At 47.7% G+C, this 143,292-nt stretch overlaps 3 protein-coding genes across 5 annotated transcripts in view; 1 reads left to right on the top strand and 2 right to left on the bottom strand.

The window, feature by feature from the left end:
* OTOF (otoferlin) overlaps window positions 1-51,920 on the bottom strand; it is an 84,846-nt gene extending 32,926 nt beyond the window's left edge. The window contains exons 1-9 of one of the 3 annotated variants that reach the window (XM_033125365.1): window positions 51,634-51,919; window positions 38,794-38,852; window positions 25,627-25,715; window positions 18,901-19,000; window positions 16,030-16,211; window positions 11,768-11,812; window positions 5,032-5,105; window positions 3,473-3,599; window positions 2,947-3,001 (exon numbers count right to left, since the gene is read on the bottom strand). In XM_033125365.1, the coding sequence (XP_032981256.1) occupies window positions 2,947-3,001; window positions 3,473-3,599; window positions 5,032-5,105; window positions 11,768-11,812; window positions 16,030-16,211; window positions 18,901-19,000; window positions 25,627-25,715; window positions 38,794-38,852; window positions 51,634-51,712 (810 nt within the window). In that variant the 5' untranslated portion in view covers window positions 51,713-51,919. Of the gene's footprint in view, window positions 1-2,946; window positions 3,002-3,472; window positions 3,600-5,031; window positions 5,106-5,859; window positions 5,996-11,767; window positions 11,813-16,029; window positions 16,212-18,900; window positions 19,001-25,626; window positions 25,716-38,793; window positions 38,853-51,633 lie in introns of those variants that run through there. The other 2 variants (XM_033125366.1, XM_033125364.1) reach the window with 2 other exon arrangements.
* Window positions 51,921-55,476: 3,556 nt separating this feature from the next.
* FAM166C (family with sequence similarity 166 member C) lies at window positions 55,477-69,224 on the top strand. The gene is made up of 4 exons (XM_033125207.1): window positions 55,477-55,598; window positions 64,391-64,664; window positions 65,805-65,917; window positions 67,615-69,224. The coding sequence occupies exons 1-4, from the start codon at window positions 55,525-55,527 to the stop codon at window positions 67,757-67,759; spliced, it is 606 nt and encodes a 201-aa protein (XP_032981098.1). The 5' UTR covers window positions 55,477-55,524; the 3' UTR covers window positions 67,760-69,224.
* Window positions 69,225-69,601: 377 nt separating this feature from the next.
* On the bottom strand, window positions 69,602-119,534 carry CIB4 (calcium and integrin binding family member 4). The gene is given in 7 exon segments (XM_033125400.1): window positions 69,602-69,711; window positions 71,250-71,338; window positions 72,184-72,293; window positions 81,599-81,740; window positions 113,983-114,079; window positions 118,989-119,023; window positions 119,481-119,534. Coding segments are annotated over 7 exon segments (558 nt in total). The 3' UTR covers window positions 69,602-69,680.
* Window positions 119,535-143,292: the final 23,758 nt, after the last annotated feature.

The following is a 143,292-nucleotide window of genomic DNA, read 5'->3' as shown; positions in this document are numbered from 1 at the left end:
TCCCTGCTATTCTCCAATCATCAACAGACAACTTGATTTTTCCAGGATGAAAGATGAAGAAGTAAAATAGAGCTATAAAGGGACCAACTGAGCAGCTGACCAGGGTGACTCTTTTGGTAATTGACTATTCCATCCTTTCCTTCCAAGATAAGGGATGTAGTCCCCAGGCGGCTTCATGAAAGCCATCACAAGGAAGATGCTGAATGTAATCTATACCTCTGTCCTGGGAGAAGCCAAGAGTCATGGTGCTTTGTGACGCGTTTGCGAGTGATCTGATCGTGCTGCAAGGACGTCAGCTGGGAGCTGGAGATGAGAGGTGGTAGGCCCTTTAGCACTGCTCTTCTGTAACATCCTTTACCTTTCCTCATCTCCTGATGGCAGAGATGTAACATGACCAGATCTGCATTTTGAGAAGATCGCAGAGGATGAAGGGGAGGAGGCAATCTGAGGGTGATGGGGGGAGGGACCAGATAGGAAGTGAGTGCAATATTGCAGTTGAGGCTGGGGGTTTCGGGTCAATACCAGGAAGATGACACGAAGGCGAAAACTGGAGAGATGTTTGGAGGTGAAAACGTATTAGGTCTTGGTGCCATCAAGAGAGAGAGTAGGAAACAGATGTAAGACTCCATGACCCACCAAGAACATCTCTGCCAAGTGTCAGCTTTGCTCACTCTGATGGGTAATCTGCATATTCAGGGGAGGAGACTGTGACTTCTTGCTTTTGAGATGCCAATAATCAGGAAAGGGTTTGCACAGTACACACATTCTAAACAGAAGAAACAAGGGGAATGGGTACGCCACGCTCTTTTCACCATTCTGAGCCCTCGAGATCCTTCCTGGACCTGAGTTCAGCTAAGTCTGTCTCTTCTTACCAAGTGGGTGCCCTTTTTGAGGTCTTTCTAACTCAATAAAGCCAAGTTCTCCAAGAAAGTAAAGTTCTTTCTGCTAGGCTTTCTTGCTTTATATGTTGTATTTATTGGAAGCAAGAATAATTCCACATTTGCATTTTCATAGCTCTCTCAAAGTGTGTTAACACTTTCAAGTTGAGATGTGAATGAACCTGTCAGGAAATACCATGTTACCAAATTAAATATAACTGTTTTGTTTACAAAGTCTTTGGAGGGAGAATGTCTCCTATACTTAAGAAAAGTCTCTGGCAGGAAGCAGTTTGAAAGAGCTTTGGAAAACAAGCAGTAGGTAGTAAGCTAAAGATGAACAGGGACCAGTGGGAACAACTGTCTACAAGGATTAATTAGAGAGAAATTAGTCGCTCTGACTGCTCCGGTCAGACAACCTTGGGTTTGAGCCCTGCTTCCAGCTTTGAATAACTGTGACCTGGGCAAGCTCCTTATCTGCCTTGGGTCTCAGTTTCTCACCTATGAAATGTAGTAATACCTATATTTGGAGGATTGTAGGAATGACATTAACTAAATGGAAAACACAGCTCCTAGCCTAGCATAGAGTCTGGCACATAGTAAATCTTCAAAAAAGAGCAGTTTCATTAACAGCAACAACGACGACTTCATTTTCTACGTGTCCTTACCCAGTAGGCTGGTGACTTTGTAGAGGGAATGATATCTGACTCTTGAGGTCTTTGTTCTTTGGAATTTTCCTGTTCTCAGCACTAGAGGAGCAAAGCCCTGAGCCCAGTCCCCTGGAAATGCCCTCAGAAGTCTAAGGACAGTCTGTGCTTGGGTTTTGGCAGAGAAGTGAGGGGGTAACATTCTCAAATCTTCAAGGAGCCCAGTGGCTTGCGGTTGTCTAAAACTACAGGGGCAGGGACACTTGAAACTGCCTGGGGTTATTTTCCAAGCACCTGAGAAGACAAGGTATGTCCTGAGAAAACATGACCAGATGTACCTGATACAAAAAAAAGGTGGTGTCTAGTCCATTATATTATCACCTGAGTGAGGTGAGGTGGGGCTGTCTTTAAAGAAGACGGTGGTATGCATGGGGCCTGGGAAATGGGCATAAAAGAAAAGCTCTAACCTAGAAGGGGGGCTCACCCTGAAGGAATGACCAGTAGTCTTCTGACCTATAGCTGGGTCTCATTAGCCCCCAAGGAAGGGCCTAGAGCATCGGATGGTCTCTGGGTCCTTCCTGTTTCCAGTTTATAAATAGGTACTAGGTGCTTCTGGGGTGTACATTAGTCTATTATGAGTTGTGTTAGTGTCACTCAGTCTCTCAGGCTCTGATCAATTTGGGGAGAAGAAACAAAATTGAGGGTGTGGCCTGCAAAGCTGAGGATCAGGTCCTAGGCTGGAAGGGCTGCACTGGGGCTCAGTTACCCTGTATGGGACCGTCCCAGCACTGACCAGTCCATACTCATGACCCATCCAGCTGGCACTGGGGTCACATTGACAATCCTATAGCTGCAAATCTCTCCCTATCGCAGCCATTTTGTCTTCAATTTTAGAAACACACAAACAAAAAAAATTTCAGAAAATATAGAGAAGAAGAAAAAACCACCCACACTCTCACTATTTATAGACAATCAGGATTGACATTACTTCTAGCATTAAAATAATACAAAACAATCATTTAAAAACATACACCAAAAAAATCTTTCTTCAGAGGCTCTTATTTTAACTGTTGGATTTTTTTTTTTTTTTTGCAGGGGGTGGGAAGAGTGGGTGCTCTTTGGTATCTTCTTGGTTTTCTTAGGTTCTTGGTTTTTCTAGGTCCCTCTTACTTTATGATGTCCAATGTTGGACAAAAAATCCTGGGAAGGCTTTGACCAGCAGAAGTAGAGTTCTCAAGCTCCACTTTGGGTTTGTACCTCTCTGCTGATGACACTTCTTTGGGAACTTATATTCAGCTTGCGGTACTCTACGAACCCAGATACGTTCCTCCACAGAGTCTATAATGCACATCTGGCCAGAGCGCTTCCCTCCTCCCCCACTAGAGCAGAGTCTGAAAGGCGTGAGCGTCTAGTTGCCCACCTACCTGGTAATCCATGGGCCGCCCGGCACTTGGCTCCATCTTAATGTCTGGCTTGGACCTGAGGAGAAGAATGTATTGTCAGGCCTGGTGTCAGGAGATTGCTTGCAGGGGAGGAGGAGGGCATGACAATGGTTAGACTTTGGAGAAGGGAGGAAGGACAGAATTGTGATCTTCAAACCCTCCAGGACTGCCAAATAGAATGCGGATTCATTGTTCTCAGAGGCCCCAGCAGAGAGGACTAACCAATGGCAGAAGTAAAGAAAAACAGACATTGGATCAACAGGTTCAAATATGGGGTGAGTCGCTCTGGGATTTCCCTGGGCCTGGAGGTGTTCAGCGACTTAGAAAGGGGCCTGCAACTGCTGCGCTCTCCGTTTGCAGAGAGAGGTGAGAAAGACATCCAGGAAAAGCCGAAGGGAACAGGGTTAAGAAGAAGCTGTCCATGGGCCCTGATTCTTCCCCACCCACATTCCAGATATGGCAAGCTGAGTCCTGCCTGATGGGGTGGGAGAGATCGGTGCCCACTCACCGCTTGTTGGAGACATTGGTGGTGAGAGCTGTGACAGAGGCTAAAGACACAGAGTCGGGATCCAGCCCCTCTGCAAGCCGGATGCCCAGGCGATCAAGGTCCTCCATCTCCAGCACGGCTGGTTCATCTGGGGAGGAAGAAACGCTGACTAGGTGGGCTGGACAGCGGGATAGCGACTGTGTTTACCCTTTTCTTTGACATCCAGGAAGCTAACAGTTAAATTCAATGTTTACCTGGTAGCATCTGCTAAGAATATTATGCCCTGTGTATCCATAGTGTTTCCTACCTAATCTTGATTTTTTATTTGAATTGATTTTAATTATATCTGGTCTTGCTTTTAAAATTTTAATTAAATGTAACTGTTTTATTGTACAAATACTTACTTAAGCACTGAATATCCTTCATGGAAGAAGGTAAGAAATAAAGAATGCATACTTATGTACCTCTTGAAACAATAGCTACCATTTATTGAGTAGCTACTATGTGCCAGGCACGATGCTGGACAGTTTATACACGTATCTCTAGTCCTCAGGGCCACAATCTGCCAAGACAGGCACTATTCTTCTGTCACAGATGGGGAAACTGAAACTTAAGAAGAAACATATCCATGTAAAATAGCTGGTGGAATTCAGAACCTAACACTGTACTGATGCATATTAATCCAGGAGATGAAGAAATAATGATTCTGAGAAGCCACTCAAAGATAGTGGGTTTGGGCCTCAGCCAACAGCTGTACCCTCTCCAATCTCAGAAAGAGAGGGGCACAGCTGGAATTGGCATGGGGGCAAGAGGGAGAGACAGAGTTTCTAGGGCCACTGGCCATACAGTGGATACTGGGGAGGGCAGCTAAGAGCCCTGAGAGTGGGCATGTGATCAGCTAGACCCGGGCCAGAAAGTTACATACATCTCCTTTGTCCACTCCGTTTCTCTCCTTTCTTCTTTCTGTCCTCTCTGACTCCTCCTAAACAACTGTCTTACCCCCTCCACAGCCCAGAGGGACCGTGCCACAGGCCACTCCAGCCCCCCATGGCACATACTGCACTCCACCACCACCCTGGGCCTTCCCTGCAGCCCGGTGAGAAGGCCTGGGGAAAAGGCGGGACAGTCAGTCCTGCTACTGGGCAAGTATTCTCACGACTCAGGTTTTCCCCCAGAAGTGAAGAATCGAGCAGTTTTCGGTTTTGTTATTCCCTTTTCTAATTAAAAATCGCTAAGCTTCTCTATGGAGGAAACAGAATGGGAACAAAGAGGGCAGAAGGAGCCTTTCGTAAACAGGCCCGCTGGGCTGGGGGATCTGCTCTGCTCTAGACCAGCTGAGATGCGGGTTCCACCGCAGCTCTCCGAACGTCCCCTTCTTAAGGACCATTGCCATGACCCGGCTTCTCTGCCAGCCAATGGGAGGCCAGGCTCCTTTCAGGTGGCTCCGCCATCCAATCGTAGGAGAGCCTGTTGGGGCGCTGCCGCCGGAGGGGTGGGGTTTCGTCATTGTCAGGTGCAGAGGTAGCCCGGGAACACCTCAAGGGTGGGACTGGACGACGGGCAGGGGCAAGCGTTCGTACCTTGTCTTTGGTGATCCTCCTTGTGGAACCGGTTCCTGCCGAGTTTCATGGCGGAAAACACACTCCTCCCGGCTCTGTGAGGGGGGCCGCCAGAATGAGCAGGTGGAGGGAGATGGACGCAAGGAGGAAGACACACAAATACAAAAGAGCAAAACCGGACAGAACACATAAGGGAAAGGGAGATCCAAACCCTAACCCTTCAGCTACTGGTCCCGAGATAGCATGGGGGCCAAATTTCCCAAACGGGGACCCATGAGAGGGAATTAGGGCAGAGGAACCCCACCACTTTCTCCCTCCCCATGTCTTCCCATCACAGCGGAGCAGGTCGGGACCCCAGCGACCAGAGAAAGTGGCTTTCTGCTGGAAAGAACTGTTTGAACTGGAGCCCCTCAGGGACCTGGGCTGATCTCAGTACCCCACAGTCCAGCCTTAGAGCTCTAAGCTTTGCCAGGGCCCCCAAGCTCCTTCTCTCTGTCCCTGGCACCCCACCTCAGCTGGGTGAAAGGAAAGCCAGCCACCGGAGACAAAGCATCAGAACAGAGGGTCAGGAACAGGACTCAGAGGGGCAGAGGCCGAGGAGCAGCTAGGAGATGTGGTTGAAACCAGGTGCTCAGTTTTCAGCCCTGGTGCTCAAAGCATGCCCTGGCTTTGCTAACCTCTCTGTGCCCTGGGATTCTCCTTGGTCCTCACTGAAAAGGACGGGACAGGCTCTTTCCCATCTATCTTTGGTCCTGGCTTTAAAAAGGCCCTTCTGCCTGTCCCCTCTTCCTGTAGAATCCCCCCTTCCACCAGCCCCCAGGAACATATGGCAGACTCCATAGTTCCTACCTCTTCTTCTGGCTTGGTGTGGCCTTGTGCCCTCAGGTGAAAGACCCTGCAGTCAGAGGGGCTGAGGGAAGGGGGTAGGGGTCCTCCCTGTCCCTTCAGTGATGTCCCCGCCGCTGAGCCTGTAATCCCTGGTGTCAGGAGGGACCAGGAGTAGGACCAGCAGGGGGTAAAGTGCAGTATTCCATTACCGCATTAAAATTGTATTAGCTGGATACCTGACTCCCTCCACTTCCCATTGTCCCTCCTCCTGGGTGTGGCCCTGTCATCTTGTAGGCCCAGAGGTGCAGGCTCTAACCCTGAGCTCGGCTACAGCAGAGACTACCCGTCTTTGGATCATGAATTTCCCTGTGGAGGCTTGACTATGGTTCCCAAGACCTCCTGTTCTTGGGAAGTTGGGAGAAACCTTTCTGTCCTTGTACAGATGGCCTCTCCTCTTGGGATTGGGGAGCCAATATCATCCCTCCAAGCCTGGCCCTATCCTATCCGTGGCCCTTTTCTTTACTCTTCATATGCCAGGCAAGACATGGAGGGGTGTGTCTGCATCCTAACAAGAGAGCAACCAGGAACCACCCTTTTCATGTGGCACCAGTTCACAGTTTAGGAAGCACTGGCATGTTCATGATTTCCTAAAAAGGCATGAGGTGGGTGAAAGGAGGCTGGGTGACACTGATCTGTCTGCACTCTGCAGCATTGTGTTGTCTGGGACGTAATTATGGGAGGAGGCGAAAGAAAGGTGCTCTAAAAAAAGAAAAGGAATGCCTTTGGAATTATTTTTTAGGCGTTTTTCCCTTCTAATAAGGGGCTATATCCGATATAAATATAAAATACCTAACAAGAAATTATATAACCTTTCTTGAGCAACTACTCTGGGCCAAAAGCTTTCCAGATATTTGCTCATTTCATTTTCATAGTCATTCTGGGAGGGACATATGCTTCTCCTCATTCAACTCATGAGAAGCCTAAGGCGCAGAGAGCTGGGATTGAAGCCCAAAGCTCCCGTCTCTGAGGCTAGCAGTATTTCCACTGCCTCCTCGATGGCGTTGTACTTCTCTGTGAGTGTGAATCCCATCACCCACTTGGAACTTTGGCAAAAAGTCTCCAGGACCTGCACTGCTCGGTGTAGGCACAGGCCTGGGCCTGCACAATTGGCAGAGGGTGATGTCATCTGTGAAGAGTCCCACGGACCTTGCCTGTGTTTAGGGAAGAGTCTCATTCAAAAATCATTTAAGCATCAACACATTTTTGGAAGAGACTGCTATAAATATTAATTGACCAGTGACATAACATTGCACAGATCAATGAACCCATTAGAAACAATTGTGTGAGGGTGAGAAAGGGACCATCCTGCCTGGTTTACACAGAACCATCCAGTGGTTTCCTTCCGGCCTTGTGGACTTAAAGATAGGGGTGCCAGCTGCACGCTGACCCCTGCAACAGGAAGCGTGTCTAGTGTGGGCCCTCAGACCACTTCCTGTCTCAGTGTTAGGATTCCTTTCCTCCCAGCCTCACCGCTCTCCTGGATTACCTAGGACTTCGCTGGAGAGTCCCATGCTTGACTTTGTACAATCACTTTTTGGCCATTCCTGAGCTGTGCCAACCCTACTCCATGTGTGACGGTCATGATGGCATCACATACAGCCTGATCCTGCCACACAGCTCTCCATCCCATCCCTGCCCCTGCCCTAATGCCACCCTGGAAAGTGCGCTGAGATGGTAGGTCAAAGCAATATGTCCAGTTGGAAGCAGGCCCTGCAGGAGAAGCAGACTGCTCATCATACTGAAGGGGATCTGGCCCTGAAGCCTGAGGCCCAGAGGTACAGGTAGCAGAGAATCATGGCTTTCTGACGATGGTCCCGAGGACTCACCTAAGTACCGTGTTTCCCCGAAAATAAGACCTAGCCAGACAATCAGCTCTCATGCGTCTTTTGGAGCAAAAATTAATATAAGATCCGGTCTTATTTTACTATAACATAAGACTGGGCCTTTAATATATAATATGATATGATACGATACTATACAATACGATACGATATAATATAATATAATACAATATAATACAGTACAATACAATACAGTACAATACAATACAATACAATACAATATAATATAATATAATACTGGGTCTTATATTAATTTTTACTTCAAAAGACGCATTATAGCCAATTGTCCAGCTAGGTTTTATTTTCAGTGAAATAAGGTAGAAAAGCTCCTGGGCTTTCCTTGGGCAGTTATAGCCTTTGAATTCAAAAGTCACTTTATTCCTTAAAACAAGCCTATTTGGAAGCAAAGATTGATAAATAAACTATATTTATCCAACCAGTCTCTATCATACCCTGAAACAATACAAAGGAGAAACCCCTCTCCCCAGACCCTGTGTCATTTTAACCATCTCAAGTGGACAGGTTCACTGGGGTAGTCCTGTGTGCCTGGGAATACCTTGCAGTGCTGACTTATCCCTTTATGACACATGCAGAATGCGCAGGGTGAATGTAACTTCCAGAATTCTTACTAGAGGCTCTGTGCCTCTGTTTGCTTCCCCTAGACTTGGTCTTCAATTCATCTGAACTGTGGTCAGAAGATCATGATATCATCGGCTCTCACTGCCCTTTGTCATTTTCTGATCGATGCATATCAGAAATTCACTATAGAAAAAGCCTTTTCTGCACCCGTTCCCGGAAAGCAGCATGCCTGCTTCTCTTGGCAAAGGGTAAAGGTTATTTTTGAAATAAATGTTAACTTACTCAGGGAAATTTGAAGATTATCCACATGCATTCAAGACTTAGATTTTTTAAAAAAATGTAATTCATTGATTAGGTTACTGGTGTGCTGGTTTGTCTTTTTCTTATTCTTGTTTTGCTTTTTTTTTTTTTTTTTAATAAACTGCTGCATTTGGTCTAGTTGGATTCTCCAATTACTAAAGATATAATGTGGTGAGAAACAGACAAAGAAAACAAGCTAATAATCAGCTCATTGAAAAACTATTTTGCAACCAAGTGGCTCCTTATTCATGACTGCAAGAAAACAGGAGAAGCAAGGGCCAGGGGAAGTGGGCTTCTAGGAGCCTCTGAGGATTTATGGTCACGTTTGGGCTTCCCCACGCCTGCACTCATCAAAGTCAAAACGCTATGCACCTACAGTTTAGACTGCGATTTCTCTCTAGAGAAAAGATTTTAAGCTAGTTCATTCACTGTGAACTCTTTTTGCATTTATGAATCTGATGGTTTCTGGGAACACTGGCCAAACTAAATGTAGTGAGCTGGATCTCACTAGTTTGGTCTCTGTATTATTCTGGAGTTTATGAGTTAGAGGGGTGTGACTGAAAATGAATAGCTGGCCATGGCTGCCCAGGGCTTCTGCCCTATGACTGCCTTCAATGGAACTGTCTGGGCTCATTATTAGCTCAGACCTCAGATTATGAGGAGAATCAAACTTCTGCCTAATAGAAACAGAGTCTGGGGATCTTCTCTGCATTGTTTAATTTTCAAAACTTGGGGAAATGTTCTCCAAGTGCTCCTTGATGGGTTTTTCTCTTATTTTCCATGCCCCAATTATAGGTAATGTAATAATTATAGCCTTTACAGTCATCTTTCAACGTGTGTTGAATTTCAGTTAGCTTCTAATATCTTCCTATATCTGGGCAGGACAGGTTAACATTTCATACAAGAGACTGTCTCCAAATTAGCTTGTTTGCACATGTGCCCTTGCCATCCCAGCAGGCTGGCGGTGGTGGGGAGGCCTTGTGTACTTATCCCCTCGTTTGCCAGGGTAGTTGGCTCCTCAGCTCTCCTCAGTGGCCCAACCTCTTCCAAGACTCAAGCAAACAACATCATGGAAACAGATCTCCCATCTCCCCAAAGCAGCCGATCCCAGAATCTAATGTATACACAGGAGCAAGAGTTCCTTCATGGCTCTATTCTTAAATTTTTCTATTGCAACTTAACACGTATTTCCACTTATTCGTCATCCGTGGAGAAAGAAACTAACCAGCTTTGCTACACAATAACCTTTCAGAGATTTAAAACCAATTCACACACTTTTTCTTCTCCAGGCTAAAGAGTTTTGGCTGGTTTAATCTCGTCTCAAAAATCTCATTTTCAATTGTCCTAATGCTCTACACATTAAAATTAGAATAATAAATGCCAGTTTACTGTATTTCATATGTTAATTGGAGATTGCAAGAGATTAGGATGGAGTAGTGCTAGGGAACCAACACTTACTGTGGACCCACTGTGTGCTCACACTGTGAGACACCTCTTAGTCCAGTTGGGGCCTGGCAAGAGATCAGGACTGTCTCAATCCCAGGGGGTCTGGCCCGAGACACACTGGGTTGCTGGAAGTTAAGAAGGGTCTTAGAGAGCATCACAGCTTTCAGACAGGGAGCCTGGGTGATGCACAGGTCGTTTGTGTCTCATACAGGCCTTTTACAATTAAGTGTCCATGTATAAGCCCAACCCTTTGAACCCTCTCCCTAAGAGGAACCCCCAGCTCAGTACGTGCCATCATCTCACATACCCCCTTGGATTTGGCTCACTGGCTCCCTGTCCAAACCTGGCACATGCTATACCTGAGGCTTCCTCCCTTGCTCGGACCAGGGTAAATTCCTGACCCTTTGGGTCTCTGGGCCTGAGCTCTCCCCACACAGTGCTGTTGCCTCCTTGTCAGGCTTTTACTTGTGTGTAACATGTGAGAGTTGGAACTTGATATGCTTTTGTGAAAGCAAGTCCCTGGGGTTTTTAATGCAAGAAGACACCCCAAGCCCACACCAGTGCTGACCACTCAGACCCCTTTAAACATAACCCTGCTGTCCCCATCCTCACGTCAACTAATTTTTAAGTTATTGGGATCACAGTTTTGGGCAAATCTCTTAACATCTTGGGGCTTCAGTTTCCCTACCTGGAAAACAAAGACCATATTCCTGGCTTTTCAGCTCTCACTGGTGTGTTTGGAGAATTAAGTTAAATTTAGAGTACAATCAAGTGCTCTAAACTACCCGGGTCAAGTGTAGACTCTGGTCATAAGTTAAATCCCTGTGTTTTCGTCCCAGCTGTGCCCCTGTTCTGGAGCAAGTTGCTTTCCTTCTCTGGGACTCAGATTTGTCATCCGTAAGAAAGGATGTTGGACGAGAGGCCCTCTGCAGCATGGTCAGCCCTGACTACCAGTGCCCTGTGAATTCCCTGTGATGCTAGAGCATCCTTGAGATGACAAGGGTTTCTGATGTGAGACCTACATCAACCCCTGGGAACTTCAGCCTTTCCTACCCCCTTGTGGCCACTCATGTCATCTGAAGTCTCTTCCTCTTCTCCCCTCCCAGCGAAGCCTTTGGGGGACAGCGCCTGTTCTCTCCCTCCCCCAGGAAGCCTTTGGGGGAATGGAAATGGTGAGGACTACCAGAAAGTGGTCCCCTTTCCTGAGCTTTCTGGGGCTTCCTGCTCCAGCTACACCCCTTCGGCCACTTGTGCCCAGAGTTTGTCCTCCTTGGGCCTCCATGGCTGCATGTCCATCTTCCCAGCCCTGCCTTGACTCTGTGGGGAGAGGCAGTCATTGGCTTCTTGGGCCTCCCCTACTCCTTTAACTTTAGTCACACCTTCCCTCACAGGGACCCCAAAGGGCCTGATGCAAAAGGGTGGGGAGCTGAACAGGGAAGTGGAGGAGGAATCAAGACACTGAAAGAGGGAAGAAGGAGTGGAAACGAGAAGGCCTGGCCACCTGCCCGCTCCCACCCTAACACCTCCCTGTCCCTCACCCCATGGCCAGATGGAGAGACCTCCCATCCTCTGCCATCCCCTGGTGCTGGCTTCAGCAGGACAGCCCACACCTAAGCCCTCTGAGATGGGCCATCCCAACATCCGCACCCTGTGGTGTGGACTCCTTGAGCCCCACGGGCTCTGCCCTGGCCTGGGACACCTACTTGTGCTCGTCATCTCTGCCTCCCTTGGTCTTCTCTCTGCCTTTGCTGAGTAGGGAGAAGAAATGAGGAGACAAGGGGACGTGTGTGAGAGGTTGTGGAACAGAGACACTTGCAGACTTAACCCCTGGCCCTGCTGACCCCCCGCTCCCAGGAATCCCTCATCCCACTGCCTCTCACTTCAGCGTGTCTAAGCCTGCAGGACGGGGACCCAATAGGCCTGGGAGAGTGAAGTGGGGCTATGGTCCGATTCTTGGGGAGAGGCTCACAGGAGTGGGGCTGGATGGCCACTGGCTCAACCCCAAGCCCAGGAGAACCGAGAGCCCTGCTGAGAGAGTAGGCCTCAGGGCACCAGTTAATCTCCTCCATACCCAGGCCAGGGTCTGCTGATTTCCAAATGTGGGTTACAGGTGCCTCAAGGAATACAAGGTTAGATGAGCTGGCCATTGTCCAGGCGTGGGCTACCATACTCCTCCCCACGTTCTTCCTTGATCCCCTCCAACGGAGTGGGGACCTCCCACTCTCAGGGCCTCTGAGAAGAAAGGTGGGTCAGGGAGGTTCTGGGTGTGCCAAAGTAACCGAGCTACTACTCCAGGGCTTAGAGTAGGGTAAGATCCTCTCCCTCTTCAGGGAGGCTTTCAGAAAACCCTTCTAGGACATTCTCTCAGTGTTTCCCCGCTACTGTGGCAATGAGGATGAAGAAAAGAGAGCGAATAACAATCAGCAATTTTTTTCTCTCCTCACACTCTGTCCTGGCACAGACCTTGCCCAGGTAGACATGACTCCATGTTCCAACAGCTCAGGACATAAAGGCCTAGAAAGAAGACAGCCGAAGTCCAGCTTTGGTCAATTATCCTTTCTATTAGGCAAGCTGGCCGATTTGTAATTCTTTTCTAACAAGTTAACTTTAGTCAGGTCTCTGGTTGACGAAATTGGCTGAGACCACTGAGCCGAGACGGAGAAGGGGAGATTGTTTCAGCAGCCCTGCTCTGGCCCAGGGTCTGGCTGGTCCTGGGCCTGGTGAGGCATGGACCCCCATTGGGACCCACGGAGAGCTGTGTGGGGCTTGCTCCAATGCAGCAGGAACTCCAATGAGCTTTTGAGAATGGGGACCAATTGAGAGATTTACTGGCCCCAGCCTCACAGTAGGCCAAGCAAGGCTGTCTGTTTCTGAATCACTGATCCAGGTTTTGAGGGAAGTTTGTTGGTTTGTTTATAATTTTTAAAGGACTCTGTGACTCTGAAAAGTTTGAAAATCCTTGCAGTAGAGGAACCAGAAGGGGAAGTATGTCACCTGGCAGTGGGCAGGGGTGAGGCAGGAAGGTGGGATTTGGGCAGATGAAGGATAAAATGTGATTTCTTTCCCCTTTCCTTTTGGGTTTTGCTCGGAAATCGCAGGCTGGCCCAGTGGGGGCTTCTCAAGCACACAGCAAGCCAGGGCACAGCATATATCCGCACCCTGGGTACACAGCGCACACTGCCTCTGTCCCCTTCTTACATACTCCAAGCTTCCAGACCAACAAAAGGGCCACACACGGGCCTAAACTCGGAGTGTAGAAATGGAGACAGGAAAAGGACTATCTGTGAAAAAATAATACTCTCATGATCTTACTACAACCACTATTATGACTACAACTAGTAATAATAACTGCAAGACTCTTGTGCTGAGAACCCTAACACGCCTTGGCATCTTGCACCCATCCATCTCATGAGGTGTGTATTATCCTATTTTCCAAATGACAGAGCCAAGGCTCACCTGCCCTCAGTCACTCAGCTGAAAGCAATGGGGTTGGGATTTGACCTCGCAGGGGTCCCTGTTGCTAGGGGTCCTTCCATGAAGGCCTGGATGGGCCTGACCTCCCTCCTGGAGTCCACATTGCGTTTTTAGCGTCCCAGTCTGGCAAGTTCTATACCTCAGGCAGTGTTCCCCTGTCTCTCGGCCTTGGTTTCACTCCACCTCTTCCTCAAGCTCCCATCCCCATGACTCCATGTGCACCGCTAAAAGCAGCCACAGGGCAGAGGATCAATACGGCAGCCCTTGGGGAACTCTAGGGTTTGCTGGGACCCAAATTCTTCATGGTGCCAGGCCTCACTTGGGCACTCAGCCCAGGGGAAGGGGTAGAGGGCACCCCAACCTCAGGTGAAGTGGCTGGGTTTGGGAGGAGTCTACGGAGTACCGCTTTACCCCAAATCCCAGCATGGCCCTGACCCTGGCTCCTCTGGGCTGCGTGGGAGCTCACCCTGGTGAAGGGTGCAGGGGGGCATGAAGGGGGCATGGGAAGTGGGGGTGAGGCTGCGTGTGCTGACCCTGTACACACATGCCTGTGCACATCCCAGGGCACACACCCCATGCACATGTCTGTCAGAGCCCCCGGCCATGCACACAGGGTCCACTGCCCTCGGGCCCCAGGCAAAGGAGGGAGGGAGGTACCTGGCTTCCATGGGTTTTCACTGGAGTGGAAGAATGAGAAAAGTGTCCCCCTACCAGTCCCCCAAGATGAGAGGAGCCCAGCAGGAACCCCTATATTCCCAGGGACACCAAGAAGGGGAGGTAGGCAGAGGGAGGAGGGACCATGGAAGTCAGGAGGGCCGGGCAGGTGGAGAAAATGAGAAGGAGAGTCTGAGAATATAGTCCCGAGTCCCTAGAGTACAGCTGCAAGATGAACTCTTTGTCCTTTCTATGATGTGTCTCCTAGAGCCACGTGGCCAGCAGAGCCCAGAAACCAACCGTGTGTGCAGCTCCTCAGCCTCACGCTCACGCAGAGGGAGAAGGTACTTGTATATGCATGTGCGTGCGTCCAAACACACGAGCACTTGTGTATGTATATGCATGTGTGTGCTGAGTCTCCATTTGGAGACTGAGGCAGATGTATACTGCCTGACCCTTTGTATCGTCCAGCTACCAAGAACCTGTTTGTCTCCAGCCCTTACAAGGGGCAGCACTCGGCATCCCAGTTTCAACCTGTGCCATCATCATCCCTTTGGCTCTCCCAATCACCGGGTAGGGGTTCTCATTGTTCTGGGCCCCATTTTATAGGTTAGGAGAGAGGGTAAAGAGAGTATGTCCAGGCTGGTAAGAGGCAGAGCTGGGACTCAGACCTGGGTCTCCTGAGGCCAAATGCCATGCTCTTTCCACCTCACCTAGCCTGAAGTGTAAGGAGGGCAGGCTCTAAGCTGGCCTGGGCGACGCCGCCCCACCTCATAGCTGCCTGAAGTCAAAGGTCCAGCTGCATTTGCCACGGGCGTGGTTCCTTTGACCTTATCACTAATACTCCCAGCAGGCTTCCAGGGTCTCTTAAGCTTGTGTGTGTGTGTGTGTGTGTGTGTGTGTGTGTGTGTGTGTGTGTGTAGTGGTTCAAGTGCCAAGAAGGAAAACATATTTGTCCAATAAAAGTATCAACTTTAATTCCACTAATTTAGAATCTGTGCTCTTTTTGGGAATAGAGACTGAATAAATTTTACTGGGAAAAGAAAGGGTGGAAGGTAATCAGAGAGAGATGATTGCAGTGGGAGGGGAGCATCTCGTTCTCTCAAAACCCACCCCATTCCTTGATGTAACTTCGACTTAACCTGCTTTTTACACATTATCCCCAGTGACTTAGGAACCTATAGACAATGTTTTGCTCGCCCAGATTCTGTCTCTCTCGGCTCTAAGAGTAACACAATTGTGTTTCCTTTTTGTAAAACTAGCGTATTTGGAAAGCATTGGCCTGGACACAGCTTCCTGTCATCTGTGTGGCAGGATACTTGCAGGTGTGAATCCTGGACACGGAGGGTGCCAGGATGTGTTCTCAACAGAAGGGAGGCTGGGTCCTGACTAGGATCTCTGACTTCACCCTGGCAGGAAGAGGCTGCCCTCACTGGGGCCAGGGCGCAGGCCAGGCTGCCTGGGGCTGGTCTGGCATTGCTGGGTCTTGGACCAGACGGATCAGGGACTCCCCCTGTCTACTCCTCCCTCTGAGGAAGAAAGAGATCTAGCCTCTTCCCCTCATGTTAGAGGTCAACCTCCTGGAACTTGCCTCCCTCGGGGTCGGGGGAGGCCTGGACCCTCAGCCTGATTCCAACCACCCCACTACCCGCCCCTGCCCCCAGTGTGTCTGGAGTGGGGGGCCGGGTGGAGACTGCTGCAGAAACACCTTCCCGCCTCTTGTATGTCTCTCCAGCAACTCAGTCCTACTCTGAATCCAATCAGGCCTCTCTAGGGACCTAGAGAGGGACCAGGCATCCACCCTGTGCCTTTGGGGGCAGAGGGCCCAGCCTGTTACCTCCGGAAGCTCTTCTCTCCTGGTGGCCGGGAGTTGGGGCGGGAGCTGGGGAGCAGCCCATCTGTCTCCTGGCTGTCCTTCTCTTCCTCTTGAATGGACTCATCCCCCAGGAAGTCGCCATCATCCCAGGAGCCCACTGTGCCATCTGTAGTCTGATACCGGACCTCCACACAGAGGCTGGTCTGCAGGGAAAGAGGCAGGTGGTGAGCAGCTGGGCCAGCAGTAGCAATCCCAATCCCACATACTCTGTCTGCTGCTTTGTGATGATTGCAAAGTGCTTTCCCACCCTTAACTCACTGGAGGAAGGCAAGCTGGGTATTACCCTTCCCCACTCTCCCATTTTGCAGGTGAGAAAACAGAGGCTCAGAAAAAAGATGCACAGACTCATTCAACTTAATGGGCTCCTGCTCTTGGCTCTATTCCTCCCTGGTGCCCAAGGAGGGGGGCCCACCCTGGACAGCTGAGCTTGGACTAGTGTGGACTCTCTGAGTCTACTGCATACATAATCAAGACCATCATTCAGTGCCCCAATGAGCAGGTCACCCCTCGTCCTCAGAACCAGGGCTGCCTGCAGGCATGAGGGGTAGCCTGCCTGAAATCTGCTGACCTCCCCTCACTCCTGATGCTCGCTGGAGACGTGATGACATGAGCCGAGTGTGCCGTCCAGGAGAGGAGCCCAGGCCCTGGACACCCTCCACAGGCATAGGGTCGGCACTTCCTCCTGCTCATCTGACACCTACCCTCCTAGCCTGGAAAGGATGGGACTTGAGGGTGCCATGGGATTTTCTCTGGGGAAAAGTGGAGCCCCAAACCTGGGCCCAGGCTATGCACTTAAGAATCCTGAGTGAGTGTCTTGCTCTGGGTCCTTGGGCCACTTACCTCCTTTCAGTTCTCATTTCTCCCCAGTGCATAGGAAAAACTCATTCTAGTCACCCTCTCAACCCGCATGGGTGCTGGGAGGGCACCCAGTCACACTTACCCTTCCTCATAGGTCTGGGGGTGACTTACTCCTGAGACCACACAGGCACCCTTCACTCAGTGGGTGAACCTCTGAATGCCTAGCCTTAGATTTCCCAAAGGAAGGAAAAGGTACACACATTTTCTGAATCTTTACTGTGCTAAACATCATTCTAACATGCTTTCATATACTCAACACTTCAACCTACCCTACTTAAAATATCAGAGAGGTTAAGTTACTTGCTCAAAGTTACACAGCTAGGGAGTGCTGAAGCTGGGAATTGAGCCCAGCCCAGCTGACTCCAAGCTCCATGTCATTCCCACTGAACTAATGTGGCCCTTCTGCTGTGATCAAGTATGTCGTGGTGGGAAATGGTGGCCTGGAATTGGAAGCCCTGGGTCCCAGTGCTGCTTCTGCTATTGACCAGCTGTCTGACCTTGACCAAATCCATTCTCCATCCAGGACTTTAGGGTTCCCATCCACAAAATGGGCAGCAGGTGGGCTAGATGATCTGTAAGGCCTTTCCTCAACTGAATTCCTAAGGCTGATTTTAAAAGTACAGGGCGTGGGCTAGCTGGCTGGGTCTTCACCCCTGCCCACTCCCCAGGTCTCTCTCGTCGCACTTCCCACACTCTGTTCCCTTCCTCCAGGCATCTACGTTCTCTTCCAAGTCCTCTGTTCCCACAGGTGCACAGCTTTTTCTGCATCCCCTTTCCCCACACTGGAGTGACTGAGACCCCAGCCCCCAGACTTCGAGAAGCACCCCCCGGCCTGCACCCACCCATGGAGAGAATGATCTGGCTGGGGCCAAACTGAGAAGCCCCAAATGTCTCCTTGTTCTCAGCAAGGAAGTATCTTGAGACACCAAGGCACCATGGGCACTTCTGCCCTGCCCTTGACACTCCTCACAGAGGGCTCCTTCCATTCTGACTCCCTGTGGCTGCCGTCCTGCCTTCTAAGATGGTTCTGCTGGCCACTATATAGGGCCCGGGGAGGGGAACTATGTGTGGTGGAGTCATATTTTATACCCGGGTAAACTGAGGTCAGCAAACAACAGCTAACAATACTATTTTACATATTTATTTAGCACTTACTATGTACTTAACGGTTCTAAGCACTTCCTGTGTATTCTTTTAATCCTGTGAAGTAGATACTATAATTTTGCTCACTTTGCTGATGACATGTAACCTGCTGAAGTCACATAGCTAGTGAGTGGCCTAACTAAGGTTCGTACCCAGGAGCCATGTTCATCACCACTGTGCCAAACTGCCCGTGAGTGGGCACGAATGAGCTCAAGGAGACAAATGCATCAGAGCAGAGCCTGGGGTCTGGGCAACCAGATTGGTTTATGGCTTTCCTTTGTTAGAACATGTTTTAAGTGCCTGCAGACTGTGCATCATTGGTGCATGTGTGCTCATGTTGGAAGTGCTGGGATGGGATGGGACAAATGGAATAGCAAGTGAGATCTCTGCCCTTACAGAAGGCTGGTTTTAGAGAGGAGCCAGGACAGGTGTGCAGAGTGAAGACCATGGCCTGGAGTGGCCAGCAGGCTCAGCCTGGCCTTCGGATGAACAGAGAGACCTCTTTAGTGACCCCGAGCTGGGTCTGTATGGAAGGATGCCTCGGTGGAGAAGAGAGAGCATACCCCGTTGCCCTTTTTGTGCACTCTCACTGCAGGAAGGACTGTGATGTCGCTTTGGGACAGCAGACCTGCCATGCCTTGAGGGCTCCGGCCACAGCCGCCAGCAGAGGAGCTCTGGCAGGGTCTGACCTGAGTCTCCTCCTCCTGCCTTACCTCTCCAACCATGAGGACCTCCGCCCTGACCACAGTATGTGTAGGGGGAGGGAGGTGAAGCAGTCCCCCAGGCGACCCCACAACGGGCAAGTTCAGGGACTCTCTGGGGCGCACCCACCTTGAGGATCGCATTGTTGTCATCGATCAGTGTATCGGTCACCTCCACGTGGTTCTCCTCTACCACCTTCTGCAGCACCATGCGGAAGGTCCCAATGAGCCTGTGAACAGCAGGGGACATGGTGGTTTCAGGTGAAGAGGCCAGAGTGAGCAGCTGACCTCCCAAGAGGCTGTGAGAGGCTGGGAAGGAGAGAGGGAGGACTTCCTCGTGTTCTAGGCTGGGGTTGGAGAAGGTGGCCCCAGAGCCGGGGTAACATGTCCAAGAGGGTACATGACCCCAACAACCGTGTGTGGTTGTATGTGTGAGACTCATTTCCCTGGGAGAGTGTGAGGGCAGTGAGCACTGGGGTGGGGGGTCGGAAGTTCACAGACTGCGAGACAGGGTATGATGGTGGAGCCTTTTGTTCCTCAGATATGTGTAATTGAGTTTCAGCTGAGCCCCTGCAGAGAAGCTTCCTGATGTTCAGCATAGAGGCTGTTGGGAAGGATCGGAAGCTCCTGGACACACAGGCAGCTCCTCCCCCTTCCGCCTCCCTAACCATGACCGAGGTGTCTACCTCCACTGACAGCACTGGCTCATTCATCCACTCTGCTCAAAGGTGAGGACCTATCTGACCATACGATTCTCGTATTCCCAGCTGCATGACAGAGGAGAGGCAGTGCAGTGCCGTGAAGAAGTCTTGGAGCCAGAGAGACTGTGATCGGCCCCAGCTCTGACACTTACCAGCAAGTTACCTGCTTCCTGGGCAATTTACTTAGGCTCTCTCAGTCCCAGCTCTCTCCTAAGATGTGCTGAAAATCCCAACTTGACAGAGTTGTTGTTTACAGGGCTAACTGAGATCCTCTGTGCCAAGTTCTTATTAGAATGCCTAGCACATAGTCAGCACCCTAAAAGCAGTCCAGTTGTTATTGAGGGGGTACCCTATACTGTAAGCCTCTCCAGGGCAGAGATTTTCCTATTTCCAACCTCTATTTGATATTTCCAGTACACAGAAGATCTCAGTATCTGCTGGCTGAGTTAATGAACAACAGTGGGTGCCCAATAAATGCTGAGTGAGTTGACTTGAATCCCATTCCACCCTATGGTTTGAAGGTTGTTGCTCTGGGAGAGAACAGGAACTCAGAGAGATATTCTCACATGGTGATGCATGTGGGTTAGATTAAAACATATACACCATTTCTGGCTGAAGGGACAAGAGCTGAAGGGGGGTACTATAGTGCGTGAGAGCTGGAGAGGACTCGGGGTCCTCTGGTGCTGTCCTTGATTTATAGAGGAGGAAGGTGAGGCTGAGAAAACAGGAAGGGACCCACAGCTCATTAATGGCAAGTCTTCGTGAGGTATCAGGTGAATTCTGACTTGAACAGACATGTTTGACCTGAGACCATCCTGAGGCCCATGAAGGATGAACATTGTTTTGTTTTGTTTTTTTAAAAAGCCTCGCATGTACGTAAGGGGAGGAGGTGGTGGGAGCAGCCATGTTAGATGAATGTGCAATGTTGACCTCTGGAGCTCAGAGCCCCACCTGCCAGCTCGCCTCCCTCCCTGTGGGTAGAAGTGTTCATACCATTCCTCCATCCTGCTGCCTGACTAGGCTTCTAGACACTTCTTAGACTTACCCCCTCCGAAGCCTCCTTCCCCAGCTGCGTGCTGGCCTCTTTCCAGCTCGGGCAGTGTACAAAGAGACGTGCTGGCCTGGGGGTTGGGGGAACCTGCAGCCACTGGCCCCAAGTCTCAATTTTGTCTTCATAAAGCAAAGAGGGTGGGCGTGTAGCTTCCGTACGGTGTGGACATTCTAACAGTAGACTATATACGCACGAAAGAACGCCAGAATCTTTTTGTAGCCTCCCCTCTTTTGGTTCTAAATCAGTGGTCCTCAAACATCAGCATGAACAGAATCATCTGGAGGGTCTGTTAAAACACAAATGACTGGGACCCCACCTACCCCGCGCTGCACTGGCCAGTGTTTAGTGCCTGCCTGGGAGAGGGGAAGGGCAGGCCTGACCTGTGCCTTCTGTGACTTTCATGGAAAACATTTTGCCCCCATGGCCAATTTCAGTGCTGGGCACTCAGGCGCATCTGTCCCTAGATTCCTTAGGTGGCAGAGGAAGGCTCAAGGATCCTCAGAGATGCTGCAATGTGACAAGACACTCCCAGGGGGCAGGATGGAGCTATTCCCCCCCATACTCTCATCCCCTGCCACCCTGCAAGTGCTCAGAGAAGCCTCTGGCACCTTCCAGGCTTAAAGAAGGCCAGAGTCAAAGACCTTTAGACTTGAGAGGGGCCTGAGAGGAGAGCTTGTCCAGCGTTCCATTAAGAAGGAGTCCCTTAAACATCCTCTTGACACATGCTCTCAAGCCCCTGCCTTATGCCCTGGGATGGGGCTCTCACTTCCCCACTGCTGCTCTTACTGTTCGTCGATTTTGCCACTGCTTTAGTCACAAAATAAACTGAGGTCTGCCTCTGGAAAATCCCCCCACTGCATGCCCTGGCCCCTGTCCTGTCCCACACACAGATTAAATTCCATCTCTAATGGGAGGCAGTGTAGACAGTGGAAAGAAGCTGGTCTCTGGAGTCAGATAGAGGTGGGTTCACCCAGCAGGGTCTAATGGGGATTCTACCATCTGGCAGCTGTGTGACTTTGGCTAGTTCTCTAACCTCTCTGAGCCTTGCTTTTATCCCATCTTCCCAGAGGAGGTGCTACCACCCGACTCACTGCGTGGTGGTGAGAACAATCTCCAGCACCCTGGCACTCAGACGTCGGCCCCTTCTCCCCTCCTTAATGAGCTGTCTGGAGGGCCCACGCAGGTCTGGCCTCCTTTGCAGAATGGGCTCTGGGGGCAAACGCTCAGCCGTACAGAGCTGGGGCCCAAGTGAGGCCCAGAGGGTGGGGCTGGAACCCCAGGAGATTGCTCCGCCAAAGGAATCGGCTTGTGTACCCCCACAGGGTGGCTTGGGGGCTTTAATATCTAACGGTTCCCCCCAGCTTCCCAAACAAAAACAAAAATCATATTCTTTGAAACAGACAATTGATATTACCTCAGTCTTACATTGAATTGAAGAATTTTTTTTAATTATACAATCTTTATAAAATGTTGTTCTTCCTACATGTCTGTAACATACCATCTAAGCAACAACGGTGCTTGTTAGGAAAACACAGCATCACAAGTGCCCTGATGCTGCTTCCAACAAAATGCTGCCTCGCAGCCCCCCTCTATAGGCAGGAAGGAAGCCCTGGCTCTGGGATGCATGGTGACCCCCAGGCAACCCCTCCCACCCCAGTTGCCCTTTGTCCAGCCTGGTTGCAAACTCACTGGCATCTGCCTATTGCCTTTGTTCCTCTGGGTGGGTCAGCATGGAGCAACTGCCTGGGACGGTGGGGTCCAGAGCAACTGAGGAAGGATGGGTTCACATGCCCTTTGGACAGCTGGGTCCATCCCTGGGAAGTGGAGGTGTGAGGCCCTTCATTCTGGGGAAAGGAGCACTGGCCCTGGGGTGAGGAGGTCTGAGTTGCAGACCTGGCTCTGCCCTGAGTCTGCTGTGTGAGCCTGGGCAAGGGCCAAGTCTGGGCCTAAATTCCCCCCCAGGTTGTTAGCTGAAGGAGCTGGGACCTAATCTTCTGTCCTCTGACAACCTCCCTTATGTGGCCCATTCAGGTTACCCATTAAAAAAAAGCGCACCCCCACAGAGCCTATAGCCACCCAGGAGCCGGGACTGGCCCCCAAGGAGGATTCCCAGTTGACGAGCCAGAAGGGAGGGGGCCTCAGGCACAGACCAGCCACAGACGGACCACAGTAGAGCTGCAATCAGGCACCAGGAACTGTCAATAATTCATTGCTTTCCCCTGGGAGCTGGTGTCAAGTGCCAGAGACACTAAGCCTCCACTGTTCTCCTGGCTCCTGAATTATTCAGGAGTTTCAGGAGACTGGCACCTGGGTCAGGTCATCCCCCCTCAAGGGTCCTGGACAGGCAGAAGGGGACACCCAAGAGCCTCTGGACCCAACACCTTGAAAGGAAGGAAGTCCTTGAAATCAGGAAGTCCTGAAAGAGGACTTCGCTCAAGGTGGGCTGAGCAGACCTAGGAGTCTCCTGGTCTCTGACTAGGAAACTTTCTTCCTTCACGTCACATTTTCTCCTCCTCCTGGAACCACTGGGTAAGGGACCACCTTCCAAGCAGCCCCCCACCTCTATGACTAGTCCCTTTCTCTGAGATGGGCAACGATGGCATTAGGCCTTATAGGTCCCATTTCTCACACCAGTTTCCAAAATGCATCAGTCATGTGACTGGGCTGTCCCCTTGGAGTGCCCTGAACTCTTCAGAGAAGAAAGGCCACTCTGAGTCCTGCTCCCAGATCCACCCTGCACAACCTCTACCTCCTGACCCCACAGGGCATTTGTTCATTCACTCATCATACAAAGTCATGGGGGCTTACGGGGTACCAGGCACCCTCCCAAGCAGTGGGTGTGGTTTTGCTGGATGGCAAGCCCAGTGCAAACCCCAAAGGCACCCCTTCAGCTCAGCTACCCCATGAGAAGGAACCTGGAGACTGAGCTGGGCCATGGTGGGGACAGAGGGCTGTGGCCACAACAGCTCCTCTGGCCTGATCCAGGCAAACATCAGGTGGGCCTTTTCTTTGGCTCTGGGAAATGGACCCCTGATTCTCAGATGGGGAGTCCTGCACCCCACCTGACTTCAAGCACTCAGCCCTTGCACTCTGATCCCCCAAGTAGCAGCTTTTACGTAAATGATTTACCGATCTCTTTCCACCCTTCACTTTCACCATCATTGCTCACATACCCTGGTTTCTGGGACTTTGAGGATTAGGAAGGGGAGGAAAAAGATATGCACCCTGGCCCCGCTCTACCAGTGTCTACACATGTGGCCTCGGTATCCTCTCTGAGACTCATTTTCCCCATCTGTATAGTGAGGGCTGCACTGGCTGAGCTCTGAGGCTCCTGGATGCTCTGCCATCTGTGTCTGGGTCCCTGCTGGGGTGCCCGGATGCCCCTTCTGGCCGTCAGCTTCCACTTCTGCTTTCTCCTCCTGTACACCTTGTTGTGCATGTATGTGGGCCTTTCTCCTGTTCCTGTTTCTCCTGTCCTCATGTGTCACCCGTTCTCCCACCTCCAGGAAGAAGGTCATGCTTCCTGTTGGGGGCTCCTGGTGGGTGTCTCACCAACCTTTCTTGTGGATGCCAGAGACAGCTGCCTGAATGGTGTGATGCCCTGAGAAGCCAAGGGAGAGGCCTCCCTGCCCTAAACATCTGCCAGCAGTGCTGAAATGCCCACACCCCACACTCAGCTGAGATCTGCAGGTTCCCAATACAAAACTCAGAATCCTTGCAGCCCACTTGGTTCAGCCCTTCCTGGTCCAGAAAGCCCCTTAACAGCATTGCGGTCCCTGTTTGCTCACCCTCTCCCCATCACAGCTCATTGCTTGGAGAGCTCTGACCATCTGTTATCTGTCTGCTGTCTTCTCACAGTGCAGCCTGGTCCTGCATCTAGGCACACATCTCTTTCCTCTTCCACATGTCAGAAAACCTTCTTGGGACAGGCACGGTGCCTTAAACCCTCATCTTAGTTCCTCCAGTGACTAGCAGAGGGTCTGCCTGGTACAGAGTATTTGCTCAGTAAATGTTTGATGAGTCACTAAAAGAATGGTTGGAAGGATGGATGGATGAATGGATGATGGATGGATGGATGGATGGAGGATGAACATGTCCTCTGTGATTTCCTCCTCCAGGCTCTCATCCCTTGTCCTAAAACAAAATTTAAAGTCCCTTTCCCCTGGCAACTGCAAGATGGTGTCTACTGTTGTTTCCACCCAGCATGAGGACAATGGAACCCTCACCTCTTCTGCTCTTATTGCTCTACTTCTATTAATATGACCTATGATTAGGTCAGCTTTTCTTTTGTTTGTAGTCCTCCCACTGTTGACTCATGCTGAGCTCTCAGTGAATAATACTCCCACACCTTTTTGGACCTGTCCTCTAGCTTGTATTTATAAGAGCAATTGGTTTTTGAACCCAACACAGGAACCGCCATTTATTATAGTTAGCCACCATTCCAGACTATTGACATCATTCTGAGTTCTGCTTGTCACCCAGAGAGAAGGGTGGGGATGACTGTTGTTGACCCTCTAGTGGTGACATGCTCATGTGATGGGCGTGCTTCACTACAGAATGTAAGCTCAGTGAGGGAAGGTACCTCGCAATCCTCAGCCCAGTAGGCCCTTAGTAAACATTTGGGGAATCAATTAATAAACAAAATCTATCTCATTGAGTTCTCGCAGCTTCCCTTTGAGGTAAGCACTTATCCTTTTTACACGTGAGTATACGGAACTCAGAGAGCTAATGTAACCTGCCCAGGGTCACACAGTAGGTGACTGAGCTAGGATTTGAGATCAAGCTTGCCTGACTGCTAAACCATCGTACCAATCTTCCTTGGAGCGCTCGTCTTCCACAAGTGTGACAAGTGTGCCCTCAGGGCTACAGACGGTTTCTCGGAGGATATTATCAGCCATTGGTTAGCTTCTCCGATGAGCAGCTGAGGCCCAGCATGTGTAAGGGGAAGACTTAAAGAAGGGGACAGAAACAGGTCTTTGAAGGTCAATCCAGAGCAGGCTATGGGTGCGGGTCCCCTTTTAAACCCGAAGGAGAGGGAAGCCCGAGGCGCAGGGCAGGCCCCAGCCCCTTCGGCCCTGCCTCTCCTCCCCCAGCCCACACTTACTTGTTGCTGAATACTTTGCTGTAGTTGAAGATCTGAATCTCAAGTATCTCACTGTTGTCGATGCTGCTGGCCACTGGCCACCGGAAGGTCTGGAGAGAGACGGACAGCTGTGGCCTTGGGTGGAAGTGACAGAAAGGGGTGTGGGGAGCGGGTGGGGGTCCCTGGTCAGGTGGCCCCTCATATCGGCCCAGTGCTCCACAGGGACAAAGTTCATACCTGGAATCGCATTTAATTGTGACCAGCACCTTGGAGCATGGCCGTTGTTTTGCATCTTCCAAAGATGGCACTGCGAGGGGGTTGGTGACATGCCCAAGGTCATAGGGTAAGTGGACCAAGACTTCTGACTCGCCCAGGGCTCCTTCCACTGCCTCACAGTGGCCTCCCAACTCCCGGGGTCCACTCGTGAGTGGGGGTGTAACCAGGGGCATCTCCAGAGCAGTAGTAAGGGTTGTGGGCTGTGAGCTTGGTTTTTGTTGTGACTCCATCAGAATCATCTGACCCGTCCAAGCTCTGCCCAGAGTGAGAGCTCCGGGTTCTCCCTTTCAGGTCAAAGCACCTCTCACACTGGGAATACTAACTTTGGGGACAGAGTTTAGCTGTTTGCTGGTATTAGGGTCAGGTCTTCAGAGGAGGGACAGCCCATCTCCAACTCACTGTTTCTAGATTAATCCTCACCATGTCTGTGTGGGCCTCATTATTGAATTAAGAATAATGACAAACAGGAAGTTGCACGGGATTTTTCCTGATGCCCTAGAGGTGGCAATGAGGGCCCAAAACAGAGGGCCCAAAGGTGCTACGTACCCATCCTCTAAAGGGAGCTGCCAGCAGGCAGAGCCAGGCACCTTGCTCTGGCCCTCCTCAAAGGCCTGCGGCCCCAACGTTCACCCCAGCCCTTCTCCTTCCTGGGATGAATAGAAGACTGGGGAAGGGAAAGGTGGAAAGACTCACATCCTAGGTGGGGCACTCTCCTGGGAGAATAACTCAGAGATGCTGAGGCACCTCAGGAAGGGGAGGTTGGCATGCCAGTTCCCCGTAACATCTGCCCAGGCAATGGACTGACTGATGTGCCCTGTAAGCCTCTCCGGAGCCCCACAGAGCCCCACAGGGCCAGGACAGCAGCCATGAAGGAGACTGGCATGCCACTGTTTGGTGCGTCGAGTATGGAGTTTACATTCTATGTGCCTGATGGATGTTGTCAAGAGTAGTCAGGCTCAAGCTGGCCTGCTGACACTCTACCCAAGGCGGCCTGCCAGGAGGGGGGCCTCAGCTTGGATGAGGCTGTCACGTTATACCCCCGGTGGCAGGAGCTGGGGTGGCATGGAGCCAGGTCTCCTCGGCTGGGAATCAATCCTGTGTGGCAGGCCACTCAGGTCTCCCGCAGAGCCCACCCACACAGTGTCCTATGAGACAGCCAGCCTTTGCAGGTCTGCCATGTTGATGGCTTCCAGAGTTGGTCACAGCTCGTCAGAGAAGCGGTCACACCATAAGGAGGGGCCCATGTCCATGGCAGAGACCAAGAATCAGACTGTACCCCGACCCGCAGTGGAGTGGGAGGAAATATAGAGGGCCTGACCAGGCGTCCTTATCCTACTCCGTCTTGAACCACAGCCTGAGAAAAGGGAGAAGACCAGGTGTAAAGAGGACTCCAGACTGGAGTAGTCAACCTTTCTGAACTTGACGTTGAATAACTAAGAATGACCAGAAAGCCCTGAGGTCTACTCAAACGGCCATTGAGAGATAGTATCAAGGGGAATTTTGACAGAGCAGGTGGATGATAGTGACTTTTAAATTTTGTTTCATTTTTTATACCCCACCAAAATTCAGACTGTTCAATAGACTAGAAATAAATAATAATGATGGTAATCATAACAACAGCTGCCATTTATAGGCAATTTTTCATTATGCAGGGGTCTGAATGCTTTAGACATATTAATTCATTTAGTCTTTACTACAACCCAGCAGGCTGGTGTTGTGTTCTCTTTTATAGACAGAGAAACACAGGCTTGGAGAAATAACCCGATTCAGAGAACTTGGCTGTTAGGGGCTGAGCAGGCCCTGGGGAGGCTTCTGAAAGCCCACCCTGCAACGCTGCCATTTCAAAGCTGTGCTTCCTTCTCCCAGACTGAGGACTGAGGACTTGGGGGGCATGGGACCAGCCTGGAAGGTTACTCCCAGTGTGGGCAGGGTCTGTCTCACAAAAAAAACCCGAGCTTAATTTCCCCTCTCTTCAGGATTGGCCAATTCCCAGGGAGGCCCCTGACCCCCTGATGGTTCAGCTGGGGCAGGCAGGAGAGGGAGGAAGAAGCAGAGAAGGGAGAGGGCCCAGGGTGGGGAGGGAGAGCGTTCTGAGCAGGCCCTTGGACCCAGAAGGAAGAGGGCAGGATGAGGGAAGTCTGGGAGAACGGGAGCAGCCTGGCCCTGCCACAGGCCTCATTAAGCAGCTTCTGTTCCTGCTGCCTGCGCGCTTCCAGCTCCGGCGAGTATGCAGTTTTCTTAATGAAGTTGCTTTTATTGACCTGCAGGGAAATAAACCAGCTCAGGAAGGCCCCGTGCATTAGTCGTGGTGCTGAAGGGAGCCAGAAAGATTTCAATTTCCTTGCGATAAAGGGGGCAGGGGTGTTTGATCCACCCGATGGCCTGTGGGTGATGTTTTGGCTTTGGAAGGAAAGAAAGATAAGGAGAAAAAGGAGATGACTGTGGACATTGCACCATTAGAGGAAGGAGGTGTTGATTCAGTGAATATACAGGAACAGCGGAAGTCATTGGGAGGAAAAGGGACCCAGAGAAGGAAACTGCTTGGGACTGCTGTTTGCTCATCGCCAAGGGCTGACTTATGGAGTGACTGGGGTGCAGTTTATTGGGTCACAAGGGCCCACAGGAGTCAAAAGCTGGTCATCGTGGGCCATTTTGTTGAGTAGCAGGGAGGGGAGTCAGGGAGGCGGGGCAGGGGCTTGCCTGGGGGAGCCCTGACTGGAGATGAGACTCCAGAGGAAGCAAACCTGGTTACATGGTTCAGCGAGCCCTTTCAAGAATTTTTCTAGGAAGGAGCCTTAGGAGGAGAGAACATGAGAAAGTAAATGCTAGAGCGGGGTTGGGGTCAGGGCTGTCACCATGCACGCCAGAAAATAAGGCCCTTCTGAGAGGCTTTTATGATGACCTGCAAGTCCTGAGTGCGTTCCATAAGCTTCTTTCATCTCTGACTCCTCTCCCTTTAAGTATTCTTCCCTTACCTCACTTTTCTGTCTCCCCATTTTCCACCCCTTGTTTCTCCATGTTCTTTCTCTCCTGTTTGCTCCTCTGCTATCTTCCCACCATGTCCATTTTAATCTTATATTAATTTCTTTCTGTCTCTCTCTCTCTCTCTCTGTTTTTCTGTCTGTCTATCTCTCTGCCTCTGTCTCTCTGTCTCTGTCTCAGTGGTTCTCAAGCCTGGTTGCACCTTAGAATCACTTCTGGTAGCTTTAGAAAATCCCAGGGCCCAACCTGCATTTGAGACAGATGAAACCAGAGTCTCTGCACAGGATCCAGTATGGTAAGAGCTCCCAGGTGACTCCCCCTGATGTGGCCAAGTTTGAGGAGCACTGCCCAAGGAAAGACCTTCTTGATGAAAGCAAAACATCAGCTTCCTCCTTCTCCCCCACTCCACTCCACATAGCCCTCTCCCACTGGGGTCTGGAACAGTCAGGGCTTCGCAACCTAGAAACATCCTCCTAGCTCAAAGAGGACACAGGGCTTGGAGGCACTCTTTGCTACTCCCACTTGTCCTCTTTAGAAGCAAAGACATGGGCTTTGGTTTAGCTTGAATTTTCCTTAGCTGTTTCCTCTATTTTCCCCGCTCCTTTGTCTGAGGTGGGGGGGGTCCCAGGAGCCCTGGGAGTATGGAGTTGTGACCCAGTTCGCTAGCTCTAGGGTTGTGTGTGACCTGGCTGGTGCTGGCCAGGGCGGCAGAGTTCCGCATCCTATCAGCTCCGCAATCTAGGACTCCACAGAAAGGTTTCCCTGATGTAGGTTGGAGAATGACCTGGATTATCCTGGCCTTCATAGATGAGTCTGGAACCAACCTAAATCATCACGACAATATCCTTAAAGGGATAGTTCTCTAGCTATTGTTTTGGTGGTGGAGGGGGAACATCTTAGGGTGTCTTGCAAAGCTTTAGGGTGCAATAGAAAGACACCGTCTTGGGAATTTAAAGACCCAAGATTCAAATTGGGTTCATTCTGTTCATTCTTTCACTCGGCAATATTCCCGGAGCCCTGTGCTGGATGCCAAGCCATTGATGAACCAGATAGGTATATTCCTGGCCCCACAGAGCTCACAGCTCTGTGAAAGCAAAGTGAGCACATAAGATCAGGTCCCCTTGACCCTCCATCCCCCCAGGCTGGTGACCTTTCCCTCCTCTGGCTCAGAAAACCCATTATCCACCTTTGTCTATTCTGGATCCATCTCCCCACTGGACTGAGGGAGGGCAGGATTGAGCCTTGTCCACTTTGCAAGTGGCCATAGGCTCTGGAATCAGATAGGCTTGGGTTCAAATCCTGATGTGACTACTTGTCACCTGGGATGATACCACCCCAGTGAGTTATAGTGAGTTACAGCACTGTGTAAAGCTCTCAGCCCAGCCTGCCACATACTAAGGGTTCCACAAATAGCAGCTGGACGTCTTACTATTCCTATAAGTACTACTGTCATTCCGGCCGCTTCTGTGGAGTCCAGCCCACATGGGGCCTGGCTTAGAGCCAAACCAAACTGGCTTAAGGTGGGTCTGGTGTGGCCATTCCCATTCCCTCAGGACAGGGGCCTCTGCTGGCTGCTGGCCTGGCACAAAGCCTCTCTCTCTCTCTCTCTCTCTCTCTCTCTCTCTCTCTCTCTCTCTTTCCCCTCCGGAGTTGTAGGTTAAACGCAAGATCTCAGGTTCCAACCTCTGGGAAAGGAGACACCTTGTCCAGGCTCCGTTTCCACCCATTGTTGTCCAGAGCATTGCCTTTCTTCCACCGCTACCGCCTCCCCACTCAGGTTCCTCAGCCTGGCCTGCAGCAGCCCCTCTCATCCTTGTCTGAGTGGAGGAGGGAGAGACGTTGATTTTCTTGTCTTTTTTTTTTTTCATTTTATTTTTCAGCCATTAAACAGTCCTGTAAGGCAGGCAGAGCAAGGAGTATATCCCCATTTTACAGAAAGGGACTCTGAGGCCTAGAAAGTTTGAGTGGCCAGCCCAAGGTCACAGGGTTTCTTAATACCTCAGCGAGAATGGTAGCCCAGTTCTCATGACTCCAGCCCAGTGTTCTTTGTACCTCACTGAGCTGCTTCCCAAAGACCCTGGGCACAGTAAGGTAGAGTAAAGAGACTCTCTGGGAAGCCAAGAGGCCTTCGGAGGTTTTGCAAGGGCAACTGAGGTTCCTTTTTCAAGCTTGTTCTGCACCACTGATGAGCTGGTTCCTTTAGGGGCCAGCCAGGGAAGTTTAACACTTGTCCACCCCAGTCTGGAGACAGGTAAAATCATGGGTACACTTCCAGGCTTTCTCTGGAAAGACCCTTGGGCACTCCCTGAACAGGGGTTGGGAGGGTTGCCTCCCCTGCTTTGTGGGGTGTGTACTGCTGACCAGTGGCAGCCAGGCTACAGGTCACTTCTCAGCGGGAGAAATGGGGGCAGAGACATGGAAAGATCCCAACAAGGTCCTGCAGAGGTACTGGGGGTCAGGCTCAGAAGCAGCTTTCGACTGTTGCATCCAGAGGGGGCTTAGAATCAAACCTAAGTGAGTGAATGGCTTTGCCATTTAGAGCTCTGTCACCTTGGGAAGGACACGTACTCTCTGAGCCTGAGTTTCATCCCCTGTGGGTTGCTGTGGATGAAAGAGGAAGCAGCACAGTGCTGCTGCTAGAAACTGCTGTCATGATCTTCCAGTGGGGCTTCTGGGGCAGGGTGGGGGGTGATGGACAAGTCCTTGTAGTGTGGGAGGGCCTGAGCGCCCCAAGTCATTTAGCATCCTTGCCCCCATTCCACTAAGTGCCTGTGGGTTCCCCATTATAACAACCAGGAAATTCCCTGTCCACCCGGGGGTGAGTAGGACTTTCCTCAGGTGAGAACCAGAGCTCCCCATCTTGGTACCACTCTCTGACACGGCTGTGTACTTTTGCTCATAACTCCCTGGCTTCTGCCTCCTCCTCGGTCTCTCCACACTCACCTGGAGGCTCCCCTGTGCCCGATTCCTGCACAGATCCTCCTGTGTTGTTGAGCCTGCCTCTCCCTCTGGGTATCTCTAGCCTGGGGCCCGGCACACATTAGGTGCTCAGAATGTGGTCCCATGCTTGGGAGCCACAGGGACTGACTCTCCACCTGTCCTGGGCTGGGGGGAGCTGGGAACAGGAAGGACATGGTGATTAACTTTGAATGTCATGTATACCTGTGGCTCAGGTGTCCCAGGGTACAGTTAATGGAAAGGAGTGGCAACGTCCTTGGAAAGGGCATCGGGTTGCTCACTGGCTGTAAGCCTGGGTGGACATGTCCCCTGGGAGACTTGGTGAAAAGGATGGAGTCAGATGCTTTGCCTGCTTGACTGGGGCCAAAGGCCCAAGGAGGCAAGACGTTGACAGACTGGGCTGGGCTGTCTCCATGTTCACTCAACCAGCCCCTCCCTCTCAGGGCCTTAACTGAGGAAACCAGGAGAGGAAGGGAGTGAGCAGATTCTGTGTTGGGGTTCGCCTGAGGCCAGGACAGCTCGTTGAGTATCCTAGAATGGATATCGTCACCACAATCCCTCATTTTGTTCATCATTTTGCAAAGAGACTTCATACCCATCATCAGCCCCAGTTGACAACAGGAGTAGCTGAAGCTTAGAAGCTGAGGCAGAAATTCACACAGCCAGGAAAGGGAGAAGTGCAGAACAGAACTCTCCTTGGAGAGGGCACAGCCTGGGGGCTGGGCTGGTCAATGGTGACTCCCTAGCCCAGGGAGAAGGTTGAGGCCTTGCTCCGCTGTGTCTGTGGCTCTGGGCCTGTGGACGCAACTGCACCGTGTGGGATGGGCCCAAAGTGAGGAGAGGACGGAGATTCTCGGTGGCCCATCAAGCTGGTGGCTGCTCAGCTAAATGCCATCCTCAAACAGAATAACCTGCCATGAAGTCCTTCTCAGACCAAACACAGCCAGTTATCCTCATAAAAAGTGACGTCTAGGCAAGAAGGGGTAAGCTATTCTGGTTGTCACAGCAGAGCTGCTGCTTGGTGCCAAAATCGTGACTTAAGACTGTTGGTTCTGCCCCAAAATCAACCCTGCGGAAACTATAGAAGCAGGAGGGAAATAAGGATTCCAGGAAGTAACAAACAAATAGAAAAACAAATATGAGAAACCCAGGGAGACCGAAGGCTGTTTGAGCTGATGTGTGTGGGGAAGATAGAGGCTACCCAGCTTGAGCCAGGAGTGAATAGAAGCAGCACTGGGAGAATAGGTCGGAGAAAATCTTTGTACGTTCTGCTCTTACCTTTCCCTGGCATTACGTCTGGGCGATTGTTGCCTGCTCCTTAACTGATAAAATTATGACAGCAGTGCTACTGTGATGAGCATTGATGAAAAAGGTATTGATAGACCAGCTGCTTATACTTTCTAAATCCATAAAGATCGTTTATTAAAAATCTAGAATGCCTTCTGTCAACCATGTTTCTCCTTAAAGACTCAGAGATGAGAGCCTTACTCTGTTTCTTTGGTGACCAGGGCCCTTCCTTGTGCTCATGCCTGCCCTTCAACCCCTAGGGACTGGCACAGCCGGTTTTTGATATTTCCCCAATACTTGTTAGCAGACAGAGTTGCTCATACCAGGGAAAGTTGAACAGGGAAAAGTAAAGAGACACTTGGAGAGGACCTCTTCCATAAAAGAAAGACAGTACACTGAACAGTATATACCAACTAGGTGGGCTGCAACATTAGAGCAAATGGATCATAAATATATACATTAGCAATGAAACAAGGATAAGAAATAATTTTTAAAAAGAACAAATTAGCGAATTTTTTAGATCAATTTGAAGAACTCCCTCAGAAGACAGCAGGAAAAGATTTAGTGTGTGTGTGTGTGTGTGTGTGTGTGTGTGTGTGTGTGTATAAAAGAAACAGCAATTAGAAGTACTGACATCTGATAATAGGAGTTGCAGAGGAGAGAACAATATAAAAACTGAATGGAAGGAATATTTGAAAACAATAATGGAGATAGAATTTTCTGTAATAAATGAAAGATGAAAGGCCCTCAATTTGAAAGAGATTGCAAAATAGTGCAAAACAGGAGAGATAGGAAACCCACAATTAAACACATTATAATAAGTTCAAGAATATCAAAGATAAAGGAATTACACTTTTTTTTCCCAGAGAGAAACAAAGGTCATCCGCAAAGTTACAAGAATCAGATGGTCATCAGACTACTCAACAGAAAGATAGAATAATATTTTTGAAGTGGTGAAGGAAGTTTGAACCTCGAATTTTATATCTAATGAAACTCTTATTCAAACTGGAAGAAATAAGAAAAATATTCTCAAGTTTACAGAGCTTTAAGTTTGTTACACAAAGACCCAAATTAAAAATGCTTTTGGAGGAAGTACTCAAATGAGAAGAAAAACAATTCCAAAGATGCTAAAAGAGATATGAGAAATAAAGGTGATCAAATATCTGGTAAAGACTACTGTTGTTTTAGAAAAGAAAAAAGAAGTCTAGCACAAATAAAAGAAAGGAGAACACACATTCATAAGAATCTAGAATTAAAATTCTAATCTACATAATATCAGCATGAGGATGTGGGCTGAGGTGGGGAAATCAAAGAGGCATGAGAGAGAGTATTAAAGTACTTGTCACGTTAGGGGAAATTATGATTATTGATTTGTTTACACTATTAATAGAGATACATAAACATGAGTAAAGGTAACTATCTTGAAACAAAAATAGAATGTATAACTTTTCAACTAACAGAAGAAAATCTGATCTACTCAATGGGAAGCTGGAAAGGATAAAAAAGCAAACAACAAAAAGTACAGTAAGTGGAAAATATAAAATAAGATGGTGGTAGAAATAAGCCTTATAATAATAGCAATTACAATAGATGTAAATGGATAAAACTGATTGATTAAAATACAAAGACTCTCATAGTGTGGAAGAAAATCAGATCTAATAATACATGCCCTAAGATGGCATACTTGAATTTGAAAACACAGAAATATTAAAAATAAAAAGAAAAAAATACACCAAGAAAATAAAACGGTTGAAAAAGATATACCAAGCAAATAAAGCAAAATAAGCTAAGTTAGCAACCTTAATATCTGGCAAAATAGAAATTAATGCAAAAATATCATAAGAAACCAAGAAGGACATTAAATTCAGTAAAAACAAAAATAGACTAGAAGATACAGCCATCATGAGCATATAGGCAATTAGTAATACAGTTTCAAAACACATCAAGCAACAACTGACAGAGCTGCAGGGAGAAATATGTAAATCAACAATTGTAGTAGGAAACTCTATTACAGTCATTTTTTAAACTGATAGACCAAGCAGAGAAAAACAAGCAGAAAATCGAATAATATAACTAATAAGCTTGAGTTTATATAAAATAATATAAGCTTGAGTTTATATTGAACTATATATAGAACCCTACACTGAATCTATTGCTTTTAAGCAGAGGAAGCATTTATGACCATGAATAGGCCATAATAGAAGTCTCAATAAATTCCATGGGGTCAGTATTATATGACTATGTTCTTTGATTGTAATGCAATAAAACTGGAAGTGAATAAAATAAGGAGCTACAATGTCATATATACTTGGAAACTAACATATTATTATGTAACTTAGGTTTAAAAGAAAATCATAAAGTACTGTAAGAAATGTTCAAAACTGAATAAGAATGAAAACACTACATATAAAATTTTGTAAGATACAGGTAAAATTGTATATACAGCAAAATGTATAACATTAAATATGTTTATTAAGAAATAAGAAAGATAAAAATAATAGGCATAGCACCCAAAAAGTTGGAAAAAGAGTCACAGAGCAAAAGAAAATAAACAGACAGAAGGGAAATAATTAGAAAAAGGACAGAAATCAATGAAATGGAGAACAACAGGAAAGATTAATGAAGCCAAAACTGGTTCTTTATGAAGATTAATAAGATAAACAGATCTTATTAACAAAGATACAAATAAATGAAATATTAAATAAAAAGCTGGAAATACCTATAGGCACAAAAAAGATTTTAAAACAATTTAAAAACATTACAATTGAATATGTGCTAATAAATTTGTAAACCTAGATGAAATGTAAAAATACCTAGAAAAATATAACAAACCAGAATTGGTGCAAGAAGACATTGAGAAATTGACAAGGGAGTTGAAGAGCTGCCTTTCCCAAGCTGTCCAGACTTAGATGTTTTTACATTTGATTCTTTCAACATGTCAAGGAAGAATAAATTCCTATTTTATTTGTTGTTCCAGAAAATGTTATGTATTATGCAATTATAAGAATTTTATATATTTAGCTGCAAAAATCCTAAATAAAAATATTTGTCCGTTGACTCTATCCAAAATAATACATTATGAAATATACTAAAGGAGCAAATTATGATTGTCTAAATCAATGAAGAAAAAGCTTTCGATAAAGTTAAACAAACTTTGAACTTTTTATAATAAAGTTTTTATTAAAAAAACTCTCACTAAACTAGTAAGACAAGATTAACTAGTAAGATCCTATTACAATTTATTTGATGACAAAACTTCAATGCATTTATTTCCTTTAATGAGGAGAACACAGAAAGGCTATACAACCACGTCATTATTGTTTAGCTTAGAACTAGAGATCGCGGCCAATACTCTATGGGAAGATAAAGAAGTAAGGAGGTCGAAACGCAAAGGAAGAGATAAAATATTTCTGTAGATAATATTATCATATACACAAGAAAAACTGACCAATAGACAAACTATTAAAATGAGAAAGAGTTCACCAAGTTTGCCAGATAAAAAAAGAAATGGAAAGCATTTCTCTGTGCCAGCAATAATCAACTAAAAATGTAATAAAAGTAAGATACCATTCATGATGATGACAAAACCATAAAGCGTCTAGAAAATAGTCAAGAATGCATAAGACTTCTATGTAGAAAACTTTAAAATCCTAGTAAAGTATGGTTGATAATTTGACTAAACGATTTAATATTATAAAAAATTGACATCTTCCTAAGTTAATTTTTAAGTTCAATGAAATTTAATCAAAATTTCAGCTGGTTTTTGGAAGACCTTGATAACCTTACTTTAAAATTTATCTGTACAGATAAAGTTCCATAAATAGGTCAACTTTAAAAAAGAAGACTAAAGAGAGGGAATTTGCTTCACCAGATATTAAGACATACAGAAAAGTCATATTAATTAATGCAGTGTGGTAAATTTCGAGAACAGACAAATAGACTAAAGGGATAGAATAGAATGTTCAGACATAGACCTTAACACACAATAAATGGAGACAAGATGATTGCTTAGCAAGTTGATGTTAGGAAAAATGATTTCTTACATGGAGAAAAATAAAACTGCACCTCTAGCTAAACCACATACAAGGTAAAAGATACAGTCACAGAATCAGAAAATGTAGGAAAATGTATTTGTAATCTAGAAGAGTGTAAAGACTTTTTCAGCAACACGTGAAAACACACCAGGATTAAGGACTTCTAGTTAATGAGGGGCACCAGGGAGAAAGTTAATAGATACATAGCAGATTGGGAGAGGATATTTTCAATATCTAAAACCAACAAGGGATTGATACCTAGAACATACAAAGAGCTCTTGCAAATTAATAAGAAAAAGATAGCTATACTGATAAGAAAAAAGGGTAGAGACTATGGACAGACAATTTATAAGCAAGAAACCTTAAATGTATCATTACAACAATAATGAGGTATCACTGTGAGACTGGTGAAAATCAGAAAGCTGGATAACGTCCGGTGTAGATGAGGATATGGGAAACAGCGATCCACATGCACTGGTGGTGGAAGTGTAGACCGTGGCTTGGCAGTGCTGGGTCAAATTAAGTGTGTAAATACCCTATGAGAGCAATCCCAAGTCCAGGTATATATCCCAGAGAAATGCTCACAGAGGTCCAAAGGGGACATGCCTAAGAATATTCATTGCATTTCTGGTGGTGGGGAGTGGGAGGCACGCTGAGGGCTCCTCACGGGGGTGTGGGTAGGTGAAACGTGTAGGGTGACCAAGCCATCCTGGTTTGACTAGGCCTTTTCCACTTTTAGCCCTGTAAGTCTGTGTTCCACGAACCCCCCTCAGTCCCAGGCAAGCCAGGATGGTTGCTCGCCCTATGTGTTAGATGTGTCCCATGGAACATGTACTGCAGGTAGAAGCAACAGGTTAACATAGCAAGAGGGATGGAACTTTAAAAAGGTGCTCAGTGAAACAAAATGAAATACATAACACAATACCACTTAAATAAACATAAATTATATGCTCACAAGACAATAAAAATTTTGAAACCAAGAGATACACATTAGAAGGGTTGTCTATGGAAGGAAAGAATATGAGAATAAAAGAGAATATATACATAATAAATACATACATACATGAAAACAAGAGTTGGGCCTTGGAGGGACCAATGAAATAATGTGCCATACACTGGGGCAAGACTCAACTCTCTGAGCCTGAGATCAAAAGGGATAGAATAGAAAAGCTTATTGGGGAGACACAGTGGGGGGATTCCCCACTAGCTTTTAGAGAGAAAGGGGTGAGGTCCCTGTGAGACTGGCTTTGCTAGAAGCCAGGTGGGCTTAGCCTGGCCGCTCCTCATGCCCAGGGAACATGGGGAGGGAAGCCCCTTCTCTAGGCCTGCTGGGACCTCAGCTGGGGACCTGTAACATCTGTGACCCTTTCTCCAAAGAAAACAGAAGTCCCCCACCTGGGTAGCAGGCCACTGGTTAGTCCTGGACTGCCACTGTGCCAGTCGCTCTGCAGGGGATGCTCCTATGCAGAGGTCCCTGAGAGGGATCTGGGTGCAGGGGGGCGGGAGGCTCCCTCCCAGGAAGCAAACCAGAGATGAGGAGCCCTGAGCAAGCCTGCCTCCTAGGATTTGGGGCCAGTTCGCTCCCAGGAGGCAGGAAGGTGCTTGTCCCCCTCTGGGCCAGGGCTTGGCTCCCCGCATCATGGCGTCCTACCTCGTCAAAGTCGGCCACATCCTCACAGTTCTCCAGGACCCGGGAGTGGAAGGATTGCCCTAAGTGGGGGAAAGAGGAAATTTTAAAGTCAGACCCCCCTGGACAACAAGCGTGGGGTCAGACCTCTTGACCTGATAGTTGTCATGACAGCATTTGGGTTCACACAGCACTCGTTACAACCATGGGACCGCATGCCTTGTGCAGCACTGTCTAGAAGGAGGCGAGTTCCCATAGTGTCTTAGCTGACCCTTTCCACAGTCCTGTGAGGTAGGCAGGTCAAAGGCCATGAAACCTCCGTCCCTTTTCTCCACCATGCTGCCTTCCCGGTGGCTTTCTTGGCCTCCTTTTGTGGTCTCCTCAGCTCTGCTGGCTTTCCCTGGCCTGAGGCTGCCCTGAGCACATGCCTGGCCCTGAGGGCAGAGGACACCGGGCCGAATGATAGCCCCCTCCTATGACAGCGTCTGTAGCCAGGCCCAGGACCTCCTGCCCAAACCAGGCCCCGGGACAACCTGGAGCATCCAGACCTTCTTCCCTGTAAGCCAAGGGCCTTCCTCCATTCTCACTCATTTTTCTGTAAGCCTTAGCAGAGGGGAAAGCATCGGTGGTTTCTCCCATATTCTGTCTTCTTTCCCCACTGGCACAGGTAATAGGGAGGGTGATATGGACACACATTTTCCCAGACCCCACCACCGCCCCAGATTCATAGACAACCCACCAGGGCAGAAGTAAAGCTGCCTGCTTTTCTCGCCCATCCAGTGGCCCAGATTGCTTGAAGAATCATAACCAGGAGAGGATGAGAGCAGGTTGGAAGGGGGATGGAGTGGGCAATGTGTGGGGGACATAAGCCGGTTCAGGTCACTGAGAAACATTCAGTGGAGTCTGCGATGTACCAGGCCGCGTCTGGGGGCCTTGGGATAGACGGGTGGTTCCTCGCTCTCAGGGAGCTGACTCAAGCAAAGGAGGGTAGGGAACTGGAACACATGGCTAGTTCAACACCATGCATTATGTACCTCAAAATACAATTTTGCATGAGATAGAGAAGTGGTACAGAGAAGAAAAAATAAATATGGTTTGGGCTGGGGGAGGAAAGAGAAAAGGCACATGGGCAGGGACTGTAATTTCTATGAGCAGGGGCCAGGGAGTGAGAGGAGGTGGAGAGCAGCATACTTTGACTTTTTACTGGATACATTTGAGTTTGAATTTTTTTTTCAGTGACCATGCTTTACTTTTGTAATTAAAAGAAAAAACAATTAAATCCCCCCCAACTTAAACCAGCAGACCATTTTGTTGAAGGGCTGTCTCAAGGTTGAACTCAGTCCCATTCTGAGGGTCAGCTTGGGTTGTCACTAACAGGCAGGCTGGGGACCCAGGAGAGGACTTGGTCGGGCAGGCAATGCTCTTCGCCCCACAGAAAACCAGGGAGACCAGGTGTGACCCGCGCCAGGTCAGGGAGGGGTCGAGGCGAGCGATGGGGTGGGGGTGGATGAAGAAGGAGGCTCAGTAAAGCAGGCTTGCTCCCCCTGGGAACTAACTTCTCTCCTCTGGCCTCAGTTGCCCCGCTTGTCTAATAAGAATATTGGTACAGAAATCTCCAGGGCTTGCCTGGTTTTTACGGCTTAGAAGCAAGTCCTAGTTCAGTCCAGAGCTATCCCCTGACAAGGAGGATAGAGGTTTGATGTTAGAGTCAGGTAGATGGTCTGAAGAAGGGTGTGTGTGTGTGTGTGTGTGTGTGTATGTGTGTGTGTGTAGTATGGTGGGCATGTGGGGAGGAGTTGCCTCTGAGATAATCAGAAAGAAGCCATAAAGCAGAAGCTATATCCATAGAAAATAGATGTGAGTAGACAGATGGGAAAGGTAGACTCTTTAGCACTAGCTGGGGACAAAACAAAACAAAACACCAAAAGAAAAACCTCAGCAACAAACCGGAAGGCAGCCAAGGTAAGAGAGGGAAACACGAGAGATGGTGGATTTAAAACCATTTTCAATCCCAACATGAGAGCTTCTTTTAATTTCTCCCACAGGTAACATAATGTAAATGGAGAATCAGGTGAGCATGTCTGTGCACTCGGGCTTCCCCAATGGCCCACACTCTGAATAATCAAAGGCCTTTTCATCCTGGAAGATCATAATGAGCCTCAGATATGGCTGTGCTCAAGCATCTCCCGGGGGGAAAATGAAGCAGCTCCGTGGGAGGGGGCAGGAACCATCCAGGATGGTGTCAGGGTTCCAACATGCACGGAGGCTCAAAGCCTCCTCTGCTTGCGTATTTCCTATATCTCGTTAGAGAGGACGTGAAATGCAGTGAGTTAGCCATTGCAAAATTTATACAGTAGGGCTCTGTTTCAAAATGCAGTAAAGCTTCAATGCCTTAGGCCCTAGGGATTTAAACGTGGTGAATATTGTCAAACAGGATGAGTTAAATTTTACCTTTAGATATTATAAAAAGGGGGTTGCTGAAACAAATTAAATCAATGGTACAGAAACAGTGAAAAGGGCAACTTACTAAGAAAAGAGAATGTCCTTAAGCATTTTTGAAAAGCCACTTTTTAGGAGGGTTGTACAAACAGTGGCAGGAATCATTCCCTTGTTCCTTTTCTATTCATTACGACAGAGTCAAGGGACCTCTGTCATCCCTTCCAACTTAGCAGTGGGGATTGCTAACCTCATCTCTCTTTCCAAGTTCATCTCCCCTTACCATCTACTCCCCTCAGCACCAGTCCTGTTGAAATTTCAGCTCCATTTTAAATGGCTTTCAGACAAAACCATTTTAAACCCCAATATCCAGTCACCTTTCTTGACACAGAGAAGATTTAGAAGAAATCTTGAGAGAAAGAAAATAGCCTATTCTCGGCAGTGGGGAGGCTTTTGTGGATAGAGTGAGATTAGATGGGAACATGGAACAGCATCTTATGTTCCATGAGATTCTTATGTTCCATGTTTCATTCAGAGGTAGCTGCTCATGAGCTAGCTGAGCTGTTTGGTTTGAAATAAACTCCTTCTTGAGTCAATCAATGAATTTGGATAGCTGACTCTGTGCTCGCAACTGTAATAAGTGCCATGACATCGGATATACCCAAGTGGAGGGGCTCAGAAGTCCAAAGCTTAATAGAAATAACTTGTATGCCATTCGCCATTTTAAAATATCTGGATTGCAGCGACCCTCTGAGATGAAGGCGAGCTCAGCTGTTGTCTCATACGCAGGATGGAGTGCTAGCCTTTTATGGGACGTGACTTAAGGGTACAAAACACCCCATCTGCACAAAACAGCTCCCTCTTCCAGACGGTTTACCTCGTTAGAGCCAGCCGTTGAGCAAAGGCAGGCATGTAAGGACTGTGTTGTTAGCCTGTGCTATTAGTCTTGTATTCCCACATGCAAGAGGGTCAGCTATTCAGCATTGGGCTCTGGGGGAGGGCAGGGTGGGGAGTGTACAAAGATAATTCGAATCGGGATGCTACCTGAAGCAGCTTATTACAATCCAGATGGCAGATAGGTGAGACATGGAAAAGTCTACTGTATGAGGCAAAATTTGGTCCTTGACACGAAAAAAGTGTAAGTAAAGTGAGAACACAGGAAAAGGAGAAATGGCCTCAACTTAGCAGATCAAGGAAGGCATTGTAGAAGGCTGGGCATTCCCTGGACCCTGGAAGATTGGTGGGTCTAGCTCTGCATGTGGAGAGATTGGGGAGGCGGGCGAGAGAAGGGACAACCGAGCGGAGAGAACAGTGGAGCCAAGTTGGGAAGTGTGGAGCCAAGAACGGAGCCCTGAAGCTGCAGAACGCACGCAGGACAGGTGAGTTCTGATGGTGAAGGGAAAAATGAAAAGGGTCCCCCTTTACGGCGCAGCCCACAGAAGGAAGACCTTGTGGGGAGTGGTCCTAGGGTCCTGAGAGAGCACAGAGTGGGCAGCATCTAAAGGGAAAGGAGAAGCTCCTGAGGACAAGCTTCAGGAACATCACTGTTTTGCCCAGGACCTAGCCCTGTGGCCTATATCAGTGCCATTATTCTTTACCCCGTGTGAGCTAGAAATAGAGTGAAACACTCTGCTTGTGACTCAGACCTGTCACTATTCCCTTTCGTTATCTAAAATCAGCGAAACCTCACTGTCTGCAGTGCTTGGGATGGACTACATGGAGGGTGGCTTGGCAAGTACCCCATTCCTAGCTGCAATGCTCTGACATCCCCAAATCTGCTCGCCTTCTGTTCCTCCACAGCAGCTCAGGAGTGGTGGCCCTGCTATTTTCATCCTCCCCAGTTCAGATCAGCCTGTTCCTTCTGGAAGGCCAGCTACTCCCACGAGCACCAGGAGGTGAAGCCCAGGCATCCCTGCGTGCAGAAAAAGAGCCAGGCGGAGGTAGGTTTGGGGGCTGGTGCTGCCGCTCAGGGTCCGGAGGCCTGACGCTGGTTATTCAGCCCCTCGGGGTCTCAGAGCCGTCATCTGTAAACTGCGGCCATTATCCTGGAACGGCCTGCATCCCGGAACCACAGTGAGGATCAGCAAGAGACTTTCTATGAAAGTCTGAGTAAAGCATCAACTCCCTTCCAAGCACAAGGGGCCATCTGATAGTGATAAGGCTTGTGGGCCAGACTGCCCGAGTTCAAACCCCAGCTCTGCCACTCGCTGGCCAGGAGCCCTCAAAGAACTTAACCTTTCTTGGCCTAAGTTTCCTCATCTATAAAATGGAGGAAATGCTAGTGCTTATACACTTGGTGCATAGTTCATCACCCAAAAAGAAACTGCTATGAGTCTTTTAGATAGTTAAGCGATGTCTTAAATATAAAAATGGTCTCCTTTATTATGAATCACATTTTGTAGCATATTTTTAGTAGTATATAATAAGGAACAATTTTCTTCCCCATCTTATATAACAAGTTTTAGGTATTTTAGGTGTGATTCGCTTTTTTTAAAAACTAGGTAAAATTTATGTTCACCGATCTGAAGCGCACAACTCAATGATGTTTCAATAAATGCATATACTCGTATAATCACCGCACAATCAATATATTATTTCTAGTCAATCAAATCAAAGTGTAACTCTTCCAACTTTCTTCTCCGTTTTCAAAGTTGCTTTGGCTATTTTAGATCATTTGCATGTCCACATAAATTTTAAAGTAATTTTCAATTTCTACAAAACAGCCTGTTGTGATTTTTATTTAGGATTGTAGTCAGTCTATAGATCAGTTTGTGGAGCACTGACGTTTTAACAATTCTGAGTCTTCCAATCTATCAGCACAATATATTTTCTCCATATTTGGGTTTCTTTTCTTTCTTTCAGCATTTTTTCTTTTAGTGTGGTCTTTTAAGTCTGTAGTGAAAATTCTTTCTAAATATTTAATGGTTTTTACAAGTATGCTATTGTAAAAGTAATTGCTTTTTAATTTCTATTTTCCACATGGTTTGTTTCTATAGAAATACATATTTTTTTGTATATTAAGCTTAGATCCTAAAACCTTGCTAAATTCATTTATGAATTATGGTAACTTTTATGTAGGTTCCTTAATTTTCTACTTAACCAATTAGGGTTTTTTTTCCGTGTTGGTGTGTGAAAAAGGGCAGTTTTACTTCTTTCTTTCCTATCTGTGTGAGTTGTATTTTCTCTTGCCTTAATTCACTGGCAACAACTCCAGTACAATGTTGAACAGAAGTGGTGAGAGTGGACATCTTTTCCTTGCTCATAATCCTAATGTTTAATGTTTCAGGATTAAGTATGATATTAGTTGGGCATTTTTTGTAGTTGCCCTTTATCAGGTGGAGGAAGTTCTCTTTATTCTTAGGTTGCTGAGAGTTCTTATCATAAATGGGTGTTGGGTTTTGTCAAATGTTTTTTTCTGTATCTATTCATGGTTTTTCTCTTGTATTAATATGGTGAAACATTTTGATTTTCCAATTTTAAACTAACCTTTTATTCCTAGGATAAAACTCACTTGTCATGATGTGTTATCCCTTTCATATATTGCTACTCAATTGACTAATATTTTGTTCAGGATTTTTACATGATTTTTCCTGACGGATTGGTGTCTAATTTTCTTTATGTATGTCTTATTAGGGTTTGGTATATTATAAAATGAGTTATGAAGTGTTCTTCTTTCTCTATTTTCTGAACATTTGTGTAAGATTAGTTTTATTTCTTCGTTAAATATTTTCTAGAATTTACCAGTGAGGTGATCTAGACCTGAAGTTTTCTTTATGAGAAAGTAGTTTATCATCATCATCCACTGTTGAGGCACAGCCCTCTGCCTCCACCACTGCCCCAGCTCCCTCCCTGGGCTCCTGGCCTTGGGTCCTGACATCCAGAGGATCCGTTCCCAAACCAGATCTTCCCATTTCATTCTCTGGCTAAGAGCTTTGGTGATTCCCATTTACTTACAAAGCAAAGTTCAAACTCCACAGTATGACATTGAAGACCCTCTGTGTTTGGGCCCCAGCCTCCCCTCCACCCCACTCCCACCCGAACCCCAGCAAGCACGTCCCAAACACTTGACATATCTGTACACCTACGTGCTTGTACTATTAGCCCCTCTGCCTGTAATGGGGCGTCTTGGAGGTTTTGTCCTTTCAAAATGCTATCCTCTGTCAAAGGCCAGCTTCAATATCAGCTTAGACCCCTCTCAGAAAAATGTCCTCCCTGGACTCCGTGAACTTTTCCAGCTTTGTCTGCTGGGCTCCAGGGTGGATGATTTTGAAAGGTACCAGGGCTGCTGGACTGCTCCCACTTCCCTTCACATGTGCTCTTCCTAAACAACTCTGACTCACCTTCTCAGGTGGCTTCCGGACTTCCTGGTCTATGGGCTTCCTTTGCCTCATGCTGCCTCATCCCTGTACTTTTCCTTTCCAGAATACTCAGCATGCTCAGTGACTTGTGCAATGACCACCTTTTCTTTGAGGGCAGGGACCACGTCTGTCTCATTTACTGCGATCACCCCAGTGCCTAGACTAGCTCCTGGCACATAGCTGGCCCTCAATGAATATTGTTGCCTGGATGAATGAAAGGATGGGTGCATGATTAAATATTTGATTTATAAAACACATTAAAATGTAGCTTTTAATGAACTGGAAAAAAATTTATGACACTGATGAGATAATTAGAAATTTGATGACTGACTAAATATTTCATAGTATTAAGGAATTACTGTTAATTTTTTAGGAGTGATATAATACGTGGGTTTTTCTCTTTTTTTTGAGTTTTTATCTTTTATAGCGGTGTACTGAATGTGTATAGATGAAATGGAACGGTGTTTGGGATTCGTTTCCAGATAATTTGGGATGTGGGAGTAAGACAGGGTACAAATAAAACAAGATTGGCCATGAGTTGATGGCTGTTAAGACTGCACAGGGAGAAGTTGGGGGCCATTATACTATTTCCCCTACTCTTGTATACATCTGAGGTTTTCCATTATAAAAAATTAATAATTTTTTTTTTTTTTGAAGGATGAAACTTGGGAATGGGAGTGGGTGGGACGGATGCAGTTTTTTTTCCTCAGGAAAGATGGATAAGATAACCTGGGCTTTGCAATTCAGGGAAATTATTTGTTCTTGGTATTCTGTTCTTGAACCCCTTCCCAGCAGTATTTTTGCCAAGAGCCTTTGTAGCAGAGGACAGTTTTCTGTTCATTTCCATACCACGAAAACACACTCATCTCATCAAAGCAGAAGCCTGGGGAATTTTTAGCAGGTCTGCCTGCTTTCCCAGGTTTACACCAGCTCAATCTGAGTGGGAGGGGGGACATTCACCACCTGGGACTTCAGGCAAAGAAGATCCCCTGGTGGTGAGGGTCGGGTGTGTGCTGGGAAGAGAAGAGGATGTGGGCCACAACCTCGGATGGATAGAAAGGCACGGAGCGGTGTCCACAGCCAGCCATGGGCTTCAGGCTGTCCTAAAAGGTCCCCCATGTGCTGTTTTCAAGGGGGGCAGCACCCACCCCACGTCCTCCGAGAGAGGAGGTGCTGGGCTGGGCCAGAATGCACACACAGGCCAGGCATCCCAGGAGCATATCAGGACTGGGGGCATTGGGCCTCCCTCACCAGGAATGACAGAGATGTTTTCAATAGAAGTCATAGTATCATCAAGAGGGAGAACTCCCCCATTTTAATGGGGGAAAATAAATTTAATTTGGAGTCTGAGGTGGTCCTTGCAGCCAAGAGTAGGGGGAATTTTGTCCCTTGTGCTCGACCGGGCCCAAATCCCTTCCCAGCATGCAATCACCCACCCTGGCCCCATGCTCCTTTCCTGCTCATCTTCCTCCCCACCCACCTCCTATAGCCTCTGCTGCGGCCAAAACTAGGGCCTTTCTAGTCCTTGTACGTAACTGAGATTTCCCTCCTCTGGCCTCTGGTCCTGTCAGTCCCTTGCCCAGAATGGCCTCACCTGCCCACAGCAACCCTTCGTCACCCTTCCTTCTGTATCTCCACGTGTGCAAGCAGTTATTCAAGACCCAGCTGAACTGCGTCCTCCTCCCCTGCTCTTCCTCTTCCTCTGCCCCTTCATTGGAGCTTCCATTGGTCTTTGTAGCTGAAGTAAGCTGCCGTCCTCTGAATGTGTTGCAATGTATGCCCTACCCCTAAGCACACCTTGCCCTCCTTACCCCCCAGGTCCAGAAATGTTTCTCCATTAGGTCTGCACACGTTTCTTCTCCCCTCTCAGGTTGTGAGTCCCTGGTTTGCCTTTAAGCCCACCCTGTACCCAGAGCTGTATGCAGCAACGTTCAGAAAGTGCACATTCAGTGATGGGGTAGGGTCACGTGCAGCCCCTCTTGCTTCCGACCTGTGGGCCAGAGCTGGACTCTCCAACATTTGCTAGAGGACAAGGTCAGCCTCCCTCTGGGGGGGGAGGGGGGTCGATGGAGGGCACATGGGCCAGAGTTCCAATTCTTGGCTCTTGAGGCCTCTTCCAGTCCCTGATGCCTCTTGAATAGAAATGGGGTGGTGGGGGTTCATAGTTGGAAAACTGAGCGAAAGAGTGGCAGTACCACAGTGGAAGAAGAATTTAAACCCACTAGATTGAATACCTCAAAGACGGAAGCCGTTGGTGTTCATTTTGATGACCAGGACCTGTTTTCCGCATGGGGCCCCTTAGGATAGCTACGATGGATCCCTATCTTGAATGTTCTCGGATGTTAGTGCAGCATGCAGAAGTGGGGCAGTTTCTAAGACACAAAGTGCCCTAGCTGAGCTGTGGGAGGAGTATGGACACAGTACTGCAAGGGAGGGGGAAGGCTTCATAGAGGAGGTGATGTATGAGTTGGGCCTTGAAGGATGAACAGAATTCATGGGAGTTCTCAAGGTTGGGTGGGGGGGTCACTCCAAGCAGAGGAAATACAACATCTCAAGAGGCCTGGAGATACATAGGGCTTGACGTCTTTGGGGGAATGGCAGGAAGTTCAATGCAGTGGGAACGTAATGGGGTGCAGTGGGGGAAGAAGTAAGGAGGAAAAGTCAGTGGGGCCGAGGGGGAAACCTTGATAAAGCAAATCTTTGTGCCAATGACTCATTCAGATGAATTATGTGGAGGTCAGATCCAACCTCCAGACGTCACCCATCTCACAGATCAAATCCCCAAACCTGGTATTTTGGCAAGAAAACTCCGGGATGGAGAGTAAAGGGAGACCACAGAACTGGCCCAGTCAGTCTGTCATTTGGATCCCTGACAGCCCAGGTACCCCTCAGGTTTGAATGGGGCTCAACACTGGACATAATGTTGGACTAGAGGCGCTAGAGGCCCTTCCCACCCTGTATTCCATGGCTGATTGGTGCTGAGAATTATTTTAGGAGTTGGAAAGGACAAACCCTAAGCTAATACGGTCTCCCTTCGAAGGGCAACCTGTGGTCAAGATGGCTCCTTCTCAGATAGCCCATTCCTGATTCCCACGGCAGGTCTCTGCATTAAATGGAGACCATTGTCTCATCTCGTTCACGGGAAGCCAAGCCCTGAGGCCCTATGGCCTGCATATATGACAGGGACAGGGACCAGGCCTTCTGGTGTCTCCTGTCTGACTACTGGGCAGGGGCTGTGTTTTCTTCACACCCAGAGTCTTAGGCCTGTCCTCAAATATTAGCACCTTCAGTGAATGAATAAATAAGTACAGGACCAGGTGAATTGTGGCTGCTGGGGCTGTAAGAGAGAAGAGCGAGAGATGGAGATGGGTGGTGAGTTCTGAGTAGCCTACCAGTAGGCTGGCTGACTGACCTGGGGTGGCAGAAGAAGAGGGGTGTCCATGGACAATGCTGGTGCATGCGTGGCCCACATGGAAATAGGGGTCTCAGGGCAGCCTGCCCCAAGGAGAACTGGAATGACCGCCTCACAAATACATCAGTTGCTCTTCCACACCTATTGTTTCACTGAAGCAATCTGGTGAGGTGGGTGTTATCATGTCCATGTTACAGATGCGGAAACTGAGAGTCGGAAAGGCAAAGTAAGTGGTAAAACCCAGGGGTAGGTAGGACCCAGGGCTTCTAGAACTTTCTCCACCACAGCCACATAGGGCTCCTTCCTAAGTGTCCTGGGTGGTACAGCACAGAAAGTCAAGCTGTCTTTCAACCAGCTCTTCTAGTCTACCTGGGCCACTGCCAATGGGCCCATTTACCGAGGCCTCCGTCACCCCACCTGGCATGAGCTTCACTCACGGGATTAGGGGAACCTCTGACTGTTCACCAGCTTCTTATTTCTCCCTGCAGCATATTTGCTTGGACAACAGAGGTTGTGTGCACCAGATGCCTTGGAACATTCTAGAGTGGGTTGGTTTCCTCTAAAGGATTATTAGGGTTGGTCTTTTGAGTGTCTATAGTTGTCAACTGCTGACTGTAGCAGGTGAATGTCTGAGGTATCTCTGGTTGTTTTAAAGGAGTCTTTCTGGAAACTCCCTCCCCCAGAGCTCTGCCTGTGTCCACAGCTTGGAAGTGGGTTTCTCCAGTCCATCCAGATGACACAGGTTGCAAAGGGGCTAATGTCCGTGTGGTCAGCCCCAGCACTCAAAGAAAATGGTGGGCATCAGATAGACAGGATGGTTACTCCAGTTGACAAGAAGATAAAGGAGATTGCAGGATTGAGCAGCCAGGGCTGGGGGTGAGGTCTTGTGAGCTGGCGCGACCTTGCCTCAGCCCCTCCCTGAATGCCATGCACATCTGTTTACGACTGGCCTTGGCTCCTCTGCCTGCAAATGGGACTGGTTTGTGCAGCCTGGGACTTTGCTGTCATAGGTGCAAAAACATAGCGACCTGTAGCTAAACAGCCAAATACTATACTGCCTGCCCAACACAGGGACACATTTCACAGATGAAAGGACTGCTTTTTCTAAAGCCAGCTAAGCCGGCAGGTGGCATGCAGTGGATCCAGGGCGCTGCAGAGAAAGCAGTCGTTGGGCTGGTGTGGGAAGCAACAGGCAGCCCAGCCCCCCACTTCCTCTGCCTTCTGCGCACCGGGACACTATGATCTCCTCTCCCCGCTGTCCCTATGCACACAGTGTGGACAACCCAGGACTTCCTGCCCTACAGTGGCCTGACTGAGGCAGTGGTGTGGGTACCTGGGCTGCTGCCGGAGAGTGCCCGGGAAGGCTGCCCAGCGGTCTCACCTCTCCTTCCTGACACAGGTGCACCTGTGTGTCTGGCCTGGGCCCCGACACTCACTTTGTTCTTTAATCTGGTGGCATTCCCTCAGCATCTCCCCCACTCTCCCAGCCCACCCACCCCACCACGTCTAATGAGTACCCTGGCCTTTGGTGAAAGGCTGCCCCAAATGCCCCTGGCCCAGAGGTCTGGGCTATGACGAGGCAGAGGTGGAGGTGAGTATAAAGCAGAGGTAAGCCTGGCATTCAGGGGCTTCCCACTGTCCTCAGGGTAAATGTAGCCTGGGCGCTGCCTATCTTTCCCACCTTAGTTTCTGCACCCACTCTGGGTTCCCGCCTCATGGAACCTCATTTTGTTCCCCGTTTCAGCACCTTTCTGAGCCTTGGGCAGCCTATCCCCTCTGTCTGCTCTGTCCTCACCTCCTCATGTTGGTCCTTTCTGCTGGTCCCTTGGGTTTCAGCTGAGGTGTCACCTCCTCCTGGAAGCCTTCCCTGGCCACTAGCCTGGTCAGCATGCTGCTTCTGTACCTTGCATGCGGCACTTGCCCCATTCTTGTCATATCACACACCTGTCCTATTTGCCCACTGGTCATCCTGCCCTATGGGATTGGGCTCCTAAAGGGCAGGGCTTGGGTCATGCTCAGCCCCCAGAACTTGGCACACAGATCAAAGTAAATGGTCACTGGCTCCATGAGTGGGAAGGAGGGCAGGAAGAGGACTGACAGAGGGGAGACTAGTGGGCCTCACAAGATCCCTGCCCACGAACAGCTCTGAGGGAAGCCAATAGTATTCCATGATGCTGGGACCCAGACAGCTACCTGCTGCTTGGTTTCTAGGCGCCACCTTGGGTCTTCCAGGCTGCAGACACCACCCCCCCACCCTGTGCCCAAGGAAACCAGCCTTCAGGAGGGAGAGAGAGAGGAGGAGGGGGCCCAGGAAGGCTCTGAAGGACTGGGCCCCTCCGGCCTGGGTCCCCCTGAGTCCAGGGATGGGGTCCTCATGTCTGCTTCCCCAGGACCCTTTGCAGGCAGAGGGCTCTGCACTGCCCCTGAGCGCTGGCACATTGGCAAGTGCAGGGAGACAGACACGGATGCAGACATGGAAACACGGGAGTCCCTGAGATTCAAGAAATCACAATGGCCTGTCAGGCCAGGGGCAGATGGCTCCTCATGAAAAACCTCCTTGCTCCAACCCAGGTAGAACTTTTCCCATCCATCTTTCTGGCCCTGCCTTATTCCCCTCAGCCCAGAGCTGGGGTCCCCCCAAAACAGGGGCTTCCCTACCTCGGAAAGTCACTTTGGCGATCCGGTCACCCTTGCCCCGCAGCTCTGAGACCGTCTTGAGATGGACGAGCAGGGCCATGCTGGTGTGGAGAGCCTGGGCTCTGCCAGGCAGGAGCAGCTGGTGGTGAAGGAGCAAGCCCGGGAACGCGGCTCACACGCCTTCTTCCTCTCTGCAGCTGCTCCTCCCTGAGCCCCCTCGATGCTGCCCACAGAGACCAAGGCAACCGAGCAAGCTGAGCTGCTCCTTCCAGCGGCTCACGGAGACTCACAGCCCTGCCAGCCCCCGCCCCTCCAAGTTGTCAGCCCGGGGTGTGTGTGTGTGTGTGTGTGAGTGTGTGTGTGCTGTGCACCCAGCATGTAGCCTGGGAGTGCAGACACAGAGTCGGAATTCATTATTCAGCAGCCGCCTGCTCCCAGATAAAGCCCTGTCCAGCTTCAGGTGTCTTCTAGCTCCTGGAGCACAGCCACCTGCCCACCTCTCAGCAGGGCTCTGCTTCCCCTGTTAGGCAAAATCTTCTGCCATCAGGAGTAGGCAGATGGGAATGGACATGAGTGTGGAAGGGGTGGGAATGTGGCTGGGGGAACCCCCTCCTATAGGGAAGAAGGAACTTCAATAATCTGTGTGCACAGGATGCTAGACATTGCACTGGTGTTTCTGGGTGACCAATGCCACCTCCCCCACAGTCAAGTTGGCCACTATGGCTGCTTGTGCCCCCAAGGCTCAGGGGACCTGAATGGGCCAGGCTTGACTGCTCTGGACGGGTCACACTGTGCCATGTGGAAATCCCAACCCAGCGCCCCTCAGCTGGAAAATCAGCATCTACTGGACAATATCCAGGTTGCGTCTGGTGGCCAGTCCCTCAGAAATGGGAGCCCTAAAAGAAGAAGGGAATGTACTTCTTCACCGGCTCTCACAGAGATTGTACCCCCAAGAGGTTGGGTCCTGACCCCTTGTCCTGGGATCACTGGATCTGGGAGGGTGGAGGTGCTGCTGGAGGGGTGCTCAGGAGCCAGGCTAAGCATGATTGGAGATGCATGACTGTGAAGGCTTCAGAAGCTTATGTTCTACTAAGAGCAATGCTTAAGGTCCAGGACACTGACTGCGCCCCGTCCTAGGGCCTGGAGATGAAGAAGGCTGGGAGTAGTGAGACAGGCTGGAGCAGCTGCTAGGTGTGGGAGAACAGACGTCTGTGGCAGAATTTCCAAGGACCAATGGCCTTTTGAATGGCCCCCTCTTCTTGAAGCATATCCTAGGAGGGGCTCGTAGGGAAAGGGGCCCTAGTGGCTGGGATCCTCGAACCTGGAGCCTTGGCAGGGCCAGCTGCACCCTTGCACTTACTGTTTACTTTGCACAAAATGCCCCTACCCTACCCTGCCTTCTCACCTGGAATCTCACAGCGGGCGCCATTCCTGAAGTGTCTCTGCGAGGCCCAGCCCCTAGGTTGGGTTCTCCTCTGTCCTGCCTCCAACCCTGCCGTCCCCCTCTGTCATTGGCTGCTCCACTAACCTCTCTCCCTGCTGACTGGGAGACCCTGGGGCACTGCATCTTTGCATCCCTAGATCCTGGCATAGTATCCTGTGTATACTGACAGGATAAGAGAGTGAGTTTGGTGATCTATGTGGAATAGAGCCTAAAGGGTCAAAACCAGAAATATTAAATGTTCACAGGTTGCTAACAAGAGATTACTCCCTTTGAATTCTACAGTCCAGTGACCTGCAGGATGTCCTTACCTCTTTCTAGGTGCCTCCTTGCTGCTTTGCCCTATTTTTCTTTTGCTATTTCTTTCTTTCTCGTTTCTTCCTCATTTCCCACTCTCATTTCTCACGTTTATCTAACCATATTGAATCAAAAAATATTTTAGTGTATTGCATTTATTGAGTACAAGTGAACGTCTAAACTTTTAAAAAAAAAACAGATAAATTTAATGTCTCTTTAAAAAAAACAACTAAATTGACTTGCACGTTCCATTCATGAGGTCATCAACGGATCTTTGTTTGTGAGGCTTGGTGGCATGTGATGGGGAAACAAATTCATCTCCTCTCTAGGACCTCTGGAGGGTCTCTCCTGCAGGGGGTGAGTTTCAGGAGGCCTTCTATGGACCTGTGCATTTTGGAGGAACAGCCCACGGACTGGCCTAAGGCAAGGCATTGAGCTGTGCTGAACATCAGTTTCCATACCTATAAAATGGTTCCAGCTGCCAATTCCACCCTGCGAACACATAGCATCCTTTAGCTGAGCCAGCTGACACTCCTGAACCCTGAGCCAGATCCTACTTTTAATTTCCATTCTCCTATCACCCATTTCAATAACTCTGAGTATAAACTTTATTCAATGAATATGTACTGAACTCCTTCTAGTACCCAATGCTGGGGATTCAAGAATGAATATGACACAGGACTGAACCTCATGGGGAGAGGGAGTGGGCACTTGACCTTGTCCAGGAGTTGGGGGTGAGGTCATTAGAAACGCCTTCCTGGAGTATGGCACACCTGAACCAAGGGTTGTTCTTTTACAACTTTTATAAGTGTTTTTTTTTTTTTATGGTTGCCCATTGTCTGCACAGAGAATTGAGAAATATACAGATATGTCTGCGCTTGGAAGGACGGGTGAAGAGTCCTTCCACCTCATTTGCTATCAATCATTCCCCTTCAGTTCCTTTTCCTCCCCAGCCTTCAGTTGTCCTGCTGCTTGAGCCTCCTGTAAGGCTGTGCTTTCCTCAATTTCATCCTTATCTGTCAGAGAAAGTGTTTTGAGAATTCTGATTGCAGCAGTAGCCTGTGAACTCATTAGTGTCTGTGGGCTTCATCAGCAGCCATGTACAGGGTCAAGCTGTGCGGATGACACTTCTCATCTGACAGATGAAATGAGACTGAAGGACAAGGGTAAACGCAGAGCATTCTTACAGCCACCAGGACTGTGAGGCTGGGGAGGAAGGTCTGGGTCCAAGTCACAAACAGCATGGTGCTTTGGGGCTGTCACCACACCCTCACCCCTAGTTAAAAACCTAAGGCCTCGCCCTGCCCCACACAGAGTCCAGGCCTGGTGTGAGGGTCGCTGGAGAAATCCAGATGTGGGACACCAAAGAGTTACGGGGGGCGGGAAGGGGGGGTCGTTATTACAACGGAACCGTCACTGGGGCCTTCCGAAGGTCAGCTTTCTGGGCAAACACGCCAACCCTGTAGATTTAGGCAGGACTGAACTGCAGCATTGGGGACAAATGTAAATCACACACCCCGACTTGTCACCATTTGCCTTTTACCCCTTACTCATAAACCACTCTTGTGGAGCAGTTCGAGGGGCAAGAAGAGGTAAGAAGTCCCGGAGAGAGACGAGAGATTAATGAAAAACATTCCCCTTGGGGAACTGGGGCGCGGCGGGCAGCTTTGGGGAGCGATGACTCTTGGGGCTCCTGCGGCCACTCACGCTACCAGAGCTGAGCCGTGACGGCGGGGCCACTTTCTGCACTGCATCAAAAGCGAGGGCGTTTCATGCCGGGGCACTGGGCGTCTTACAGCGGACAGAGGGGCCAGCCTGGCCTTTCCACCGAGTTTCCACGTCCATCCCGGGTCTGAGCGCCCCCACACCCCGCAGCAAAGGCGAGAGATGAGCCCATTCCTGGATGTGAAAGCTGAGGTTGGGTGTGACCGGCTATTTGCGAGGTCACAGCACGTGGACATGGGGGCATCTTAAGGGCTCTCCCCGCGGGGCTGCTTCAACAAGGGGACTGCGGGGGAGGGGGGGGGCGGCGCGACGCCCGGGAACTGGGCGGCGGCGCGGCCCTTCTGGCGTTGCCAGGCGCGCGGTTGCCGGGTGACCGGGGCTGTTGACCGCCCGGCGGCGGCGAGCGCCAGAACGAAGGCAGGGCTCGCTGCGTGCTCGCCGCACCCACCATGGCCTCTCGCAGCGCGGGCACCCTGCTGACCGAGTTCAATGCCGCCTACGTGCCCCCCGCCCTCATGCCCGGGTAAGGCCGCCGAGCACGCAGGCTGGACCTGCCTGTCAGAGCCCCCGGGGCGCCCCTCCTTTCCCCTTCCGCAAAACCCCTCCTCGGTGGTCGAAACTCCGTCCCCGCTCCTTTGGGGTTTGAAGGAACCCAGGGCGCCAAATTTTCATCTAGCTCAGTGGTCTTCCAGGGGGGTTGCGCGCTCAGAGCAGGAGAGGCTGGGTGCGGGCGGGGGACTCTCCAGATACCCTGGGGTAGGATTTGCACCCCTAGAGAGCGCAGAATACACCCAGCCCGGGATAACGGGCCCTCCAGTGGATGGAGGCCGGGTAACGGGGAGGAGAGGGAGACTCCGTGTGGGGTTGGTGTTTGGAGACGCGCAGGCAGGAGCAAGAAAGTGAGGAGTCACCGAGAAGGGAACAGGTCCTTCGGCTCCCAGCACCGTGTGGGGCATTCAGGATTCGGGCAACGTTAGTGTTTATCCTTTGAAGAAACGGGGGCGGGGCTCGAAGAATCTGGCCAGACAGGGCGGCAGTGCGTTCTGTAGTGCGCGCTATCCACCAGAGGGGGGTCGGTTTTCCCGCTGGTCTCACTTCATCCTCACAGAACCCGGTCCCCAGAGCTGCCTTGCTTTTAGCATTTTCAGATGCAGAATCAAACCTACCCTTTCCTTCTCTGGATGTTTTCAAACTGCAAACATCCAAGATGCAAGTCTAATTGTTTCCTTCCTCCCCTTTCTCCCAGTGTGTGATTCCCCCGCCCCCCACCTCCTCTTCCAGGCTGTAAGATTGTCTTATGTCTCTGTCCAGTCAACTTGGACATTTAGGGCAAAGGCTGGATTCTAAGAAGCAACCTGCACAATATCAGCACATCTGTATAAAGTGAATGAATGAATGAATGAATGAATGAATGAATGAAATTAATATCTTTAGAATTCTGTAGGCAGGTCTTCCTGTGGATGGAAAAAAAAAAAGCACATGCTCTCTCCTGCGGTCTGAACAGAATGCAAAGTACATACAAGATATCACGGTATATTTTGCCTGAAGTTTGGGTTGTTTTGAAGCAGGATAAGTAAGACATTGAGGAGCTGTGATATTAAAATCATTTCTGCGCACAGAGGTAGTGCAATAACTAAGCACTGGTGCTGTAGTTTTAACCCAGCCCACTTGTGTGGGCAGGACCTTGGAGAGCTCAAAAGCCACTTCGGCTCCAGTCAGAAAAAGCTGATTTACCAGGTCGCAGTTTCCTATTCTTTCATTCATTTAGACATTCGTTTGATAAAAACGTGTCGAGTACTTGGTATGTGCTGGCCGTTGTGTTAAGACAAAAATGGGGAGCGGGGCTGCCCTTGATGGGTTCCCAGTCTGGCATTAATACATAAGGTTTAATTCAAATCCATCTTTGTAACCTTGGATAGTGGTGTTTATATACACCACATTCTGAGTGTTGACCATGAGGTTTGATTTAAGACGTTGATGCATTTTTTACCTTAAGTCCCCCCCATAGTCTCCAGTTGGAACTTGACCCTCCCAATGGTTCCCACTCTATTTAGTTGTGGGAGAGTGATTGTTTCAGAAGCAATCCCAGGATACTTCCCTATCCATGCCACTTGTCTGCAGTTCTCTTGAGCAACCTGTCCTGTGATTGATATGGAAATTGTGATAACAAGTGAATCATAAACAAGGCTCCTAGCCTGGACGGGACTCCTAGCCTTGAGCTGCTGAGCCCGGATCTGCTGCTTTCCCGGCTGGATCTTTCTGGGAGGGGTATGGTCTCCCTAAAGATCCCCATCGATGAGGGATGAATGGAATTGTCTTATGTTTCTAAATGCTACCTCACTGGCAATTTTGTTCACTTAATGAAAGAATCCAAGAGTCTCCGCCACACTTGGATAATTATTATTTTTGTGTGTCTTTTCAAACATTAATCACAGGATTTTCAGGGCAGCCAGTCTCGTCTGGCAGGTACATCATCCCTCTTACCAGTGTTATTCATAGAGGCAGAGAATGGTGAGGCCCTAGCAGATCCTGTGACTTAGCCCCTCCCATTCTAGACGCAGTCACTGAGGTCTGGAGGGAACTTGCCTGAGCCCCAGGCTGGTGATGGAAGAGCTGGGCTGGAACCAGGTTCCTGATGCCCCGTAGTAGCACCCAGGAGCCCCTCATCTGAGTACCTACTATGTGCCAGACACTGTGCTGGGATTTTAGAAACTTAAAAAAAACTCTTCACAACAACCCAGATGAGAAATGAGCAGCTTGCCCAAGGTCATTTAGCAAGTTGCCCTATCTGGTCTTTATGATTTCAACACCCTGCTCTCCCCAGGCTCCAGGCTAACAAGCTATTATCCTTAGTTAGATCCCTGCAGTGTTCAAGGCCTGGTTCTAGGTGCCAAGGGAAACAGGATGCTGGTCTTCAGACTTGTTGGCCAGGGTGCTCCATCTGATGCTTTGCTGCTCCAGGTGGCACAGCCCTCAGGCAGCTTGCCACTGTCTGGCCTGTGTCCCATCCCTGCAGGGAGCAGGGAAGTCTTGAGTCAGAGTTCCTGGGATCGTAAGGCTTTTTAAGGATGAGACTGGCCTTAGCAAGACTCTGTGCCTCCTGCTTGCAGGTGAGATTTGGGTGGCATCCATCCTTTTCTCCTTGTCTCCCACCACACTTAACTGGTTCTCGGGGCAAACACGTGCCCTGCCATTGTGCATTCATTCATGCACAGACTGCTACTGTCCCTGAAGCTTACAGCTCCTGCCCGGCAGCTCTCACCAGGAGGGAGGGCAGGGGAGCTTGCACCCCAGCCCTTCCCTCCATCTGCCTGGAGTGGCAACTGTGTCCATATCTGTCACTGAGCTAAGCCTGGACCTCAGGGGCTTCAGGGCCCTAAAATCAGTGCATTCCACACTTGCCATTGTCAAGGGGGTGGTCCCACCCTCTGTGTCCCTTTCCCCGGAATCCCTATAAAACAGACAGGCAACACCCAGTGGTATGTTAGTTAACATTTAACAATCAACTCTCTGGAGGGAAAAAGCTTTAATTCGTAGCAGTCATATATGTTCTATAAATACTCCCACCACAGCTGATTTCAAGCGATTAACATGGCATCACTGAACGCAGAGTTGGGAAGAGATATGCGGCAGCAGAGCACCACACAGTAATTCCACCATACAGATACAACAGAAGGAAATTACCTCAAGAACACAGACAACAGTGAAATGTATGAAATCATTAGGAAGCATGAGTTTTGAATATTATCTTTGTTTTTAATATAATTTCTTTAATTGTAACTTTATATAATTTAATTTTTAATACTGGCTTGTTTAACAACAGGCTTGCAAAAATCCTGAAAATTTAGCAATCAGCTCTCTTGAGCCAGTATGAGCCAATATAAGCTGCCCCTAGTACATTTCTGCCTGTTCCCACCAACTTCTTCAGGCCTGAGACCTCACTTCTCAGGGTGAGAGAGGAGCAGGCCAGACAAGAGGAGGGGAGGCTTTGTCAGCTGCATCTCTGAAGCCCCTTCCATTTCAGCCCAGGCCCTGGCACTCAGGTGTGTAGCCCTGAAGACAGACCAGTGCATCCTGGGTATGAAGCAAAGGCCATCTGCCCAGGTAACCAGAGGAGACCCTATGTCCCCAGATGGGTAACCAATGCCTCTCACACAACCTTGAGAAACTGGGGAGCCTTCCTAAAAACAGAGGGTCAGGGTCCCTGGAGACCTGCGCTTTAGAACAAGGATGCTTCTTCTCTCCAGAAGAATTATCAGCCCTTAAAATGTGCCTCCACTGTCAGTTCAATTCAACAACATTTACCAAGCATCTATTGAGTGCCAGGAATGCCAGGGATAAAGATACAAATAGAACACAGCTCTCTCTCCCCATGGAGTTTATAATTTGGAAAGAATGAGTGAGGGCCCAGGTAATTACAACAAAGCAGAATGTGACCTACGTACAAGACGTACGAGAGGCCCAAAGAGCAATGACAGTTCATAGAGGAGACATGGATGGGTCAGAGAAGGCTCCACAGAATGGGGGTATTTGAAATATTCCTTGAAGAATGGGTAAGATCACAATAGGGGAGAGGAAGAGAGCAGTGTCTTCTGGATGCAGTGATGGCCTGAGGAAAACATGGGGTGGAGGTGCCGGCAGGATGTATTCCACAGTAGCAAATGTCCTGTTTGGCTGGAGTGGAAAAGCTGTGGCATGAAAGTGGATCAGACTGGAAAGACCTCTCACAGAAGCCCGTGTCAGGCAGGGCCTTGAGCGCCTGGCGGTTTGTTCTTAATTTCACAGGCAAGGAGGAGCCCTGGAAGGTTTTTGTCCAGCAAAAGGATCTGAACAGAGCAGTACTCAGAACCAAATGTTGTGGAGAAGAGGGCACGTGTGGAATGAGGACACGTTAAATAGTAATAAGTTAATTAGTTAATAGGGCTGCTCCTAGGATCCCCGATGGCTCATGGCAATTAACTTTCATGGTAGCTATGGGGCCAACCAGTGCTATCAAGAGGCAGGGACACTGTCCCCTGCAGGCACAGTAACCACAGTAGACTTTAGGGTGCACGTGTGATCGTTGCCCACGGCCCGGCTGAACACTGTCTTCTAGCTTGTGGGGTGTGCAGGTGGGTGAGGGGCACAGCAGCATTGAAGAGGTCAAGGAGTTGGTGTGGTGGCACCACAGGGACAGTTCGATGTCCCGTTATGAGACTCACCATTCCCTTCTGTTCTCTCCACCTTGACCTGCCACACAACTAGCAAAATGGACCTTCAGAAGGCTACACTATGGAACTGCACGGGGTCACACTCAAGGCACGCAGATGCAAGTGCATACAAGGGACACAGCCCTAGCTAGCCAAGGCGTGCGGGCTGAGTGCTAAATAAATGTGCACATTTGCACGTGCGCCCGCGCACACGCGCCCCTCCCTGAGCAGCAAGTTCTGAACGGAATCTGGAATCCAGACAGAACCTTAGGAGCACTGCGGAGGAGAGGGCTTCTCTTCTATTGGAATGCAAATACCTTGGCATTCAGAGAAGGTAGAAAAGCAGGGAGCAGAGGAGGAGTATGGCAGAGAGCATGGGGGTGGCGAAGAGAAGAATCACAGGAACACGTCACATTTCTATAGCTACTTCCTTCAGAGGAGCACGAACGCCCCTGTGGGTGGGATGCTTTGTGACAGAACCAAGCCCCTTTGAAAACAGCGTTCCAGGACATGGTGCCCCTGGGTTTCTGGACTTTTGCCTTCTCCAGTGAGCATTTATTGAGCACTTGTCATGTGTCGAGTGCTGGATATAAAGGGGAACACAGATCAGCAGAGGAAGTGAACTACCGTGGCTCTGTGTGGATGACGGATGACCATCTTACTGTGAAGTGGAGACCCTGGTAGAACCAGGGTGTCCAGTCAGGGAGGAAGGCAGAGCGCCCTGGTTCTGTGAGTGAGTGGGAAAGGCCCCGAAGGGCAGGCAGAAATTTGGCATTCCAGGAGAGGAGATGTGTGTGAAGGCTTGGAGGCGTTGAGAGCATGTGGGGCCCACAGAAGTGAGTAACACTTCTGGGGTACAGGGTACCTGTGGGGAAGTGAGAAGAAAGAGGTGAGCCTTGGTGACCTGACGTATATTTGAGAAAGATCGCCCGGCATCAGTGTGGATGGCAGGCTGGAAGGGGTGAAACCTGGTCTAGCACACTATCTAGGAGATTCAGGGCCATCCAGGTGAGAGAGGAATGATTGTAGCAGACGGATGCAGGGCGGTGGGAAAGTCACTAACAAGGGAGCATAAGCAAAACTTAGCAATAGGTTGGCTGTGGAGGACAGCAAGGTGATTCCTGCTTTCTGGTGGATTCTGGTGGAATCTAGTGGGTGAGGGGGGTGTTAACCAGGAGAGGCGTATCCAGAAGGAGGAACAGGCTGGTTTCGATCGCAATGAGTGTGGATAGCTGAGGGTGTGGATCTATAGCCAAGAGAAGGGTCAGAGACAGAGATACAGATTGGGGGATCCTCGGTGGTGGAAGTCTAACATGGATGAGCTCCTCCAGAGAGAAGGGTCCCTGAAAAGAGAAGAGGACACCAGCATCTAGAAGATGAGGAAAAGAGTCAGACCCCAGTCAGTCCTCCTCCACATTGAAACCTCCAAGCCTCACCCAGGGGAAACCCTTTGGCGGAGCTCCACCCCCCCCGCCCCGCCCACCCCAGAATCGGCCTTCTCTCCTTACTTCTAATAGCATTAGAGCCTTGACCACCGGCAAAGCCCCCGCGCACGCGCGCGCACACCCGTGACTCAGTGCGTCCTCTTGAGGAAGAGGGCAGAGCGAGTGGACCTTTATAATTCCTGTCACCTAGCATTGTGCCAGCACACAGTAGGTTCCCAATAAAATAACTTTTAATGCCATCTGAGTCTCTGTGTTGTTTTTTTTAAAGATACATGTACAAAGAAAACAACAAACCACCCCCAATCCAAACACCTACAATTAACCAGGCTTAGCATTTGGTGAACATCATTCTAAGTTTCTATTTATGTGTATATTCAAATAAAAGACAATATGGATGGGTGGATGGATGGATGGATGGATGGATAGAAAGATAGACAAAGCAATTTTACAAAATTAGGATCATACTATATTTACTATTTAAAAACGAAAAGCATGAAATTTAATCTTACTAGAACTTAACTGAAGACAAAGATACTGAAGCAAAATGGAAAAATAGCTACACTTTGGATAAATGCTAATTCATCACAAGAGGTATTAGCTCGTAAAATGTCCCTCTGAAGGAGCGAGAGAAAAAAAGGGAGAAAGAGAAATACAAAAGCCATTAAGAGGTTAGAGTCATTACTTTTTTTTTTTAAACAACGTTTCAATTTTAGATGCCATGGGTTGACTCTGCTTTAGAAATTCTTAGTAAGTACACGCCCATTTTCTCTCTACCTACCCACTCCCCAATTTTTGTTGTTTAAACTGTTTGCTACTGTGATAGGTATTATAACATTTACATTCTGTTCTGCAACCAGCCTTCACCTGCTATTCCTAGTTCTGTACTTAAATAGATTTGAAGCTCACCAGCAGTTGTTCTAGCAGAGGTTCTATATTACTGAGTGTTTTTTTCTTTTGAATCAGCTCTCAGTTGACAGGAGTCTGTCACACGGCTTTCACAAAGAGGCCAGGGGTACTTTATTTCCTAAGCTCTTTCATGCTGGGAAAGGACTGGCAGCCGCCTTTATACCTGAGTGACCACTTGGCCAGTTTGATACTCTTGGGCCACGCTCTTTTCCATACAACATCTTGTCAATGACCTTTCTTTAGTTTTCATGCTGTCGCTTTATTATCTCTTTGTTGGGGTTTGGTAGCACCTGTTGACCAGCACCTCTTTTATTCCCTATGTTCTGAACCCCTTGAGAAATCAGATAAAAGCGAGAAAGCTGATACCGGGAATGAGGCTGACACTGAACCCCAGAATGAGACGGCCCGGCTGCACTGGGTGGGGCAGGCTTTCCTCCCAAAGGGCAGTGTGTCCACACAGCACAGGGCGTGGAGGAGCCATGTGGGCTTCCTTGTTTCCGAGAAAAAGGGGGAGGAGGGCTAGGCTTCAAGAAGCCTGTTGTTCTTCCCTTCAACCCACCAGCCAGCTGTTCCTTCACCTCCAATGTGGAAGAGCAAGTGGATAACAGAGGCACTTCCGTGGGGAGCTCTTTGCTCATGGAAGGACTCACTGGGATGAAGGAAGAAGCATCTCCCTACCTCTTGCTTTGACCTATGGATTTATTGAACTCATATTTTTGTGAAGTCTCAAACAAAGCACAAAGAACTCTCAGGAATTCTGCTTCTACTTCTCAGGTTGTTTCTTCCGAACGAGTTTCTTCATCAGTGTGAATGTCACAGAGACAGCATGAGCCAAGGACATTAGACTTACCAATTGGATGACCTTATAAGGCTTTAATGAAAAAGTACAGGTTCACATTTAGGTGGTGGGTCCGAAGTCATGGGAAGCATAGGAGTGGAAGAGCTAAAGAAGGTACAGAGGATTCCTTAGAGAAATTTGGAAATAAAGGAAGAGAAAGGGTGGTACATAAGAAAGGAGCAAGGCTTATTGCAGAATTTTGTGGTCTAGGAAAAATGTGCACATTTGTAGGTAGAAGGGGAGAAGCCAAGAGAGAATGAGAGATCACAGATGGCCAGGAGGAAGGACAGAGGCTGAGAGAAACAGGGAGGGACCAATTAGGGCCGTGAATGGAGGGGGGGCGTCCAGACCCAGGAGGGGCGAGCCATGGCCACGGGGAGGACTTGGCCCTGGAAGTGGCCGAGGTGACCCCCTAGGCTCAAAGGCACTCACCAGCCCCACCATCTTTCCAGGGCAGGAGACTTGACCATCTATGAGGAACTCAAGAGGGGGCAGCAGAAGGGCAGAGGCTTGTGGGAGAGGGTTATGACCACCAGGGTCAGGCTATCAAGAGCAGAGATGCCAAGGGAACAGAGAGGTAAGGCTGGAGGAAGGCCTGAGTCCGGCGGAGGAGCTCTCCCCTCCACCGCCTGCTCTGGCCCAGGCGGCCTCAAGTACGGCCAGATTCTAGAAAGGCACTGGTGTTCTGGCACCTGTGCAAGCCTCTGGTCTGGAGATGTGACCATCCTAGAGGACTAGGGGAGAAAGAGGCTCAGAGTCTCTGTCACTTGTCCTTCTCCAGAGACCCGAGGTGGGCAGTGCACCTTAGGAAGCTTCTCAAGGCCCAGAGGTGACCCCGGCGCCCACTGACCTCACACCCAGTTTTAAGGGCCTCTCATGGAACTGACCCTGGAGCCCTTCCCTGACCTGTCCCTCCCCTCCCCCACTGCTGTTACAGGTACCAAGGCCATGTTCCCGGTGTGGCCTTCTCCTTCGGCTGCCCGTACGGCACCGCTACCCTCAAGTACTTCCAGGACCACCGCAACGCAGCCCTGGAGAAGGGCCACACTCCCTTCAGCAAGGGCGGCCACTTCCCAACCCTCTTCTCCGCAAACCCCAACATCATGCTGAGTAACCGCTCCCGCACCCGGGACCGCTGGCTGCACACCCCCACCTATACCCGCTTCAACCTGGACAATGACCGCTCCACCCAACTCACCTGCTTTTACCAGGTGGGCCGCCCTCCCCCTGACCGTGGGAGGGGTGGTGGCTGGGGCCAGGGGAGACCTCTCACCCTCCAGGGTGCCTTTACTTGCTGTTTTAGAGTCCCTGAACCAGCAAGGCACCCGGTGAGTTTGGCTAGGAGCAGTGGGGAGAGAACTCAAGACTCTGCTTCCCTGACCTCCCCCCACCCAGGGGCTCCTGTAGACTTGTCCCTGCTCCCTCCACTGCTGAGAGAGCTGGAGCCTCTGGCCTGGGGCCTCTCAGCCCTGTGAACTCTTGCTTACCTCCTGCCTGGGTAAAAGGCAAAGGTTGACCCCCAGGATGAACCACACATGCACGAAGGGCCCACTAAGCCTTCACCCGGCTCCTACCGCGAGTCTGCTTTCAACTGTACTCGCCCACCTGGAGCCAGGTGGGCCCACCTGACACCCCAGACTGCACTCTAACTTCCCTCAAGGGAAGAGAGGCAAATGGAGGAGGACCTGCCCACGTCCCAGTGTTCTTTCCTGCTCCTCTATCTTTTAAAGCCTCCTTTGGCTCTGGTTCAAGCACGTCCCAGCGGGCCCCAGGCACACAGGCACTCAGCTTCCTTAGTGGGAACTAAGGGAGCTATGCTATGTTCCTGGAAACCACACTTTCTCCCTCACCTCCCTTGCAAACATCCCTCCAGCCTGACGTCAAGGACACAGGTGCCTCCTGGTCCCCAGGGTAGAGAACTGTATGAGAAGGTAGCTCCTCAGGGAGAGGCCCAGATTGATGCCGTCACAGCCCAAGGAGCTGTAGGACTGTCTCACTGTCCTCCACTTTGACTCTCGCACAGAGCATGCCCTGTCCGGAAGCGAAGGAAAGGGAGAAAGAAACACAGAGCTTACCTGTGCCACCTGCTGAGCTGGGCCTCACATACCTTACTGTGCTGGTCCCTTGTCTCATTTACTCTCCATAGCACAACTGGTGTGGTGAGTGGCATTGTCATCATTAGACAGATGAGAAGTCAGGCTCAGAGAGGACACCTAGGTGGGGACTCCTTCAGGGGCATTAGGGGAGATGCCCCCACGCCCTGCCCAGGTACAGCCAGGCAGGGGCTGCAGGTGCCTGCGGTCACTCCTGCACACTAACAACTTGCCATCTCTCCTCGGCTCGAGCTGTAGATGGCACAGAAGCATCGGAAGTACTATCAAGACAAGACGGGCATGGTGCTCCGGGTCCCCTATTTCGTGCTGCCTGTGAAGGAGTGGGAACGGTACCCCATCCCCACCGACCTGTGAGTGCCTGCCTTCCTCACCCATACATGCAACCAGCACGTGTCCACAGGGCACCCGCTCTCTGCCCGGCACGCAGGCACCCAGACTGAGAAATGAATTAAGACCTTGCCCTAACGAGCCTGCAGTGCAGAGGGTGACAGTTACAGAGCAAGGGGTCAGGGTTCCGGCAGCCTGATGATGCCAAGAACCTGAAGGATGGAATTAGGAAGAGCATTTTCCTGGCCCGATGCAATGGGAGTTTGGGAGCAAACCCCATAATCTTTGCCAGCCTGAATCTGCAGGCTTCTTCCAAGCCCTGCAATGGCAGCCTTACAGCGACGCTCCGCCAAACGCGGCGCAGCTGCTCTGAGCAGCAAGGAGTTGCTGCCCTCTGGCGGACACGGAGGGCACTACACAAAGGAGGGGCTGTCCCCCAATACGGTGCAGACTCGAAACAAGTTCTATAGATTTGAAAATGTCTTCAAAGTTCAACTGTCCACTTGACAAAATGTGAAAGTCCCTCAATGCCTGCACGTTGATGATTTTATCCTGGAGAGCTTCTTTTCCCAAGGAAGGCCAGCTGTTCCTTGTGAGATAACCTGGCACAGGGTTTCCTTGCCTTACACCAGGGCAAGGAGAACAGAAGGCTATGCCATTAAGGTGTTGGGTGGGTTAGCGGGGATCAGGAAGCAATGGACAGATCTCCATGCTTACTTGCCTCAAGAGCCCCGAGTCTCACCATTATCATTATTGATGAAGCAGCAACCTTTTCCATAGAGTTTAATGATTTTTAAAGAAACAGATTTAACTGCCTGTATAGGTTCCTCTCTGCCAGATAGATCAATCTATTTAATAAACAGGAAAACTGAGGTTTAGCGATGGCCTCAGGAACTTGTGCTGGGCAGCCAGTCTGCTTGGAGGTAGAACTGGAGGAACCCAGGCGTTGTGACGCAAACTCTAGGATTCTGAGTTGGCCATCTTTGCCTCTTGAGGTGGCTCTGAGTTACTCCAAACCTGGAGACAGAGTGGGACCTCTCCTGGGCATAGAGCTCTTGAGACTGCTCTGGGAAGTATCTGTACCTCCCGCAGCTGTGGGGAGCCTGGGACACCCCAACTCCGTTGCTTCTCCAAACTGCCTGGCAGCCTTTGCTGCTGTTGATGGCTTCACACCCAACATGGAGGGCCGACCCAGTGGTTGGCAGTAAGAGGGCGAGTGTCTGCACTGGGCCCTCCCCCTGATCACCTCATGGCCTGGGGCAAGTCCCTTTCCCGAGTTTTATCACCATCACTGCCATCATCACCATCACCATCATCACCATCACCATCACCATTCTTCTAACATTTGTTGAGAGTTTGCTCGTTGTCCAGCATTGTGTTAAGTGCTTTATATGCATTACCTAATTTGCTTCTCAAAACCAAGCTAAGAGGGGTATACCAACATTGGTCCCTTTTGCATGTCTACACTTCTAGCAGGAGTTGGGCCAGAATCCATCCCAGCTGTGACACCCATGTCCTGACTCTTAACCACTGTACTATTGTGCAAATACAAGTTATTTTTATGTTAACTGCAGGGAGACTTATCAGCTGTTACCCTGATGAGCAGCCAGCAGTGTCAGCGTCAGCTGGTTGGGCAATGGGCAGGTGGGACTGTGGTTGGGCATTTTTTGCCCTCCCTCCTTGACGCACTGTGTAACACTGGCTCCATCCTCACCCTCAGGCCTCCTCTGAGCCCGAAGGATAAGTGGCACCTTTTAAGACTATGCCCTGAGAACATGAAGACCTACCAGACGTTCCCATCGGGGAAGAGGGTCTCCTCACAGGAGCGGCAGAAGAGAGACTCCTACTTTGAGTTCAGAGCATGACGCCTGACAGCCGTGGTCCTGGCCAGGTTGGCTCTTTGGAATAAAATCTTAAGCCATGACCATCCCATGCTCCTCTCCTCTGAGCCCCAGGAGCATTTGGTTACAGCAGGACAACGCCCAGGGGTCACACAGCACTGTGTCATAAGGGCTGTGAAAAGCTCAGCTCAAGGGGTTCAAGCCAAAAAAGTGCAGTTGTCAGTGACCTGTGGGGCTCACCCACCTTTCCCCCTGAGGTGGTGGAGGTAGAACTGAGGACTTTAGGGATCCTGAGTTGTGGTGGCAGGTCACCCAGATAGGAGATACCTTCCATCTGCTTCCACTGGTATAATTGAGGAAGGCCCATTATCCCACATCTGAGAATGAAGGTGAAGTGACCCCAGGACAATTGCATATGCAAAGGAATTCCTGTTTGAGCTTGGCTCAGCATTAGTTAGTCCACACAATAACCTGTAACAGAAGTGTTATTGATAAAGACACTGAGACTCAGAGAAGTTGAGAAAGTTGTCCAAGCTCACACAGCTTGGAAGTGGCACAGCCAGGATTTGAATCCAGGTCTGTCTGAATCCCAAGCTCTGATTTTTCCACTCCACACCCTGCTTGTGGTCCATGTGGTGACTGATATGCAGGAATGATACAGCCCTTGGGATCCTGAAGGACCCTGTGGTGCCGGGGAAAAGCACACATTTCTGCCTTCTGCCCACACTGGCATGGACGAGCTGGTTTGGCATCTACCCCTGGGACTATTTCTAGAAGGGGACAGGAGGGAGTCACCCAAGACTAAGCCACTCTTCAAGGAATCTCTGTTTCAGGAGCCTCTAGGCCAGAAGTGGACACCGGAAAAGGGTTCCGAGGTCACACACCTGAGGTGGCCTGGGAAGGCCAAGTTCTAGAGTGTTTATTCTCATCAGGCTATTGTTTCCCACTTCCTGGGAGGCCTCCTGCCTGCTGGGACAGGGGACAGGATGTGGGTGACAGTCCCTCAGCGGACAGGATCTGGGATGGGGACCTCAGGCCAGGTGTATACCCACACTACAGGAGTTCTTCAATATTCCAGCACTTCCTGGATTTAATCAAGGGACTCACCCCTGCATGGTGAGTCAGGACCTAAAAGCAAGGGGACCACTGAAGGTTCAAGTACATGAGGGTGAAACAGCCCTTCCCCTCTGAGCCATCCTCAGTTAGACTCCTCCCCGCAGGACGCTGTAAATAAGAAAACCTTGTGCCCATCAGGTAGGCATCCCCCATCAGGGGCTTCTCCTGTGTCTCAGTCTCTGACCAGCTGGACCCCAAAGGGTCCCTGTGAGGGCCAAACTCATTCCAGGGCTTGGCCGAATAACAAAGCCAATAAAATGATTGCTGGTCACCCACTGTCACATCCCAAGGGCCTGGGGGTGCCACGTGGGGCCAAAATGTCTTCTCCCTCAACCAGGGCTGGGAAACCGCGTGCCACCTGGAATGACCGCTACGCACACGACAGGCTGCCACAGGAGATGCAAGGAGAGGTGCTGGGGTGGGAGTGTGGGCTGCAGTGAAGGGAGGGAAGGACGTACATTTTCCTTTTGAACTTCTTCCCATTTGTCCTGGTCCCTGCTGTGATACGGGTGGGGATTTGAAGCCTGCTCTCGAAAAGACTGGCTATTCCTGCTTGCTTGACATCCTCAGCTAACTTAAGCCCTGGAACAAGCAGTTCTTAATAAAAAAAAAAATACTTCTATATGACCCTGCATTCAAAACATGATGAACTGATAGGGCAAAGAAAAGGGTTTTCCTTTACTTTATTGAATAAATAATATTCTAGAAGTGAGGGAGGGTCAGGGGAAAAGTCAGACTTCTAATCAGAGTCCCCTAGTGCCCGGAGAGGACTGGATTCCAAGTTCCAATGGTCCCCTCGAAGTCGCCAGTTTAGGTATTTGTGGCCACATCAGCATCCCCAGAAGTGAATCCGAAAGGAGCTGAAAGAAAGAATCCATGAGCCACCTTGAGCCTGCGTGTCTAAAGCACCCTCTGAACTCTGGGGCACTGTGGTCCTAGAGGCAGCCTCCCTTGTCCACCTCTCATGTCCCTTTCTCTGAGTAATGGCCAGTTTGCAGCTCTCCCAAGCCAACCCAAAGCTGCCTTTAAATAACTTTTGGCATCACTAGAATGCAAAGGGTGTTTTATAACATTGCGGTGCTAGAACCAACCCATGGAAAGAAATGTGAGAAAGTCAAAGAAAAACTCAGGGAGGACAGGATTCTGGCCCCAATTATGTGCTGGGCTATTATGGAAGAAGAATTACGCTTGGTTGGGGTGGTTCCCAGTGTGGACTGTCTTATAGAGAGTCTGCCCAAGCCACAGCCCCCTGGCAACCATGTTGGAATAGAGAGCCCTCTCCTCCATCCAGGTGGTTGGAAGAGGGGTAGACAGTTGACCTGAGCTAGGCCAGTCAATTCTCTCTCTGCAAATTTGGAGTCAGAGCTGAAGAATATGACTTAGGAGTCACTGAGGGTCACTCAGAGCCAAGGCGATGTAAACTTGACCACTTGGGGAGACCGTATTTGGTCTCATGTCGGACTAAGCAGAGATTGCGGGTTTGTACATCGAGCTAAGTATGGAATTGCTGAGGAGAGAGGCAAAGACTCTATCCTAGGGTTGAGTCTATCCCAAAGGTGCTATCCCAGGTTCCTGACTGCGTGTGCTCGGAGGTCTAGATGCCTTTGTTCTTTTTTGATTGGCTTGTTAAACCGTGTGAGTGGGCATTCTTCCTCGTCATCAAAATCACCCAGATTGTGAGACCAAGGGCAGAATAGGACCCAGGAGTAGCAGACACATGTGAAAAAATGCCAGCTCAACACCACCGGGGTGTTCTCACAGGGCTGTTGGATCGTGAAATGGGCTCCCTCCAGGGATGGTGCGTTTCCCATAACTGGAAGGCTGCAAACAAGATTGTTAAATACGTCAGGGAAATATGGAGATGGCCAATCATTTCAAGGGTGCTTGGACCAGATAAGACCATGAAGGCCCCTTTGTGCCTGAAACAAGGTTTGGAAAGGCTTGAGGTCCTCTCTGGTCTCCACCTCCAGCATCCTGGGACCCCGTGCAAATCCCCAACTCTTGGTGACCCCTGGAGGTTGTGGGGGAGGAGGCAGAACTAGCGGTGGCAAAGGTAACGCCCCAGGTCAGTCCCAGAGCCTAGGGGACTTAGGGAGCAGCACACAGGTGTGTCGTAGAGAAGAAGCACCTGCAGTTTGGACCACATACATACCTCATTTGCAAAGCCTGGAATGCAATCCCCCCTTGCCTGTCAAAACCCCACTCCCTGACTCTTTCTAGGTTTCCTAATTTCTCAGAAGCTCTAGTTTTGCTGATTCTGAAAGAATCTGCAAAGTGCCCTGGAAACTCATGACTCCCTTGGGAAGATTGAGGTGCCCCTTTGGCTAAGGGGAGACTGGGGGGCCCTTCTTGTCCCCCACTATGCTGGGCACACCTCCCATACTCCAGAACACCTTACTTCATGAAGTCGGGAGCCTTGGCCATGGCGTGTTCAAACTCTGAGAAAGACAGCATGTTGTCATCGTCCAGATCCGACTCATTCAGGACCTGGCCAGGGGCGTGGGAGGGGCAGAGAGCAGAAAGGGGTCAGGTATGAACATGAGAGGGGGAGAAATGCCATGTGCTGTGTGCTGCCATAAGCCAGGCTCTCTGCCAGGGGCTCAACACTCATCCCAGAGTGAGGCAGGTGTTCTCCTCCTCCCACTGCCACCCTCACCCCCAGACAAGGACACGGAAGCACAGAGAGATGAGGTGTGTGCACTGAGGCCTGGGACATCGGGGGAAGCGTCCTCTCGGTGCCTCCAGCACACGCTTGGCAGTGAGATAACAAGGTGCAGGGTGAACAGGGTGACACCGCCCACCCACTCCTGTCACCCAGTCACAAGCAGGGATTCTGCACTGCAAAGGCTCAGTCAGGTCGAGGAGGCAGTGATGAGCCCTCAGTGCTTTAGCTCTGCTCCTGGTTCCCATCCAGACCAAAAGCACGTGAGGGGTCTCATGGTCTGAGCACAAACGGCTCCGTGCCCCGTTGGCTTCACGAGCTGTCTTCATGTCCTGTCATACTTTGCACCGGCACTCCAGGCCATCTGGCCATTGTGTTGTGCTGGGGTCATGTGGGAAGGAGACGTTGTGATGTGTCCATCTGATGCCACACTGCTATTGGGCCACCTGCCTGCAGCGTTTGTGGGAGGGACCCTGGCAGTGGGTGGCTTGGGCACACTGCTCTGGGGACCCTGGAAGGGAGTCAAGGAAGTAAGTCCTGATCCTGGAGGAAGAACAGGATATTGGGGGGTAGTGGCCTCCAGCCACGTGCCCGTCCCCCAGGGCACCTCAGCCTGCCACCATCTGGGGCCTTGGGGGATGCTCTGCCCCACCCCACCCCAGGCACACACGTGGTTCGTGAGGTCGGCCAGCAGGTCATCAGACACCCCATCGCTGTTGACCAGTCAGAGGATGATCCTCTGCAGGTCCTCCTCATCAATGAAGCCGTTCTCATTAAAGTCTGCAAAGAGGAGGAAGGGCCTGAGAGGCAGGGGCACCAGCCCGGACCCCACAGACTCCTGTCAGCCTCTGCGACGCCCCATAGAACCCAGCTGTCCCAGGTGGGCCTGAGCCTGGCACTCAGTCAGATGCGGGCAGGCCTGAGGAGTAGGCGCTCCAGCAGCTGGGCAGCCTGCAGATGAAGGTGGTACTTAATACATGATAAATAATAATAATGAATAATAAATAGTAAGAAGAAGAAGAAGCAGGAGCGTGGATTATGTACTACCTGTTCAAATTTGTCCTGAGAGCTTCACCTGAAGTCACTGAACCTTCACAATTAACCTTTAATTAGGCTCACTTTACCAAAGGGAAACTGAGGCACAAAGGTGTTATATGGTTTGCCCACACTGCCAGTAAGTGGAAGGGTGGGGATTCTGACCCGTGTAGGCTGGTCCCTGCGTCCCGTGTCAACCACTGTGCTATGGAAACGTCCGTCTCAGAACTCACAAGCCAGTAAGTGTTTTGGTGGCTAGGAGCTTGTCAGCATGGAAGAGCAGAGGGAGGGCTGGCTTTGGAGCTTGAGGACCTGCTCCTGTCACTCTGCATCAGCCACAGAGATGTACCAGGCTGGTTCCTGCCCACACGGAGCTCCCAGGCTGGGGGTGAAGGGGAGACTGTCTGACACCCAAGCACCAAGAAGAGAGGAACAGACACCCCAAGGACTCCAAGGGTTTCCAGATGGGCAATCTCATGTCTGGTTGGGGCGCAAGTGAGGGAGACTTTATGAAGAAGGAGGCATCAGAGAAGCACTAAAGGGCTTGGGCCTGCAGAGATGGTGACTGGAAGAGGTGCCAGGGTCTCTAGGGACAGTGGCAGAGAAGGAACAACACCGGGTGATCAGTTGGGTGAGGGGAGAAGGTCAGAGGTTAAGTCCGGAAGGTGGGTCGAGCTTTGAAGGGCCTTGAATGCCAGAATGAGGCAGTCCTTCCCTAGGACACCCCACATGGTCCCTAAACAACCCATCAGCCATGTAGTAAATGCAGGAAACTTAGGCAAGTGTAACTACAGCCACGACAAACACAGAGGTACCAGGCAATGGTCCAAGGACTTTATATTTCACTGCACTTAATCCTTATAACAGATGAAGAAACTGAGGCACACAGAAATTAAAGAACCACACTTACTTCTTTAATTTCATTTTAGCCTCTTGCTTTTAAATGTCTCCAAAGTCATACCTCCAGCCTGGTTTCTCCTTGAACTCCAGGTGCCTTCGCGTCTATCCACCTGCCTTCCTGCCCTCTCCATGTGGTCTAATAGATCCCTCAAGTTCAACTTAGCCGAACCCAAACTCTTCATACACACCCCCCCTTGGCCTGTCCCCATACCTGGGGCACTTACAGCTGTGCCCTTCTTGGCAAATGGGCGACTCCAACCCTTCTAGTCGCTTGGCCAATAAACTTAGAGTCACCCTTCCGTCATTCCCCACAGCTCACGTGTCAGCAAATCTTCCCAACTCCACCTTCAAGGGACAAAACCCAGTAGGATGACTTCTCCCCACCGCAGGGCCTCCCCCCGGGCCAGCCACCATCACCTCTCTGTAGGATCCCTGCAGCAGCCCCCTTACCAATTTCCCTACTCTGGGTCTGCCCCCTTCAGTAGATCCTCAACGCAGCAGCCAGTGATCCTGTTAACCGGTCTTTACGCACTGGGGCTCCCCTCCCTGGAACACTTTCTCCCACAGATCCTCTGGGTCTTTATTCCAATGCCAGCTTCGCACCAGGGCACAACCCAGAACCTGTCTAAACTTGCATTCCCTGTCCCTTTCCCTGCTTCATTTTTCTCCCAGCAACGAATATTACCTAACACACTATTGTTTCACGTATGAGCTTGTTTATTTCCCTCCACCAGAATGATGTAAATTCCACCAGGGCAGAAAGTGTTTTGTTGTTGTTGTTGTTTTTTGTTTTTTGTTTTTTTGTTTTTGTTTTTTTTTTTTGGTCACTACTGTATCCCCAGCTCCTAAAACAAAATAGGTGCCCAATGAATATTTGTTGAGTAAGTGAACGAACAACCCAAGGTCATACATTGGTAAGTGATGGAGACCCGACGACACCCAGGCAGTGTGACTCTATGGGCAGTCTATGCTCTGCATCACTCATAGCTGCTTTTATGGTAACAAAGTACCCAGTTTTTAGCTGGGCGTATGATTTTCTACAATGAGAACCACATTTTCCAGGTTTCCTTGCTGCTACATGTGGCCATGTGACTGAGTTCTGGCCAATGAGATGCCAAGCAGAAGAGGCACATTCCTTCTGGGAATGTCTTTAAAGAGAACGTGTATTCCTTGTGGCAATGAGGCAACCTGGGGAATGAAAGATAAAGTAACAAAATAGGAGGAGCCTGAGTCTCCAACATTGCACAGCCACCGTGAGCAACTGCCTCTGGAAAGAACATGTAGTTGCCAGTGATCTTGGGAGCTATCCTGTGTAAGCCACTTGGGGTTCCCTGTCAGTTGTCACCAAATTTAACTCTAATTCATTCATTGTCTGAACCTCAGTTTCCTCATCTGTAAAATGGGTAATAGCAGTACCTCCACACAGTTGCTCTTCACAGTCGCTATGAAGATTAAGTAAGAAAATACCTGGAAGTCAGCTGGCATGGAATTTGGAATATAGAAGGTGCTTATTAGATATAGTAGAGGCTCAATTCCCTATCATTTGATGATTGCTAAATACAAAACAATGTAAACCTTAGCAACTGTAATATCTTGCTTTGAAGACTGATAGCTAGAGCTATATTGGGCTCAGAGTGGAGGAGTGCGTTTATTGATGTCACAGGACCCTTCAGCGGTAGAGCCAAGACTTTTGTCCTTATTCCCCAAGGCAGGATATGGATGTGGAAGGTGCAACTAACCACCTCCCTCGTTAAGCAGATGGCTCACCCCCGGCTGAAAGTTTATCAGCCCCAGGGACTGGAGGCTAAGGCCCAAGATGCTCACTGCTCAGCCAGGCTTTCCCTGCACAGCCTGTGCTATCATACTCCATGGGGAATGGCTGAGAGCAGGTGGAGGGGGCAGAGGGCCCGGCCCTGGGACTGGACGCAGTGGGCAGCCACAGTGACATTGCACTGCTGGTGGGAAGCTCTGCAGCCTCTCCCAGAGACCCCGCAGTGTCCCCAGGCGTCCTGCTGGCCCAGCTCCCATATGCAGAGACTGCAGCAAAGTGACATGACTTTGGTCGTAAGCCAACTGGAAACAGAATCCTTTGCTGGAGTGAAATGTAGTGCTGGACAGTTCCTGTCCTTTGGGGTGCAAGGGCAGAGCAGCCTGGGAAAAGGCTGGGGGCTGGGTGCTCTGGGCTGTTGGCCAGCCCATGGGGCCTTAACAGCCTCTGGACCTGCAGCCTTGGGACACTCTGGGAAGGGGTCGCTTCGTCTTGCATTTTCCCAACAATAGGGGAGATTAGAGTGCTGATGGGGTCAAGGCTCATCCTTCAGGTCCCCCCAAAACACTCTTACCACCATCATCCCAACCTCTCTGCCATATTATTGCTTGCAATTTACAAATTACTTTCACAAAAATTAGCCCGTTTAATGAAGTGAGTCGGGCATGTTTTCACTATTTTATTCCCACGAGAATTGAGGTTGCCTCCCTGGCTTCTTCTCAGCCACTAGCATCCCTCGTTACTGTGTCAGATTTTGGGAAGGTGGGGGAAGATCTGCTACTGGTGCTCTGGCATCTGCCTGAGAGAAATTCGCAACTGGCAGAAGCCATACTGATGGGAGCAGGAAGGCAATGCCGGTGATGTTGGTCTCCAACAGGTAGAAAATCTCCCCAGAGGAGCTGAGACTGGGGGCTTGATCAGCAGAAGGGCAGGTGTGTCCCTCAAAGCAGATATTGGAGCCCAGTGGGTACATCTCAGGTAGGTGTGGCTGGCCCTGCTGGATTCTTTACCAAGAGCCATTCACTCCTCCTTTATTACCAATAGAACTGCATCTCTTGTTTAGGATGACATCATGTTCCGCTTAAAATACTCGGCTTTCCAGTCTCCCTTGCAGTTATACATAGTCACGTGACATAGTTCTGGCCAATGAAATATAAAGTTGTTGGGTAGGGCTTCCAAGAAAGTTTGTTAAAGGAGAGTGGACTTAATCTGTATCTTTGAATGTCCATTTTGTCCATATCCCTTCTTCCATCCCTTTTTCTTCCTGCTGGAAAGAAGATGAGATGCCTGTAGGCACAGAAACCATCTTGTGACTGTGAGGACAGATGTCCCATACTAAAGATGGCAGAACAGAAAGCTTGAAGAAGCCTGGCCCTTGGTTACTTCCTGAAGCCATTTCCCCAGCTCTGGACTACCTGACTCCAGACTTTTTTTTTTTTTTTTTTAATTAATTAATTAATTTTTTAAATTTATTGTGGTGACAATTGTTAGTAAAATTACATAGATTTCAGGTGTGCAATTCTGTATCACATCATCTATAAATTACATTATATGTTCACCATCCAGAGTCAGTTCTCCTTCCATCACCACATATTTGATCCCCCTTACCCTCATCTCCCACCCCCCAACCCAGACTTTTGTTTTTTAACATGTATTGTCTTACATGTAACTGAATGCAATCCTAACTGAAATAGTAGGTCACAGCAGTAGTTCTCAAATTCTGCTGCACTTTAGAATCACCCAGGGAGCTTTTACAAAGCTCACCAACACCCACCAGCACCCAGCACCAAGACATCAACTCACTGCCGCAGAGGCCCAGGCTTTCACAGGTCTTAAAAACTCCCTCGGTGGCCCCACTGTGCAGCTACAACCAGTGGGTTAGTGCTTCTTAAACTTTAAGGTGCAGAGGAACCACCTGATTTAGGGATGGGGCCTGAGACTCTGCATTTCTAACAAGCTTCCTAGCAGTGTTGACGCTGCTGGTGCACGGGCTATACTTGGAGTGAGGAGAGGCTGGAGCACTGAGTTAGGCCTTTGAACTTGGGCTAAGAATGACTGCCACAGCCATTACCACCACCATCTTCTCCTTTTCATCTCCTGTTCTTTCTTTTTTCCCCCCGCCTGTTCTTCCTTCGCTGCTATCACCACCATCTCAATTTCTTGAGCAGCCACCACGTGCCAGGTGCCAGGCTCAAAGAATCACATGTCCCAGCTCTAATCCTGCTGACAACTGTGTAAGGTAACAAATCTTCTGAGCCCAAAGAGAATTCGTATTTGTCTGGGTATATCTGATGAAGACTTGGGGTTTATGAGTCTCTAGGCATCTATTTGCAGAGCTGATTTGCACGAAGGCTTTGCACTTTTTGTTTTTGTATTTGAGCTCAAGGAGGAAGGAAACCATTCCAGGGGACCTGGAGAGATGGGGTAGAGGAAGATACAAGCACAGCGTAGGGGAGAGGTGTTGCCTGTTCCTTGATCTGAATTGTGGCATTCTGTCGGACCTCTTAGGAGTGAGGGCATTCTCTCCATTTCTGAGCGAAACACAATTTAGCTCCTGTGCCTTGAAGCTTGCAGAGAACCTGCTACTCTTCTAGCTCCCCGAAGATTTGGGTGTTTTTGTTTGTTTAGGTCTGGGAACTGTGAAAAGACAGCTGAGGCAGACATCTTTTGGGACATCTTTACCATCTCTGAGAAGTGTCCCCACCCTCAGCAGTAGACCTCTGCAGCCATGTTTGTTTCTGTGGCTCTGCTTCTTCTTGGCTGTGGTCGATTGGACAAGGCGGTCATCCAACCCAAGGGCAGCTAGATCACTGGTTTGGCTGAGCCAATTAGCATCTCCTGAGAAAATGGAAATGAGAAGCATAGATGCTTGTGGCTAGTCAGAGTGAAGCCCACAGGCCATGTGAGAGGCCAGGACTGTCATTTTGACCCATAGGCACAAAGGCATACAAATCAGATCTGCAGAAAGAGAAGTGCACAGAGAGAAGCAGAGATGAGAGACTAGGCATCCACAGAAAGAAAAGGAGAAAGTAGCTCTTTCCCTTCCTGACACCCTGCCAGCTGCATTCTAGCCCCTCAGGAGGCCTACTTCAGTTCTACCATGGGTGCCATACTGCTTGTGGTGGACAAACCCCAGTGTCCCCGTCCCAGTATGATCTGTACCTCTTGGTGTGCACGTTTCTGTATAATCCATACCCCCATTAGTGTGGGCAGGAATTATGACTTATTTCTCACCAACAGACAGGTAAGAGTGATGGATTGTCAATGATTACAATATATTATATAAGACTCCATCTTGCTGGCACACTGGCTCAAGAGACTCTCTCCCTGGCTGTGTTTGAAGAAGCAAGTGGCCATGTTGGGAGACTATGTGGCAAGGAGCACAGATCAGCCTCTGGAAACTGATGTCAGCCTCCAGCTGACAGCCAGCAAGAAGCCAGGGCTCTAAGTTCTATAGAAACAAGGAAATGAATTCTCCCAACAGCCAGACTGAGCTTGTAAGTGGATTTCTCCCCAGTTATGCATTCTCCAGGCGAGAATGCAGCCCAGCCAGAATCTTGATTGCAGCCTGTAAAACCCTAAGAAGAGGACCTGACAAAGCCATGCCTAGACTCTTAACCCACAGGAACTGTGACTTTATAATGTGTGTCATCTAAAGCCACTAAGTTTGTGGTAATTTATTACACAGCAATGGAAAAATGATATACTGCTGTTCTTCATCAGTTGCCTTTTACACAGATACGCTACCGTTACTTGCAACCTGAAGATTCTTGGCTAAGACAAGAGCACCCAGCCTGGGCCGGCATTCTCCATCTAGAATAACTGCTCCATCCAGAAGAATATTGACAGGAAATGGAAAAGGCTAGAGACAGCATAGCAATGAATAAAAAGATAGAAATTCTCTTATATACGATGTCAGAGGGGCAATAGATTGAGGGAGGGGGTTACCATTTTGTGAGGCGTGAAATGGTGGCTCTGTGGCAGAAGGCCTGACAGAGTAGCAGAGACTACATTGGAAAATTCCTGGAGACTCCCAGAAATAACTTGAGGTAAGCAGAGAGGAAGACTAATGGATGGGCTGGGGGACGGGAATATGAAACCAACTGAATTTGGGTATGTGACTTTATTTGTACTTACCGTGCTTGAAGTTCACTGTAAATGTGTGTCTCATATCAAATTTAGGACATTGGGGGCCAGTATTTCTTCAAATATCTTTTCTGTCCTGTTCATTCTCTCCTCTCCTGAGATTTCAATTGAATGCATGTTAGACCTTTCTATTGTCCTACATGTCTCTGAGGCTCTGTTATTTTTTCCTCTTGATATTTTTTCTCTCTCTGGTCTTCAGATTCTATTATAATTATTGATTTAACTTCAAGTTTACTGACTCTTTCCTCTGTCACCTCAATTCTCCAGGTAAGTCCATCCAGTGATTTTTATTTCAGATATTTTATTTTTCAGTCCTATGTTTTATTTGATTCTTTCTTACAGTTTCTATTTATTTCCTGAGAATGTCTTTGTTTTTTGTTTGTTTGTTTGTTTTAGCTTCAGCTGTACAAAACAACGCAATAGTTAGACATTTCACGCCTCACGAAGTGGTAAGCCCTCCCCCAATCTATTGCCCCTCTGACATCATATATAAGAGAATTTCTATCATTTTGTTTGTTGTGAGCATACTTTCTTTTACATAATTCAGCATGGTTATAATAGCTGGTTTAAGATACTTATCAGCTAATCCCAAATCTGGATCATGTCAGAATCAGTCTCCATTCTCGAGAATGCGTCACTTTTACTGTGTTGTTTTTTTTTAAATTGTATATTAAATAATTTTAGAATGCATCATGACATTATAAGTAGTTTGTTATGGAAATTCTAGATTCTGTTATATTCCTCCAAAGAGTGCTGGATTTTTGGTTTTAGCAAGCAGTTGATTCGACTGAAACTGCAAAGCCTGTCAAATAGGGACCTTGTTAAAATGCAGTGGTACTCAAATCTCAGTTCGGTGTTTTTTTTAATCCTTACTTGAGCTTCGTTGAGTCTGCCTTATATATAGAGTTTACAGGTCAGAAAGAGATTTGGACATAGTTGATACATAAAATTTGAGCACCCTTCTCTGGCTTTCTTCTTTCATGAACTCTCTCCTGCTTTTTGTTTTTCAGGGGAAATGTGCCCCTAAACTCTGATTCTTCAAGTCAGAAAAAGTGCAGAGTTTCTGTCAGTGCTGCATGATACCATTCACTGAAGCCCATTTTCACGCAAAAAAGTGTTATTTTTTTAAAAAGGTGGCGGTGGGGGGAGGGGACCATGCGGTTCCATTTCCTTTTACCAAGTTTCAGCTGTTTCTAGTGTCTACTTGGCTTTGGTAGCTTTCCAGTGCCATGAAGTAGTTGCTTATTATATTTTATTTAGATTTCACTATCTGTGGAAGTAGCAGTACGATAGGAGCTTACTCAGCCATTCTCATCAGGGGAATCTGTGATTTCATTTGAGTTCACTGTTCACTGAGCCTGAGGACGCATGGGATACAAAAATATCACTAAGTCTTTTTTATAAATGAGAAAACTGAGTCCTCACAGGTCCATTTGGCTTAAAACTCTTCCACTCCATCCTATCCAAGTCCACTTGGGTGAGGCAGGCATAAGATGGTGTCTACTGTGTGGAAACAGGGGAGGCTGGCAGAAAAGGAAGGTAGGTGAGATGCCAAAATATATAATCCTAAATGAACAAGTTCTTTGGGGCCAAGGAATTGTCACGATAAGCATAAAGCCTTGTATATGATCTGTTTGAAGGTTTCCCAAGATGTCTTTGTTTCTTTCCTTTTGATTCCTTTTGAGAGTTCCAGTCATCACAGCTGTGTATGGGGACATGGGCCTGCTGAAGAGCAGAAGCTTTGCAGAGGCTTATGGCTACCCAAGACAAAATCAGAGACCAGAAAATGCCGTAGGACCTCAGAGACGATCTCTCTCAACGCCCCCTCATTTAGAAAAGTGAAATCATTCGCCCAAGATTGTTCAGCCATTTGATGGCTGAGTTAATTTCAGTGTTCAAATCTCTGAACTCCTGCAAAACAAGCATAACTCCATTATACGCATAATATAGTATCTATCTATCTATCTATCTATCTATCATCTATCACCTGCCCACACCACACCAGTGACTCCATTTGCCTCTGATGACACGGAGAATGTATCAATCCATTGGAGTAGTAGTTCTCAATCCTTTTTTAAAAATCTACAGTCCTTGAGAAACAGGATAATATCCTTAAATACTGAAGTAAACTCCAACGAACACCATCCGACCACTGCATTGATGTTGATGGATTCCAGATACGGTGTTTATTCTATGGCACCTCCCCCCTCATCACTCAGTCCTCCACAGCACCCACCATAGATGCGAAAGGCGTACTCGATCTTCAGGCTGGGGCAGGCCTGCTCACGGAACACAGATGCCATGCCCAGCACATCCTCAAAGGAGAACACATCATTGTGGGAGAACACTCTGCAGATTCGGTCTCTGAAAGGGTTGACCTGTGGGTGGGGAAGAGGAGGAAGGAGTTCCATCAATGTCAGGTTTGTGCCTCCCTGGGCCTTGCTTATCTTCCTAAAGTACAGCGTCTTGAGTTTGAGAAGAAACTAATAGCAACAACCTAAATGTTGGAGTAGATGTTAGGTCAACAAGCCAGGACCCTGGGTGTGACAGAGGGTACCGGGGATGAGGGGCCATGCTTGATATCATTTTCCCCGCTGCCATCTCCTCTTACACATACCATCCAAAGGCTCATTTTTGGTTATGTTATTCTTTTTTATGGTTACTAATTTTTCTCCATTTTGTGTATAAAACTTGGAGAATACAAAAAAATAGTATAAAGAATGGGATACAAATTTTTCGTAATCTACTCTGTAGTGTTAGCTACTGTTGACATATTGATATAGACATTAGACAGACCAGGGTTTATGTCCTGGCTTCCTTATTAGCTAGTGAGTGACCTTAGTTTTGACAAATTACATAATCTCCCAGAGTCAAAGCTTTCTCATGTACAAAATAGGGTAGGATAATACTATATCTACCTAATCAGTTTATAGTGAGGCTTCAACAGAGTAGTTTTAAAGTTGCGCAGTGACTGATGAATATACTCAACACGTGGTAGCTATTAGTTGTCACCTAACTAATATATATATATATATATATATATATATATAAACAATTTTCACTTTTAAACCAAACCAAAATGAGAACCCCATATGAGTAAGGGTCATGTGACTTTAGAAACCCCCGGTTTCGCTAACCTGGGCTTGGCCAGGGTCATGCATGAGAGGGTCCTTCTGAGGCTGGTATCACAGGGTTCTGAGAAAACACCCCAGCCGCTTCTCTTCTACTAATGCCGCCTTGTTACTTTCTTCCAGCCCCCAGGAACGAGCAGGTGGGGTGGGTTGTGGGGTGGAAGAGACGAGCAGACCTAATGAGGGTTAAAGGGGGAACTGCACAGAACAAGCTTGGAAATCTTTAAAAGCAACAAGTTCATCTTTGGTACCCTCCTCCTCCCACTTTCTGTGTCCCTAATCCACCATGACTCCCCTCCACCCTCAGTGGCTCCGGGGCCCAGCTATCGCCTGTTCTAAACTCACCTTGCCGGATGGCCGCCCTTATCAGACACAAACTTTGCTCTATCGTTCTAAAATGATGCCTATCCCTCCCTCACCCTCAACTAAAATTCCCCTCCCTTAGATACACCTCAGCTAGGAAAGCTATTTGATTCTATGAGTTCACACAACAGATCTGAATGGCCAACAGTTCCTCAATCTCCCAAATTTTTAATCAGATGAAACAATTCTCTAGTTGATTTTTCTAGCCCCTTTTTCACTAACAAGGTAGCTCTTCAAGGCTTCTGGCTTCATGCAAAAGGGTTAAATCCTCCGCTTCAAGCACCTGGTGGCTTATCACCTCTCTCATGGGCATTTGAACCCTAGCGCCAGTCTCTAAGAGCCTATATTCCCTTACCTAACACGCCTCAGGGTTGCCCCAGCACCAGCCAAAGCTTAGCCCTCTGGTTTTGATTTCTTCATTTTGGGCACGTGAAAATTTCTGTGTCATGTCTCTTGAACTCAGCAACATATTAAAATCTATGGTCTAATTTTATTTGGAATTCCTATGTATTTGAGGTAAAAGAGAGAAGATTCTCTGTCACCTCAGGTGGCCATGTAGTTCTCAAACTTTAGTAAGCATATGAGTTACCTAAGGTCCTTGTTTAAAAACATGAATTGTAAACTCCCACCTCCAGAGATACTGTTTAAGAAGGTCTGGGGTGAATATGAGTTACCTAAGGTCCTTGTTTAAAAACATGAATTGTAAACTCCCACCTCCAGAGATACTGTTTGAGAAGGTCTGGGGTGAATATGAGTTACCTAAGGTCCTTGTTTAAAAACATGAATTGTAAACTCCCACCTCCAGAGATTCTGTTTGAGAAGGTCTGGGGTGAAATCTGGACACAGAGACACGCACACAGGCAGAACAGCATGTGAACTTGAAGGCAGAGATTGGGGTAATCCTTCTACAAGGCAGATATCGGGGTGATGCTTTAGAATGCCCAAGATTGCCAGAAAACCACCAGAAGGGACAAGGGACAGATTCTCCCTCACAGCCTCAGAAGGAACCTATCCTGCCAACACTTTGATCTCAGACTTCTAGACTCCAGAACTGAGAGATAATAAATTTCCATTGTTTAAGCCACATAGTTGTGGCACTTTGTTACACAGCCTTAGCAAACTAATATATCCAGGAATCTGCACTGTAAATAAGATCCCCAGGTGACAGGGTTAACCATATATATATATATATATATATATATATATATATATATGCCCAAGATATATGCCTAAGGCGTGTTAGGTAAGGGAATATAGGCCCTTAGAGACTGGAGCTAGGGTATATATATATATATATATATATATATACACATACATATACATACATATATATGTATATATGTTCCAGGAGTGCCCAGGGTCCAGAAGAATCAGGCTGCCCTGCTAGAACCTCCAAACAAGCTCCCACTGTCTGGTTCCTCCACCCTTTCACCTCCACAAACCCCCAGAAATGCTGGGTTTGACTGCCTCAAACGAATGCTATTAAGACTTATCTACTGTGATGTGTTTCAGGTCACATGTACCTTGCTAAGTGGCTTTACAAATTACTTTGTCAAATTTTAACTAAATTAACTCTCACAAATGGATAGGTGACTTAACAAGATTCCTGCAAGGAAACCACAATTGAAGATAATGCTTAAAATGCAAATGCAAGTGAACAAGACAAGGTCAGGGCAGGTACCTCTCATACTTAAAACACAAGTTGTTTTCTATGAGGAGGAAACAACTGAGAATCCAGTCAGACATAACGAGGACTACCGGCTTCAATTCTCCTGTCCTGCACTCAGGTGCAAGACAGATGAACAAGCTCACTGCCTAAGCATACAGCCCACCAGGGAGTGGGGTACCAATCTTCCCTTCCCTGGGGGGCCACCCCCATTACTTGGCTTTGCTGCTAGTGAGGGGAGTGGGGGTGATTGCCAGGAAGCCAATCCACTCCTCGCCTTAGACTCATGTCACATGACTCATCTCTACACACACACACACACACCCCTTGTCTTACAGAGATGGGGCAGGGGGCAGTTGGTATGGTAGCTGCTGGGAACGGTACATAGAACACAACATGGTGACCACAGATATTGTTGGAAGATGGGCAGAAAATATTGCAGAAGATGTAGAGAAGTAAGCATTAGAACAAATTCCACACTGTGGAAAGTTGGCTAAATATATTGTTGAAGAAAAACAGAGATGTTTCTATCATGGTTTTCCTAGATTCTGTTTCAATAATGAAATACATGAAGAACCACACTTCTGTGAGCCACTGAAGGAATGAGGTGATGTGAGCTGAACAGTACATTACTGCTTTAATAAAAACACCATTTATGGGGAAAATTGGCTGAGTGAAATCACTGATGAGTGGCTGCTCCATAATGAAAAGGATTCTGGGTAAGGGTGCAAGGATGGGACACTGTACAACTAATTCCCTGCAGAATTTCCTGCAGATGACTGCTGTCAAGAGTTAAACCCAGAAGAACACAAAGTGCTGCAGGAGTCATTGATATGGTTAGTTGTTTTTTTTTTAAGTTTAAAATATAGTAAACCTTATATAATGATTGATAATCACAGGGAAGTAACAATGAAAATCTTTTGAACCACCTGAGTTTTGCCTGGTTATCTCTTGGCACTTAAAATAGTCATCAAACTGAAAGAGGAATTATATGTGTTTCTTGTACAAAAACACAAGTGTTCCAAATTTGCTGAGCTTTTTATGATAACAAGTGGTGGTTGGCAGTTTGCTACTACCTAGCAGATATCCACCAAAAAATGAACTCAAATTCTTCTGACTCTTAAGGTAAAGGTAACTCGTTTTAACAATGAGTAAGAAAGTCCTTGCTTTTCCAAAGAAATGTACACTTTGGAGAGACTATTTTGAAAATGAGATTTTTGTTATTGAAAACGTGGTGTAGCTTATACAAATGCTTATAACTGCATACCTGAAAATACTACAAACAGATTTTTCCAATCTGTTTGAAAATCATCCAAATGAAGAGTGTCAGTGGATTTTGAGTCCATTTGTTAAAAATACAAAAATGCAATGTTTTCCTTTTAGCTTGTAAAGAGCCACTGACTGGCGTAAGGGAAGATGAACACTACTAGCTTAATTTCAATAAAAAGCCTTTAATTCGTACATGGGATTGATAATGATTACCATAATTTAATACAGCCAGCGATACATCTCTTGTCTTTGGATCAGTTATGACAGCCATTAAAAATAAACTCAACTAGAACTAGATCTCTGAATGGCTCTATCTCAAAGTATGAAAGCAGGATTTCAAAGAATAAAGAAGCACATCCAACCACATTGCTTTCCCTTACTCTATTGTCACTAATTATAAGCAAATAGTAAAACCGTGACAGGAGGAAATTTTGTTACATAAAATAAAGGAAGATTTATTCTTACAATATGTTATGTAATCTTTAGCTTAAAATATTTATTTTGCATGTTTATATGTTAACATGTTGGTATTGTAGTAAAGAACATAGTTTATAAATGAACAAACGTGTATTATAGGTGCACACGCCACATTTTTTTTATTGCAGGGGATACATGATCAAAAGTGTCTGGATATCGCTGATCTAGATTAACCCCCCTCATGTCACAGATGTGGAAATGCGGCCCTGGGGGAGGAAAAAGACTTGTCTAAAGTCACTCAGCCTGAGAACCAGATCTCCTGAGTCTACCCAGCACTGTTTCCACCATGATATCTTGTGGCAAGTAAACATCAAAGAAAAAGGTGGTGATGGAGGCAAAGCATGTGACCATTAAAATGTGGAAAATTTTGGAAGTGGAACCCTCTTAAAATTCTTACTTTAATAAAAATTGTTTTTTGACACAAAGTGCAAAAACAGAGCCTAGAGTTAAGTCAAAAAAGTGGTCCACACCTACAGTATGAGCGTTGTGTATCTGGTGGGTAGTGACTGTTGATACAAATGTGAGACGCACAGTTAGGTTAGGAGCAAATGCTGTAGAAGGGAGAAGCCAAGGGGACAGGGGGAAGGCCACATGGAGCCATCAGGCTGGGGGATGGTGGAGGAACCAGAGTGAGGAGCAGGAGACCCTCTCCTGACAGGCTAGGGCCGAGTCACCAGAGCTGTTTCTGGGCCTGGGAGGCCAAGGGGTGGCTGGTGCAGTTCTCTGTGCGGCCTGGCAGGCATCTTCCAGGAACGTGTCCAGGGCTTGTCTCTGATCCAACAACGGCAGCTTCCCTCTCCCCCAGGACCAGTGCTTCACCACTTCTGGGTGGGAGGCGGGAGATCCCAGGCCAGAGACTTCCCTACGAGGCGGTATCATCAACACAGTTGCGGCTCCATGCAAAGGGACACCAGCGGTGCTGCAGGGAGAGTTTCTCAGGGCCCATGTGATGCTGCCTCCTTGCCTCACCCTGCTCTCTATCCTGAGCTAATGCCAGCTCAGCTGGCATCCTCGGTTCCAGTCCAGCCACCAGCAGACAGAAGAACAGCTGGGAAGAGGCAGGGGAGGGAGTGAGGCTCATTAGTGATCGCAGTTCCAGTTTACGGTACTCCAGATTTTTGTGGCTATTACTTAACAATCTGAAATCTGAACCAATAAGTTTTGGGACCGATCCAGGGAGTTACAGTCTGCATTAAATTTCACACTCATTTAGGAATCTTTCGTCTTCCAGTGGAGGAAGATGATGACAATTGACAAAGCAACGCTTTCCTTGAAGAATAACATGTACCCTAGTGTGAAGGCGTTCTGAACAAGAGAATATAAACATGTCAGTGTAGAAATTTATACAGGTAACTCCGTAGTGCAATCTCCATCTACGGACGCTAAAACTTAGGAGATGAAAATAAACCCCAAATGCTGGGGATTTTTTTTGGGAAACAGACACTACAATTTGTTGACAATAAAAAGATTGCAGTCCTTGCCAAAAACTGGAAGTTTTTTTTTTTTTTAAAAGATCTTCTCAAAGTTACTGAACAAGAGATTTGATTTGAAGATGAAAGTCAGAGAGAAAATATTTAGACTTAGCTTAAAAATACCTCCTCTCCATTTCTCCAACTAGAGCATAGTCAAAAAGAGCTTTTTACAGTTGCTGGAGAAAAGTCGCACAAAAATACGCTAGTGACTCAATAAAGACGTCACTGACACACTTTGATTTTTAAGATATCATTTTTTTTTAAAAAAAGATCAAACAGTACTGTTTCATTTAAAACTTCTCATTGCTAATGAAGCTTTCTTAATATTTAGTTTACCATTTTTGAATAATGCTTTATTTCTGTTCATTTTGTCTGCTACCAACTCTTTTTAAAATGATATGATTAATGTTTGTAGTTTTAAATTTTTAAACAGATGTAAAGCACCTGTCAAGGAAAGGAGTGGATGGAGGTGTCTAGTGAGAGAGGCCAGCCCCTCTTAGGTCCTGAGTGGAGGCCTCAGGTACCTGGGGCAGACTTTCACTGAGGGAAGTGCTACCTGAAAGACCCCTCATAGTTGTGCAAGATCGGGTGAGCAGTCCCATGTCCTGGAAGAAGGATGTAAAGGAATCTTTTGTGTTTTAGTGCCTTTAAAAACTTCCCTCAGATACACCATACTTATGGATTGGAAAGTTCAATATTATTAAGATACGGATTCTTCCCAAATCGATCTGCAGAGTTAAAGCAATTGATTCTCGTTAAAGTCTTCCACTTGATGTTTTTGCGAATATTGAACAGCTGATTCTAAACTTTATATGGAAATACAAAGGCAACAGAACAGCCAAGGCCAATACTAAAGAAGAGAAACAAGGCTGAAGTACTCATACTACTAGATATCAAGAGCTATGCTAAAGCTTTAGCAATCAATACAGTGTGGTATTGGTACAAGGACAGACACACAGACCAATAGCCATAATAGAAATTCCAGAAACAGACCCACACATATATGAATTCCTGATTTATGACAAAGATCACATTGCAGTGGAGTGGGGGAAAGGAGAGTCTGGTCAATAGGAAGTGGTAGAGTCAGTAGCCATCCATATGGGGAGAAATGAATCTTGGTTCCTGCTTCACACCATACACAAAAATCAGTCCCAGATCGGTCATAGATCTAACATGGAAAACCAATAATAAAACTTTTAGGTGAAAGCATAGGAGAACATCTTCATGACCTTGAGGCAAATATTCTTTTAACAATGTATGAAAAGCACTAAGTAATCAGGGGAAATCATAAATTGGAATATATTAAAATTGAGAATTTATGTTGTTCAAAAGACATCATTAAGAGAGTAAAAATGAATCCACAACAATCAATCTGTCCTTCCACAGGTGAATGGATAAACAAAGACTGGTACACCGGTACAATGGAATACTTCTCAGCAATAAAAAGGAACAAACTATTGATTCATGCAACAATGTGGATGATGCTTCAGTGTATTTTGCCAAGTAAAAGAAGTCCAAAAGAATACGTATTGTATGAGTCCATTTGTATGACACGCTGGAAAATGCAAAACTATAGGGATGGAAAACAGATGGGTTTGCCAGTGGTTGGGGGAGGGAAAGGAGTTGACTACACAAACCTCACAAGAAAAATTTTAGGGTGATGGAACTGTTCTGCATGGCGACACTGCGCTGGCAGAGCCACGACTCAATGTATTTGTTTAAATCCATAAAACTATACTCGACGGTGAGTGGACTTTATTAGATGCAAATAAATAAATAAATAAATAACCCAGGATGCTAGTGAATCCAGGATGAAATGCTGACCATGACAAACAAAAGTAACTGTATTACAAATGTATGTCAAACCTCACTGAAAAGAATTGGGAGAAAGGAACTGACCAAGTAACTTTGGAAAATGGTGTTTCAACTGGGTATTATAAGTCTGAAAACCAAAAGTATCATAAACTAACACTGTACTCAAACTGGCAAATTTGTTTCTCAAGGGGGTAGCGTTAGCAATTCTGAAACTACATGGATACTGGGGTTGAACAAATAGGTAAATAAATAACAGATAATAGGAGTCAAGTTTCCCATTGTCACAAAAATATGTCACAAATAAGTAAGGGGAGAAGACTAGACCTGGCACTGGATTGCTCAGAGACATCAGTATGTACTCATGGGTATATTGATACATAGAGAGATGACTAGATACAGAAATAAATACTGGTATGTGGTTATCCGAGTTAGTATACAGACATATGTTTTCTAGTGCTGTCTGCTGAGTAACAGTGCAGAAACCTGGAAATACAACCTTAACTAAGTGGTCAAGGTGAACACCACCAGTAAGAAGTCATGTTGATACCATATGTGCCTTGGCAGGATGTGATGAGAAGGGCACCTCATCGTTGTGGTATTCATTGCACAAATCCATAACCCCAGTCTAATCAAGAGAACGTTTGAGACAGACCCAATTTGAGGGATGTTCTACAAAAATACCTGGCCAGTGCTCTCCAAAAAATCATGATAGACAAAACTGAGAAACTGTCACTGATTAGAAGAGATTAAGGAGACATGAAGACTTAATGCAATGTGGGATCCTGGAGTGGATACTGGAACAATCAAGGACATCAGTTGAGAAAACTGATGAAATCCAAACAAAGTTTGTAATTTAGTTAGCAGTGTTCCACCAATTTTAACTTATTATTAGTTTTGGTAAATGTACCATGGTTATGTAAGAAAGGTATACAGTACTTGCCGTAATAAATCTTAAAAGCAAGCCTTAAAAGGATTAAATTCATTTCAAGTACTAAACTGCGTCTAAAAACAAAACTCAATACAATTTAAATGAATACAAAAAAACTAAGGACCTAACAATATAAAATTGACAATGCTCAGCAGCCAGTAAGAAATTATCAGTCGTACAAAAAAGTGGGAAAATAAGACCCACAACCAGTAGAAAAATCAATTAATAGAGACAGACCCAAAAATGACACAAATGATAGGATAAGTGGGTACAAATATTGAAACAATTATAAATACGCTATATATGTTTAAGAAAGTAGAGAAAAGCATTATGAGGAAAACTATAAACCCATAGATTCAAGAAGCTCCACAAAACCCAAGTAGAAGAAACTTGAAGAAAATCACACCAAGGTGCAGCATAACCAAACTGTTAAAAACCAGTAGAAAAGAGAAAAATATGTTTCAAGAGGGAGGAGAGATAGGGACACACATACATATAGAAGTATGAAGATTAAGAGACTCTAGATTTCTTGTCAGAAGCTAAGCAAGCCAAGAAACAATGGAGCAACATCTTTAACTCCCTGAAACAAAACAAAACACGCCCTCATACTATTATTCTATACCTAACAAAAATCTCTCTCAACACTAAGGGCAAAAGACTTTATTTCCCAGGCAAACAAAAGCTGAATGAATTCATCAGCAGCTTACCAGAGCTACAAAAAACAAACAAACAAACAAACAAACAAACAAAAAAACGAAAAAGAAAGAAAGAAAAAAGAAGTGTTTCAGTGAGAAAGAAAATACCAGAAAGAAACTTGGATCTACACAAAGGAATGAAGAACACCAGAAATGATATGTTAATAAATATAAAAGTCTTTTATTCTCATTTTAAATCCTTTCAAAGATACAAATCCACATATATAGGTGGAGATGTCAACATCTCTCTGTCAATAATTAATATAAGTAGAACAAAAAAAATATTAGGGATGTAAAAGACTTGAAAAGGCTATCAACTAACTTGACCTACTTGACATTTTATTAAACACTTCACCCAAAACAGTAGTATACACATTTTTTTCAAGTGCATTTGGAACATTTACTAAGATAGACCATCTGCTGGGTTAGAAAGCAGGTCTCAATAAATTTAAGAGGATTTAAATCATACAAAGTACGTTCTCTGACTTCAATAAAATTAAATTATAAATCAATAATAGAAAGATACTTTGCAAACCCTCCAACTCAAAAGAAATGACAAGGAAAATAGAAACTAATTTGAACCAAATGAAGAAGAAAACACAACATATCAAAATTTGTGGTATGCAGTGAAAATAGTGTGTGCTATATGGAAATGAACAGCCTTAAATGCTTTTATTAGAAAAGAAAGAACTAAAATGTTTATCTAAATGAAAAAAAAAAAGGTCCCTCACCCTTTGGTGGTAATTAGTCACTAGGGAAAAGAGAGGGCCTGGAATTCCAGGTCTTCCAGGTGCCGGTATCCATTCTAACCTCGTCTCCTGTACTACTTGCACCTAGGAAGCATCTGTCCCTAAGAATATGAAAGAGCTTGTCACCAGGGGCACTGGCTTGGAAGCCAGAGGTGTATGGAGCTTCTGGGCTGCACAGACAACAGATGAGTGGAATGCCCCTCAGAGAAGGCCTCTCTTCCTTCAACCTCATTATCCAGGAGGATAATTCCTCGTTCTCTGTCTGGACCCAGTCACCCTTCAACACTAGAGTAACTCTACCAGAAGATGGCAGTGTTGAGTTGAAGCCATTCAGTCAGTTCTCCAACCCAACGTGAGTGAGCACCTACTGTGTGCAAGGCATTGGGTTAGGCTGTGACCGTCTCGAGGGTGTGGCGGGATAGAAATTACCAGACGTTTTACAAAGAAAAGACTCTAAAGCCCAATGAAGGACTCGAACTCCCAATCCAGTGCTTTATCTGTAGTGCTACTCTTAACTCCATTGGGTATTAATTTTTTCCAAGAAAATGTCTCAAAATCACATCCCAGAACAGGCAAGGTTTGAAACATTAGTACCCTGAGTCCCATGCCACTGCCAGTTGGCTGCTGTTCAGAGAACAAACTAGAAGAGCTGAAGGATGTGGCTTCTTCAGCTAGGGATGAAAGACGCAAAGTTCATGACCAGAACTTCAAGTCCTTGTAGCAAGTGCATAAGGTGAATTACTGTGTGCCAGGAACTGGACGAGGTCCCAGGGCCCCCAAATAGTGGAGACAACATCTCTGTCCACTCTGTGTACTCAGCCTAGGCACTGCCAGAAGTGTCTTCAGAAACAGGCACGGTAGAAGTGTCTGAATTAATTACAGGCAAAGTATAATGACAAGAGCTAGGCCAGGCATTGCTGGGAGGTAAGACCAACAAAGGGCCCAGAAGTAGAAAGCAACCAGAGGACAGAGGTAAGGCAGCAGCCAAGGGCCGATCAGGCAGGGAGAGAGATGTGACTGGACTCTGGGAGCTGCTCTGGGCCCGGGGCTAGGAAATCAGGTGAGGAGCACGGCTCCCCTTCCTTCTTTACACACTCGCCAGCTGTCCCCGCCCCTTCAGGGCTGCCCAGGTTTCACCTGGATGGATAAAAATGTTAGGTAAGGGAGGGCAACAGTGGGGCTTAACCTGGACCCTGAAACTCATCAAAGGTCCAGATTGGTCTGTGTGATCTTCACAGGTACAGAGAAGCCTGACATTTTCATTTCAGGGGACTTGGGGACAGGTAGCATGGGACATGAGAAATTCACTTACGTGAATACACCACCGCTATTGGCCAGGCTCCAGAGCCATCCTTCCCACCAGTTGTTTATAAGAGCGGGACAGTCTCTCTGTTTTAGATGTTCAACCTTCCTAGAGTCTAAAAACAGAGGGGCCCGTATGGGAGCTGTCTCCTAGTGACAGATGGGTTGGCAGGGACAGACTGAGGATGTGTCCTACGGCAGCTGGAGGCGGATCGCTAATGGAACAAGTAGGAGAGAAAGGCAGTAAAAATGTTAAATGTTATTAAACATCCACTGGACCATGTGGCCTGAACCTGGCTCAGACCCACCAGAACAGACTCTCCCCAGATTCTAGGCCCATGGGTACCTGCCATTACCCTGAGAAATCTTCCAGAAGAGCGACCTGTTAGCACAGAGAAGCTCAGGGGACTGAGTGTAGGCCTGAGTTTTCGGGGTGGTCTGGGGGCCCCACATTATGCCGAAGGCTGGACATGGGGAGTTGAAGGACCAGAGGCTCTGGAGTCAGCCTGACTCTAAAACGTTAGAATAATACGTTTTTATTTGACATCTACATGATCACGGTACCTAGCAGCTTCTGAGCTTTAGACTATCTCAATTTTTCAGTAATACAATTTGCCAAAGAAGAAAAGAAAGAAACCAAAGGAATCAAAAAGACCAACTGTCCCCTCACTTGTTTATCAAATCTATTACAGGAGAAACAAAGCGTGTATTACAGATAAGTGTCTATTCACATTAGTATATTACCATTTTTAACAGCTTGACATCCACTCTCCAGTGGCTGACAACACATTAAACAATATTCAAGTTCCTGAATAACAAGAGTAACCACAGAAACAAGCTGTGTGATCTTGGGCAGATCGTTGAGCCTCTCCTTTTTCCATCTATAGGACGGGCAGAATCATAACTTAGCACATGGGGGTTTATGGGGGTTGAATGAGATCGTATCTGTAAAACACCAGGCACTGGTAGGCCCCCAGTAAATGGAGCTACCATTAGTAATCCCACATCCTAAATCCACTCTTCTCCCATCAGCACCAGCAGCACCCCCAGGCACTGACGGAGTGATACATTTTGAGCTCTCAAGTCAAGTCGTTACCTGGGCCATCACGCTTCCAGGAGCTCACCCTGCCTGCTAATGGGCAGAAAAAATGTTAGTTCTGGCTCCCCTGGGCATCTACAGCCCAGCATTTCCTCAGGGTCAGCTGCTGACTGTGCCAGAGGCATCGCCTCCGTGAGAAACCTCCATGGACCTCCAAGAAGAGCGGCTTTGATGAAAAGAGGGAGAGAAGGGGGCTGACGTGTTGCGTGCATAACTTCACTTTGTAGCTGAGGATAGCAAATGACAGAGAAGGTAACACACGGCTATGTGTCTGAGTCCCATAGGGAGCTTTAATCAAGATTCACATTCCCTAATCTCACCATGGTCTTTCTGAGCAGCACCTTGAGGGGTAGGGCCCAAAAATCTGTATCTTAGCAAGCTGCCCAGGTGATTTTTATGTAGACAATCCTTAGACAACTCTAAATGACCTGGTCAAAATCGTATTAACAAATGGCAAAGACATTACATCAGATGCTGCACACCACACACACACACACACACACACACACACACCCCTGCTGTCTCCTCCAGGACAGTCTCCTACCCAGCAAGCGTGGGTGGGGACAGGGACTGTGCCGCAAGTGGTGTGGTGCATGGGACACATCTAGCCTCACCCCGGAGGGCAAACACCCAACCTGAAAACATTGTTTTTGCACAGACAAGCTTCCTTTTGCTCCCTCTAGCTCCCCTCCTCCACGCAGCCCCCCAGTCCAACAGGCAGAGGTAGGCAAGTTACATCACCCCCAACCCATGTATATTCACTGTCATTGCCCACAGTCGATTTTCCTCCTGTGACAAACTCTCTCCCCTAAAAATGTGTCCTTTCATTGTTTTCCCTCTTACTTCCCTCTTCCAATTTCTGCCGGATTTATTTAGGAAATGTTTCCATGTACCGCCTCAGCCAAGCTGATGGATACCACTTCTTCCAGAGCACCAAATAAAGTGCTGCTGCTGAATGAATGACTTTCTAGTTTAATTCTATTGCTTTGCTGTTTTATTGAGCGACTAGGAGAACGAGAGAAAAAAATTGCATCTGGGGAAGTGGGTCCTGTGAGTGGGAAGACCCCTCTGCCCTAGGGGGCCGGGACAGAGAGAAGAGCCCTCTGCCCAGTAGAGGAGGGAGAAGTGGGAGCCCGTGGAGGCCTTCTAGGAGGTGGAAGGTGAGGGGAGGAAGAGGAAGAGGGAGACAGATGGAAGAGGGAGAGGAGAGGAGGCAGTGGATGCAAATATTCCAAGATGGGGCTCTTCCTGAGACCCACCTCCCCCGTCCCCAGCCTTCAGCAGTGCCCACCCAAACCCACAGTGCTTGGCATGAGTGCAGTGTTATGGAAATCAGTGAAGAGGTCGAACGGTTGGTAGGAAGTGATGCAGATGTGCAGGAGAAGAGGCGAAGGGACATGAGGGACACATAGGAGCCCCTCTTCGTTGTCCCTTTCAACCCCCCACGCCTCCCACAAAAAGAAAGAACAGAAGAATGAGGGAGGGCTCTGTACTCTCACAAGGCATAGAGTCAGAGGAAGGCAGTTCAGTTATTTCAATTCTATTTTTCAGGGCAGGGAGGCCCCCAAGTGCGTTAGGATTCCACGAGGAGTTTTCTCTGTTTTAATGCTGTTGCACCACAAGCAGCAGTGACTTATGTCTCAGGCTGGGAACCTAACAGCAGTTTATATGTTTTTATGTGGAAAATGCAAACAACGTTCTGAACAGCCCATATAAAAACCTGTTAAAACACAATCTGTACCTGTACTTTAAAGGCAGTTTGTGCAAAGCAGGAAACTGTGACTAACGTGATGAGGTCACCCAGGGTGTCCCAGGCACAGGACGGTTTAGGGAACAGCCCAGAATCTCACGGGAGGGAACGCAGGGCCCTCCTGGTTCCGGCCTGCTGTTTATAAGCCTCCTTCCTGTCTGTAATCAGGAGGGGTGCTCAGATGGTGTCGGGGCTGCTTTGCAGCTGTTTGGGGACACCCAACCTAGGGCACCCTGGGAACATGTTCCCCTGTGAACTCTGTAGGATGTATATCTTTGCCTCACGACAACAATTTCTCTTTTATCAACACATCTAAGCAACAACAGTTGATCTATTTCGCATTTCACTTTGAATCAACTGATATAAACTGAACCGGGCTCACACCACAGCTGCTCTCTCACCAATAGGTCTCTCTCTCTCTCTCTCTCTCTCTCTCTCTCTCTCTCTCTCTCTTCCTCTCTCATGCCCAGTGGCTCTTTAAACACTTCAAAGTCCAAACTGAAGCAATTCAAAGTTCCTTTATTGTTTCAGTTCCTGACATTGTGGCTTATTGAACTTTGGAAACGCCCCCCCTTCTTATTCTTGCCTTTCCCCTATATCCTGGGACTATAAACCCAACCTCAGCAGGCCGCCCTTGACTGCTAAGCGCCCCCCGGCCAGCCATGATTCATCATTACCTAGGTATTCAATAAGCACCTCCGCTCAGCCCAGACCTCTAGGCATCACATCTGATTCATACTTTCCCTTGAGCCCAAGGGAGACAAGCAGGAAGGAGAGGAACTGGCGCTTGCTAAACACTTACTAGATATCAGGCGCTGTGCCAGTTATGGTCACTCGTGTTATCCCATTTATTCTTTTCATCCACCCAAACGGTAGATATCAGTAAGTTCATTGTACACTCGTAGATGAAGAAAACTGAGGAGCAGAGAGGTTAAATAACTAAATAAGACCAAGAGCAGGAACTTGATCCCAGCTCTGTCTGACTTTCAGACATGAGCTCTTTGCATGGGGTGTGTTCCAGGAAGATGCTGCATCAAAATGGAAAAAAAAAATGCACACAGAAGTGTCAAGCTCCTGGGTGAGCAGGCAGGTCCAGGCTGAGCGCCAAGGAACATGCTATGACTGGTGCCGATGCCAGCTAAAGAGGACCAAGGGGAGGAATGAAAAATGTCCTGCGAATCCTGGCATTTGTGGGGGTGGTAGGATGACCCAATGCCCCTGGGTCACAGGAGTGACGTAGAATTTGGCCCCCAGGTCCACAACAGCTCCCTCCAGGATGGTACCGGCTAGACGGCAGTGCAGGAGTAGGCCTGGGGCTGGGGCTGGCCACAAAGTCAGCAGGAGATGCCGAGAGACCTGATGCAGCCAGGGGTTCTGGTGCCAGAGTGCTACAGCCCCTGCAGCACAGCCACAACACACGCACACGTGCCTAGTGAAAAACCCCATGCACAATGACCTTTCTGCGTCTACATCAACTTGGGGACAGGTCTCTAGTGATGTCACATGACTATCTTTTATCGCTGACTTGGACCAAGGCTATTCAAGAGCCCAGGTTTTTCACTTTGTGCTTTTTGCCCTCCTTGAGTCATAAATGTTTTTCCATGTTGCTACAGTCAGTATTATTATCATTTTAACAGTTACATAGTTCAAATTCCCAGAGCGGATGGCCCTATCTTTCTAATGCCTCCAAGAAGAAACTGGAAATCTAAACTAAGAAAATAACTTTTAAAAATGAAGAAAATAATACATGAGAATGTTTATTGCAAAATTATTTATAGTAGCAAAAAAAAAAAAAAATTCCAATACTGGAAACCATGTTAATGTCCAGCAGTGAGAGGATGGTTTAGTTAATCAGAACTCAATGCAATTATGCAACCATTAAAATGATAATTACACAGACTATGTAGCAACATGAAAAAAACATTTGTGCCTAATGGGAAAATAAGCACAAAATAAAATTATATTTTTCTACAGTGATATAAAATAAAGTATGCCTAGGGAGAAAAGGTGGCAAAAGAAAATAGAAAATGACAACTTTTGTTAGGGTGGTTGGGTGCTAAGGAATTACTTTTAGAAAATGTATTTTAATGCTGACGTGCTATTTTAACAATAAATAAAAAGCAAGTTAAAAAAGAAAGCACTCTCCAGAGAGAATTTGCTAAGCAAACAAAGAAGCTTTCCTTCCTGGCGGGGTGGGAAGCAGGAGTTTTTGTTTCTCTTTTCTGCTTTGCAAACTTCAGAAGAAGGGCTGAGCCCCAGGCAGAGCTAGACTCAGCTCCCAGACCCAGGAAGGGGATAGAGGATGCGCTTCTCCTGCAAGACCTGGCAGGAAAGGCTTGTTGAGAATGAAAGTTCAGTGGAAGAAGGCCACAGTTCATCTCATGGTCTGTCTATACCTTTCCAGATACATTCCAAAGTGCATAACCCCAGAGGCTGGCAACTAGCAAGTAGTGATCATTTTTCGGATAATTCTATGGGGTTTTCAGAGCGTGGTCAGCTCCCTTGTGCAACTGTCGTACCCTCTTGATTTGCATGACTGACAAAGCACAATGGTCCTGGCCTCTGTCTCCCTGGGGCCCCTGCTGCCTCAGAGACCTCTCTAAAAAGGATGGCACTTGAAGATGTAGGCAGGGCCACTTCAACAGCCTGGCCCTGAGTGGGAGAAGTGACCCCAGTGTCACTTCTCCCACTCACTTTACTGCTACCCTTGGGCCAAATCGAATTCTTCTTCCACCCACCAGCGAATATGTAAAGAGAGTTATGTCCTCCCAAGTCTTTCTTCAGGTGGAACAGCCTCCTTCCTTAGCTGCCTTCTCAGTGCTGTAGCTTTGGGTCCTTCCAGTAGCCTGGTGGTAGCTGAGTGCCTTGTCCCCTTCTAAGCCCCTGGTATGAGGCTGACCCTCAGACCTAAAGACTCCATGTGTGGTCCCACAACTCCTAGGAACACAGCCCTGCCCCCACCCAAGTGCTATTCCTTAATGAATGCGCCCTGAAACCCCACTGACCTTCCTGGAGCATTTGAGCTTTTTCAAATCCATCCCCCTCGTCTAGTCTTCAGAAAAACCCTCTGAGGTAGGCAGGGCTATCATCATTAGGTTCAGTTTTCAGGCAGGGAAAACTGAGCTCATATACAAACTGCAAACTCCATTCCAAGACTTGGAACAGCAAGCGTATTGAGCCTGGGAGACTGGAGGGCTAGGTTGCGGAGGCCTCATCCAGTGCCTGGCACACAGAAGGGGCCTAGGCCTCCGTTTGGGTTGAGGCCAGAGCTAAGAGGAGGGGAAGGTCCCCAGCAGGCCCCTCTGTGCTGGGGCCTGAACTGGGCCTGGCCTACCCTTTGGGCCTGGGCGAATGTGTCTCCTCACTCCAGCTGTGTGGCACGGAGCAGCCTACAGCTCCAGGCCGGCAGCACACGCCGCCCCCCACACCAATGGCTCATGCCCCTGGGAAGCCCTTCAGAGCTGCGGGGCGTCTTGTCCCTGCGGAGGGGGCAGCCTGCCAGAGCCTGCAGAGGGCCGAAAATCCTGGGAACACAGCCCTGGCCAGCCTGGCCAGCACCTCGTTAGGAGGCCCAAAGGCAGGAGGGGGCACTTTAGGAACAATATTGTTTATTTCTCTATTTTTAAACAAGTCTGAGGTCTCTGGGGGCGCAGATGAAGTTATCAGAAGAGACAGGAGTGGAATAAAGCCTCAAGCCAGCAGGCTGAGAAGGACCCTTGGGACCTGGACTCTTGAAAAGCTGAGATGGGGTTTGTTTATCTTGTACTCAGAGCGCAGGACTGGGACCGGGGTGCTGGACAAACATGTCCCCAAGCCCTCTGCAGCCTGTTCCCCTGGTGCCACTGGGGAATTCGGGTGTGAGCAATACTTTTAAAATGATCCCATCGATGTCATCTGTAGCCGGGGAAAGGAGGCTCCTCCTCTGGAAGGAAGCCGAGTTCACTTCTCACCTCTGCCACATGAATGTTTCCCAACGGGCAGAGCCCCATGGAGCCAGCGCACCAAGGGAACCCAGCCCTGGCACAGCTGGCTGTGCCGCCACACCTTCCCTCATCTGCCTGAGCGTCCATTTCCTCAGCTGGCACTGGGGCCGGCCATTGTCGCCTTAAGTCCCAGGTACCTCTCACAGGGAGGAGCAATGAGATTCTGTGTGCACCTGGGAAGGGCGGCACTCACGTTTCACTGAATCCTGACACAGCCCTGTCAAGGGGATTTGTCATTCCCATCTTAAGGGTAAGGAAGCTATGGCCTCGAAGAATCAAGTGACGTGCCTCAAAGCATTCAGACTCAGGCCCAGCTGGTTCTAGAGTCCACTCTCCTTCACAGCGCCAAGCTGCCTCTCAAGTGCTCCAAGTAAGGGTAATACGATGTGCTCTTGGGAGCTTCCGGAGAAATCATGAATCATTGACAGAATCAATTAAAGGCCTGGGTGGGATTGACTGGATGAGAAATACCTTCCAGGAAGTGAGAAGTGTGGTAAGAAGCAAGGAGAACTGGCCTTATGGTCAGTGGTCCTGGTTTGATGCTGGCCCTTCCTGGGTACCAGCTGGGTGACTGCGGCAGATTAACTAAGTTACTCCATGCCTGAATGGTCCCCTGCATGAATGTTCCCCTCCATGAACCAAAGGTAATAACAGAGCTACTTCCCAAGGTCGACGAAAGGGTCAGATAAGATGTGACACATGAGGCAGCAGGGAATGCTCGAGTTCTGTACAAATGAAAACAACCCTCTCCAGTTCCTGTCCCCAGACAACAATGGAGATAGAGGTTGAGCAAATTGCACCCAGGTGAGTGGTGGGGAGTCCCATGTATCGCCCACTTCTAGAGGCACCACATATAGGCATATAGGCAACCCAGGATGCACTGGGGGAGGGGGAGCCCTTGGCTATCACCTCAGACTCCCTCCACCCCCATCACCCCAGCTTAGAGCCACAGGCCATCTGTGCCTTGCCTGGAGCCAGATAGAAAGTTAAGGCCAAGAGAAAGAAAGGAATTGGCCGAAGACCAGTAAGCCAGAGGAGGGAAAAGCTAAAACTAGAACCCAGAGCTCTCCCCCACCCTCCAGCCTTTCCTAACTACCTGTGTGGGAGGCATAAAACACCCATTTGAGATATGAGGAAACTGAGGCCCAGAGAAGAACAGTGACATGCCCAAGGCTGCTGGTGTCCGTGGCGCAGCCAAGGCTAGAGGCCAAATCCCATCTCTTTACTGCTCAGCCCAGAGCAGAGATTGCATCCTACATCACTGAGCTTTTTCTAAAACCAACCACTTCTTAATTCTTTGGCTGAATGTCTAAATAAGGATTTTTGCCAATTCTGAGCCCTGCTAACTGATGAAGTTGTCAGAAAAAGATCTAATGATGCTTGAAAATGCAGGGAGTGAGCCAGCTGCCAAATTGCCCTCCCAGCTCTGACTCTGCATCAGGGAATCAGGACCCTCCCACTGGGTGGGGGTGTGCTGGAGGTTGAGACTCTGCTGCTTTGCATCAGCTGCGTGATGTGGACAAACTCCTCAGCTGTGAATGAGGATAATAATTTCCTCCTCGTTCAGTTACTTTGAAGATTAAATGAGATGATGTGTGTGTGACATCTCAGCACACACAGATTGCAGGGCAGGCTGGGAGGGAGGGACAGGGGGGCCAGCTGGCCTAACTTTGCTAAATGAACTAAGGTGGCCATGCCTGCAGCCCTGGGTGAGTGACAGCTGAAGTTACCAGCTCCATTTGGGGTGGCACTGGGTTAGCCCCAGTATTTACCTTGGGAATGGGGGCTCAGGGAGCCAGCATGCTTCTCTTCATGGGATGAAAGTCTCAGAGTGACCTCAGGCCCTGTGATGTGGGGCCTTGGGTTAGGAGCCTGAGAAGTTGGGCGGGCCTCACCCATTGTTCTCTCTCCCTTTCTCAGTGGAACATTTGTCCTGTTCAGGAGCCTGGGCCCTAGGCATGGGGCCTGGCTTGGTGACTTGGGATTCAGATAATTCCCAGGCCTACCACAGAAGGTGGGCTCTGGGAGAGGCCCTCCTGAAATGAGCTGGACCTAAGTATAGGCCTTCCCAAAACACGAGACACACACGTGTGGTCTGCCACCCAAGGGCCGGCTTGGGTAGGTGCCCCAGCTAAAGATGGGAAAAGCCAGTCCCCCTCAATCACCAGCGGTCCAGGCCACAACTCCCTCCTATACTCCTTCTTCCCCCTGCTGCATACATGTCTACAAAAGTCATGTCAAATACTTTTGTAGACATGTATGCACACACATGTCACCTGCTTTCCCAAAATATGGAAAAGTATGGAGAAAAGTGAACAGGTCTTGGGTGCAGATGTATTTCTGCAATTCTGTGGCTTTGATGGAGCTTTTAACTCCTTACACACTCAGCTTCCTCATCTGTAGAATGCAGAAATACCATTGTGCTTTACACACCTGTTGTGAGGATCGAATGAGGCATGAACAGGGCTTGCAACCATGAAGCATATGACTAATGGCAAAGGACATTTGGGGCTGGAAAGTAGAATTGCTATAACCACGCAAGTGGCTTCTATTTTTAGCAAGCCAGGGAGAGTATCTGAGGGTGAGGGAGGGGCCCGGGCAGTGGCCTAAATACAGCACGAGGATTATCACTGGATCCAGCTGTCCTGATCCAGGCTATGGGTGATCAAAGATTCTCCCCTCCCAGCATGCTGTCTTTCCTCTGTGCTCAACTCTCTGCCCTCTGGCCGAATACAGTGTGCTCAGAGGACTGCTCTGAGCTCCTGGGAGCCAAGAGGTGAATGTTAAGAGTGGGCAGCCTGGTTCCTCATCAGGGATCAAACCTCAAAAGGAGTCTCCTCAGGATGTGGTGGAAGTGGAAACAGCCTAGGCGGGAGCGGGAGTGGCCTGGGTTCCAACCTCAGCTCAGCCTCTGATGGGCCTTTTGACCTTATATGGTCATGTCCCATCTTTGAGCCTCGGTTTCTTCATCTGCAAAGGCCTGTCCACCCTTGGGAGGTGCAGTGAGGTAGTGGCCATGAAAAAGCTCTGACAAAATTGATCAAAATATGCACAGGAAGACACCTAGAGTCCAGGTACTGCCCCCCTTCCCACCCCAACTTCTTCTCAGATGGATAGGCAGACTCAGAGTCTTTCCAGGTGTGCCATGGCCCATGTAAAAGGGGCTCAGGAACCCCTTCCAGCCCAGGACTCTGCAAGATGAAGCAGGATAGTCATCTATAATAGCGGAGTTTTCACTGGACTGATTGCTTACCCCCTTTGACCCTGTGGTTCCCTAACTGTCAATGTGGTTAATAACTCAGCCAGCCAAGGGCTGCTGGGAGAGTTAGTACAAGTTCCCATGGGCTGAGCGGCTGGCCTGGTCCAGCCGCAGGACAGCACGAGGGAGGTTCTTCTGGGGCTCTCAGGGAGGAGTACTGTGCCCAGGTCTGCTTGGCTGCCCCAGAAGCCACTCAGCATCCTAAGAAGTGGGAAGGGGATGCTGACAGAGCAGGACCAGGATGTCTTGGGCTGGGTCTCTCTAGAAGGGACTGTGCCCACCAGGCAGCCTGAGTGAGCCTCTCTGGGCCCCAGTGCTTGGCCCTGGGGTCAAGAATCTGAGATCTGCAAAGCTCCAAGGTTTGTGATTCTCCCTTTTGTTCTGAAACCTGAATTTCCTGAGAAAAGGCCATCTAAGCCCTCAAGACCTCACTCAGTTCATAACGCACAGGAAATGCATAGTAACTACTTATGGGATGAATGAATGAGAACCAGGTGTGAGAACCCCTATTCATCAGACTCCAGAAAAATGTCTCTTATCCACAGGAATGTCCCTCTGATAATCAACAGGACAAGGAGTGACATTTCCCAGGGGTCCTTGGGAAAGGAGGGGGTTCCCAGAGCAGCCTCGCTGGGCTAGAATATGGTGTGGGGACGGAACAGCATGGGAGCAAGGCTCTGAGGACACCAGTCAAGCAGAGTATTTGGGAAGAAGTTGGGAGTGAAGAGAACAAGAGAAAAGTCAGGGGTGGGGGCGGTGGGCAGCTGCTGTCTGTGTGGAAGATTCTGAGATGGCAACAATGAAGAGAGGCTGTTTTTGAGATGTTTTACTTAACATCAAGAATGCAAATATTATTCCTCTATAAAGATGACAGGTTGAACACTTGCACCTGTTCTCATTCTCTTTTGACACCCGATAAAACTAAAGTAAAGGGAGTCTTTAGAGGCATGACCTACAAAAACAGAGAGAACACGAGAAAACAGCAGCAGTTACACAGTGACACGCATGGGAAGCAGATGAATGAGTGGTAAGTGACCCAACAGACATGAGAGATCACAGCCCTGAGCCCACAGTGGGAAAAGTTGATCATCAACCTATTTTATATCCCAGAATCCTCTTAAGGCTCTGGAACTGGAAGCACCAGGTTGCACAAGAAATAGAGGTCAGCTAAAAGGAGGATTGACTGAAAGTCTTGGAAAGCAGTTGGAGTTCCAGATCTCCCCCTACTCAGTGCTGTCGGGTGATTGTCCCTCCCCAGCTCCTGCCAAAATTGGAAGGTTGTTCTCTGGGATGAATATAACAGAGGCTTTCTGCTCTGGGGAGGTCAGCCACATTTGAGAACTGGAGATTAAATAAATATATGCATGCTGAAGCCTGAGATTCCACCAGCCCTCTTTCCTGACTCAGCCCCAGAATACTGGCAGCCAGGACTTGACTCCCATCTTCTCTAGAGTGTCCTCAAGAAATGGCCCCTTCTGCTCACTTTCGAAGAAAGTTCCAGTCAATAAATCCCACCCAGGGACTCAAGCTTTTAAACAGCTTTTTAGCAACCACCACTGACTCTTAATGATGAGCAGACAATTACCAGATATCCAAGGAAGGCTTGTGACAGGAAAGACAGAGACCTAACCACGCTAGTGGGGGAAAGCACTTTGTAGAAAAGACCAGAGAAGACATTGCATCCAGGAAAAAGGAGAGGATACTATAAAAGGGGTGGGGGGGGAGGGACAGAGAAAGAAAATGAGCTCTTGGGAATCAAAACCATAATGGCAAAAGTGAAAAACTAAATTAGAGTTGAAGTTAAAGTTGAGGAAATCTCCCGGGAAGAAGAGCAAAGATATGAACATGAAAAGAAGGAGAGAAGAGATGAAAAGTAAAGGACCAGGAGGGAGATCCAAGATGGCAGAGTAGATAAACACTCTGCCTGCTTCCTTCTGTGAACAAATTAAAATTACAACTAAATTATAGAACAATCAACCTGGAGAATCATCTGAAGTCTGACTGAACAGAAGTTTTATAAGGATATAAAAAAGAAGCCATGTCGAAACTGGAAGGAGGGATGGATAAGCAGAACTGGCTAACTCCAAACTTCCGTGTGGCGGTTGAGAACTGGGTAGGATATCTCAGCCAAAGAGGTTCCACCCAGAGGAGCGAGGGAGTCCAGCCCCACACCTACCTCACCAGCCCAGAATACTGGTGCCGGGAAGAGGAGGTCCCACAACATCTGGCTGTGAAAAACAGTGGGGATTCTGATCATCTGGGTAGGATGAAAGACAGTGGGAAACCCAGGCATTCTCTTAAAGGACCTGCACACAGACTCTCTCACTCCCAGGCACTCACCTTGGGCTCTAGCGAAGGGACAGTAACTCAGGGGGTGTCAGAGACATAGAGGGGTGCAGATTGAGTTGTGTGGCTGCTGAATCTGATTGGTCTGGTGAGCTCTACAGTTCTTCCCTGCTGATTCACTGGGACCCCACCCCACCCAACTCCCCTAATGCTAGAGGTACTTTCTCCAAGAGCACCTAGTCCCACCAGCCTGAATTGCACTCTTTCTTGGAAAACTATCAGAGTCCGACAGACCCCGGGCAGGCAGTGGCTGGACTCAGTGTGCTCTAAGACTTTTGTTGACTAACTTCAGGTTCAGCACTGGCACCAAACCAGAATTTACATTAAACTGGTGACCACAGGTCTTTTTACTCTAGTGACTCCCTGAGACTCTGCCTCAACCAACTTGCGTACCACATGAGGCTTTATCAGTGGCTGAACCTTAAGGGAGCTTGCAGGTAGCAGCAGGCCCCAGGGTGTACTAGAATTTTGCAGAGCTACCCCAGACCCAGTACTGATGGCAGATGTCCTCGGTTTGCAGTGTGGCCTCTCCCACATACCTCCAGGGTTAGCACAGGTAGCAAACAACTGCAGATAACTTTGTAGCTCTTATCAGGTAGTTCCCGGCCAGTCACAGGCGGTGGGTGACCTTGGCCTGTACTGGAGCCCTTCATAAGAGGCTCCAAAAGCAGCATACTTAGAGGTTGGCCTCAGCCTAATTAGCCCCACAAGTGGCACACCCAAAGGCACCAGATTGCCTACTAGGTGGGATTGCCTACTAGGGCAAATCCCACTCAGGGGGGTAAGTCCCCCACACATTACCCTATAAGCTGTGGACATGGCTAAACCCCACAGCCAATCAGCCTGAAGGTCAATCCCACCTACTGACATGCCAATAGCAACCAAGCCTCAACTATAACAGGAGGGCACACACAACCCACACAAGGGACCCTCCTGGAGCATCCAGTGCAGGTGACAAGGGAGACTGTGCCACTGGGCCCCACAGGGCACCTACTACATAAGGCCACCTGGCCAAGATTGGGGGATATAGCAGATCTACCTAACACATAGAAACAAACAGAGAGGCAGCCAAAATGAGGAAACAAAGAAATACATCACAAATGAGAGAACAGGAGAAAAATCCAGAAAAAAAACTAAATGAAATGGAGACAAGCAACCTACCAGATACAAAGTTCGAAACAATGATTATAAGGATGCTCAAGGAATTTAGTGAGAATTTCAGCAAAGAGATAGCAAGCATAAAAAAAAAACTATAAAAAAAGAACCAGTCAGAAGTGAGGACTATAATAATTGAAATCAAGAATGCACTAGAAGGAATCACCAGCAGACTAGATGAAGCAGAGGCTTGAATCAGTGACTTGGAACACAAGCAGAAAACACTCCATTGGAACAGCAAAAAGAAAAAAGAATAAAAAAAAAAATGAAGGTAGTTTAAGAGACCTCTGAGACGACATCAAACATGGCAACATTCACATTATGGGGGACCCGGAAGGAGAAAAGACAAAGCAAGGGATTGAGAACCTATTTGAAGAAATAATAACTGAAAACTTTCTTAACCTGGTGAAGGAAATTGACATACAAGTCCAGGAAGTGGAGAGAGTCCTAAACAAGATGAACCCAAACAGGCCCACACCAAAACACATTATAATTAGAATGGCAAAGGTTAAAGATAAAGAGAGAATACTAGAAGCAGCAAGAGAAATACAACTAGTTAGCTACAAGGGAGCTCCCATAAGATTGTCAGCTGATTTCTCAACAGAAACTTTGCAGGCCAGAAGCGATTGGAACAAAATATTCAACGTGATGAAAAGCAAGGACCTACAACCAAGATTAGTCTACTCAGCAAAGCTATCATTGAGAATCGAAGGACAGATAAAGAGCTTTCCTGACAGGAAAAGCTAAAGGAGTTCATCACCACCAAACCAGTATTACAAGGAATGTTAGAAGGACTTCTTTAAGATGGAAAAAAAAAATCAAAATTATGAATAATAAAATGGCAATAGCTACATATCTATCAACAATTACTTTCAGTGTAAGTAGATTAAATGCTCCAATTAAAAGACATAGGAGGGCTTAATGGATAAGAAAACAAGAACCTTACATATGCCTCCCAAAAGAGACTCACTTCAGATTGAAAGACACAGAGAGAAAGTAAAGGGATGGAAAAAGAGATTTCATAAAAATGGAAATGAAAAAAAAAAAACCTAGGATGACAATACTTATACCAGACAACACAGACTTTAAAACAAAGACTGTAACAGGGACAAAGAAGGACCCAGTAATCCCACTTCAGGGTATTTATCTGAAGAAACCCAAATGCTACTTCGAGGGGATGTGTACATCTATATGTTCATTGCAGCATTGCTTACAATGGACAAGATGTGGAGGCAGCATGGGTGTCCATCGATGGATAAATGGAAAAAGTAGGTGGTACAAATATATAACGGAATATTGCTCAGCCTTGGAAGGGAATGGGTTCTTGCCATCTGTGGTGGCATGGATGGACCCGGAGGGACTTGTGCTGAGTGGAGTGTCAGACAGAGAAAAACAGATGTAATGAGATTTCAGTTATATGTGCAACTTAAAGAATGAAATAAACAAAATAGAAACAAATTCATAGATACAGAGAACATTTTGATGGTTGCCAGATGGGAGGGGGGTTGGGGATGAGTGAAAAAGGTGAAGGGATTAAGGAGTACAAATCAGTTGTTACACAATAGTCATGGGGATGTAGTGTATTTCATAAGGAATATAGTCCATAATATCGTAATAATTATGTGTGGTGTCAGATGGGTACTAGATTTGTCAGGTTGATAGATGGGAGGGGGTTGGGGGTAGGGTGTAAAAGGTGAAGGGAGTAAGAAGCACAAACTGATAGTTACAAAATAATCATTGGGATCTAAAGTAAAGCATGGGGAATATAGTCAATGATATGTTAATAACTATGTACAGGGCCCGGTGGGGACTAGACTAGTCAGGGGGATCATTTCTTAAATTATATAAAAGTCTAATCACCATGATGTACACCTGAAATTAATATAAAATAATACTGAACATCAAAAAAGAAAAGTAAAGGACCAACCCAGGATATTAGATCATCAGGATATTAGAGTTCCAGAAAGAGAGAACAAAGAAAAACAGAGGGGAGAAATTATCAAAGAAATAATTCATTGAAATGTCCTTGAACTGAATAGTTTCCACTGAATGAGTCTTCTGTTTGCCCAGTACACAGAGAAAAGGACTCATTCCAACTCACATCATTGGAAATTTCAGAATACTGGGGTCAAAGAGAAGAGCCTATAAGTTTCCAGAAAGAAAAAAAAAAGATCAGGATACAGAAAGGCTTTGGAATTCTCAATAACAACAGCCAAAGCTAAAATGCAGTAGAGTGATGCTTTCTAAATTCTGAAGAAAATTGATATCCAATTTATAATTAGATTTCCTCTAAACTCTCAAGTGTGAGGGGAGAATGAAGACATTTTCAGATATGTGAGGTGTTAAAACATTTACTTCCATGCACCCTTTATCAGGAAGCTACTAGGGGATGTGCTCCACCAAAACAAGGGAGTAAACAGAGAGAAAGGAAGTCGGGGAAATGGCAGATCCAAGCGAGAGGTGAAAAGAATCTGGATGATTGTGAAAGGAGATCCCACAATGACAACACCTACCAGGCTCATAGGGCAGCCTGGTCCTGATTAGAGCTGGTCGGAAGGCTCCAAGAAAAAACTTGCCAAGAAAATGTAATGTATAGAAAATGTCTCACTTAATGCCTTTAGAGACGATTTAGAGAGTTGGCAGAGGTTTGGTGTCAACTTAATAATGTAGAAAACTAAGCAAAAACAACGATGATACCAGGAAAAAACAACAATAAATGTGCAGAAAGGGAAAAAGAATCATAGTCTATTTCATGGCTCAGATCTGAATATCTTATGCAGTCATAATAATGTAACAATGAATATTGGTCTAACCCAAATTATTATATAACTATATTGGCAGGGCAGGGGGAGGGAGTGAGGTATAGGATGGGTGCAGGGGAAGGGGAGGTTAAACCTCTTCTCTAGGGGGGAAGTCCAAGGCTGAGGTACCCACAAGGGGCAATACAAGTGTGCTCTTTAGATCCGTGGAGGCAAGTGGCAAGAATGAGCTCAGAGCTGAAAATGGTTGCCTCCAGAGAAGGCAAATGAGGGTAACCCTCACAGAGCAACTTGACTCTTGGCATGCAGGAATAATTGTGACTTAAAAACTGAAATAAATAAATAAATATTAAAACATATTCTCCCATCCCTGCCCCTCCTACTTTGGTAATTTCCTGAGAGGCTGAATAAATAGGAGGACTTCCTGTTGCTGAAAGTTTGGGGAGTGAGTTCTTTGCCAGCCATTCTAAGCAGAGAGGTCCAGACGACAAGCAGGCTTCAGGAAGGCTCAGAGAAACTGGGCAGAGATGGGAACGGAGATGGAGCTGAAACCTCAGGAGCCACACCTGGGGAGCCTCCTGACCCCTCAGGCAGGTTTCCAAACCTCTCCAGGCTTTTATAGAATTGATGCTGTGATAGACTGCAGTAGGGGCTGGGCTGTGCATAGACCACCTGCACCTGCAGGGAGGGGGGAAGAGACCAGTGGAGCAAAGTGGCCCCGTTTGGTATGCAAGTTTCCACCAGATCTGCTTTGAGACCCCAAGCCACCCACAGTCCTGGGCTCAGAAATTTGAAACCCGGGTCACACCAAGCGACTACTCATCTGTGTTTACAGAAAGCAAGATTGTTATTTACAAGAACAGAAACACTGAGCTAATTTACTTTTAAATACACCAAACAGAGCGGCAGACAAAAAGAAAACAGCAGGCTTCTGAGTGGAAAAGGCAGGGCAGTCTTGTCAGCAGGCTTTCCCGACTCTTCTCTCGTGCCCGGGCCACACTCTCGCCTTGCTCTCTGGGGATAGGCAGACCCTCCACAATATTAAAAAACCCACTCTTTCCACGAGTGAACCCAAGTTAAAAAAACAGGACTTGCTTCCCAGACCACTCAAGACCCTGAGCCAAGTTACAGCCATGCCCAGAGCTCCCTGGGGCCCCATTCTCAAAGCCTTTTCCAGAGATGTGTTCTGGGCAGTATGAGTCACGCAGCTCCCGTCCTTGGGGCTGCAGAGGACACAGGGACACTCAGGCCCCCACCCCCCAGCAAGCCTCTCCTTGCTCATTTTGGGAAGCAAGATTTTTTGCTTCATCCAGGATTGGAAAGACACGGAGAGAAGCTTTACTCCTAGATCTAAATCCCCAAAAGTTAGTCTGAGGACCAGTGATAATCAGTGACAACGTTCTTGACAACCAGTAACAAAGGGGAAAAAATAAGGACAGAAAGGGATGTGTATGGAAAGAACGGTTCTTGCTTCTGGGGTTAGAGCTTTCCTACATTTTGTTCTAAAATGAACGTTTTTTTTAAAAAATTAAATGACAGTGATTGTGGTTGACATATTTTTTAATGTCCTTACTTGGCAAAATTGGAAAGTTGGCATCTCTAGCTAGTCCTTCCTCAAAAAAAAGAATTTCTGTTTTGAAATTTTATGACTATGAATGTCCAAAATCTGGGACGTACTATGGTGGATGACAAAAAAGAGACTAAGACTCAGGGCCAGAATCACAAACTCAGAGGGTAGGGAGGGCACCAACACACAGAGTCCAGTCTCCTTTTGGTACCAAAATGTGATGGAATATCTCAGCTAAATGGTTGGCCAGCCCTGCTTGGTGCCCTTCAGTGACAGGGAGCTCATTCTCTATGCACAGTTCTGATGAATAGAAAATACTTCCTTGGCTTGGTGAGAAATCTTGGTCCTTGGACCCAAGCCTGTGCCTGTGCCAGGCCTGCCCTCTTTCAAGGCAAACAGATTCCATGCCCACCTCCCTCCAACCCAGTCTTCTTTGGTCGGGATCTATCTGTTTGCTTCCTGTGATCCCCAGTCATTCCTCTGGTGAAGTGACCTGCCTAAGATCTCATGGCTAGCCAGTTAGTTCAAATCCAGCTCTTCTGCTCCGGGCCCAGTACCCTGTCCCCTAGTTCTCTAGATGTGGCGATGGCTCACTGTCCTCAATTCATGAGATGGCTCTGGTTGTTCAGAAGCAGTTGGAAAAGCAACAAAGGAACCAAAGTGAAAGAAAAATAAACATACAAAGAAGTCAATGGGATCCCAATAAACACATATCTGCATAGAAAAAAGTATGAAAGGAAATAAGGCAAAATGGTCATGATGGTTGTCAGCCCTTGAGGTGGGTTACTCGATGATTTTGTTGTATTTTTGTTTTTCTGTGTTTTCCAGTTCTATTTATTTTTTTATATTGACCTGGTTTTTATTTGTATGAGAGAATAAAATAATGACCATTTAAAAAGATGAAATACGAAAAGTAAGACTAAGGTAATCTCATCCCAAGACCCCATCTCAGTTCACAGCCACTGTCCAAAGAAAAAGTTCTTGGGTATCTGGTGCTCCAGAGATGGCCCAGACCCTAGCCCCGCCCTGTGGGTGTGGTCTGCAGGGAGACCCACCCTCCCCAGCTGTCCATCACTGTGCTTTTACAGCAGCCTGACCTTCCTGCTGCATGGACACCTAGCCTGGCTGCCCAATGGTGAGCCCAAAGCCACGCAGACTCCAGACCTCCTGGGGTCCTTGCCAGTGTGCTCCCGCCCATTTGCCCCTCCTCCATTCTTCTCAAGCCTTGCTGCCCCCTTCGCCAACCCACCCCTAGCTCTCACCCCTGTGATGGAAGAGAGGAGTGGATGAGAAGATAAACGGTGGGTGCTGAGGACCATGGCTTACCCCTACAAGGTCTGTCACACACAGCACAGAGTAATACATACTGTTTTACAGACAAGGGACTAAGGCTTAAAGGGGAAATGTTATACGTGGGGTGTGATGAGTTGGGTCAGACCCAGACATCAGATCCTAGTCCAGTGTCTGTCCTCTAGGCTCAGAACAGAGCCCCCAGGCCCCACTAGAGTGTGCTGGGTCCATGCAGAGTGCTGGTGCCACAGATCACCTGACACCCTCCATGCCAGCCCTCCAGGTTGCTCCCCAGGGCACCTTACAGACCCAGGCACACGGTAAACACTGAGCTAAGAAGTACAGGGCCCAGCCTGGGTGTCAGAGTCTTGACTGATGGTCCATGTTCTGCCATCAGGTAGCCCTGGACAAGTCATTTCCCTTTCAGGGCCTCAGTTTTCCGACGGGTAAAACCAGGGTGGAGAGCCTTTCTTTGACAGGGAGTAGACTGGGTAATCTCCAAATTTCTTTCCCAGCTTAACATTCAGATATTCTGGGACTGATCAGTGACAACAATCATCCCCCACCCATTCGGCCTTGCCTCTGTGGGCTGCCCCTTGGGTCCCTGAGTGGATAGTCTAGGTCTGAGAGAAGTCGCGGCCACCATGTGTAGGTGTGTTTAAGCACATGTGCATGTGAGAGGGTGTGGACATGTGGTGCACATGTGGGTGTGGAGGGGTACGTATGTGAGTAGGAGCTACCAGGACAGGTTTTGTACCTGGCACAGGTACATTCTCCAATTATTTCACCTTTTTGAGGACTCTGCTCCTTTCCTTTCCAAAGCCCCAGCCATGCCACGTCCCCTCCAGTCCCCTTCTCGTTCCTTTGACTTCTCCGGTCCTGCCTCTGTCTCAAGCCCCAGCTCTGTGTTCTTTCTCTGTCTCCACCTTAGAACAAGACCTGTCACTTTGGAGCCCTCCTTGAATGTGTGCCCCCTGCATCCGTGTGATCTCTTCCTCAGGATGCCTCCCCCACCCAGGTCCCTGGCCCTCTCCCAAGAGATGCCCACAGCTCTCAGAGTGCATCTTGTTCCAGACAGAAATGAAGATGGGTTCTATTGCATGACAAATTCAAAGCATTCATTTTTCTGCTGAGATCCAAATGAAAATTCAGGAAGCCTGACACCACCATGATTTGTTAACCTGACATTGCCTCTCTATGCATTGAACAAATTTTAATTAAAATCTCAGAATTGATTAGGGAGCCCTTTTGTTGTGCACCTCTGGGCTCTTCCAGGCTTCCTGGGGGAAGGGCAGGGCTTTGTCTCAACAGAGACAAAGGCTCAAGGATGGTCCCTAAAAGATTGGGAGTGGGGGCGGTAGGTGCTGACAACTCAGGCGCGCACAGCCTGTTGGAGTGCAAGGAGCCTTAGGGAGTACATGGAAACTCCAGCCATCCCCATCTCTCCACCCACTTCACAGGTGAGGAAACTGAGACCAGGACTTTCAGCCCCTCAGCAGATGCCAGTGACACCACTGTCACCCCACCCCACTCCCCTGGACTCACCCTCAGGGCTGGCAGGGAGTTGACCTGGTCCATGGTCAGTGTCGCCTCCTTGTAGTACTTTCCAGGGGGGCAGAGCTTCAGGAAGGTGTCAGGGATGCTGAGAAGAGAGGAGTGATGGGCTGGGGGGTAGAGACCAGCAAGCCCCTGCCCTGCTGGGCCCTCTTTGGAGGAAGGGAACTCAGGATTGACTGACACAGAAAAGGCAGTGGTAAATCTTTCCACCTTCTTAGAAACATCCCTGAGGTTCCATGGCTCCCAGCACATTGTGTGTGTGTGTGGGGGGGGGGGGCGGGCGGGGAAAGATGAGCCAAGTGTGAGGAAAGGTGCGTGAATGTTCTCTGTAGCCTGGAACACACTCTAGAAATGTCATCCATAGGAAGTCAGAGCTGGAAGGGACTTCTGTCATCACTCAGTCCAGTCCTTCATTTATAGATGGAGAAACCAGTAGGGACTTGTTTGGGGAAGCCAGCCTGCAGCCCCAGGCTATCTGCCCAGGCCCACCTTTAGCCCCCAGGAAAGAGGTCACTCAGTGGGTGTGACCGAGTCAGGATTAGAACCCAGCTGCCTACAGCCAGCAAACCACGTGGCTGCCCTAGGCCCAGCAAGCTGGTAACAGACTGTGGGACTAGCAGTTGTCCTAACCGATCCTGGAATCCATGTCTCTGCCTGCAGACCCCCACCTGATCCAGGGAATTTTGCTTGTGAGTGACAGGCAGAGGGTGAAACGCTGTGTGACTACTGAGAAGAAGAGGGCAGGAGGGAACTCTGCCCCAGGACAAGAGAGGACAAGCCCTCATCCTCCAGTCTCCTCCTGTGTTCATGGAGAACAGACTACACCAGCCTTGTAAGGGGCCCTGAACTATCGCCAGAGACTACTCTGACAAGCTTGGGAGGGAGAGAACTGAGAGGCAGGCTGTGGAATGGGTAGCAGGAGACATTCTCCAGGAAAGTGTTGGGGGGAAACTGAAGGATGGTGAGGAGGAGAGGAAAGCCATCGGTAACGCAGGGTCTCAGCTCCCACTCCCCACACAAGAACGCAGGATATGGTGAGGCCAAAAAGGAACAACAACGGAGCCATAGATAGGGGAGTTCACACCACTATGTTCTCGATGGCGGCTGATCAAGACACAAAAGCAAACATCCGCCAGTACCCCAACAAGGGGTGTTCCTGCACCCGTCTCGCTGGAGGCCGGGCAAGACACAGGAAGTAGGATCCTCACGATCCGCGATCCAAAATCCACTTGCTAACGCACTTGCTAGCCGCCATCTGCCATCTGCTTCTCTTCCAGCCAACCAACCAACCCCTTGCTAACAGCAGTCCGTGCTTGCTAGCTCAGCCACGGCAGTTATATCAATGGCCAATGGCTAAGTGGTTACAGATGACGGCCAACTAGTCACAGCTGACGGCCATCTACGACCCGAGCCAGCACCTTTCCACATGAGGCCGAGAGCTTGGAAACTGCTCTCTGGGACTCTGTCCCCACACCATCATTGCAGGAGTGTCCAGTAGCCTGAAAGGGGAAGAGGCAGTGGGAGCCATATGTCCCAAAGGGAGTGTTTTATCACTGTCATTGTTAGAATCACTGGTGGGAGGTGATAATAAAAAGCAGACTGAACTTCAGTAGTTTTTATTAATTTTTAAGAATTCCCTGAGGCTATATGGCTGGTACCCAGGGTGGACTGCTCCCACTTTCTGCTCCCAAGGTTCCCCACTGGGAGTGTTGCTGCATGGTGCCAACTGTCAAGGACATTTTTCATGTAACATGCATGACAATCTTACAAGGACAGGACCATTATCTCTCTAGTTTACAGACAAGGAAACTGAGGCTCAAGGAGGTAAAATAACTTGCCTAAGGTCACAGAGTGGTAAGTGTGAAAGCCAGAGCTGCAGACACCCCAGCTCTTTCCCCAGGAGCCCAGAGAAGGGAGGTGTCAGGACAGCTGAGGTAAAAAGAAGGAACCCCTCCTGTCGCTGCCACCCTCTTTTCTCATTTACCAAGCTCCATGTGCTAGGTGCATTAAAGCATATTGTCTCACTGAATCTTCCCAACAGCCCCTGGGAGAGGCATAGGGGTGATAATTTCTATAGATGGGTAATTTCTAAACACAGGCTCAGAGAGCTTAAGGGATGTGCCCAAGGTCAGATAGCTTGGAAGAAATGGAGCGGGGTCTGAACCCTAAACCAGGTTCTTCGGGCTGTGCCCCCACCCCTAAAGCGTTTGCTTCCGACCAGGTGAGAGACTTGCAGCCCCACTCCCCTGGAGAGCTTTCTGGGGAGGGGGTGCTGTGGGGAGGGCCCTGCCCAGACTTCATGCCTTTCCAGGCCTCTGAGTGGGTGGGCTGTCCGCAGATGAATCAGTGGCTGTGTCTCAGCTGCCACAAAATGTTCTCCTCCTCCAAATATGGATCAGCTGGCTCTAAGTGGAGCCCTGAATTAATCTCTAATGGACTCAAAGTCAAAGCCATTTGAAAAGCTCACACGCTCAGCCTTGCCAGAAGTCATTCGGCCCAGGCTGTGTCTCCCTTCTACACCTAGCTCGACACAGGGTAGGGGCGGTCTGCAGCTCTGCTGTTCACACTTGGTGGGGCGTTGGACCTGCCATGTCACCTCTCAGGCCTCAGCTTCCCCTCTGTAAGATGAGTCCAGGTACTCCCCCACCTCCCTCCGGTACAGGCTTTCTGGAGCTATTTCTGTACCTCTCTCTGGCATCCTGTCCACCCCTGGCCTCTGAGGCCCTCGAATTTAGCAGTTTTCAACTGGGTCCCATATTAGAATCATGTGGGGAGCATGGGAAAGGATCTGAGTCCAGCCCTAGAGATTTTCATTCAAGGCCAGGGTAGGGCCTACTCACCTGTCAGTTCTACAAGCTTCCATGTTTCTATGGCAGAAGCAGGACCGAGAACCAGGTCCCGTGCAGGCCTTGACTTCCACTCCTCTAGTCCCAGCCTGGGCTTGGGATCAATAGTCCTGTGGTACTGCAGATATTGTATAAATAGCCCTGTCTTTAGCCTGAAAGTGTGGCTTTTTGTGCCATTATCTGCTGCCTCCAAGTTGTGTGCCTTGGGCAAATCACCAAAATTTCTCTGATCCGTTTTCCTCATTTGCAAAAAGGAGATGATAATACCGTGAAAAGAGCAGCTACCACATACTCAGCCCTGACCCCTGTGCCAGGCACTGCTCTAACTCCTGACATGGATTTGATCATCTAATTATCCTAGTGACAACCATGGGAGGTTAGGTTCCAGTCCTCTTACGTCACACCTTCTGTAAGTGTGGGGACTGAGGCTCAGCGAAGGTAAGAAACTCACCCACAGTCACACAGCTAGGAAGTAGCAGAGCTGAGCCTCGAACCCAGGACTGTGGCTTCCAGGAAGGAAGTCTGAAAACCGCTTTGCCTGCTGGCCTGCAGGTGGTCTAGAAGGACTAGGAGCTAAAGGCCAGGACACGGCCTGGAGACTGGAAAGTCTCCATTTCTATGGCTTGGAATTTCTCCTGTGGATTTATTCTCACCTGTTGGATAAACTTTTTCTACATAAATGGTTGATATAACATTATTTGTAAAACTGAAAACCATAAACAACATACGTGTACTTTACAGGAGTTCGGTAAAATGGATTATGCTTCTACCACAGGATGGAATGCTCCACAGCTATTAAAAAACAATGAAGCAGATCTCATGTGCTTTAAGTCAAAACTAGCCCAGATGAAAACTTAAAAAAAAAAAGTCCAAAACAGTATGAATGCTACACTATAAATGGGTAAATGCTACAGCATGAATGAGATAAATTTTTTGAAGGCTATATATATGTAGGTCTATCTATGAAAGATTCTTCTGGAAGGCTAAATGAGAAACTGACTGAACAGAAGCTATCTTTGGGGAGAAGGCCTGGGAAAGGGGAGGGAAACATTTGCTTTTCATTGAGAACTATCTATGCTATTAGAATTTTCTAGCCATGTTCACATATTACGTTTTAAAATTCTATTTTATTTTTATTCAAGAGTTACATTTTAGAAAATCTCAATATGGTAGTAGAATATGAGTCATTTGGAGTTTTGTCATATTTTTGTATATTTTTAAAAAGTGAGTGAATTTTAATTTTAAAAGGAAAAGAATGTAGCCCCAGACTGTCGCTGGTCTCCGTAGCTCCCTGTATCTGGCCATCCCTCAGTCCCTATTTGTGCCTGAGGAGTCTCATGCTTGTGGCAAAGTCATTGCCTTGTCTGGGACCCTGAGTGGGAAGTGTGGCTTCCAGGCTGGATGTCACGGTTGAGGAGGGTGAGTCAAAGGTGAGACAATGAGGGGAGAGGGTCCCAGTGCTGAGGGTCTAAAAGTGCTCTCCTTATGTCAACCCCACCTCACCCCATGCCTTAGTGAGCTCAGTTACCCATCTAACAAGTTTTCATTGAGTACCTGGCTTGGGCCGGGCACTCACTCATCTCTTAGGCCTTTTACTACCTCTGCAATCCCAGGACGGGTTATTGTGATGGGTGTCTTTACCCTGGGACCTTCCCTAATGGACGGAAACCTGCCTGAGAACAGGGACTGGCCACTGCTCCCAGTGCCGTCAGAGTGTCTGCCACATACCAGGACCTGAAGAGAGGCTTGGGGACGGAAGGGAGGGAGGACACCTTACTGAAGAGAAATGCAGTCGCACATCAAGGTTACCCAGCCAGTGAATGGCCCACGTGGGCTTCAGACCTCTTTACTGAGCCCTTCCTCCTTCCCCACATTACCCCAAGGAGGCCCTGTCCATCTCTGATTCTGTGAAGAAACTGTGCCTTGGCTCTCATAGCAGCCTAAAGCCTAACATTTCACTCAACTCCGGTCTAGCCTGGGAATCACGGCCTCAGACTCTTAGGGCTGGGGTCCACCTCTGCCTGCCCTTGCAGCCTCACCTCCAGGGCTCTGTGGGTCTGAGTAGAGACCGCACTCAGGGACCAGGGTGCGGCTCTACTAGGGCAAGACTCCAGCTCAGGGACAGGCAAAGGGGGCCCTTCTACTCACCACAGGATTTCATTTCTGGTCAGAAAAGTCAGGGCCTACAACAAACCACAGACAGGTGACCCTGCCCACTCCGTCCAGCTCTGCCCTGGCCTCCCAGGGAGTGGGGAGCTTAGGGGCCAGGGTGGGAAAACCCAAGCTCTCAGGCTATAGTTGGGGAAATGGAGGCACCCCAGCCCTGGCCAGCGAGTGCCCGAGGAGGGAAACGGTGTCCTTCCCTCCTCCCCGATCTCTGATGGCCTTGGGAAAGGAGTGTGTTGGCACAGACCTAAAGAGAGGATCAGAAACAAGACTAAAACTGGACTGTGGGGCAGGAGACAAATGGGGAGGGGGCCTCAAAGGACTGGTCTGGGCCACATGGATGCTGGTTTGGCAAAGGAAGGGCCACCATTACTCCGACTGGTAAATGCTAGAGTTTTGGGTAGGAGTTTTCCTGCTCGCCCCACCCGCCTTGGGAAGCTCTCATGCCCAGAATCTCCTGCCTGATTGACCCGCCTGATATTCTTCCAGGTCCTCCCAATGCATCTGGTACCTCAAACATTGTCCCATGCCAGCCCCACCTTTCTGTCTGCTGTGGAACCTCGGCCCCAAGGGCTCACCAGTTTGTGTGACTAGGTGATCTGGTTGCCATGGTGACCTATAGTCCACCTTCTGTGCATTCTACCTGAGCCCCTGAGTGAGCGAAGAAATAGGTTCTTTTGGTTCCCTAGGCCAATAGACATCGCCTCCCAAACAACGAACAGAAAGGCAGCCCAATATCAGTGTTGGTTCAGGAGTCACGCTGCCTGGGTTCAAATCCCAGATCTGCCCATGCTGACAAGACCTGGGACCTTAGGCAGGTTACTCAACCTTTCTGTGTCTCAGTTTCCTCATCTATAAAATGGGGGTGATAATCATGGGATCGTTGTGAGGATTACTTAAGTTAGTACAGGTAACAATGCCTGGCACAAAATAAGTGCTCAATAAATGTTAGCTATTAGAACCGTGTCCCAAGCACTGTGCGAGGTGTGAAGACACAGAAATGAGAAACATAGACCCTGACCTCAAGAAGTGACCCAAAGAGCACAGAAAAGGGCACTGCACCCCATCATTCAGGGTTCCTGCAGGAGCAGAGGGCACACTCAAATTAGGATAATCTGAAGAGGATCTGTTAAAGGGACTTTATGGAACTCTCCACAAAGGCAAGTTCAGGGTGTAGGGAAACTACCCAGGAGAGTGCAGTGTCCTGGGGCTAGTAACCACAGAGCCGCTACCCATCCCGGCCCAACGCATGGAATAAATACCCCAGCGTCTCCTCTTCCCCTGATCTCCTGTGGGGACAGAGAGCAGGGTGGAGAGTGAATCGGGAAAGACAGAGAAGTCCAGCACCACGTCAGTGTTAAGGCCGGGAGGGGCCTCCTGAAGCCACCCCAATCCTGCCTCTGGGGTGATCTGCACACCCACCCTCACTGTGCCTGTGTGGGTTTCCTGGTTTTACCCAGGTCCTCCCACACACTCTCCTAGGTAAACATCCCAAAGGCTTTCTGTTGGAGTTAATTTATATCTCTGGAAATGCAAATGGTCATTTTTCTTCATCTGTCCTCCCCAGAGATGGAACTTGGCAGAAGAAACCCAGGAGCCCTCAGTCCTTCATTTACTTGGCAGACACAGGTGGAATATCTACAGTGTGCCAGGAACCCAGCTTGACTCTGGGGAGAGATGAGTGAATGTGGTCTCAGCCCTCAAGAAACAGATACTTGCAACACACAAATACACACACACACACACACACACACACACACACACCCAAGGGAAATTGAACAGATAACATCGGAGGTGTAATAATATGAGTATTTAGAAAAAGAGAGACCACTGGGCAAGAAGTCTTCATGTAGGTGGGGGCATTTAAGTGGTTGTTATAATGTGAATGTTAAGAATATGGGCTGGCTGCATCCCCTCAGGCAAGTCATAAAACTACTCTAAGCCTCAGTCCTCTCATCTGTAAAATGGGAATAATAAATCCTTACTTTATAGGATTAATTCAAGGACAAAATAAAATGTTATGTTTATTTAGCTCTTATTTAGCAAGGTATCTGGCGCATAATAAGTTCACAATAAAAGGTAAATAATATTTCTTTTTACAGTTGGGCCTGGAAGAAAGGGTAGGATTTTAGCAGGCCAAGATAGTAATTAAATCCCATCTTCTGCTAAGCCCTTTGAGTTTCTATCATTGTATATTGAGCAGCCAGGTGTGTCCACCTAAGCTATCTCCTGTTATGCACACAGAGCTCTGTGAGGTCAGCAGAATATTGATCCTTTACTCTAGTGAAGTCACAAGCTGGTGAAGTTCAGTGATGCCGTGGGGTCCTTCAGCTAGCGAGTGAGCAAGAAAGGATCCAAGCCTGGATTGCAGGTGCAGGCCTGGGGATTCCCACAGCGTGGGGTGGGGTGTGGGTCACACCCAGGAGTCTGCTTCCCTCTCAAGTCTCACTCAGGCCTCCTGCTATATCAAGGGGCAGCGTGGCACAGGCTGGTAGGTACCTTTAACACCCAGTCAGCACTCGCTAAAAGGAGAACAAAAACAAACTAGAGAACCTCCCTGCAGCTCAGAGCTTTTAACTATTTATTCAATAACTATTTAGTGAAGTAGGCAGTGGAGAGCATGAAGGAAACAGACAAGGCACTGCCCTCGTGGAGCCAGATACACAGGAAAAACGCCATTCCTTAGACAGTGATGAGTGCCATGAAAGAAAGAAAGAAAGAAAGAAAGAAAGCAAAGATGGATGGGTGTGGGACGGCAGAGGCACCATTTGAGTGGAGACCTGAGGAACCAGGAGACAAGAGCCAGGCTGAGAAGTCAGGAGAGTTTTCCAGGCCCAGAAGGTAACAGCATAGAATTTAAAAACACTAGTTTTTACTGTATTTGTTTGTATGGCTCCTTCTTTTTTGAAAATGATGCAGGTTTGCCTTTTATAATTGTGATATAAATTTCCTTCATAAATATATCTGTTGAATGAAAAGAAATAGGAGCCCATCTAAATAATAATATCAAGTAAATAATTATACAAGTGGTAAAAGAGTATGCCAGAAATAACTAACGTGTGTGTGTGCCTCTCTCTTACCTCACACAGGTAACCAAGGTTTGCAAACTCTGCTACCCACCTCTCTCCTTTAGTTTTTATTCCCCTACATGCTCCCCAACCCTTACCCACCACCCCCCACCACACACACACACACACACAGGCTCTGTGACTTTATCCTAGAGAGGGTTTTCATTGGTTCTCACAAATAACAATAGTAGCAATAAGAATATCACCTTACATTTGCATATCCCTTTGTAATTCCAAAATGCTTTTCTATGTACCATTTCATTTGTCCAAGAAATAAAGGCCTATGCTCCTTAAAACAAAAGAAAGAAAAATCCTCCCCCGTATGATTCTGCCTTCAATATACTAACCAACCAGCATCCCTACCCCTCTCCATCCTGTTAAATCTCTCAAGCTCCTCTTCGACAGGGATTTTGAAAGGGGTGAATTGAGCAGCAGGCCCAGGCCTGCCTGGACAGTTCTTCATCCTTCCTCTCCAGGGTCTGCCCCTGCACGAGAACCCCCTTGTGTAGGATGAGATACGTTCTTTGCAAGGTTTCTGTCACCTTGCAATGAACTCTACCAACTGTTCAAACTGCAACCCCTACTCCGATCTTGATTTAGATTTCTCTTAAAATTCAAACAGGGGTGGAAAAAAAAAATATGTATCCAGAATACATAAAGAACTCCTACAACTCAACACCAAAAAGACAAATAGTTCAACTAAAAAGTGGGCAAAGGATTTGAATAGACATTTCTCCAAAGAAGATGTAGAAATGGCCAACGAGCACGTGAAGAGATGCTCGGCATAATTAGCCATTAGGGAGATGCAAATCAAAACCACAGTTAGGTACCAGTGCACACCCGATAGGATGGCCAGAGTCAAATATGCAGGAAATATTGGTGAGAAAGCAGAGAAACTGGAACCCTATGGTAGGAATGGTGTAGCCACTTTAGAAAAGAGTTTGGCAGTTCCTCAAAATGTTAAGCAATTACCATAGATGAAAAACAAGACAACAGACGCAAGATGGAGTTACTTGTGCTGAGCTCCACTCACCAAACCAAGACTTAATTACAGTTTTAACTCTCCCAGATGTGGTGTCTTAAATCAGTCAATCAGGAATCACCTAATCAGCACCAGGGGAGTCAGCTGCTAGATAGACCCCTACAACCCCCTAAAGGAAGGTGACCTTGCCACAACCAACCTGTTTTGGCTAGTATAACTTCCTTGTTTTCACTCCCTTCTACCTATATAAGTCTTTTAAAAGTCCTTTATAGCTCCTTGGACAGACCTCCTTTCTATCTGCTACATTGGATGCTGTCCCATTTCTGAATTGTTGAATAAAGCTAATAAGATCTTTAAAATTTACTCAGATGAATTTTGTTTTACATATGACCCTGCAATTCCATTCCTGGGTATATATCCAAGAGAAATGAAAACAATTTGTCCACATAAAAACTCGTACATAAATGTTCGTACTAGGATTATTCATAATAGGCAAAAAAGTGAAGACAGCCCAAATGATCATTAACTGATGACTGTATAAATAAAATGTGGCATATCTAATATAATGGAGCATTATTCTGCAATAAAAACACATGAAGTATTGATATTGACACAGGGTACAACATGAATGAAGCTTGAAAACATTGTATGAAACTAAGGAAGCTAATCACAAGAGGCCATATCACATATTATATCTTTCTGTTTAAGTGAATGTCCAGAGTAGACAAATCCACAGAGACAGAAAGTAGATTGGTGGTTGCCAGGAGAAGTGAGAAGGGGAGATTGGGAGGTTCCTGCTAATGGATATGGAGCTTCTTTTTGGGGTGATGAAAATATTCTAAAATTAGAGGGTGGTGATGGTTGTACAACTCTGTGAATATACTAAAAAATATCAAGTTGTACACTTTAAGAGTGAATTGTAGGGTATGTCAGTTATTTCTTAATAAAGTTGCTATTAAAAATAATTTAAGGAGTGTATATGTTCTAACTTAATGCCCAGCACATAGTAGTACCCCCATAAATATTATTAAGGGAACTTGTAAATGAGATATGATATTTTGAAATAGTTTCCAATCTATTTCCTCAGCCTGTGAGGTGGGGGGGCGGGGGGGAGGGTATGCCCACTGCAGTTATTCGGTGCTAAGGGCAAGGGTAGATCCTGCTGGAGCAAATCACTGCCCAGCTCCAAACATCAACTAGATTTTTGTTTGAGTTCCCAGCAACTGAACAGCCTGAAAAGCCACTCTTTGTCTGGAGAGAGCATTTTCTAAATTCCTTTGGTGTGGGAAGAGGCAGGCCTGGGGTGCAGACTGTGGAAACTATAGGGGCGTCCTGGCAGGCAGGAAGAAAAAGGACGGAAGGCCTGCCCTTCTGGTCTTGGGGACAAGGGCTGAAGAAGACAGTGAGGACGCCAGACCGTCGGCAGTTTGCTGTCCAAGGATGGAGGTGCAGGGGTGCTTAGAAACTTCCCTGGGTGCTGAGAAGCTTAGCGCTTGAGTCACTACTCCTCCTCGAGCTTGCTGGCGGGGGCGGTTGGGAGATGGCACACTTCTAGGAGTCCGCCTTATACTCTCAGTCACTTCCAGCGCGGTGCAGGGCAAAGGTGCCCCAGGGGCACGGGAGGCTTGACCAAAGCAGGACCCCTGGCTTCCCTGGCCATGCAGGGGACCCAGAAGCTCCCGTATGCCCCAGGTAGAGGATTGAAGGGACTGCGAGCTCAAGCAAAGGCCTGGCCAGGATGAAGAGTCCACTAAGGCACTTTCCCAGGGACAAACAGGACAGCACAGATTCCCATCGTACATATTGGCACATTGCCCAGAAAGCCAGGTGTGACTGTTATGCCTTGTTGGATCCCAGTAAAAATGCACAGAACAAATATGGATTCAAGGACAGCAACCCATGGCCAGGGGAGCCCCCCTCATAGCCAGATACTAACTTGGGGTAGAGAAACCTGAAACACTGAGTGTTTATGTAGAGGTACTGGCTCATCCAAAGAGACTATTTAAACCAGTTCTTAGTTTCCATTTACATTGCCTGGGGGAGAGTAGGATTGTTATGGCGGGAGCTAGAAACAGAGTAAATCTTCAAATAGATGAAACATTTAAATGGAAAAAAAAAACATTCAGCTTGGGAGACACTGAAGCATTATTAATGGCAAGTCTAGAAGATGGGAGCTTGGGAGGAAGATCTGAACAGTTTTAGAGAATAAGCTCTTTTTTCTTTGCACATACCAAGGAAAGACGCCATGGCCAGGCCAGGGGGAGAATGCTGAAGTTGAGTAGGGAGAGGGGCTAGGGGAGCCAGAGAGGGCTGATCCAGCAGGCCCTGGTGACCCTCACCAGCCAGACGAACAGGCTGGAGCCTAGACACGAACAGGAGGGGGCAGGAGGGAAGGGAGGGAAATTCTAGCCCCACAGCCCACACCAACCACTACCTTCAGGCAACATGGCTGCTCACGACACCACGTACCACCTTCCTTCAATTGTGCTAGACTGGCCTAGGCTCAACTCAAGGATCGTTGTCCTGCCTCTGTATCTGGCTTCTGGGATAAGGGTGGCAGTGGGCCTATGTTTGGAAGAGACTGAGCCTGCTGACAGATGAGCAGGGCTCCCCAAGCAGCGGTAGGAAGCAGGTAGATACATCTAGGTAAAAAGCAAGTCTGATGCTAGCTACCTGCAGTTAGTGCAGACTTCACAGGTTAAAGGCATAGTTCTCCACAAGACTTCCCTCCCTTCAGACACCAGCCACACGTTCTAGGGTTCCCAGGCCACCTGGACTGGGGTAGAGAAACCTGAGTGACCACTACCCCTCAGGTTTCAGAATTCACTAGAACAACTCACAGAACTCAGGAAAACAGTATACTTATGACTACGGTTTTATTACAAAGGGTTCAAATCTGGACCAGCCAAATGAAGAGACACATAGCATGGGGTCCCAGAGGGTCTCAAAATGTGAAGCTTCCATGTCCTCAGGATGTGTCACGCTCCTGGACCACAGAAGTGTAACACTAAGTGGGAAGAGCTCACCGTAACACTATGTCTAGAGTTTTGAGTTGGGCTTGCACTCTGTAATCATTGTTGACCGAATCATTGGTCCTGTGATTGGATGTCACCTCCAAGCCCCCTCCCCTGCCCAGAGGTCGGGCTGATATCGTCTGACTAAAAGCCACAGCCCTCTAACCGATCACATGGCCGGCCCCCATCCTGAGTCATCTCATTAGCATGAACTCAGACGTGGTCTGAGCAGCCCCCATGAATAATAAAGACACTCCTAAAATTAGGAAATCCCAAGGATTTAGAGGTTCCTTCCCATGAACCAGGGACATAAGCCACCCAAATTCTTTATTACGACAACACTAGGAAATCTGGAGTGGGGGTGGGGTTCAGTTAGAGAAAGAGACCTAGATTCAACCTTTGGAGAAGAAAGAGAGACCGTCCTCTCCAGAGGAGAGTGAAATTTATTTGGGGGTTAAAAGATCGACCTAGAGGAAGAACGTGGACAGGTATTATCTTGCAATTTAAATCGTTGTGTTCTTTTCCATTTCCTCATAAGAACTTTTTTTTCTTTAGTCTCCCGTTCACATTGCTTGGGGGAAAATTAGAATTGGTATGGCAGAGGAAAAAAGCAAGAAGCTGCCAATGTTTCTTTCTTCTTATTATTAACAAATCAGACTTTTGAAAATCTGAAAGGAAAGCTGATGGAAGGAAAGTAGGGTCCAGAGTTCATAAAAGGACAGCAAGGAAGCACTGTGCCAGCAGAGAGGCAGGGCAAGGGTCTCCCAACTGGGGACACTGCCACTGCCAGGCCTGGGGAGCCCAAGCCTGCACACAGACCTTTTGTTAGACTTGGGGGGAGCACCACTCATGCCCAGGGGAGAAGCCACATGCATGGCCCACTTCTTCTTTTGGGCGGCTGCTCCATCACAGATCCAGCCCGGCTTTCAGTCAAGATTGGCCCAGAAGAATAACAGTTTGTTTCCCAAGGCTCTGCTGAGCCTCCTCTGAGTTGCCCAGATAGACAGACACCCCACCCCCATTTTAATGGCCCAGGACACCAAAAAGCTCTACAGTAAATCAGGTGAGAGGACTCTAAACTCAGAGGGCAGAGGACTGGTGGGTGTGGGAGAGAAGCTCTAGGACCCGTGGCGCTGGACTGTGGTGCCCCTGCCACTCTGTGACTTGTATCAGATGCCCTGGTGCCCCAGATTCCACCATGATTTCAGGTACTGCTGCGGGAACAGATCTCAATGAGTTTGGTCCAGCTCAGAGTGTTGCCTCGAGGATTCCGTCTGCATTTTCTGCCCTAGAACTTCTCTACCTAGGAGCCTCCTCAGTCTCTGGATGAGCACAGCCCAGAAGGTCAGGTGACACTCCTGAGTGTGACTGTACATCCCTGGGTGTGGGAGCTGGTAGAGAAAGTGCCCACGCCTGCGCTTCCGGGCAACAGCTCTGGGAGGAATCCTACGGCTTCTCAGCAGGACTCAGTGAGGTCCTGGCTCTTTGCAACGAGTGACTGGACACTTTCACCTCGCTGGGTTTCTCCTCTTTCTCAGCCTCTCTCCCTAACCCCTCACTGCTGCCCCCTGGGACGAGCTCTCAAATAAACTATCTACACAAACGTCCTGGTGTCCGTCCTGCTTTCATGGGACACCTGGCTTGGGCACCCACGGTATTGCTAGAAGCCTCTAGGGTGCTGCCCTGCTACTTGGCTTTATGATTGGAACAATCCTGGATTTTCAGTTCTAAATTTCCATCGACAAACCTTAAAGATCATCTCATTGAACCCTTTCATCTTGCAGATGAGTAGACTCGGGGCTTGAAAGAAAGCTTGCCTGAGATCACATGGGAAGGTGACAGCAGAACTGGATCTGGAATCTCACTCGTTGCCTGGTCTCTTCCCTCCCGACAGGCCTCTAAAAGCCACTTGATGGAGGTCACCGAGCTGGTTTAATGAGATCCTATCAGTGGAAATGCCTTGTAAACTGTGAAGCATTATAAAAATGCTATTAGTCATGATTTGTGCTCGACCTGGGGCTGGAACCCAGATCTGCTGGCTCCCCGGCCAGTGCGTTAAACCCAGGAATAAGAAGACTGCATTAGACAGCAATTTAGAATTCTGTATTTGTATAGTTACACTCTCAGACACTTGCTAACTAGAAACCCCCTCCCAGCTGCCCTCTTTCTGAGGAGCACTCCTTCCGTTGCTTTCTGCTGGGTGGCTGGGGGTGGGAGTGATAGCCGTCCTTGTCGATTTTTTATTCACTTATTCAGAAAGTTGTTTACAAGTCTTCTAAGACGTTCCAGGCACTTTGCTAGTACTGGGGATATAGTAGTGATCAAAACAAATACAGCCCCTGGCCTCAAGGAAATTAGAGTCCAGTACGGGAGAAATGCATTCAATGACCGCTGGATTGACGATACCATTCCACATGCTGAGTTGCTATGAATAGAGGGCAGCAAGCTATGACAGCGAGTTCACAGGGGCACCTCACCAGTTCTGGGGGTCAGGGAAACTCCTTGGAGGAGGGAACATTTAGCCAAGAGCTGAAGATTGACTAGGAGAGAGGCACACATGAGAGCAGAAGAGTGTTTCCTGGCAGGAAAAGAGCTTGTGTGAAGGCCCCAGAGCTGAAAGGAAGTCAAAAATGTTGGCAGAGCTGGGAAGGCCCGAAAAATGGACTGTGTGTCAAGGGCAAGAGTCAGTCGAGCCGAGACGGAGGAATTGGGCTCCCTGAGGGTTTATCTTCAAAGCTTTCTTAAAAGCAACGGGATATCATTGAAGGGTGTCATGCAGCTAAATGACATAATCAGATTTTTGTTTTCCAGGGGTCATTCTGGCAAACGTGTTGGAAAAAGGCCAGCCTGGCTTTCGGGAGGAATGTAAGGAGAATACCAAATAACGTAAGGGAGGGGAACGGTCGTCGGGACTGGGCTGTGGTGGTGTGACGGATAGAGAACCGGATGAGTTCATATGACATTTTAAGGTGGAATTAGCAACATGGCGAGGTTGAATATGGGAGGGGAAAGAGTGGGAATTGTTACTGGTTTTTGACATACACAGTAGAGTGGATGGAGGTAATGCCTCTTCCTGAGCTGCCAGCCTGGGGGAGGGACAAGTTTGTGGGGGTAAATAAGATTTTGGATGTGTTGAGTTTCTGTGCAACAGTCATGTGGAGATGACAAATGGCAGTTAGATATGTGGGGCTGGAAATGTCTAGGCACAAGTGATAATTTAAATCCATGGAGGATACCAACCAGGGATCACAGTGGTGATGGAGATAAGGTCCCTGCCTTCAGGGAGCTTACATTCTAGCAGAGTTGATAGAGGATGCCACTTTGGGTAATGTCAGAGTAGCTCGTTAGAGACAAGCTCTGTCACTAAGAATGAGCTGGACAAAATCCTAAAGCCATCTGTTTGCAGGCAGCCAGGATTGAGAGGGCAGGATCCCAGAGAGACAGGAGTATATGGAGGTGATATTCTGTGCTATTCTTCCCCTTAAGGCATTATTGATTTGTGAGCGGCATGAGGCCACAAGGCTAAAAACCAAGCCAAGGTGGTGGATAAGAAACTGAGAACTTGAGCTGGAGCTTTTGGCGATCTCATGGGGTAGGAGGCAAATTTGGACTGCAAATAACCAGAGCAAGCAGGACTTGAGAGCCAAGATGTCTGGAAGAAGAGAAGCACATTAGGTTAGTTGAAAATTCTGTGGCCCTTTTCCCTGAGGCATCTGCTGATTCGTAAGTAGTACTCACCAGTGTAGTGAAGGGCCGAGCAGAAAGCATGGCTGGGAGACCTGGAAGCTGAGCAGAGGTTCTGGTAATCAGGTGGAACTGGGGAAGCAAAACTTGAAATCAAAGACCCACCAAAGAGAACAGGTAGGTCCTAGAAAACAACCCAGATCCCAGTGAAAACCCCAGAGGGAAAGGTGCTAGGGTGCAGATGGAGCCAGAAACTGCAACCTTCACCGCCTGACAGCCAGCTTCAAGCCAGCTCAGTCCCAGGCTGGATCAGGCTGGCCTTCTGATACTCAGACAGCTTTCCAGAAAGCCAAAATAAATCCTCTCTGATGAAAAACGACATCAGTCAGAGCCAAAAACAAAAAACAAAAACGCTCTCTATAATAGAAACAGACCCATCGTTGATCCAGATATTGGAGTTACCTGAGAAGATGTTCAAATAACCGATTAACATGGGCAAGATGACAAGATGGAGAATTTCACCAGAGAACTGGAATCTCAATGCAAAAGAATCAAATGGAAATTATAGTGGAATGGTTAGAATTTGAAAATTAATATCCTCGGAGAATGGCTAATGTTTTTTTCCATATAGCCAGGTGGAAGGGCATCCCAGGGGCAGGCAAGTGTGCCAGGAAGCCCCATAGGTGGCAGCTCCCACAGGTGGCAGCTGGCAAGCAGGCTGGAGGGTGGGCCGTGGGGCTGGAGGGCGACAGCAGGAGCCTCCCGTGGAGGAAATTCATGGGAGGCCAGTTAGAATCACATTATGCTGCAATCTGAATGTTGGATGAAGATGGAATCCTGTTCTGCAAAGAGTGAACAGTAGTTACGTCTGTGTCTCTGTTTGGGTTTAGTTCGCCTCAGGGTCAATTCAGAAAAAGCAAAAAATGACAGTGTGCATTGTTTTAAAATTACTCTTTCTTTCCAAACATCAGGAAATACAATATCTGCACCAGTCCTCATGGCATTTTTAATCGCTTCCCCATCCCTGAAGAGTTTCACCTTCTGGGCTATTTTTGTAAAACTATATAACAAGCCTATATTACAGCTTCAGACCGTAACATTGAACTTTTAAACAAATTTTGGTATTGAGCAAGACCTTTTTAGGCTGGTTAATTTTGTCCTTCCTTTGCTGACCTTGTAAACTACTTAATTGCGAAATATGGTTTGTCTCAGAGTGCCTCTTAAGATTGTATTCTTTACAATCGAGATTTTTCCATTGCATAGGAGATCACATCTTTAACACACTCACACACAAAGCAGGGCTCCTCGTCCCACTTACTTAGAGACATATGGTTTTCATCAGCCACTTCTCTCTTCTTGCCAGAAACCATGGCAAGAATTTAAATTTATTTACTAAATAGCCCACCCCTTCACACCAAGCTCCTATTTGCTGTTCTCCCTCTTCCCCAGTCCCACCTGATCCCACCTCCATGTCTATTCCTAAGAATGCCCCCAATCTCTTGTCAGGCAAACCCAATTGATTGAAGCTGCCCCGCCTGCCAGACCTGGCCGGTCAAGCCCTGAAACCAACCCTAAGGCCTCTGGAGTTTAGCAGAGCAGCTGAGTATGCACGTCTCTCAGAAGAAAGGGTTCCTGAAATTAGATGGGCCAGCCAGCTGGGAGCTGTTCCTCACTGCTACAGAGAACGGGAAGCTAATGAAGATGGTTCACGGACTGGAGGCAACTGACATTTGGGGTGTTCTGCCCCCATGCTGATCCAGTGGAGAAGCCAAGCATCACCCCCTTGCCATGGGCTCCTCCACTTTCTGTTTCCGACAGTTTGTACCCTTCCTGGTGTCATTCTGAGGGAAATAGGAGGCCCCTACCTCAGTCACCTCTAAGTTGACAGCAAAGTTTGGTGAGCCCCCACCCTCCTGACCATCCTTCCTCTGGAGGCTGGCGGAGCCCCACTGATGTATAAATGACCAGAAAGAAGTACCTGAGTGCTGGTGAGTATGGGCTTAAACCAGGTGCTGAGGGACCTGGGCTGTCCATCATCCCCACCATCACATTTATTGCAACTGTTCCCAGACATTACCCTGAATCCATGCATATTTCTCCACCTCCACTGCTTCACCCTCGTCTCAGACCCCCGTCTCTCTTGCCTGGACCATTGCACTAGCCTCCCAGCACTTCCCCTGTTTCTACTTTGGCCTCCCCTTAGTCCGTTCTCCCCACAGAGCAGAGTGATCTGTTAAAAACATACGTTGGATCAGGCCTCCTCGGTGGTTTTTCATTGGACTTAGAGTAGAATGCCAGCTCCTCACCATGGCCCTCGAGGCCCCGCCCATCTCTCCGGCCTCATCCTGAGTGACTCTCCCTCCCCTACTACACCCCAGCCACACTGGCTTCCCTCCGTCCCTCAGGACTCCAGCATCCTAGATCTCCAAGGCCAGGAGACTGCACAGCCTCTGACCCTCCAGCTCAGGACTGCTCAGCTCTCTGCCCCACAGCTAGGCCTGGGTCCAGACACCATAATGAGCTCCTTCCTGAAGGTAAGATCGTCCCCTCCCAGGACTGGGCTCCAGCTCTCTGGTCATCAATTAGGCCACCCCCTCATTTTTCAGATGAGGAGACAGAGTTCCACATAGGGGCAGGGGTTGTCCAACAGTTGAAACGAGTTTATAGCAGAACCAGCCCAGAAGCCTTGTGTCTTGACTCTGAGGGCAGTGCTTCTCTCTCCTCCCCAGGCTGCCTGGTCAAGGATCACTGAGGGCGGCCCAAGGAGTAGAGAAGAGCCAGGTCTGCAGTTTGTGCAGCATTTGGGAGACCAAATTCCAGCATGATGCCCCCCCTGCAGGGCCCAAGATGCAGTGGGGCTCTGATTTAGACAGATGAACATTTCTTGATGCATCCTACCAGCGGAGTACTCCAGCACGTGCTGGGGACTTGCCAGGGCTCACCATTCTTTGACCATGGAAGGCTTAGGGGCCCTGGGTTTGAATCACACACTGTGAGACCCTCAGCCCCATAGAGACCGTGACCCCAGGCAAGCAACAGGGTTCCCAAGGCCTCACTGGAAGAGGGAAAACAGGCCTGCGAATGGTTCAAGGCACTCTGTGGCCAGTGCTCCAGCTTAGGGGCAGCAAGAGCTGGGAAATAAGGGCTTGGGCTATTTCTAGAAGGCTTTTGTATTGGGAGGTAAGTTGGAACTAAGGAGGTGCTGACAAGGGAAGGGTGGAGCTGGAGGAGAAAGGATGGATCAAACTAGGCAGGAGGAGCCATGGAAACATCTCTGGGCTGTAGATAGACTTGGGCAGCAGGCAAGAAAAAGCTGCAATGTAAACAGCCAACAAAATTATTCTAGCACTCCTGCCTTCCAAGGGGTAGCATAATTCATATCAAAGGGGTGAAGAATAATCTTTAAGTGCCTGTAGAGATGACTGGGAGGTGAAGAACTTAAGGCAAATACTTTGATTGTGTTAAAGGAAAACGTAATATCAAAGCTGATCTTTAATGTTTTCTGGGGTGGCAGGGATTGGCCCAGAGGTAGTCTGTGGCAGGGGGTGGGAATGAGCTTCTCCACTGGAGAAACTGATGCTATGGGAGGCTGGCTGGGGGGTGGGGGAGGGCTGGAAGCAGGTGAGGGCTGGGCCTCAAGGAGACAAGATGGCTAGTGGGGGTGTGTGGCCAAGGGAATAGATAATATTCAACTTTAATGTGTTCTCTGTGCTAAGACTCAGTACAGGTCTCCCAATTATATGGAGGAAAAATGTGTTATTTATGTCTTATGCTACCTTGGGGAATTCAAGGAAAAGGATCTGTGTTTGACATTGGTCTTGACAAGGTAGAGAGAAGAAAACAGACTCGGGGGCAAAAAACAAAAAAAAAGGAAAGAGAAGGGAGATAAAGGAAGAAAGAGAGAAAGATGGGGAGGGCGGGAGTAAATTCAATAGTAACAGAGTAAGAGAAGTTGGGAACAAACTCCCAGAAGTATTGCAGGAAACCCTGGGTTTCCTTGTATTGTGGGTTAAGGGTTTGATCCATGTTCTCTTGGATATTAAAAGGCCAAGTGACTCCATAGGCCGTAGGACTTGGGAACACTCAAAATGGTAGACATTGGGATTTTAATCTTTCGTGTAACTTACTAAGTGATCAGGAAGAAGAAATTTCAGGACATGTAAGTTTAAAAGCAGTCTGTAAGGGCACTTGAGATTCATCATCCAGTAGTCTAAATCCAGGCCTGTTCTGTTGAAGGCAGAACACATCAATTAGAGGCATAGGGTAGTCTGATTCCAAATTAGGAGATTGTGGCACTCTAAATAAAACAATGTTTAGAGACAGAATTCTACAAATTCATTCAATGTTATTAACATTTTGCACTAAGAAATCATGTTTAGGGCCTCATCAGTGCTTTCCCGTACTCAAGAATGATAGGTAGGGCCTTGCTTTTTATTAGCATAGCCAAAAGGGCTAACTCAAGTGGTATATACATTTCAAAACAAAGGAACATCATCCATAAAGCAAATTTTAATCTACATCCTAAAAGGCAGACAGCTTATAATGCTAAATGGCATTTTTTTTCCAGTTTGAGAAAAAAACAACTTACAAACACAACACAAAGTTATTTTATAATTCTAGGACAAAAAACAACAAGGATAGCAATTGGATGAAGGCTAATTTTAAAGTTTTGTCATAAGAGACCTAGTGTTTCATCCAGTCAAAACCAAAAAGTAATTGGATATGGGAATTTTCCAAACCTGCTTCAAACAGCAAAATTGTGCAAATTCTTTAAAATTTTTATTTTAAAACATAGCTAAGCTCAAAAACAAGCAAAATAAAAATTCTACACACAAGAAATGAAACAGAAACTTACATCCATAGAATCAAAAGGAGTAAAACCCAAAAGAGCAGGACGAGGCAATAGTGAAATTACGCCACAAGAGTTCTCTTCCCAAGAGTTACAGGACTCTTGTGAAAAATAACCCGTTGAAGATGAGCTCACAGACAAAAATTATAAAATATATGGGGAAGTCCAATGCCAAGACAGACATTCCACTGGCCCAACAAATGAGATCATTCACACCAGAGGAACTAGAGACTAAAAAATGATCTGAAAAGTACCTTGAATTTGATTAAGAGTTTAGAGAGATAAAGAAAGGCCCATATAGCAAGAGTAGAAAATTATGAAATGAAGAAAGGAGGATTTGCAATCCATGGCTATAATTGTGGGTTTGTTTATTTCTCTTTGCAGTTCTGGGTCATGTCACGCATTTTGAAGCTTTCTTATTATGTGCAGATACATTTAGGATTACCATGTTCTCTTGATGAGTTAATCCTTTTATCACTATGAAATGACCTTTTTTATCCTTGGAAATATTCTTTGCTCTGAAATCTGCTTTGTATTAATATTAAGATAGCCACACCACCTTTCTTTTGATGAGTATTAGCATGATATATGTTTATCCAACTTTTAACCTATTTATGACTATATTTAAAATTAGTTTCTTGTAAGCAGTGTATAGTTTGATCGTGCTTAAAAAAAAATTCAGTCTTATAATCTATGCCTTTTATTTGAGGTGCTTAGACCATTTACATTTAATGTGATTGTTGATATGGTTAAGTTTAAATCTAACATTTTGCTGTTTGTGTTCTATGTGTGCCATCTGTTCTTTGTTCCCAATTTCCTCTTTTTTGAGTTAACCTAATGTGTTTTATAATATTCATTTTATCATAGATCTACGTCATTCTTTTTAACCCCAGTATAGTATTCCACAATATGAATGTATCATAGCTTATTTATCTATCAATAGAAATTTAAATAATTTTTCAATTTTTAAATATTACAAAAAATACTGCAATTAATATCTTTATACATTCCCCTTTGTGCCTCTGTAAGTATTTCTGTGGGATCAAGTCTCAGAAGTGAAACTTCTAGGTCAAAGGATATGCACTTTTTCATTTTGATAGAGTCTGCCAAGTTTCCCTCCAAAAAAGCCATATCAGTTTGTTCCATCAAGAAATGGCAATTCCCTAATGCTTGCCAACCCTCATAGAATCAACCTTCTTTTATTGTTTTTTGTCATTATCTTGGGAAAGTTGTCAGTTATTATTTTTAATTTGCATGTCTCTGGTTTTTGATGATGTTGAACATATTGACATATATTTATTGGCCATTTGTACTTCTGTGAGTTGTCTATTGTTATTGGCAGAATTGTGTCGCCCTCAATTTCGTATATTGAAGTTCTAATCCCTAGCATCTCAAATGTGACTATATTTGGAAATAGGGCCTTTAAAGCAGTAATTAAGGTAAAATGAGGTCACATGGTGGGCCCTAATCCAATGTGACTTTTGTCCTTATAAAAAGAGGAGATTAGGACACAGGCTTATGCGTGCACAGAAGAAAGACCATGTGAGGACACAGTGAAAAGGCAGTCATCTGCAAGCCAAGGAAAGAGATCTCAAAAGAAGCCAAATCTGTCAACGCTTTGATCACTTTTATCTTGGACTTCCAGCCTCTATAACTGTGAGAAAATAAATTTCTGTTGTTTAAGCCACCCAATAAGTGGTATTTTCTTATGGCAGTCCTAGCAAACTAATACATAGATTTATATATTTTGCCCATGATTTTCCTGGGTTATTTATTTTTTCTGATTGCTTTATAGGAATTCATCATATATTATCAATAACTTTTTGTGTAGGGTGACCATATAATTTATCACTCAAACCAAGACACTTGTGAGAATGATAAATACTAAATCAAGTGGGACACCAGGACAACAGGTATAAACCAAAACTGCCATGAGAAAACTAGAATGAATGACTACTGTATTATCATCTGTTATATTTATTGCCCATTTTTTCACCAAGTATATTATTTTTAAATTTAATAAACTTTATTTTTAGAGCAGTTTTACGTTAATAGAAAAAATGGGCAAGTTCCCTTATTATTAATTTCTTGCATTAGTGTGGTAATTTGTTACAATTGATGAACCAATATTGATAAAGTATTATTAACTAAAGTCCATAGTTTATATTAGGGTTGGCTCTGTGTATTGAACAGTTTTATGGGTTTTGACAAATGAATGATGTCATGTATCCACCATTACAGTATCATACAGAAGAGTTTTACTGTCCTAAAAATACACTGTACTCCATCTATTCATCCCTCCCTTCCTCTCCCAGAATGCCTGGCAACCACTGATTTTTTTTTAATGTCTCTATAGTTTTGTCCTTTCCAGAATATCATACAGTTGGAATCATATAGTATGTAGCCTTTTCAGACTAGCTTCTTTCAATTAGCAATATGCATTTAAAGTTATTCCATGTCCTTTCATAGCTCGACAGCTCCTTTTTTTTATCACTGAAAAATATTCAATTGTATGGATATACCAGTTTGTTTATCCATTCACCTGTTGAAGGATATCATAGTTGCTTCCAATTATTGGCAACTATGAACAAAGTTGCCATAAATATTTGTGAAATATTCAAAAGCGTGAAACTTTTGCATAGACCAAGTTTTCAACCCATTTGGGTAAATACCTAGGAACAGTATTGCTGGACTGTATAGTAAGCCTATGTTTAATTTTAAAAGCAACTGCCAAACTGTCTTCCACGGTGGCTGTACCATTTGCATTTCTACCAGTAATGAATAAGAGTTCCTGTTTCTCCACATCCTCGCCAGCATTTCTTGTTGTCAGTGTTTAGGATTTTAGCCATTATAATAGATGTGTATTAGTATTTCATTGTTTTAATTTGCAATTTCCTGATGCTGTACAATATTAAACATTTTCTCATTTGCTTATTTACCGTCTGTATGTCTTTCTTGTCTCTGTTCTGATTTCGCTCATTTTTAAATTGGGTTGGTTATTTTTTTTGGTATATTTTGGATATAAGTACTTTATGAGATATGCCTTTTGCAAAGACTTTCTCCCAGCCTGTGGCTTGTGTTTTCATTCTCTTAACAGTGTCCTTCACAGAGCAGAAGTTTTTAATTTTAATGAAGTCCAACTTAGCAATTTTTCTTTCATGGGATAGTGTTGAATCTCAAAAATCATTGCCAAACCCAAGGTCACCTCGATTTTCTCTTATGTCATCTTTTAGAAAGTTTATAATTTTGTATTTTATGCTTACATCTATGATGCATTTTGAGTTAATTCTTGTGATGAATGTAAGGTCTGTGTATAGATTCATTGTTTTTCATGTATATGTGCAATTATTGCAGCACCTCTTGCCGAAAAGCCTATCCTTTCTCCATTGTGTTGCCTTTGCATCACAGCCCCCATTTTACTAGCACAGATCCTAGCAAAGATAGTATGGTTTTTGAATACTATCCATGGCAAACAACATCCTACTATCTGGCAGTTTCCAGATCATAGCAATGATATCTTCTTCAGTGGCTCGGTTCTGCACTGTGGTTTTAGAAGTTGTTCTGGTAAGCTCAACCTAAAGTCTTTCTCCAACACTCCCTACAATTCTTCCCATAAATTCCTTTCTGATAAAATAGCTAGAATAAATTCTCCTTTCAGGAAGTCAAACCATCACCAATATAATATCTAACTTAATTTTTTCCTAAGTGGGTAATCTATTGTCCCCAAGCCATTCTTGAGCAGTCTTCCCTTTCCTAGCGATTAAAATGCCCTGTTAGCATACTCTAGATTTCCATGGATCTTTCTCTTCACTCTATTCCATTGTTTGGATTATCTGTTCTTACATCTGTATCACTCTGTACTGACCACTTTATAGTAAATTTTTATATGTGGAAGAGCTATTTCCTCCTCATTGTTCTTACTGTGTCAAAGTTCTCCTGGCTATTCTGGTGCCTTTTTTCTTCTAGATGACTTTGAGAATTAGATTGTAAAGTTCCGTTTTTAAAACTCCTATTAAGTTTTTATTGGGATTTCACTGAATTTATAGATTAATTTGAGGAGACTTTACATCTCTATGACATTGGATCTTCACAGGATCCATTAGTATTGGGGACTGGCTAAATGGCCAGAGAGTGGGCCTGAAACTTGAAGGCACAGGGCTATACCAGGCTAATGAACTCAGCAAAAGTAGCTTATTGGTGTCTTAGGGAAAGCAAGGGAAGTTTTGCAAAATGGTGGGAATGCAAGCCAGGCCTCCTGGAGTTAAGGAGTGTTTTGATGATGATACACTTGAAGGATAAATAACATGTAACAGGAAGTACTTTAGGCCGTATAGTGTGTCTGAGGAAGGGAGGCTGGAATCATAAACTCTTCCATGAGAAGGCTATCTCCATGTGCTGATGTAGCCAAATAGATATGGGCTGGAACAAGGTTTACAGAGTCAAGGCATCTCTATGAGGATTCACCTGCAACAGTCACCACAGATTAGTCCTTTGTCCAATTGGCAAGGTTCCCTTCATCAGTCTTCCCCCTACAGGAAGAAGCCTCAGTTCCCCTCAATACCACTGGCTTACTCGTAGATGTGTATTGTTATTGATTTATTACAAATGGGGAGTGAGTGTCCATGGGGGTTACATTTCCTTCCCAGGACCGGAGCTTCAAGCCCTGGCTGGCGGCAGAAGAAGTGGCAGAGTAGTCAGGAAGCTACCCGGACTCGTGCTCGGAGCTCTCATACTGGAAAGCTCTCCAGAGCTCTTCTGGGCTGACCCAAGGTCTTCTGGAGCCATTTGGGTCCCCAACACTGCTGCTGAGCTCCAGACTGCATATTTTGTCTTCTACCTTTTTATAGAAAAGAATCTGGGTAGCACTTAGAGTTCATATTCATTATCTCATTTGACCAACTGAAAACACTATGATTTGGGTACAGCTATAATTACTGACGGGAAAACTGAGGCTTAGTGAGATTATTTGACTCACCAAAATCTACTAAGTCTCAGTGGCATCTATTCATTCGGTCGGTGTCTGCTGGGGGCCTACTCTATGCCCCACGCTCTGGAGACTCAGCGCTGAGAAAAGACCTGCCCACGGTCGTCAGGTGCTCTCAGGCCCATGAACAGGCCGTTCCACAGCAAGGCCATTGCCTCCGTGACAGTCCACACCAACCCAGAGGTTACACAGGAGAAAGCCCCTGGGATGGCTGGGGGAGCCTTCACAGACACAGAGGAAGCGTTTGAACTGCGACTTGAAACATGACTAAGAATTTCCAGGGAGAACAGTAGGGAGACTGTGTTCCGGGAAGGAACAGCAGGGCCAGAAGTACCCAGCATGAGAGGATGTGGAGTGTTCGGGGAACTACAAGTTGTTCCGGATCACTGAGTCACACAGTGTGGAAGGGTCGGGGAGGGAGCGCAGAGACAGAGACGGACGAAGGTGGAGGGGCATTCATTTGCTGGTCCACATGTACCCCAGGCTCTATCCTAAGCACATGCTGACTCATGGAATCTTGCCTTGTCGAGGCTGGGACCTCTCCAAGCATAACTTACACTCCAGAGCCCCTGAGGATCGGCCGAGGCTGCCCTCTGTGGGACTTCTTCATCTGCATCCTCCCTTTTCTGCATGCTTCTCCTCCCCGTGCTGTGCTCCCTGAAAGCACGTCCTTAACAAATCCTCATCTCAGGGACTGCTCCTGGGGATCCCACCCCAAACACCTGCGTTATTACTTCCAACCACTCACAGCTACTTGACACCAAGCTGTTTTCATTTGTCCACTGCCTGTCCCCTTCCACTAGAATATAAGGGACCTGACCTACTTCATTCACTTGTGCCTGGAACAGCGTCTGGCACATAGTAGGTGCCCAAAAGATAGTTTGCTGAATAAATCATCATAATTAATTCTCATAATGACCCTGTGAGGTAAATGTTATCGTCCCATTTTACAAATGAGGAAACAGTTTCAAAGAAGTTTAATAACTTGCCTAGGCTGACCCAGATAGTGAATATCACCGCCAGCATTCCAAACTTGGCCTGTGTGACTCCAAACCAAAGCTTAGCCTTTAAACCCAAGCCTACGTTTGCAATTTCCAGAACATTCTACACTATTTCACACCTCTTCAGGATTTCTGAAGCTGCTTCTTTTGCAAAGAAATATTCTTCCTACTCCCCATCCCACCCCAATTGACCCTCACAGTGCCCTGTAAGCCCCTCTGTCTCTGAACAGATTCCTGGCGACTCTTGCTTGTTTCCTCTTTTCTCTTCTATGAAATCCTTTAGGATAAGACTTTTCCTTGTTCATTTTTGTTTCCCTAGCACAAGTTGGCACCTGGCAAAATGTGAATGTTTGTTAAATGGAAGAAAGGAAGGACTTGTCGGGTTTGCTCATTTCTGTGGTGTAAATACTTCCACTATGGCACAAGGCAAGCTAACCAACCTCACGTTACTGCATGTGGAATTGGAAAGAAATGCACACAGCTGGCTTCCAGGAGCCGGAAAGAGCCAGCTCCAGTGTGTCACTGACCATATCCACTTAATTTAAGAGAAAACTGAGATTCAGAAACTTGCCCAAGTTCACACATCAATAGTATCAGAAGCAGGATTGAACCCCAAGCCTCATGGCCTAAAAGCTTGATGTCCCTTCCTCTGTCCCACAGGAAAGCTCTCTGCCATGGCTGGGGGGTGGGGGGTGAGGGGGTGGGGAGGGGCTGTCTGTGCTCATGGAAAGAGACTGGACCTAAAATCCGAAGATGTAGGTCTAGAGCCGGCCTCCAGCACTTGCCAGCTGTGAAACTGGTTGCACCACTGAGCTTCTCTTCACCTAAGGCCTTGGTCTCCACACCTGTTGAATGGGAGCAAGTACGCAGTATACAGTTTCTCTGTGGCTTCAATGAACATGGCCAGCCGTACTTTGTGGCAGAAAATCTCAGTCTCTAAGCAAAAGCAACCAGTCCCACAGGGGGACGAGGGGTGTTGCTGCTGGCCCAGGGAGCCTGTCTGCTGAGGATACTGCTTCCCACAGGCCTTGGGGCTCGCATCCTGCCGCCTTTTGCCTGAGGATCTGTGGGCGAAGGCGCGTGGAAGCATCCTCATGAACCTGCTTCAGTCCTACCACAGGCTCTGCCCCCTCAACTTCCTGACTCCTAACATTCCAGCACAGGCCCCTCCCTTCCGCCTCTTCCCAGGAACTCAAGTGGCAGAAACCAGAACGCTTCCCAGAGCTGCTGGATTCCTGCCCCCCATAAATCAGGATGTATCCTGAGCTATGCGACCAAAGGAATTCTCTGGAAAAGTGACTCTCTGATGATCATTTCCAAACATCATCCTACACCCCACCAAGCTCAGCCCCATCCCCAGCGTTAAGCCACCTTCCACCACCCCCTGCCCCCAGTAAGAATATTTGAGCTCAAACCTCCCTCTTTTGGTACTCAAGCAGCATGGGGTGCAAAGGGCCCATGGCAGGGCTCAGGGCTGTGGAAACCATGCCTGCTGTGACGTGACCCAGAGCGAGTTCAGCTGCCCTCTCAGGGCCTGGCTAACTTTGAATGAGGGAGGCAGAAGGTCTCTGAGCAGCTTTGTAAGAGGGAGACATTTGTGCTCGCTCTGGATCCCAAGCCTATCCCCAAATCACGTGAATTCACACACACGCACACACTGCCGTCTATACCCACCTTAGGACATCCTTAGATTTCTGAGATGCACCTTGTGATGTTAGCTGTGGGCTTCAGAAAAGGCAAGAAAGAGATTTCTGGGTGACATGAATCCCCGGGAGCACTTTGGGGTGCAGAGGGGAAAAGGTGCAGGCTAGAAACTGTAAGGAAACAGGAACCAGAAGAAGAGATTCCCTGCGTGACAGGGATCCTGGAACTGCCCTCAGGAGGGGCAGCTTCCCTGGAGCTAGCTCACCGGAAGCACCAGTAGGTTTGGCCTGGTGCTGAGGGGCTGACTTAGGATCTGTGCATGGGACCGTTCCTTCTGAGCGACTCAGAAGGATGGAAGGACAGAAGGCTAGGCCAGGACGAGGACTGGAAGCCCATCTCCGATGGGCGGCTCCAGCAACCGGCCAGAGTGAGTCTCGTGGGCCAGGGCTGTCGTTGCCACAGCTTGTGTGCAGTGCCATTCTGGTGCTTTCCTTTAAGTAGCTGCCTGAGGGTGGTCTAGGCAGACATAGGTGGGGCAGGGGCAGAGCTCAGAAGCAGTGGTGACCTGGGGTCAAGATTTGTCACATCTTCTTGGCATCCAGGGGAGAGGTAAAAGGCGCTAAAAGAGATTCTCTCTGTGGGAACCTAAGCCAAGGAGAGGTGATTGATGGGGTGGTGGAGTGGGGGTATAGTAGGCCAAGTAGCATTGACTAAGGGACCTCTCGGGGGTGTTATCCTGGTGAATTGACCATTATCCCAGACCAGGCCTTGTCAGGTCTCAGAACACATCCAATCCATGGGGCCAACTTGCCAATCAAATTCCCCATGGTCGGGAACCTACAAACCAGCCTTGGCCAATGAGTTCAGCCCTAATGAGGCCTGACACTGGCCCCCCGGATGGCTGAGGCTGTGAGTATGGGATCTGTGCACAGTCTGAGGGCTACTCTATCCTGACCTTCCCAGCCCCCATCAGAGCATGAGGCCGGGTCCCTGGAGGGTTTCTAGATTCAGGGACTTTCCTCCAAATGGTGTTAGACAAACAGTGCCCCTGTGGTCAGGG

The sequence above is a fragment of the Rhinolophus ferrumequinum genome, chromosome 13 (assembly GCF_004115265.2).
Source record: "Rhinolophus ferrumequinum isolate MPI-CBG mRhiFer1 chromosome 13, mRhiFer1_v1.p, whole genome shotgun sequence".
In the NCBI taxonomy this organism is placed as follows: Eukaryota; Metazoa; Chordata; class Mammalia; order Chiroptera; family Rhinolophidae; genus Rhinolophus; species Rhinolophus ferrumequinum.
The sequence above is the reverse complement of the archived record's forward strand: the minus strand, read 5'-3'. Positions and strand labels throughout refer to the sequence as shown.

Coding starts and splice junctions, on each gene's coding strand:
- FAM166C (XM_033125207.1), top strand. CDS start 55,525: ATGGCCTCTCGCAGCGCGGGCACCCTGCTGACCGAGTTCAATGCCGCC. Junction 55,599..64,390: donor CCCCCCGCCCTCATGCCCGG/GTAAGGCCGCCG, acceptor CTGCTGTTACAG/GTACCAAGGCCATGTTCCCG. Junction 64,665..65,804: donor AACTCACCTGCTTTTACCAG/GTGGGCCGCCCT, acceptor CTCGAGCTGTAG/ATGGCACAGAAGCATCGGAA.